A 144,179-nucleotide genomic window follows, 5' to 3' on the forward strand; every position below is an offset into this window, starting at 1 on the left:
TAATAATAATGATAATAATAATAATTATTATTATTATGTTTCCTCCATCTTGGGAAATTCCTAGATGTTATTATGGCTTAGTTGACACATGAATAAAAAATTAGTTGTTTGATAGACTGATGGGTGGTTCAGGATGTGGTCCCTCCATGTTCTGGAGATAATCAGTGGGAAAACTACACTGAATAGGAATTCATGATTCTACAAGTTTATGGTTCAATTTTTAAAGTTAAAGTCTTGTTTTCAACTTGCCTCAGCTATCATTTCTCAATTCTAAAATGAGGACCTTTGGCTAAATTTCTAAGATTACTTCCAACTGTATATCTGTGATCCCGTGTATTGGAAATAATGGACTCTATTATAAAAATTAAGTTCTGAAGGGTGTTCTCATATCTACTTCCTAATCCCTGTCTTCAATTAATCTATATGAGTTTATTAAGCATTTACTATGTTCAGGAAGAAGGGATACTGCTATAATAAATCAAAAAATCCCTAGTCACAGTGAACTTCCATTCTAGCATGGTATATCAGAATTTTTAGAATAAATATAAAGATAACAAACACAAATTAAAATAAAAAGTACCTATGTGAGGCAGTGGATAGAGGTTTGTACTTACGATCAAGAAGATCTGAATTCAAATTCAGCCTCATATACTTAAGAGCTATGTGACCTCAGTAAGCCACTTAACCTCTGTCTGCCTTGATTTTCTCATCTATAAAAATTGAGATAATCAGAGCACCAGGATTATTGTGAAGATCAAATGAGATCATATTTGTATAATGAGATTCATAAGTGATAGCTATTATTATTACTGAACAGTGTTTAGATAATTCAAAAGCCGATGGAGAAAGAGGACACTGAGTTGAGATGATCATTTGATTTTCTCATTTTTTCTCCTTTCCAATGCATTAGTTTTCATTCCTCAGTGCCCTACCCAATGAAAGGCAGAATGCTATGACAGTTATTATAGAAGTGGTCTCTCTGCATTATTGGTACATTGCCTATTTGGGGAATATATCTTGAGGTGAGTATACCTTATTTCTAGTAGAGGAGCTAGCAGAAATAGAAAATTACCCCCTTCCCTGAAATGACTCAGGATGCAGAATAATGGTTGTTTGGAGGTAGATGGCTTCCATTCAATCTAGCTTTCTTTGGTTGAGTGTTTATTATGCATATAGCACTGTGACATATAATGGATAAACCATTTATGTGAATATTTATCTAGGAAATATATAGAGGAAGAGATATCATTTTAAATTGATGTAATAGGGATTTCATGATTTTTTTTTATAGGAGGAGCATGATAGAAATAGGGAGCAGCCTGTGAAAAAGTGTGGTAGAATTATGAGCAAGAAAAAATTAAGAAGTGGGCAGCAAGGAGGGATGCTGTGGGTCTAAGAAAGGCAATGGGGTGCTTCAAATAGGGGAGATCAGATAAGTTGGAAGATAGACCTATATCAAAAGATTAGAATATTTATTTTGATAAAGATGAGGCATGTAATTGGTTGACTCTTTGATCAAGTAGGATAACAATTTGGAATTTTATTACTGTGATTTTTAAAATTTTGAGTTCTTAAAGTAAAAGTGGTAGTGATTAGAGTTCTGGGCCTGAAGTTAGGAAGATTCAATTTCCTAGATTCAATTTCAAGTAATGCTTCTGCATCAGATGGTTTACTTAATTGTTTTTCTTCACAAGTGAGGATCCAGAGTGAAGGGTAGGTGGAGAAGGATGGTGATGCAGACAGTTGGCATCAATAAGATATATAAAAAAACAGTAAATAGGTGCATTTTCCCTATGACTCACCCCCAAAAGGGAAAGAGATAAAATCTTAATGGAAATAAAGCATGAGCTGCATTTGGAGATTTTCTAGGAGTTCTTGGTGGGGGCAAACTAACGAGCCAATTTTGTCTGTAATTTAGGTAATATTGAATGTGAGATACATGTAAAACCCTAAACAAAGGATTCTTAAGCTCTTTTCCCTTCAGTAAGAAATTGAATATATTCTAAAGTATGCCATACATGTGTACATAAGAAATAAAATAGGTTAATTTTCACATAGGAAATTTATTTAGTGAATAACATTTTTAGTATCATAAGTTTGTTAAATAGTTATCAGAACACAAATAAATTAGTAAGACTCTTGAATCTGTTTCTTGTCAACCAGTTTTTTTCTTATTATAGTATTTGAAAGTAAAATCTGCATATCATATTTAGCCTGCAGTTTGTTTCTGGCATTGGTTTTGATTGAGTATAGGATAGAGAACCCTGAGTCACAGAAATAAATTATAAATGGAATTAAAGTCTTGGAAATGTATTTAAAAAGGAGAGGGTATGTTTCTCTAAGGGTATATAAAATTGTGTTAACTTAATTGACTGAAAATCAATTAAAAATACAATAAAAATATTTCCTTAATCTCTTAATAAGACTGTTGTACTCCTTGGGGTACATATACTAGTCATGTTGGAAATCCTGACCTATACTAAGCTGAGAGGACTCTAGGCCAAGGTAGGTTGGTGGGGGTAGTGAATTTTGAGGGGGAACAGATGCTCCTATAGTTAAGAGAACGTGCTACATTAGAAATGGTTTTTGGTCTCTGGACGCTTTACACTTTTAAAAATTATTGGTACTCCTAAAGATGTTTTTTTATGTGGGTTATATCCAGGAATATATATATATATTATTCACATATATGTGAATATATATATTCACATATATGACACATTTAAAATTTTAATCTGTTATTAACATTTTCTCCATTACTTTATGTCCAGATAATCAACAAAAAATAAATAAAATTCTAGCTTATGGTCTTTCCTGATTTTTGAGGTATAAATGCTCACACTATAAATTTTATTTTGTTCTCAATAGTATTTTATTTTTCAAAATACATGTAAATATTGTTTTCAACATTCATTTTTATAAGACTTCGTGTTCCACTTTTTTCTCCCTCCTCTTCCTTTTTCCCTCCAAGAGAGCAAATAATCTGCTATAGGTTAAATATGTACAGTTCTTTTAAACATACTTCTATATTTGTCATGTTATATAAGAAAAATCAGATCAAAAGGGAAAAAAGCCATGAGAAAGAAAAAGCAAGCAAGCAAAGATGGAAATACAATGCTTAAGTTCACTTCAATCGCTATAGTTCCATCCCAAGTCTATCAGAATTGTCTTGAATTGCTACATTTCTGGGAAAAGCCAAGTTCTTCACAGTTGATCATCACATAATCTTGTTACTATCGCACAATAGATTTAATAAGCCTTCTTGGAGATGGTTGGAACAGGCTCATCTTTGCCTATACCAGTATCCAGTAATCCTTTGGATGGCTATCAATAATTACCATATTAGAAATTAAAATTAGTTAAATTAAAAAATATATATTTAATTAATTTGCAATAATAAGTCCTTTTCATGTTAACATAAATAGTATATTTTTATGAAAATGAAGCATATTTTCTAAAAGAAAAAATAGTGTGAAAATTGGATTTGTTTCACATTTTTATCTTCAAATCTCTTGAATGTTTGGCTTACTAGATAGCCATAATGCTTCTACATTCAGTCTGTTATATTATGTGGTTCAAGTATAGGATGTCCCCCAAAATTAAAATTTAACACTACATTAAGATATTGGGAACACTTTGTATTTGAGTAAAATCTGGCTTCAGATATTTAATTGGACAAGGGAAAGTATTTTAACAGGAAAATAATACCTCAGTATTGCCATGAAAGCAATTTTCAACTCATGGAATCCTAGAAAGGATCTAGGAGTTCCCCAAGAGTCCTTGGATCACATTTTAAAAGAACTACCCTAAAATATCCCTTACAGTGTCCTGGTTCTCCTCTTACTTTGATGACTTCTCTATCTTAGTCTCCTTTGCCAGATCTTCATCCAGATTTTTGTTCAATGTCCTCTCCCTCTATACTAATTCACTTGATGATCTCATCAATTGCTATTGATTTATTATCTCTCTGTTGGCAAATTACTGAATCAACCTATCCTTCCCCAATCTCTTTGCTGACATAATTTTTTCATCTCTAAATGCCTTTCAGGCATGTTGAAGTGGATGCCCAATAGACATCTGAAATTCAACATGTCCAAAATGGAATTCATTAGCTTTTCTCTTCTTCCCCTCTTCTCACCTTCTTTTTTGTATTATTTTGGAAGAAGGGGTAGAAAGCTATCTGTACATAAAGAAGTAAACTATATGTATAGATAGATAGTAATAGAAGTACTTGGGAAATGCATACTTTAAGAATTGGCACTTAAACTGAACTATAAAAAAAGCTAAGAAGTAAATGGGAAGAAGCAGAGTATTCCAGGCATAATGGAGAGTCTGTGCAAAGGCAGAGGTAGGAGGTGGGATGTTGTGTTTTAGGACTGTCAGGCAAGCTGGCTTGGCTGGAAAGTACAATGCAGAGGTGGATGGGGAGATCGGAAGACCTCTGGCATGAGCACTTGCTGAACCCTTTTCAGGGCTGTTTATCCATCTTTGGTGCCCACCTTTCACCCAACTCTTAACTCTGGCTCCAAAAAGCTGTAACATGTGCAATGGACAGACCCTGGTTTAAAAAAATGGTAAAAGCCATTTGGGCAGACAGGTTGAACCAGGTTGGGGTTAAGCAACAGGCTTAACTGAATTAGGGGAATGTCTGCTCCGAGCATGTAAAGACTATCCCTGGTGAAACTTGTGGATAAGAATTTATTTTACTGGTCATGAAGGTAGCTGAAGTAGGTGCTGTGGAGGGCTTAGAGTTGCTCAGAACATTACAAATGCCAGTGTCACTCACTGCATCATGGGCCATTACTAGTCATCTTGACTTTTGTCCTGCCACTGACTTTTAATGATTCAGGAAGAAAGAGTTAGGTTGATATATATGTAACTTTGCTTCATTTAAATCCAATTTGTGGGCAAGTCAAGACATCACCCAATTGGTTTTTTTTAAGCTTTTTATTTTCAAAACATATGCACAGATAGTTTTTAACATTCACCCGTGTAAAACCTTGCGTTCCATTTTTTTCAAAGTCTGTTTTTCTAGAATAATATTTCAAGAAACCATAAATGAAAGTATAAGAGACTGAAGGATTTATTGTCCCAGCTTTTTGGAAAAAATAACTAAAACATTTAGGAAAGAAAGAAGAATCTAGCCCTTAAATCCCAAGATACCTTGAGAAGTATAAGTGATCAAAAATTATATTTCTTTGGACAGAGAACCATAAGTAAGGATATAAGAAGGAGAAGGAGGAAAAGAGGAAGGAGGAGAAAGAGGAAGAAGAGGAGAAGGAAGAGAAAGATGAGAGAGAGAAATAAAGATGGAAAAAAGAAAGAAGGAAAAGCAAAGGAGAGGAGGAGAAGGATGAGAAGGAAGAAAAGGTGGAGGAGGAGAAGGAAAGGAAGAAGAAGGAGTAAGGGAGGAGAAAGGGGAGGACATGAACAAGCTGCAACAAATAAATAGCAACTCCAAAGAGAAACACAGATAGAAGATATCAACAAAGAATTGTGAGAAGATGGACAGTAAGACAATAAGAACTTCAGGGGGTTATCATTGGTTAGTCAATGCACTCCGCTGATACCCTCCCATTTTCTAAGAAAGTCTTCCATTGCGATAAATAAAACCCCAAATATACCTGTAATGCATGTAAAACTTTTTGCAAACTTTAAAGTGACACAAAAATAATCCTGGTAATTTTCTGAGATTGTCTAGGAAAAGATGGGCAAGGTAAGTATTCTGAGGTTTTACCGCAGAGAAAGTAAGGTTTCAAATCGAGTTATGAAGAGTCAGACATGACTGAACAACAATAACAAAACATGGAGATATAGTATAGCATACTGCAAAGATCCTTTGAATCAAGTAAACCTGCATTCCTGTTCTGCCTTCATCACTACTAATGGTGTGAAGATGGTCAACAGGACTTTGTTCTGAACAAGTTGCCAATCTGCACCAGCTGGGAGAATATCCAACAGGAACTTCCTTGTACTAAGAAAAGCAGAAGCTCAGCCCTGCCTATCTCACCCCATCTCCCAGCCAAAAACAAGGAAACAATTAACTAATGAATATGAACTTGGTAATTAGGTGATAATAAACAAAAATATATTTTTTTCCTTGAGAATTTTCTTGAAGATTAAGGGGATGAATTCCCTTTAATGGTTGTACAATGGTATGCACCAAGACCATTATGAAGAAAGAGTTGTTTTCACACCATTTATCATTCTACACCAAACAAAATCCAAGGACTCAGAGAACTTTGAAAATGACTGCAATCACTGCTTCCAGGTTTATAATGTCTAATTTCCACACCAGAGGAGGAAAATTATAATATCTTGAATTAATTTACATTCAATTATCATATACCGACCAACATCTGCTACATATAGCAAGAGACTAAATGTTTCAATGATTATATTTGTATATATGATAATGAAGACCTGTTAACAGAGCCCCACATTCTCCCATAAATATGAGGACTATGATTTCAGTTGGTATAGTTTGTGGAATTTCACCTTTTAAGTGGATTCCTTGAGATGCTGCTCCAAAGCAATCTTTTTTTTTCTTTTCTTTTCTTTTCTTTCTTTTTTTTTTTTTTTTTTTTTTTTTTTGCTTAAAACTCCATTCCTGTCATGTCTTGGCCCTTTGAGTCCCTTCCCTGTTCCCCTCCTATGTGCCCCACCCTAACACAAGTTATTAAAGTCTGGAATGCTTCAGAATCATAATGAGAGTTAGAAGACCTTCAATTTTGAAACTAGAAACATTTGAAATAAAGAGGCTCATTTAAACTACTTGTTATCATCTCTCTGTATTGGAGCCAGACCCTGTAACTTCATTCTAATAGTTTTAAATAATATTGCTCCAAATTCTACCATTAAGTCTTTTTTTCTCTTCTTCCTCTATCTTTTCTTCTCTCCATACACATACAATTTAGTACTTGGCAATGTCAATATATCTCAGTCTATGTATCTTTGTGTGTATTTGCCAATTAGATTGCATAGATGTAGTCAAGCGTTTGGTGTGAGAATAACTCAGTGTTGGATTGTGTTCCATATAAGTGAAAACAGACACAGGGGAAGGTTATTATTATTATTTTTAAAGGACATTGGAATAGAGGAAGGAAGAACATGGTGATTGAGACTAAATCCTAAATGCTAGTTTCCTTCTAGTGTCTTAATTTCTTTTTGACATTTTCATAGTGAGGCAACACCAAACAGACTTTGTTCTGGTACTGAAGAGAAAGATAGCTATAGCTCTAATGATTGGTATAGACAATTGTACATATAAAGATGGAGATAGATGATATAGGTTAGTATACATTAGATTTAGATATAGACTATATTCAATTTGATTTACATAGAGATTGTGTATAATATTGTTGTTCTTTGTCCTTCCTTCTTTAAGAGGACCATAATGTCAGGGAGGGGCTACCATGAGATGCAAATAAATTGGATTTAAATGAAGGAGGACTGGGCAAGATCACCTGCCTCACTTTCCCCTCCAGAGCCATCTGGGTCAAGATGACTAGTGAGGGTATAGATAATGATTGCAGGAATTTGGAAGTGTGAGGAAGATGAGATTTGGAGCTAGGGAAGTTAAAATTGTTATTTATTGCCTCATTTTCTGCATCCCTCTCCAACAGGGGGTTCAGGAGTAATCCCAAGACAGCCTGTTCTTGCCTTCACAAATTCAGCTGAGTGGCCACACCTGTCCCTAAGTGAACTGCTCTTTGCCTAACTGAGCCAAACTAAGAGACAGGAGCTGGAAGCAATTGAGACTCACTTTCTATACTCTTGCTTTCCTTGTTCTTTGTGGATATGGGACCAAAATGATCATCACTATCAGTGAGTTATTGGACATTAATGTGCTTATACTTTATTCTGGTGCTTGGATGAAATGTCTTAAATTATGACTTTGAGAGAAAAGATTGGTTGAAGTATATTCCATGAGAGGAAGGAAGGGTTGTGACAAAGTAGGTGGGGATATCATGAGCTGAGAGATTTGATGGCTGGACTGATGCCAGATTTCAGGGCAATGTAACACAAGATAAGGAGATAGTAGGGCAATTGATAATCAGATACCCTGAGAAAGGGAGATAACACTTATTAAACACCTACTAGATGCCAGGCAGCATGGGAAGCACTTTGCAAATATTTTCTCATTTGATTCTCACAACAACCCTTTGAAATTGGTGCTATTGTTATTATTTCCACTTTATAATAAAGGAAACTGATTTGCTTAAAATAACCGAGTCTGGTTTTGAACTCTGGTTTTCCTGACTCCAGATCTAGTACTTTATCCATAACAATTTATGAGGTTCCTGATTTAGAGAAAGAGGTTATGTCCCATGGTTGTTTATTAACTTGCCATTATTGAAAGTGAAATTTGGAATTTAAGAAGATAAAGCTGTTCCCCTGGCAATAAAAACTAATAGCTAACTTTTATATAGTGTTCACTGTATGTTAGGCCCTGTGCACTTTACACATATTATCTCATTTGATTCTGACGATAACCTAGGAGGCAGGTACTATTACAATCCCCATTTTACAATTGAGGAAACTGAGGCAAATAGAGGGTAAGTCACTTGCCCAGAGTTATGCAGCTAATTAGTGCCTGAAGCTAGTTTTGAATTCAGGTCTTCCTAACTTCAGACTTGGCACTCTATCCTCCCATCTACCCTAAAAGTGATAACAGTGAAGTTATATAGTAATTCATGTTAATGAAAATGTTCAGAGCAATATTTTGTACTCTGGGTGAGCTCCAGTAAAGTTGGATTAAACACAGTTTATTGTTCAGTCATTTTTTCAGACATGTCTGACACTTTATGACCCCATTTTGTGTTTTCTTGGCAAAGATAGTGGAATGGTTTGCCATCTTTTTCTGTCTTCAGGAAGGTTTATACAAAACAGGGCTTCTTAAACTTTCCTCACTTATTACCCTTTTTCTCCTGAGAAATTTTTATATGACCTTGGGTTTATAGGTATATAAAACAAGTATACAAATCAAACATTCACTGATTATTTATAATCATAATTTTGTGACCCCTATATTCAGTTAGGATATATCATATGGGATCATGAACCACTGTTGAAGAAGCTGAGTTTTTAAAGGACCACAGAATCATAAAATATCAGAAGAAGAAAAGATTTTAGAGATAATTTAGATTTAGTCTAATTGCACTGTTTGACAAATGAGAGAGCTTATAGTTTGGAAAATTAAGTGACTTTTTTCTCCAAATCTAGGTCACACATCTAGTAGATGGCAGAGCCAGCATTTGAACACAGGATTTCTATTCTTTTTACTTTTACTCACGGAGCAGGAGTTAAAGTCAGCCAGACTAGAAGCATCATGGTTATCAAAGAGCACGAGTGATCATGATTTATGGTAGTGGGATAGGGTTCAGTGACTGTTGTCATGGTTACTGGCAATCAGGTCAGTCACACTAACAGCAGAGAGGAACTGCAACAAAAATGATTTTCTTTTTTTTCATGGATGAAATTATGTAGAAACAATGGGTAATAAGTTATTAGGCATTTTTGGCATCTTACATCTCTTCCCATTTCTGGGTCTCACTTTCCTCACTTGAAAAATGTAATGATTGAAATTAATAATCTCTAGAATCACTAGATTCTAGTGATCAATATTTTATATGATCTTTTCTTACCTAAATAGAATTCCTGGTGAGAAATAACATCCTGGAGAATTGAACAAAAGTATTAGAATTTAAGAATAAGAACTTAATCCAGGTCTGAAAACCATTAGCCATCTTGCAGCTGCTAACAACATACTCCCTAACTGCTGCTCTTGTAAACATATTCCATCTTGATACTAACACTGTCTCTTCTGGATAAAATCCACTCTCTCTGCTCTCTGAGCTTTTGGAAGAATTGTTTTTTTTTTTCCACTGTGTGATTGAGTTTTAACATCCTGGGCAAATTTCAAATCTACTTTATACTAAATTCTGATGACTCTTTCTTTCTCCGTGAAATAAAAATACCATTTAATTTTTAAGAATTTACAGTTTTTGTTTTTATATCACATATGTTTCCAAATATATTCCTATATTCCTCCCTATTCTTCCATAAATTGTACTATACCCTATAACAAATATATATATATATATATATATATATATATATATATATATAAACAGAGGAAAAAACAATCTAGCTCATTAAACTAATAAATAAAATGTATGGTAGCATGTGCAACAGTCCAGTGTAGACCAAACTTGATTACTATACTCTGAGTTTTCAGTTTCAGTTTTTGATTTTCATTTATATTATGGTAGTCATTCATATCACTTCCTAGTTTAATTTAATTTGTTAGCTTCAGTTCTTATACTTTCTCATTTTTCATCTTGTATCTCATGGAGCTATGATATCTTGTTACAATCTAGAAATCATCATTAAACTACTTCCCAATCAATGGGAACAGGCTTTGTTTTCAGTTCTTTACGATTACAAAAATTTCTGTTATTAACATGTTGGTAAACGTGACAACTTTCTTTCTATCTTTGACCTCCAGGAGATTTCTGCCTCAGATTGGTATATTTGGATCGCTTATGTCACTTTTTAAGTAAATTACAAAATTGCTTTACAGAATGGTTGGATTTATTTCAAACTCTATCAACAACTTATTAATGTTTCTATCTTCCCCGCAGGCCCTTAAAAATTTACTATTTCCTTATTACAAATAAAATAGCTTTTAGTTCTAGATAAATATTTTTAATCATTAAAAAGTGACCTCTCCGTGCCTATGCTTTTAGTTTCTACTATTATAAGTAAGCATTTGACCCTGTCAAAAACTCTTTCTGCATTTGTTCATATAATCATATTTTTCATTAGTTTTATTTTTAAATGTGTTCTTAAATGTTTTAAATATGTATACTACCCCAAACATTAATTATTGTTGCAGTCTTGATTTAACACCAATTTGATAAAAATGAATAATTTGGAGACTGAATAGGGGCTTAATTGCTACAGTCATAGGATCTTAGAATTAGAATTATAGGGACCTGAAGCGAGCCACCTAGCCCAACTTTGTTATTGATGAACTAAAAAATTAAATCCCATGAATGTGTAAGTGACTTGTTCAACATCATACAAGTAATGTAAAAAGCTATTGCAATTTATTTGTAGCTTGTTCAATTTTATTTCATGAGACTAGAGTATTTAAGATTTCTATTTCATGGTTTCTTAATCTGAGTATTTTATATGTTTGTAGGTAATCATTTCCCAAATAGCTAAGTCAGTCTCTGAGTTCATCAGTTTTGAAATTACTTCTTATGCAGGTCACAACCTACCTGGAGGCAGTTAGTGGTGCAATGGATAGAGTTCTGGGACTGGAGCATCTTCAAGGTTCTTGCCTTATAAGACGTCCTGATTTTCTTAGAAGTAAGCTTTTCAGCATGTTCCATGTAGAAAGATTGCATAAACTGACTAAGCCGATTAGGACCTTTACACGTATCAGTCTGCTATTACATTGGCAATTTTTTCCCTCTATGGACTGCATTAACTCACCATTATCATTCTCTTTCACATAGTTGGCAATTTTTTTCTATTATTTATTCTTTGACCCACTTATTATTCAGGATATCATTATTGTCTCCATTTAATTTTGTATCATTTGCTTATATTCTCTATAATGACTTTTTATTGCACTATAGTCTGTAAAGAATATGTTTGATATTTTGATCTTTATATTTATTTGAAATTAGTGCCCAAGCATATGTTCTACTTTTGTAAAGATGCTATATGGTTCTAAGAAATATATATCTATATATTCTTTATTTATTCAATTAATATGATACCATAAATCTTTCCCTTCTAAATTATCCAACAGTTTGTACAATTCTTCATTTTCTTTCTCATTTATCTTTCTGCTGTATATTTCTAGATCAAAAAGGGTATAATAAAGGTTCTATAATTATTGTATTATTAGCACTGCCTTTTTTGTAATTTTGTTCACTAATCCTTTATGAATTTAAGTGCTATGCTAGTTGGTACATATAAATTAAGTATCTCTATTGATTCATTGACCATGGTTTCTTTAAGCATAATGTAGTTTCTCTTTCATCTCTCTTGACATTGTGAATTTTAATTTTAGGCTTGTTTGATTACATAGTTATACTTCTTACTTTTTTTGGTAATCATCTGATGCATAGCAAATTTTATTTCAGCCTCTCATTTTCTTTCTGCATGTTTTTATGTTTTAGATATATTTCTTGTAAGCAGCAAATTGTTAGGCTTTATTTCCTTATCCATTTTGCTATTTCCTTTCATTATTCTGGTTTCACATTTTGATTGTCAGGCTTGTGTTTACTCCATTTATTTCTTGTGAATTGACTTTTAGTCCTGAATTTTTAAAATTAGGATTTTGTTTTGGCAATTCATTTTGCTTGTTATAGCTTTGATACGAGTCTATTTCCATAGGTTCTTCCCACATACCTATTTAAATGATTTATTCCAATTACCTTAAATTTATTTAACATGCTAAGTTCTCTTTCTTTCCCTTTATGTGTTTATTAATTAATTTATTCTTTCACTTTTTTATGTATGTTTTTTTTCTTCTCTTTGACCTTTGTTCCCTGGTTAAAATTTTCCTTCTCCACTTTCATTCCAATCCCTTATTTTTAGTAATGGTCTTTTCCAGGGCCCTTTCCCAGTAAGTTTTGTCTACTATTTTTCTTTCTTTTTAATCTATACTTAATTCTATTTTTCAATTCATGAATCATCCTCTTGTTCCATCTTGTTTTTTTCTGAATAGCTTAAGAAAACTAAAATTTGAGAATGCCCAATGTGAACATCCTTCTCTTTCTTGGCATTTTTTCTGGTTGACCTTCATTCTTGGAATACTTTCCCTGCTTGTTTCTAACTTCTGGCTTCCTTGGATTGCTCTAAGTCCCAATTAATATCACATCTTTCCCAACTCCTCTTAATTCTAGTGTCTTCTCTTTTTAAAAAAATTATTTTGAGTTTGTTCTCTATATAACTTGTTTGTACATATTTATAATCTTATCTCTTCCAATACATTATAAATTCCTTGAAGGCAGGAACTGTCTTTTGCCTCTTTTTGTATCCCCATTGTTTAGCACAGTATCAAGCATATAGTAGATATTGATAAATGTTGATTGACTACTTTATATTACTCCTACTTTTTTCTTCTGTGCTTCACTGTTAGAAATAGTAAATGTGGAAAAAAGTAATATCAAAAAGAACCATTGTGTGAAGGGAGATCCTCTGTATATGAGGGCATATGAAGCCCATTCCCACTCTTGTCCATACGATGATCCAGATAATTTTAACTCTGTTTCTATGTCTCTCACCTGACACTTTGGATCCAAACACGTTTGCTCTCCTACCTAAGGTAAAGTTCCAGGAAGCACACAATTTTCTAAGAGAAAGTGGTATCTTAATGTTCAAACTTTTCCCAGATAAAACCCATTCTGTATCATTTGGATTTTCCCAACAATGTACATTTTCTTCACCATGGAAGTGTTCTTTAGTCTAATTCTTCTCTTTCTCCTAAAAAGGTGAGATTCTCACACATGAACTCCATATTCTTCGTATTTCAGTCTCATTCCGTGAATTGCTTTTATTCCTAAAGTCCTCATTCTTGTTTAGAGACTTCAAGAGGATTTATGCTTCTTGGTTTACTTAAATTGAATGTCTTCTTCCTCTCTCTCTTACTTTCTTTTTCCTCAATAATACAATTTTCTATTCTTTTCCTATTCTGTCCACAAAATATACTGTTTCATTTCTAGGAAACATAGGATTTAGTCTATGGAGTATAATTTAGCTCCTTTCTACCTCCTACTACTGGTTTTTAAAGTTCCCTTAAATCTTAGCTTATATCTCCCCTGTATATATTCTTTTACCTTTCATATTAATTTCTCCTTAAAAAAAGCCAATAGAGTAAAATTCTTAACTTGGCATACTCTCAAAGGGGCACTAGATAGATGTCAGAAGGTCTATGCAAGTGTGTAGGAAAATATATATTTAATTTCATTAAGGTCTGAACAAAATTAAGGGTAGCTAGATAGAACTTTCTTGGCAGTGACAATGTAGTCTTTGTCATTTTCTTCTCTGACTCATTTTACAGATGAGGAAACTAAGACAAACAGTGTTAAGCAATTTACTAATGGTCACACAGCTAGTAAGTGTCTGAAGCCAGATTTGAACTCAGCAAGATGAGTCTTCCTGACTCTAGGCCTGGTACTCTACCAACTATGTCACCCAGATGCCCTAATACTTCTTTAAGTTTTCAGGTCAAACACAGTTCTGCTTCTTATATTTTTAAGATCCAACTTTTTTTCCATTAATTCATTTTGTAAAAAGAATACCATGAAGAAATATGATTTAAGAGTCACCCAAAAGGAAAACCCAGAAAATGAGAATAATTTCACAACTACTACAAGCAGCAATCAGATATTTAGGCATACCCCTATAATTCCTACTTCTTGTGTGTCTGACTGGAACTACTGAATTGTTTTGAGTTTGGGAATTCTGATCTACAATGCAGCTAAAGCTGTTTTGGTGTCCATACTGTCTGGCACCAATATAGGTTGCCTAAGAAGGGACAAATTAGCTTTCATTGGAAAGGGAATATGTTAAAAGTTTTTGTGCCAGTTAATAATGGAATTGAGTCCATGTGTGGCCACTGTATTTCCAGTTTGGATGAGATAGGGATTAGTATTAAAAAAAGAAGAAAATAAAAAAAAATAAATGACTATATAAGGAGCCCTAGAGAAAAAAAATAACTTGGTCATAAGCACACCAGAAATAAATTAATCAAGAGATTAAAAAGTAAATTTATAAATTAAATAAGAGCTATGGAAGAATGAATTATAAGAATTAGTCATTTAGATCAAAAGGTTATATATTCAAGAAACAGATGCCCTAGAAATTAGAATGTAGCAAATGGAAATCAATGACCTTTTGAGATTATGAGAAATGTCAGTACAAAATAGAAAAATTTTTAAAAAGAAGAAAATGTAAGATATCTGTTATCAAAAATAACTGATATGAAGAAAGGGGGTCAAGGAGATATAATCAAAGAATCATTGGACTAATTAAAAGCTATGCTCCCCCCAAAAAAAAGTCCTGGATATCATATGCTATGAAATCATAAATTAAATCTGTTTGGGATCAGTTAGATCAGAGAGCACAGTAAAAATTAAAAAAAAACAGTCATCTACTGAAAGAATCCCCCAAATAAAAACTTCTATTATCAAAGCCAAAATGTAAAGCTTCACATTTAAAGAAAAGAATATAGCAAGCAAAAAGAAAGAATTCAAGTTCTAAGGAATCACAGTTAGTATCATATAAGACTTTTAGAGTTTGGGTACTGTAAAGAAACGGATATCTTGGAAAATAATATTTCAAAAGACAAAAAAATTCTTCCAACAAAGAATTATTCTTTGCAAAAATGAGTATTATCCTATAATGGAAATATGATCCTTTAAGTGACATTATTGGGGAAAAATACCAGGCTTATTAGAAACTTTAAAATATAAATACTAATCAAAAAAGAAAGCTAGAAAGGTAAATCCGGGGGCCAAATAATAATGAAATGCTTATAATTTTAATTTGTTGAGAAGAACCAAATAATCGTGAAGATTACTTATTATTATGAGTTATATAAGACAGATGACCTAATGTTGTATCTGTTCTATTTTGTGAGTTGTAAGAGAAGAAAGAAAAATGATGGCAAAAGAAACACAGTATAAAAGAAAGGAAAAAAAGGTGTGGTAATTTAGCAATTCTTAAGGTTCATAAGAAAAGTATATTTACATAAAGAAAGAGGTGCATAGATGGGACACTTCATGAACTTCATTCAGATGAAATTTTAAAAAGTAACATTATGCATACAAGTGCTTTTATACACACATACATCAAATGAGTTTGGTGTAGCAATACATTAAACTCAACAGGGAAACATAGGAACAGGAAGAAGGAAGAGGATGGAAGTAGTATCAGAAGGAATAGGTAACAAGCAAATCAAATGTCAACTTTTTAAGGTGTAAGATTAAATAGATATTAAAAGGAAAAGAAGGAATAATTATAAGTGACAAAAGTCTGGACAAAGGGAAGAGCGAGAATCCAGAGCAGAAGTTATTGTGGTTCAAGTAAATTTTAAAAGGCAGGAGGTAGCAATACAATCCAGAAAAGACCAGAGTAAAAATTGGTATGCTTTAAAGAGTTATACAGGGAAACTATATAATGCTTAAAGACGGCAATTCTTCAAAGATCACTTCTTAACATATATGAACCAAATGACATAAGATCTTAATATTTAAAGGGAAAGTTAATTTAAAGAGAGAAATAGATAGTAAAACTTTAACAGTGGGGTACCTGAATGCACTACTTTCAATACAAGACAAAGCTAACAAAAAAGATAAACAAGGAAGATATTAAAGATCTGAGTAAAATTAAAAAAAAATAAACATATTGTTCTCTGGGAGTTACTGAATGACAATCAAAAAGAGTTTATATTTCCAACTATGTAAATCATTTTTACAAAAAATCTACACATAAACAAATGGAGAAAAGTAGAAATATCAAACACATCCTTTACTGACTACAATGAAATGACCACTAATAAAGGACTTTGAAGAAAAAAGTTTAAATTTAATAAAGACTAAATAATTTAATCATAGAAAAAATAAATATTTGCCCAATGACAATAATGAGGCATTATACTCAAACTTTTGGAGAGCAACCTTAGCAGTTCTCCTGGGAAAATTAAAATCTCTATTTCATCAACAGAAAGAGAAAAATCAATGAATCAGGCATGCAACTAAAAAAAAGTAGAAAAGTGAAACATTAAAAAAAATAAATTGCCAAACTATAATTCTTAAAAACAAAAAAAGAAATGAACAAAATTGAAAGCAAAAACATACTGCTTTGATAAAATGAAGAACTTTAAAAAAAAGCCCAATAAAATTTATAAGCCGTTAGATAACATACTTTAAAAAAGAGAGAGAAAACCGAATTGCCACTATTAGAAATGAAAAAAAGAAGAATTCATATATAAAGGATAAAAGAAAATGCTAGAAATCATTTTGGCCAATTAAAGGACAACAAAATAACATAAAATAATTAATTTAATAGAGATGTAGAATTTAAATAACCTAAACTATTTTAAAAGTTGAATGAATCATAAATGAAAAAATAATACTCCAGGCTCAAGTGGAGTTTTAAAATTTTAAAGAGCAATTAATACCCATGTTACATACACTGCCAAAAAAAAAAAAAAAAGGAAAAGAAGAGATAACAAAATCTTTCTGTGATACAAATATAATATAATTACCTCACTAGGTGACTAAGAATCTCTTCATAATATTATAGACCAATTTGCCTAATGAATATCAATAGCAAAGAGTTAAGTAAGATTTTTAGCCAAAAAAATCTACAGTAAAATATTAAAAAGAATATATCGTTGGTTAGATTGGATTTATGCTAAAAATGTAAAATTGATACAAGCATATTTAGTCATTTCCAATTTTTCATGACCCCATTTGACATTTTTTTGGTATACTTGGAGTGGTTTGCCAGGTTCCTCTCTAGTTCATTTTACAAATGAAGAAACTGAGGCAAACAAGGTTAAGTGATCTGTCCAGGGTCACACAGTTAATAAATGTCTGAGATTAGATTTGAATTCATGAAGAGGAAGGAGTCATCTTGACTACAGGTTCAGGGCTTTGTGCATTATGGATCTGTCCATCATACCCTCTCACCAGATTGGATTTATACCAGGAATATAGAATTGGTGCACAATTAGGAAAACTATAAATATAACGGGCCATTTTAACAACAACAGCAACAAAATCACATCAAAGTCACATGATTATCTAACAGAGGTAGAAAAAGCTTTTGAGAAAATATAGACCTCAGGTATTTGGTGATGATTAAGAAATAGAAAAGTTAATCAATGGAATAGATTAGATATTCAACATAAAGAAGCAAAGAAATAGTAGCCTAGAGTTGGGTAAACCCCCAGAACCTAAACACTAGTGTAAAGACTGTTAGACAAAAATCTTTGGAAAAAACTGAAAAGTAGTCCATCAGAAACAAGTTTTAAATCAGTAATTGATACCATATATCACAGTAAGTTATAGATAGATAAATGACCTTGATATAAAGAACGACTCTATAAGCATGTTAACAGAAGCAAGAAAGGAAAAACCTTTCAGACAGAACTATGAATGGGGAAGTATTCTTGACTAAATAAATCTCAAGTGGATCATAGGAGATAATTTTGATTACACAAAAATGAAAAACATTTGCACAAACAAAGGGAAGGAAGATAATTTGTGGTGAAATCAGATAAAGATCTGCTATTCAAGATATATAAGAAACTGATTCAAATATACAAAAATTAGAGCCATTTACAAAATGTTCAAAGTCTAGGAACAAACATTTAAAAAATACCCATTATCAACAACTGTATGAAAAATATTTCAAATAGTTAATAATATGAAAAATTAAAATGAAAATGTTTCTGAAATTCTGTTTCACAGTCATTAGATTAATGAAAAATTACAAATGTTGGAAGAGATATGAAAAGACATGTACAGTAATACTTTCTTGGTTGTGTTGCAAAATGGTCCAGTCATCTTGGAAATCAATTTAGAATCATATGCAAAAATTCCCTAATTGGATTCTTCCTTGCTGTTTAAAATCAGTCATGTCTTCCTCATTCTTAAAAATAACTTTCTATTTATATGACTAGTGCCCTTATTTATTGTTCTTTATCTCAGCTCCCCTTCTTGGGTATACTTCTTGAGAAAGTCATTTACAAATTGAGCTTCTACTTCCTCTTCTCTCACTATCTTCTTAATACTCCAGTCTGGCTTCTGACCCCTTCATTCAACTTAAACTGGCCTCTCCTCCAGAGTATCAATGATTGTTTTATTAAGCAGTCCAATGGCCTTTTAAAAAATATCCTGATCCTTCTTGACCTCTCTTCAGCATTTAATACTGTGGATCAGCACCTGAACAGTTACTTCTCTCTGGTTTTTCTTGACACTGTTACCTCCTTATCTAGCCACCCCCTCTTTGCTGTAGCTATGAACATCCCCAAGTCTTTGCCCTTTGCTCTCTTTTTTTTCATCCTATACTATGTCACTTGGGGATCTCATCAAAGATTATTCTCTTATCTATATGTTCAGTCCTAATTTCTCTCTTGAGCTGTAGCAGTCTCATGTTAACATTTGTCTTTTGGGTATTCCATACTGGATGTTCTGTGGGCATCTCAATCTCAACAATTTGAAAATAAAATACTTTCCCTTAAATCCTGTTCTGAATTATGATTGTTGATCTTTCAGGGCTCACAACCTTGCCTTGCGTCTTCCTCATCTTTTAGTTCTCACTCACCCTCCATATCCACTCTCTTGCCAAATGCTGTCATTTTGGCTTTCTTTCCACTTTTACAGCCACTACCTTATTCTCTGCTTCTCCCATGTGGTCCATTGGAATAGCCTAATTTCACATCTTTTCCCACTCTAATCTTTGTTCTGTTAAGCTACCAACGTAATTTTTTCTGAAGTGCAGGTCTAGACAAAGGACCCATATTTACAAAAATATATATATTTTATCAGCCTTTTTGTTGTATCAATAATTGATACTCAAATCTAGACAAAGGACCCATATTTACAAAAATATATATATATTTTATCAGCCTTTTTGTTGTATCAATAATTGATACTCAAAGGAGTAGCCATAACTTTAGGAACTGCTAAACAAATTAGAGTATATGAATGAAAGAGAATATCATTGAGCCAGGAGATTGGTGGATTAAGAGAAACCTGAGAAGACATCTGTATGTACACACAAATACACACATATACACACAAATATATATTGACTAGAACAGAAACAGGAGAAAATTTATGCACAAAGTACAACTTTATAAAGAGAATTTACTTTGAAAGATTAATGAATTCTGATCAGTGTAATGGCCAACCACAATTTCAAAAGATCAATAATGAAACTAAAAACCTACTGCCTGACAGTTTCCAATATGAACAATGGGTTGTTGTGGTTTTGCTTAAGTTATTTGTTAGAAGAGTTGTTGTCTTTTAATTTTAATTGTTGCTATTTAATTTAAAAATAAATTTAAGTTAATTGTTAATTTAATTTTAAATTTGTGGTATTTAAAAAGGAGAGACTAGAGATGTTGATTTACCCTCCTCCCAAAGCATCAAAGACAAAAGGCTCAAAAAAAGAGGTGGGGGTTAGAGTGATATACATATAATAACGACAGCTTTAAAACTAATGCATTTTCGTCTGACATATATAATATACATAATATAATATGCATTCTACATGTATCTATAGGTATATGTACACATATATGTAGGCACTGTGTATATATAAATATTCACACACACTATCTATCTATGTAATCCTTCAAACTTTTATGATCTGGTAAAGTTTTAAATATCAGTTTTAAATCCAGACTCAGAGACTTCCTAGATGTTATGGCCAAGTCACTTAACCTCTGCCTCATCAACTATAAATAATAGCACACCGGGTTGTTTTGAAGATCAAATGAGATAATATATGTAAAATACTTGGCATAGTACCTGATACATAGTAGACACTTAATAAATATATTCCTCCCTCTTTCCCTCCTTCCTTCCTTTCTTCCTTCCTTCCTTCCTTCTCCTGCCTTCCTTCCTTCTTTCCTTTCTTCCTTCCCTCCTTTTTTTCTCTCTTCCCTCTCTCCTTCCCTTCTTTCCTTTCTTCTCTCTTCCCTCCCTCCTTCCCTTCTTTCCATCTCTCCTTCCATCCATCCTCCCTTTCTCCCTCCCTTCCTTCTTTCTCTCCTTCCCTCTCTTTCTCCTTCCCTTCTTCCTTCTCTTCCTCCCTCCTGTCCCTCCATACATACAGGATGAAGATGAGAGGGATGTCTCATGAAGTCCATCATACCAAGATGTTCTAGTAATTAAAAAGCCCCAAAAAACTACTTTGGAGTTTTGAGATAAGGCAGAACAGTCTGTCCTTAATAGACCTTGGATGTCCTCCTTCTTAATTATTTTAATATCAGTTATGGTTTCTGAAACAGAAACAGAGGTAATGGTTTCTTTGCTCCACTCATAGCCTAACTGGGAGTGGTGGGAAATTGGGCCAGCTTCATTCCATCATTTAGAGTTTTACAGGCAATCGAACAGAGATTTGGGAAGATCCGGTGAGATTTAGTTTATGAAATACCTTGCCTCAGGCTTAATACCACTTCAAAGGGAACTGAAATGAGATTAGAATGGGCACCTGCTCATGTAGGAGGTGAGGTCAGGAAGCTAAGTGATACTATGGTTTAAATGGCTTTCATTGAGAGGGAAGTTATTAAAGATCCATTACTGAGGAACTGTGCTATGGATAAGCATCCCAGATAAAAGACAACAGAGTGTCATTCGGACAGTGGCAAACCTTCCCATTTTGCTAGCACTGCTATGACTAATAACCTTCCTTCCCTGCAGAGGTTTTCAACTCACTGAACCCACATAACCTAGAATCCAAGCATACAAGACTCATAAATATTTCACCTTTGGGAAAGTGATTGTGTTTGTTTTTGTTGATGCTTTGGTGTTTTATGTTGAATTTATAAATTTCAAATATAATCTCTCGCACTCAAATAGCAACAAATCCTTGATGATAAAAAAGGAAGACCTTTAAACAAGCCTTAAGGACAGAGTGATTATGTGACAGTGTATGTGGTATGCTGCATCTGTGGTCCACCTCTAAACCTTCCATTTCCCTTCCCAGACCTTGAAAGGACAGAAAGATTTCATCATCTGGAGTAAGACTGATCTTTACAATTAATATTTGACTTCCATTTGAATCATTGTAGTTGTATAATCATTGGAAAAGTAGTTGTAAATTCATAAAATATTTGTGTCCATGTTCAAATTATGTGGGTAAACATTTAGATAGGTATCAAACAATCAATCAATAGGCATTTGGCAGCCGGTTAGCACATTAGATAGAGAGTAGGACCTGGAGTCAGGTAGACTCATCTTCCTGATTTCAATTCTGGGCTCAGACACTTACTAACTATATAACCTTGGGCAAGACACTTAATCCTATTTGCCTTAGTTTCTCCATCTATAAAATGAGCTGGCGAAAGAAATAGCAAGCTACTGTATTATCCTTGCCAAGGAAACCCCCAAATTCATTAAGAATCAGGTATGATTTAAAAACAGCAACTGTGCTAGACACTAAAGACATAGGAATAAAAATATCCAACCTTCAAGGAACTTACAATATATGGGTGGTAGGAGGAGGGGAGAGACAATATATTCAGAGAGATAAGTATACATAAAATATATAATATCTAAAGATAATATCCAAAGTACAGTGAAGGAAACAAGATATAGTGAAGAATGGGAACAACAGAGCCTTGAGATTTGACAGATTACTTACACCCTCAATCTCTAAACTTTGACAATTCACTTATACCCTCAATCTCTAAAATCAGGAAATGGAATAGGTGATCTCTAAGATCCCTTCTGGCCCTAATTTCTGAATTCTGTTATTTCAAAGCTCCAGAACATTCTGCCATGCTTATGGCTGTAGTTGGATTGGCATCTAGCCACTCTTGTGCCCTTTTAAGAATTCATTTCTGTGCATTTTCAATAAAAAGCAGGATGACACAGGAAGTTTCCTTAGGAACCGCCATCATTGAAAATCAAATTTGTAGTTCCCAGGCAACAAAAATGCAAATGTCTGTGTACCTCAACTAGAGTTCACAGAGAACAATTTACATTACCCCACTAGTGACTGTTAACTTTAAAACAAAGAAAGATTTCCTAGAGTCTTTAGAGTGATTTATATAAATGGCAAAGTATTTTTCCATGTGTTTACATTTAAAAAAATGATAGTACAACTTTCTTACCTAGTCACCAAGGCTCAATAATTTGCTCATCCCTCAAAAAATTGCCAAATCATGTTGATTTATAATTGCTAAATCATGTTGATTTTGTCTTTTCCCTTCTCTCTATTCATAGTCATTCCTTTTTCAGAATGTTATCTACTTTTCACGGGGACTATTTTAATAGTATTTTAAAAAATCTTTTTAATTCTAGGCTATCTTGAATTTAATCTATCCTTCAATTACTTGTCAAAAACTATTCTTTCCTAATTCACAGGTTTCATCATGCCCTCCCTCCCACCTCAAAAATCCTTGGTAACTTCTTATTGCCTCCAAGATAAATATAGTTCATTTCAAATTATTCAGAAAGCATTTACCAACTATTTGAGTTGTACCAGGAATTGTGCTAGGTACTAGACACTCAAATACAAAATGAAAGTACTATGTCATTGTAATCCTTGCCCTAAAACTTATTGGTATGAGACTCTCTCCTTCTTGGTGGATTTGAAGGTTCTGCCTTACTGGATCTTGGGACAGGGGTTATACTATCAACATTATGTTCCATTGGAGGAAACAAAATGTACATAGATAAATCATTATAAAATATATTGTAAGCTGGTGAAACCATGTTTGATTGGTATCTAGCCCTCAGGATACAGGTATATTAAGGCTTAACTTCTCTGGAGTAGGCTGGCTGCTTACTTGTTGTGGCAAAATTAGAATTAAGTTTCCTAGGTCTTTGACCCTCATTTCTCATCCTTTATTAGGCAATTCAGAAAATACTCTCATGATAGTGTTCCAGATTATTTCTACTATCTTGCTTCCCAGGTAATAGGGAATTCTACTGGTGTCACATTAACTCTTTGTCTAAAATGAAGACAATGTTCTCTAGTGTGGCCTGAACAAGATTAAAATCTAGATGGCAGGTAGTCCAATACATGTTAAATATGTTAAAGTATATGTTAAATACAATATATATATATAAATGCATATATATATTTATACAGTTATGTTGCTGCACAAGAAAAATTGGATTTAGAAAGAAAGAAAAACCTGAGAAGGAAAACAAAAATGCAAGCAAACAACAACAGAAAGAGTTAAAATGCTATGCTGTGGTCCACACTCATTTCCCATCATTCTCTCTCTGGATGTAGATGACTCTCTTCACTACCGAACAATTGGAACTGGTTTGAATCATCTCATTATTGAAGAGAACCAAGTCGGTCAGAATTGATCGTATACTCTTCTTGTTGCTGTGTACAATGATGTCCTGGTTCTGCTCATTTCACTTAGCACCAGTTCATGTAAGTCTCTCCAGGCCTCTCTGAAATCATCCTGCTGGCTGTTTCTTACAGAACAATAATATTCCATAACATTCGTATGTGGTTACCATTTCTGTTTGAGTTTGCTACCACTGGTCTAGATCACCTAGTATATGTAGAGGGGAGAATATTCTAAGTATTCATAGCTGCCTGGATTGGAAATGGAGTGTCTTTTAGGAATAAGATGGTTATTTTGGTCTAGAATGAAAACTGTATGAGAAGGTAAAAATCCTTAGATTGTCTTAAAAAGAAATCACTTCGTGCAAAGAAAAAAAATGTATTAAGAATACATTTAGATGTTTTTGTGAAAATGTTATTAAAACAATTGAACATAAATATTTGTTACTACGGTTATAAATGAAAGGCATTGATTAGTTGATAGTGAGTTGGTCTTGGAGCAAGGAATACTTAAATTCAAGCCCTGGTTTCTTACCTATACTGCCTAAGTGACTATTGTAAGCTCCTTTACGGTAGAAACTGTTTTTGCCTTTCTTTGTATTCCAAGACTTAGTGCAGTGTCCGGTATATAATAAATTCTTAAAATAAACTTTTTAGTGCCCTGGACTATTTTCTAAGATAAATCCAGTGAAAATCTACACGGATATAGGGAATTTTTCTTACCTAAACAATGATATCATGAATCTGATATTTTTAAAAATGTTATATTTAAGGGTATGATATAGTATCTATAGAGCAAATAGGTTATACAGTGGGTCTATAGTCAGGAAAACCTGAGTGCAAATTTCACCTCAGATACTTACTAGCTGTGTGATTCTGAGTAAGTCACTTAATTCTGTTTGCTTCAGTTTCCTCATTTCTAAATGAGCTGGAAAAAGAATTTGCAAAGAAAATGCCAAATGGAGTCAGGAAGAGAAGAGCACAATTTGAATGACATTGCAATAATAATATAAGAGGAAAGATCAGAGATATAAAATGTTTAAAACTAATAAGGTACCTTGCAATCAACCTTAAAATATTTTCAGGAATTTCTCAATTTACTCAGATTTTATCAGATTTATTTCCAGTGTTTTTTGTGTTTGTCTGGCATTTGAAGTTAATTGAAATCTGATTCTAATCTACCTTTGCAGCTTTATTTTATTATTTCTCTTTGTGGCCACTACATTCTAGTCATATTTCATTACTAGAGCTTCCCTAAGTTTTACTTTTTCAAGTTGGTAGGGACATATGTTCACACAGGCCATCTCCCAGGTGCAGAATGAATCCCTTTTTTTATCTCCAGTTTCAGAAATTCTACTATTCCTTCAAGACTAAGCTCAAGTATCATTTTCTCCATATAAAGTCTTCCCTAGTTTCCCCGACTGAAAGTTATCTTTCCTTTCTGAAACTTTCTATCACATTTTTTCTAATATAGTTATTTGTGAATGTCAACTTAATTGAAATCAATAAACATTCATACAGCATCTGTTGTATTCAAGATCTGTGATAGGCATTCAGATTATAAAGACAAATAGAAAATAGTTCTTCTCTTCAAGTAACTTAAATTCTATTGGGAGAATATAATGTGTAAAAATAAAGTGACTACGTGCAAAGTAATAGAAAGTAATTTCAAAAGAGGAAAAGTGCTGAATACTAAAATGTCATATATTTCCATTAGACTGTTAACTCCTTAGAGATAAGGAACAGTTAGATTTACTTTCTGTATTCTCATTCCTAGCACTAAGCATGAATTCAAAATATGCTTTTTGCATTAATTAGCATCAAAACTATTTTTCTCTTTTTGCTACTTGACTAAATGGTGGCTACTACCTAGTATCTAATAGGATGCAAGTGAGGGAAAGAGCTCTTCTTCTTTTTATGTTTGGTTATGACTCAAATAGAATAGACAGCAATGATTTCTCTATAGGTTGCAAGTCTAAGCATGAAAAATGGTAGTAAATATAGTGACTGGCTTGTCAATTAGTGACCATGGGCAGGGGATGTGAGAGAGCAGAAGTAACCATGGCAACTGAGCAGACTTTTTGCCCAGAGACCACCAGGGAGTAAGGATCTTTTGAATTTAATATTGAGGATGCTGGGAAAGAGCACTGGAAGTACTCATCTTGACCAAGCCACATAGAATAGTGTTAGTATGAATTGATGTCCAAAGGCTATTGTTTGCTTTTTAGAACATACTCTCTCTCCCTTGGACACTACTTAGATTTGGACTTGTGGGGCTGAGCTAGAGAGACTATAGATAGCCTGATTAGATGGGCAATGAAGGAAGTTAGAAGTTTTAGAGCCTCATTGGGATGAGGTGGTGAGACAAGTTTGAAATACTGAGTCGCTGATACCCTTCTTCATTTTCTATTGCTGGCAGTTGGGTGGCACTCAACTATTCAAATAATTCAATTTTCATTCCCCTCACCTATCCAAAAAATTGAGAAGTAAAGGAAGGTAAAGGAGTCCCATTTCTTCTCTACCATCTGACATTTTAGGTAGCCAGTGTTCCAAATTAATTCCCCGCTAAATAATTCTTGGTTTTCTAATTTATATATTACATTATATATTTATAAATTATAAATAAATTTCATAATTTATTTATTAATTTATCCTGTTTGTATAAAATAATAGCAGCAAACATCAACTTTTAGCAAATATATTTATTATCTATCAATGTGAAACAAGATACCTTTAAAGAGATGGAAGACATTTCATTCCTATAGCTGAGGTGACTTATAGAGAGGAGCTCTTGAATCATTTCCACTGGGATAGGGGTATAAGGAGGGGGAGGGACACAGAGAGACAGGTAGGGAGACAGATGGAGACAGAGAAAAGACACACACACACACAGAGGCGGAGAAATACATAGACAGAGAGACAGAAAGAGAAAAGGAGGGAAAGAGGGAGGGAAGGAAGAAGGGAGGGAGAGACAGAGTCAAAGAAAGACAGAGAGAGAGAGACAAACAGAGATAGAGGGAGAGAGACAAAAAGAGAGGCAGGAAGTCACAGAGAGACACACAGAGAGACCTAAAGACACAGAGAAACAGAGAGACAGAGACAGAGAGAGAGACAGAGACAGAGAGAGACACAGAGAAATACACACAAACAAACAAAGAATATGACCTATCATCCTCCCTTAGATTAAGAGAAATAATTATGGAAAATTGGAACTGAGGAGAGACAGGTCTAATAGGGTGAGGTGGGGTGAGGGGAGTGGAGGTACGAATGCTAGTTGACACCAAAGACTTCTTGGCTTTAATATTACTGTATCTGGAAACCACATGGAATTCTCCCAGCATCACATCTAGATCCCATCAGATACCAATGTCACTACAATTGCTGGGACCATTTATTATTATATAGGACCCTATTACAAAAGAAGTTTCCCTCCAACTCCCTTCCCTATCTCTTCCACCCTCTTTTGACCATTTTTTGACATTCTGGAAGTCTAAATTAAATGAAGCCTTAGGCTAGTCATACAAAGATTTGTTTTTGTTTCCCTATTATCTAGAAAGGAAAAAAAGTACACCCCCTCCCTCCCAAAGCTGTCTTTTTCACAGTGAAGATGAATGTGTATGAGAGAAATTCACAAAGAGGAGACTAAGTACCCTGCTGGATGAAGTGGATTGACTTTTCTTTTTCTACTGTATTACAGTGAAGAGGATTTAATCCAGGAGTTTGATACATTTTAATTGAGAGATTAATTCTGAGATTCTTGGGTAAAAGCTTGTAGGAAAGCTATGCTCAGGAGTCATGATTAGCGTGTCCAGTGAAGGACCATAGGGACACCACTGGTAAAGCCCAGGTTATCTGAAATCTTACTGCTTTACTGGAGGGAATCAACTGCACGTGAATGACACTTGGAAAGTACACCAAATTGGGAAGGATTGAAAATGTTAGTTTGGCTCGAGGAGAAAAATTCTTATTTCAATTTCTTTCTTGACTTGCTCTGTGACATAGAGAATTTTATTTGCTTTAGATTACTTTCTGTAAAATAGAGAAAAAAAGGATAATCTCTCACATGTACTCTCACTTACCTGAGAGTAAATTAAAGTGATCTTTTAAAACTTTCTAGAAAATGCTTTTTAAATGTTGAAAAAAATCATCTCTGAGATTAATTCAGAAAGTTAAAAAGGAGTCAAACAACTTTAAAACTAAAGCAGGGCAACAATTTTGGAAAGCAATTTAGAATTATGCAAATAAAGTGAATAAAATATTTATATCTTAGAAATGACCAGTGTGATAGAGAGAAGCATGGAAAGTTCTACATGAACTGATACAGAGAGAAGTAGGCAGAGTAATCACAATTGCAAAAAATGGTAATGGAAATGAAAAGAACTCCAAAACAACTGAAAATCAATGTTAAAAAATTATCAAAAATCCCAGAATGACCATAAAAGAAGGGAAGTGAAAAGACACCTCTCCCAACTCTGCAATCCGTGATATAGCATATTTCCTTTTATTGTGCTTTGCAAATATTGCAGTGTTATTTTTATAAATTGAAGATTTGTGGCAACTCTGAATGGAGCAAATCTGTCAGTACCATATTCCTGATAGCATGTGCTTACATTGTAATTCTGTATCACATTTTGGTAATTCTTGCAATATTTCACACTTTTTCATTGTTATTTATTATAGTGATCTTTGAATAACCCTACATTAGCTTCTAAGTGTTTAAATGAAAGGGAAGGTCAAACTTCATTGCTGTCTTATTTGAAAAAATTATCACAGCCAAACCAGTCTTCAGCAGCTATTACCTTGATTAGTCAGCAGCCAGTTGGATAAAGGCAAGACAATATAACTAGTTGAATTTAATGACGATAGCATTTTTTAAGCAATGAAGTGTTTTTAATTAACATATATACATTTTTAGACATATGATTGTCCTTTTTAATAGAATTGTCCTATTTAATAGAATACAATATAGTATAAACACAACTTTTATATGCAGTAGAAAACTAAAAATTTGTGTTACTCATTTTATTGTGATATTCATTTTATTGTGGTGATCTGGAACCAAACCTGCAATATCTGCAAGTTATGCTTGTATGTCAGCTTTTAAGTTTTTAGACATATTAACCACTTTGGCGATCTTTTTTCTTTCATTGTTTTTTTTTTCCCTTGAGGCAATTGGGGTTAAATGACTTGCCCATGGTCACACAGCTAGGAAGTGTTAAGTGTCTGAGACTAGATTAGAACTCAGGTCCTCCTGACTTCAGGGCTGGTGCTCTGTCCACTGCACCATCTAACTGTCCCCATTCTTTTTCTTAAATTAAAATATACATAATGGCTCTTTTCTGGGAAAGGGGAGGTTCTCAGAGAGAAATTTAGTTGATATTAAAAAAAAAAAAGAAACGAAAATCATTTTTAAAAATTCTACTGCAGAAAGCTAATGAAATAGAAACTTGAAAATTTAAGCTGTTCAAGTGAAGACAAATAATCAAAAACACTTAGGTGTATCTCAGAGAGACAAAAGAGGGATAATAGGAACAGTACTTAGGGAGAATTCATCACAAATTAAACTTCATTTGCAATTCAAAATGTCTGAGGCAGAGGGAAACTATGTATTCTCTACAACAAACTCAGTTAAGGGAAATTGAAGCCCCCTAACTCCCAACTGCTCTGTTTCTCATTGTCCTTTTGTCTGTCTGTCTGTCTCTGTCTGTCTGTGTCTGTTTGTCTGTTTTTCTCTCTCTCATTACTTGAAAGGTAACTAGGATTCACCAATTCTTCCTGTGCAACAAGAGAACTGTTGGGTTCTGCACACATATATTGTATCTAGGATATACTGTGACATATCTAACATGTGTAAGACTGCTTGCCATCTAAGGGAGGGGATGGAGGGAAGGAAGGGAAAAATCGGAACAGAAGTGAGTGCAAGGGATCATGTTGTAAAAAATTACCCATGCATATGTTCTGTCAATAAAAAGTTACAATTAAAAAAGAAGAAAAAAACAAAGAAAGTTAACTAGGATTTAGCAGCACCTATCATCTTGTTCTTCCCATGGCACCTCATTTTCTCTCTCTCTCATTTTTCACTGGATATCTCCTATGCCTGGAATATTCTTTCTCCTTTGCTGTGCTTTCTAGCTTCCCACAAAATTAAGCTCAAATCCCACATTCTGAAGTAATTTTTTTTCCCATTCTCCTCTAGAGAGGAGCTGGCGCTTCTCTTTTGCTATTACTTCCTATCTACTCATATATATTTTATACATAATTATTTATATATTATCTTCCCCATCATAGTATGAGCTCCTTGAAGGCAAAGATCATATTTTTATTTGTCTATGTACTTTAGTATTGCTTTTGGTAAATATTAAATGCAAAATAAATGTATGTTCATTGCCTGACTGACTACAATGGAAATAATACTGGCTTTGAAATCAGAAGAGCTAAGTTTGAATTTTGCTTCTACTACTTACTATGTGGGTGATCTTGGGCAAAGTATTCCTTTTGCTCCAGTTTCCTCATCTGCAAAAACGAATGGATTGGACTACAATATGAGCTCTATTCTTCCTTCTTGTTATAAACCAGTCCTCGAATCCTCTGCTTTCCAGCATTTTGTAGCTTCATGACATCTTTCCATGAGTTTTCATCAAAATACAATGTGTTTGGGGCAGCTAGGTGGTCCAGAGGATAGAGCACCAGCCCTAAAGCCAGGAGGACCTGAGTTCAAAATCTGGTCTCAGACACTTAACACTTCCTAGCTGTGAGACCCTGGACAAGTCACTTATCCCTAATTGCCTCAGGGGAAAAAATACAATGTGTTTGCTTTTTAAACCCTTGTCTGTTTGTGGGTCTGGATGTTGCTATCATTTGTTTTGGTCACCATATCCTACTTACTAAAATTCCTACAATGGTTTTATTTTCCAGTTATATGAACCTCATGATTGAGATCTGGGGAAAAGATCTCTGTCCAATACTCTGATAATTAAGTCAGTTTGGTTATTGACTTATAGTTACACAAGGCATCCTTTTCTAACTGTTAGAGCTCTCTATTCTTTATAATTTATAGCCAATAAGAACTTCTCCAAAATAGCCACAGAATAGATTCACATAATAATTCTTAATCTTTGGGGTGTTATAGACCCTTTGATGATCTGATGAAGCTTATGTACCCTTCTCAGAATAAAAATATTAAAAATTTATAATCGAAGGAACTAGTAAAAAGGTTATTATAGTGAAAATGATGATGTTACTTTGCCTGTTATTTAACAGATCCCAGGTTAGCATCTGCCAACTCACAACTGGCCAGGATGACCGTGTTTTTGTACCTATAAAGAAAAGGATGGATACATAGTATTAGGATAAATTTCATTGTGATATTATATTAGGATAAATAGTATTAACTTTTATTGGACACTGAAGGTCTGAAATATAGAAATGGATTGCTGCTTTTCGTTTAACATTAGCAGATGATGTCACAATGTGGTATTTCTCCAGGTTAGCTATGCTCTTGTAGACAGATTGCCACCATTTATTTGGATAAGCACAAACTGAAGATGACTGGCCAACACCCCTTGCACATCTTATTTTTCATTCTGAACTTCTAAAAAGGTCCCCACCTAATCTAGTCTTTGCTACACGTATTGCCTGCTGCTCCTGAGAGAAATCTAAAAGGCAGAGAAGCAGCCTCTCAGAGTGCAGGGCACACTCCTGTGTGAACAGCTGTCACATTTTATTAAGCAGTCCTGTGTGAAGAGATTAGATGGTGATTGCTGGGCTCTCTCACAGCAAAATGATAGAATGGACTCCTGCAGCTGGGAGCCTGACCTCTTCAAAGGCTGGCCAGATGCATGCTGCCTCTGCTGCTATTCCAGAAGAAGACAATGGCCTGCCTCAGCTGGGCACTATGTTATTCCTGCTAGGTATGAACACAAGTTTGTCTTCGAGAAGGATGAGATGGCTGTGATCTTGCTGCATGGATAAGGAAGCCAGCTTTATGATAGATGTCACTAAGTTGTATCTATCGCTTTTCCCCCTAGACTTAACCTTGGAACTCTAAAGCAGTATTGTTCTACTTCTTACACCTCTTTAACTGTTTGATCATGTGCTTAAAATCTCTGAACCTCAATTTTATCATCTGTGAAATGGGGATAATAATAACTATAATATCTGCCTCACAGGATTGCTGTGAACTAAGAGCAAATGAGATAATGTACTATGCAAATGTTGAAGTACTACATAAATGTCAGCTATTATCATTACAAGAAAAGGAACTGTCTTTCTGTGAATTTTTATATAGTTTTACATATGTATGACTGACTAGAAGGGTGTCTGTGAATGTCTAAAACTTTCTCATAGACATAGACTCAATGACACTGAATAGAACATTCATTGGATCAGTCAACAATAGGGAATTGGTTGAATAAATTGCAGTACTTTAATGTAATAGAATATGAAAACACAATTAAGACAGACAAGTATGAAAAATATAAAGGGACCTAGGGCAACCTCTATTAAATAAAGGGAAAAATGGAAAAATCAGAACCAGAAGAACAAATTATATCCTAACTATGGTTATTGGTGAGTAAAGTGAAGAAGAATGAATGGCTAAGGAATCCTGATTAAAAAAAATGTAGAGACTAACTGCAAAATTCTTATGACATTTTATGTGTTAAAATTAATTTGTTTCAGTAAGTGAATGAAAAGTGAAAATTACTTATTGAAAGCACTGTGAAAAGTACTGAGAATACAAAAAAAATAAAGCAATTAGTTCCTTTTCTCACAGAACTCACATTTTGTTAGGGGAAGGAAGATAGCACGTAGAGTAGGCTTCAACTGCAACTCAAATGGAAAGATCCCATGGTCCTTAGGGTACAATGACAAGAACAATGGCAATATACGGTATTACTGTATATCTCTTGGTATCATTTCCATCAACAAGACCATATAACTTTCTGATATTGAACTATTTGACAATGCCAAGGACTTTCACAATGAAATTTTTATTTTCTGCATCTTCAGTAGCTGTGGAAGCCCTGCTAGAGGTAATTTCCAGATTGCATACCACAAGCTTTGTTCCTCTGGATAATGGCTAAGGGGATGGGCTAGTATGTAGTAGAGTGATAAGGGTGGGGAGAGTATAGATGAGATGGGTGCTGCTATTTTCAGAGTTCTTAAACTTTTAAAATGTTTAATTAAAACATTTTAACCAGTTACATTGAAATTTTATGTTTGTAATATATCAATAAAAGTAGATGAGCCTAAATAATCACTGAGTTTTCTATATTCATGTAGGTAGAATGTAGCTAGGTAGGTGTCAACTCCAGAGTTTGGTCTAAGAAAGATAAAACAATATTAAACTGTATGCATGCTTTATTTCTGTCTAGTTGGAGACATGCATGAAGAGCTGCAGTCGAAACTGAGTTTGAACTGAGATCAGGCTGCAAGGATCATAAAGAGAGAAAACAGGGCTGCATGGGAATGACTTTGTTGTGACTCACAGTTCTTTAGGTTCAGTTCCCATTACCAGAAAAGGGGCCCATTTTGCAAAATCACAAGATACTCTTGAGGTACACTGAGCAAGAAAATGGGCCAGGTTGGAAAATTTCCAGAAGCCGGGACCAAGATGCTCCTTCTTGAGTTCTGTCCATCAGTTCTGCAGTTGCTTGCAAAACAGAGGAGGTTATGGGTTCGCTTTATGGATATCACAACAACTCTCTGCTATGTCAACCTTGAGATATCCTTAATCTGCCTTCTGATTGGCTGATTCTGATTCCCAGATCAATATAGCTTTCTCTGGATAGTAAGGGACTCAAGCAAATCAAGATAGTAAAGTCGTTAACCATTCCTTTTTCATATAGGCAATACTTGAATATAGAAAAACTTCCCCAATTATATTAATTGTATTGCTAACACTCTCTTCATTATTTCTCATTTATACCATATATAACTTACTTTGTATATATATTGTTTGCATGTTGTCTCCCCCAATAGATTGTAAGTTTTTGAGGGCAGGGTCTATCTTTTAGCTCTTTTTGTATCCTTGGTGCTTAGCACATTGTTTAATATATAGTAGGTGTTTAATAAATGCTTATTGCTTGATTGATACTCTGAGAGATATTTTTTCTTCTTGTATTGCCTTGGAGGAAAATAAGTACTAGGATTTATGCCCCATTGGGACAATATTAATAAGAGAAATGTAATATGGTGAAATGGTTGGAGTATTGAGCATGGAGTCAAAAAGATCTGGTATAATAGAAGTTATTTTGACCAGTGTTTCTGCCACAAAGACTGGGCTAATTCTTTTCCTAAATCAAATCATGGAGACTTTATTGATCCAGGAGCCTAGAGTTTGACTCATTCATGTAGCTCTTCTGTCACCTAGGGCAACAAAAAGCCAATCCATGAAGAATCATTACTCTCCAGGCTTGAAGGGAGTCTCTTTGGTCCACTCTTTCTATTGATTAGAGGATTTCTTTTTCTTTATTTGTTTGTTTATTTTTGGATTAATAGTATTTTATTTTTCCAAATACATGCAAAGATAAGTTTCAACATTCACTTTTGCAAAACCACACGTTCCAAATTTTTCTCCTCTCTCTGCCTCTCCTCTCCCCTAAAAGAGCAAGCAATCCAATATAGGAAAAACATGCACAATTCTTCTAAACAGATTTCCGCATTCAACATGTTGCACAAGAAAAATCAGATCAAAAGGGAAAAAAGACTCTAGAAAGAAAAAAAATTAAGCAAACAAAATACAAGAACAAAAAGGGTGAAAATACTGTTCTTTGATCAATGTTCAGTCTCCATAATTCTCTTTGGAGATGGCTTTTTCTATCATAAGTCTACTGGAACTGCTTTAAATCACAGAATTGTTGAAAAGAGCCAAGTCCATTACAGTTTATTGTAATAATCTTGTTGTTGCTTTGTATAGTGTTCTCTTGCTTCTGCTCACTTCACTCAGCATCACTTCATGTAAGTTTTTCCAAGCTTTTCTGAAATCATCCTGCTAGTCATTTCTTAAAGAACAATAATATTTCATAACATTCATGTACCATAACATATTCAACCATTTCCCGACTGATGGGCATTCACTCAATTTCTAGTTTCTTGCCACCACAAAAAGGGCTGCTGCAAACAGTTTTGTACCTGTGGTCCTTTTCCCTTTTTTAAGATCTCCCTGGGATACAAACCTAGTAGAGACCCTGCTGAATCAAAGGGTATGCACAGTTTGATAGTCCTTTGGGCAGAGTTTTAAATTGCTCTCTAGAATGATTAGATCATTTCATAACTCCACCAACAATACATTAGTGCCCCAATTTTCCCTCATTTCCTTCAGTATTTATCTTTATCTTTTTCTATCATCTTAGCTAATCAGAGAGGTATGAAGTTGTACCTCAGAGTTGTCTTAATTCATATTTTTCTAGTCAATAGTGACTTAGAGCATTTTTTTCATATAACTTGAAATGGTTTTAATCTATTCATCTGAAAAGTATGTGTTCATATTCATTTGACCATTTATTCATTGGGGAATGGCTTGTATTATAAATTTGAGTTAGTTCTCTATATATTTTAGAAATGAGGCCCTTATCAGAAACTCTGGATATAAAATTTTTTTCCAGCTTTCTGCTTCTTTCCTTGTTCTCCTAATCTGCTTATAGCTTCACCTTTATGTGTAAATCATGAATCCACTTTGATCTTATCTTGGTGTAGTATGCTAGATATTGGTTAATGCCTAGTTTTTGCCATACTATTTTCCAGATTTCCCAGCAATTTTTGTCAAATAGTAAGTTCTTATCCCAGAAGCTGGAGTCTTTGAATTTATCAAACACCAGAGTACTATAATCATTGAGTATTGTGTTTTGTGAATGTAACCTATTCCACTAATCTACTATTCTATTTCTTAATCAGTACCAAATGGTTTTGATGATTACTGCTTTATAATATAGTTTTAGGTCAACCAGAGAATTTTCATAGTCAATTTATGCTCAGTAGAAATTTGTCAAGCTTCTCTGATGTGCCAGGCATTGTGCTAAACTTTGGGCATACAAATACAAAAAAAAAAGGAAGAAAATCCTTGCCCTTAAGGAGGTTACACTGTAATGAACGAAGATAACAAACAAAAATAACTGGAAAAGGGTATGTGTAAAGGGCTAGATAAATGGAATAGAGAAGTCAAAGAAGAATAAAATGAGTGCAACTGGGTGGGAGGTGGGAAGACAATATATGCCCAAGGAAAATAGATTTATCTGAACTGGGCTTATAAAGCAGTTGAATATCCTTTCCATGCTATGGGCAAGTATATTTCCTTCTGCTAACTGACTGATAATTTTACTCCAATCCTAAATCTGAACCACTGAACCCACCTGAGTCAGACCTAGTTTACAACCTTTGGGTTCAAATCCTGTCTTTGACACGAAAAACCACAGATAAGTCATTTAATCTTTATAACACCAGTATTCCTCTTCTGTAAAATGGAGATGATAATTAGCTCATGATAATTAATAATTAACACATAGTAAACATCTCACAAGGTTGTTGTAAAACTCAAATGAGATAATGTACTGTATAAACATTAGCTATTATTATCTTTGCAGGTGGAAAATGTTTTAAAGATTGAGGAGGAATGTCCTTGACATATAACTTAGGAAAAAATGCTATTTAATAAAAAAAAAAGAGTTGGCATTTAAAAAAAAAGATTGAGGAGGGCATTTTTCCTGGTTTCTGCTCACCTTCCCATCCTGTGATTAGCCTATGCAGTAATATTTACTACAACCTAGACAGAAGACCTTGAATAAATTAATCCTAATATGTTTTTTTCAGGTGTCCTCTTAGAAGCAACATCCTTCAGACCCATCTTACTGTCCTTGATGTCCAGGGCCATCTCCAGTAGTCCTAATCTACATCTGGCCACCAGACCCAGTTGCCTCTGCAGGAGAAAGTGAATCTGGTGACTTTGCACACACCTTCCACATTTAAATCCAGTTCACTTGCATGTCATGGTATCACCTCCCTGATGCCCTGGTCCTCTTTGAAAACTAAAGACAAACAACATTTATGTTTGTATTTCTTGTGACTATGTCTAGTGACTATATAGCATATAAATCAATACCTGTTTATTATTTAATAATAATACTACTGCATGCCAATTACTGTGCTAAGCATTAGGGATGCAGACAGAAATGAAAAATCTCTGCTCTTAAGGAGTTCACATTTTATTGGAAAAGAGAGCATGTACATGTGTGTATATACAGAATAAACATAAGGTAGATTAGGGAGGGAAGGCACTGACAGATGGGGGAATCAGGAAAGGCATCATGTAGAAATACTTGAACTGGATATAGAAGGAAGAAAAGGATGCTATTAGACAGAGGTGAAGAGACAATGATCTCTAGACATGGGGGAAGGAGATTGCAGGAGATGGAGTGCCATGTGGGAGGGACAGCAGGAAGGACAGTTTGACAAGTCTGTAGAGTGTGGGAAAAGGAGCTATGTATAATCAAAATGGAGAAATAAGCTGGGGCCAGGTTGTAAAGGGCTTTCAGAGCCAAACCAAGGAATTTGCAATTGATTCTAGAGGGAAGTAGAGGGCTGCTGGAGTTTATGGAGTAAGGGAGTCAAATGGTCAAGCTTGTGCTTGAGGAAAATCACTTTGGCAGCTGTGCAAAGGACTCTTTGGAACGGAGAAAGACTTCCCCATGTTCTTCAAAAGACATGAACAAAAAAGAAACTGGTAGTGATATCATTCTGTCTTTGGCTTCAGATGGTGTCTGGACATAAGTGGGACCATCTGTAAAAGCACACTGCCAAATTTTGTCACACTCGTTCCATATGGTCTAAAATACCCCCAACTTTCCCCTCACAAAATTTGCAGTCTGTGACTGTCTGACACTATTCCTTGATGACTATAGAGAATATTTAGCAGGGAATATCTTAAAAACAACGGGAAATAAGGCTATGTTTCATCTCTATTCCCCTCTGTTATGTGTATCTGGCTCAAGCCAGGATAGTGTTTGTGCAAAAGCCAAAGGTTTTTCATTTGTAAAATGTCATGTTCTAGGTCACAGGGATCCAAATTACAGTCACAGAGCTGGCAGGGGCTGTGGCAGACTTCTGGGCATAATCTTGTATCTCTTAGGTGAGTGGGAAAGAAAATTAATGGAAAAACTATGTAATATTAAAATATTTTCTCTTAGTATTCTTTCCCCAAATCTCAGTGTACTGGGAGATTGTTTCTCCCTCCTTCCCTCCAACATCATAGAATGCTAGAGCTGGAAAGGACCATATGGATGATCTAATCCAAATTGTTCATTTTATAGATGAGACAAAAGGGAGATTAAATTATTTGCCCAAGGTCATAATATTTGGTAAGCAGAGTCAAAACTAGACTTTAGATTTTTTGATTCCATTGTGCTCATAACAACCAATGATGATAACAATGATAGTAGCTAATGCTTATATAGGTTATAAAGGTTTTTCAGAAAACATTTTATGTGGTCCATGTAATTGGATACTCACAACAACCTATGAGGTAGTTACTATACCACCCATTTTCTCATCAGTCTCTCAGTCTTCCTACTCAAATATTTTTGCAAGTACCTAAAGAATAGTCAGCATTAGATCAGTCCCAATATTATAGAATTCCAGAACATTAGATTAGGAAAGGATTTTGGAGATCACCTCAATGTAATCTCATTTTATAGATAAGGAAATAGAGCCCCAAAGAAATGAAGTGATTTGGGCAATCAGTGGCACAAACTCATACTAACTGGTTAAAAAAAACCCCAAATTCCTTTTTTCTTTTTTATTATTATTGACAGTAATTTATTTTTCCAAATACACACACATATAGTTTTTAACATTCATTTTTGTAAGACTTTGTGATCTAAATTTTTCTCCCTCTATCCCTTACCCCCTTCCTTCCCAAGAAAGCAAGCAAATGGATGCAGGTTAAGCATTTGCAATCCTTTTAAGCATTTTTCCATATTTGTTTTGTGTTGAAAGAAAAATCAGACTAAGAGGGAAACAAAAAACAAAAAAGGGAAAATACTATTTGATCCACATTCAGTCTCCATAGTTCTCTCTCTGGATGTGGATGACATTTTCCATTCTAAGTATATTGGAATTGTCTTGAATCACCATATTTGTTAAGAAGAGCTGAGTCCATAATGTTGATCATCATATAATCTTGTTACTGTGTACAATGTTCTCCTGTTTCTGGTCACTTTACTCAGAATCAGTTCATGTAGGTCTTTCCAGACTTCAACTTTCCAGATTTTCCAGACTCCAGAATTTTCCTGCTTATTATTTCTTTTAGAATGATAATATTGCATTAATTTAATTTATCATAACTTATTTAGCCATTTCCCAGTTGATAGGAATCTACTCAGTTTTCAATTCCTTTCTACTACAAAAGCAGCTCCACAAACATTTTTGCACAAAATGGTCCTTTTCCCTTTTAAAATTTATCTCTTTAGAATAAGGACCAATAATGAAATTACTGGATCAAAGAATATCCACAGTTTTATAGCCCTTTAAAGATAGTTCCAAATTGCTCTCCAGAATGGCTGGATCCATTGACAACTCCACCACCAACGCATTAGTGTCCCAATTTTCCCACATACCTTCCAACATTCATTTATCCTTATCTTTTCCTATCATCTTAGCCAGTCAGGGAGATGTGAAGGTACCTCAGGGTTTTCTTAATTTGCATTTTTCTAATCAATAGTGATAAAGAGCATTTTTTCATATAATTAGAAATGATTTTAATTTCTTCATCTGAAAATTGTTTATAGCCTTTGATCATTTATCATTTGAGAAATGACATAAATTTGAGTTAGTTCTCTATATGTTTTAGAAATGAGTCATTTACATTGACCCACACCTAACACCACATACCAAAATAAGGTCAAAATGGGTTCATGATTTAGACATAAAAATGATACTATAAACAAATTAGAAGAGCATAGAATAGTTTACCTCTCAGATCTGTGGAGAAGGAAGGGATTTCTGTTCAAAGAAGAACTGGAATTCATAATTGAACACTGAATAGATAATTGTGATTATGTTAAGCTAAAAAGGTTTCATACAAACAAAACTAATGCAGAGAAGATTAGAAAGAAAAGTAATAAATTGGGAAAACATTTTTACATTTAAGGGTTCTGATAAAGGCCTCATTTCTAAAATATATAGAGAATTGAGTCAAATTTATAAGAATTTGAGCTATTCCCCAACTGATAAATGGTCAAAAGATATGAACAGATAATTTTCAGATGAAGAAATTGAAACCATTTCTAGTATATGAAAAGGTGCTCTAAATCACTATTGATCAGAGAAATGCAAATTAAGACAATTCTGAGATACCACTACATACCTCTCAGATTGGCTAAGATGACAGGAAAAGATAATGACAAATATTGGAAAGTATATGGTAAAACTGGACACTAATGCATTATTGGTAGAATTGTGAATGGATTCAGCCATTCTGGAGAGCAATTTGGAACTATGCCCAAAGGGCTATAAAACTGTACGTACCCTTTGACCCAGCAGTGTTTCTACTGGGTTTATATTCCAAAGAGATCTTAAAGGAGGGAAAGGGCCCCACATGTGCAAAAATGGTTGTGGCAGCTCTTTGGGTAGTAGCAAGAAACTGGAAACTGAGTGGATGCCCATCATTGGGGAATGGCTGAATAAGTGATGGTAGGTGAATGTAATGAAATATTATTGTTGTATAAGAAATGATCAGCAAGATAATTTTAGAGGGGCCTGGAGAGACTTACATGAACTGATTCTAAGTGAAATGAGTAGAACCAGGAGACTATTGTACACTGCCAACAGCAAGATTATAGGATGATCAATTCTGATGGACATAGTTCTTTCTAACAATGAGATGATTGAGGCCAGTTTCAATAATCTCATGATGAAGAGAGCCATCTACACCCAGAGAGAGGATTATGGGAACTGAGTATGGATTATAATATAACATTCTCACTCTTTTTGTTGTTGTTTGTTTGCATTTTGTTTTCTTATTCATTTTTGATCTGATCTTTCTTGTGCAACAAGATAATTGTACAAATGTTTACATATATTGGATTTAATATATATTTTAACACATATAAGATATATTAGATCACTTGTCATCTAGGGGATAGGGTAGGGGAAAAGGAGGGGAAAATTGGAACACAAAGCTATTCAAGGATCAATGTAGAAAAAGTATCTGTGCATATGTTTTGAAAATAAAAAGCTTTAATAAAAAAAGAAATTGAGTCCTTTTTCAGAAACACTAGATGTAAATTTTTTTCCCAGCTTTCTGTTTCCCTTCTAATCTTGACTGCCTTGATTTTGTTTGTGCATAAACTTTTAAATCTAATGTAATCAAAATTATCCATTTTGCATTTCATAATATACTCCAGTTCTTTGGCCATAAACTTTTCCCTTCTCTGCAGATCTAACAGGTAGACTATTCCTTGTTCTCCTATTTGCTTAAAGTATTACTCTCTGTATTAAATTATGAATCCATTTTGATCTAATATTGATTAGGGTGTTAAATGTTGGTGGATGCCTAGTTCTTGCCATACTATTTTCCAATTTTTGTAACTTTTGTAACTTTTTGTAGAGTTCTTATCCCAGAAGCTGCAGACTTTGGGTTTATCAAACACTAGATTATTAAAGTTATTCACTATTATGTCTTGTGAACCTAACCTACTCCACTGATCCACTACTCTGTTTCTTAGTCAGTAAAAATGATTTTGATGATTGCTACTTTATAATATAATACTATTATAATTTATAATATAATACTTTAGGACTAGTATAGCTAGGCCACATTCCTTTTCTTTGTTTTTGTTTTCCCTAATTCCCTTGATATTCTTGACCTTTTATTCTTCCAGATGAATTTTGCTATTATTTTGTTATTACTCTATAAAGTAATTTTTGGTACTTTGAGCAAAGATTCCTTTTGACGGGTGTTGGATATTTCTCCTCCTCTTCCTCTTTCTCTTCCTCCTCTTCCTCTGCCTCCTCCTCCTTCTTTTTCTTCCTATTTGCATTGTATAGTTATGGATATATTGTTTTGCTATTTCTGTTTATTTCACTCTGTATCATATCATACAGAATAAATACTCATGATTCTCTTAATTCTTTCATTTTTTTTCCTTTTTTATGGTATAGTAATATTATATTGGATTCATGTGCCATAATTGGGTCAACTACTCCCACCCTCAGCCACAATTGAGCGGTATCTACTTTGTTTTTAAACCTTTCCAGTCCAGTCCTATTGTACAAACTTCTGCTATAAGTATTTTTAGTATATGATGTGATATGTGGGAATTTTCTTTCTTTCTTTGACATCCTTGGTATAAAACCAGTGTCTCAGAAGGCTTAGTGTAATTCTAAGCTAATAGAACTGAAAACTTTTGGGACTAAAACTTTTATATCTAATATCCAACAGTGGGATGAAAGGCTTGATGAAAGGCTATTGGACCTTCTCAATTGAAAATAGACAAAGGATGTGAACAAGCAATTCTAAAGTCAAAAAATTCAAGTTATCAATAATAACTTAAAGAAAAAATATTCCAAATGACTAATTATTACGTAAATGAAAATTTAAACAATTATAAGTCCAAACTCACAACTACCAGATTAGCAAATTGACAAAAAAGAGAAAATAATTAATGTTAAATGGACTTTAGGAATGGGTATATTATTGGTAAAATTATGGAGTAATTTATCTTTTCTGGGGAGCAATCTGCTATTACTCCCCAAAAGTTCTGAAATAGTGCATAATCTTCAACCCAGTGATGCCATTACTGAGACTATGCCTTAAAGAGAACAAAGAAAAATAAAAGATTCTCTAGTCACAAAAATGTTATAACAGTTCTTTCTATGGCAAAAAGTTAGAAACAAAAGAGGTGTGGGGCAGCTAGTTGGCACAGTGGATAGAGCACCAGCCCTGAAGGCAGGACCACCTGAATTCAAATCTGACCTCAGACCCTTAACACTTCCTAGCTGTGTGATCCTGGGCAAGTCACTTAACTCCAATTGCCTTGGGGGGAGAGGGAAAGAAAGAAAGAAAACAAAGGGGTGTCCATTAATTGGAAAATCGCTGAACAAATTATGATATGTAAATATATTTAGAACACATGTTTTAAGAAATTATGAAAGAAATGGTTTCAGAGAAAGCTGGGAAGACTTGAATAAATTGATGCAGAGTGAAACTAAGCGGAAAAAGAATAAACTGTAGCAACAATATGGTAAAGATAATCTTAAGAACTTAATAAATAAGTAAATATTTTAAAAATATATAAATAAAACTTAAGTACTCTGATTAACACAATGACTAATTATGATTCCGTAGCACTGAAGATGAGGAATGCAATCATGTCCTGATAGAGAGTTGATAGATTAGTATGCCAAATGAGAAACATACTTTTGGAAGTGATCAAGAAGGAATTTATACTTATATATTTGTTCTGAAGGTTTTCTTTTCCAGTGGGAGGATGAAGGGAAAGAAAAAAATAAATGTCATCACTGGAAAAAAATTTTAGAGGGAATGGGAATTTTAGTTATTTTTTATTTTGTGGGAATTAATTTCAAATTGCATTCTAGAATGGTTGGATCATTTTGCTTGGTTGTTGTCATCATCTTGAAAAGGACTAAAATGGCATTATTATGTGAAGGTCAAGTTAGTGTGTCCAACTGTGGCTGTTCAAACCAATATGAGCTCAAAATGCTCTACCACAGTTTGGACACAAACATTTCCTATGATAATTTGAAATGGCTTCTTTAACTCTCTTGTTTCTTCTGAATTAATTCAATTCTGCTTTGCTCATAGAGCACAACACCTTTTCTGATGAGAGCACGCCATGCTGGACAATCCTATGCCAGTGTCTCCTATATCATACAATCAATTTTTTAAGAAAGATCTTCAAAGTGTCCTTGGATCAATTTTTTTTGGTGAGTGCTTGCCCTATGTGAGCACTCCATAAAATAATTTTTTGGCAATTGTACATTTGGTGTTTGAACAATGTGGCCAGCCCAATGGAGTTGTGCTCTCTGCAGTAAAGTTGGAATACTTGGCAATTTAGTTTTAGAAAGGACCTCAGTGTCTGTTATCTTATCCTGCCAGGTGATCTTCAAAATTTTCCTGACCACTTCACAGTTTCACCAGTAGTATACAACTGTCTTCTTACAATCCTTCCAACATTGATAGCATTGTGGGCCACTTCTCTCAATGCTAGGTGCTTTCCAGAACCCCCATATTAGGGAAAGACTATAGATCACAACCTTATGACTTCATTTAGGTAGCAGGGAATATTTTACTCTTTGTTTGAATTTATATCTCCAGCAAATCACAGTGCCCACCACACCTTAAAAGCTTAATAACTTCTTATTAATTGATTTTTGTCATCTTTGCTAATTTGCTCAGCAAAATCTCAGCGATGCTTGGATTTGCACCTCTCTTATTAGAAGCACTCTTTCAAATAGTTGTTAATAGCTCGCAAATCTTCTGAGAATTGTTTGCAGCACTTAGTTTAAGCTAAGGAAATCTGAGTCTTGATGAAGTCTTAGTTCTGTAATTGTAATAATTTCTCACAATAGAAGAATATGGCACAAATGGCTTATAATGTACATGCTTGGCAGTGAAGACTGGTATAAAGAGAAAAGAGTTTAACAAATGATAACATTTGTTAAACTCTTTTCTCTTTATCTGTTGAAAGACTGAAAGATTTGAAAAACAAATTATGACCTTGTGTTTCTTTTTTTAGTAAACTATTAAAAAAATGAGGTGCTAAGAGTTTGCATTAGGACAATGGCAGTGAGAATAAAAGGATGAAAGACAAACTATAGTTTAAAAAATTGACTGGATTTGTTGACTAATTGGATGTGAAGGGTAAATGATGGGAAGAGAAAGGGTGATTCATGTTTGGAGTATGAATGACTGAGATAATAAGATGATTGAAAGAATAGGCAAGAGTTAGAGGGAAGATGGTTTAGGGGAGAAGGATGATGATTTGGATTTCAGACGTATTGAATTTTAGGCTACATTGGGCCATCCAAGTGGTACTCCAGTAGCGGTTTAGAGATGTGGGGCTGAAGTTCAGGAGAGGCAAAGACTATAATCTCTCTCTGTGTGAGAGAGAGAGAGACAGAGACAGAAAAAGAGAGGGACAGAGAGAGGAGAAAGAGAGAGAGACAGTGACAGAGAGAGAGAGAGACAGAGAGAGAGACAGAGAAAGAGAGGGACGGGGGGGAGGGGGAGAGAGAGAGACAGACAGACAGACAGACACAAGAGAGAGGGGGGAGGGAGAGAATGATTCTTAAAGTCATGAGACTAGGAGATCTTTCAGAGATAATATATAATAATATAATATATTATAATACAGAATAATTATAATATATATCATAAGAATAGGAAGCCAAGATAAAATGATAGAATATTTCTGGATTTAGAGAGAGGAATTGAAGCCATTGAATAAGAATGATGAGAAATAATGGAAAATCCTGACAATATTCTGGGATCTTAGTTGTCAATCCCTCTTTCTGTTTGTTCAGTGTCAGAAGAATGGATTAATTAATGATATAAAAAGGTACTCTTAAAGTAAGGTTTGATTTTAAAATATATTTCACAATTCCAGATTAATATGCTAATTATATTACAAAATAATAAATTTAGAGTTGGAAAGAAATTCAAAGACCATTAAACCTAACCTCCAAATTTTACTGATAAGGAAATTGAGACACACAGATATTAACTGACTTATAAATGTCTTGAATGGGATTTCAATCCATCCAATATTTTCTTTACTTTAAGTCCCATGTCCTTTCTATTTAGAATTTCAAACTAGTTTTCCAAATTAAAAAAAAAAATCTTGAGGAATCAAAATTACTTCAGTTTTCAATATCATGTTTCTAAATGTGAGAAGTTCTTTTAGCCCTCAGGACTGTCATTAAGGTGAATGTGTTGACATCACAATCTAGAGTTAGAATTTCTGGTTCTTCAGTTAATGCACTAGACAGACTAAATTGTTTAAGATTATTTAAAATTATATATCACATTGGAGGAGGAAGAGGAGGAGGAGGTGAAAGAAGAGAAGGAGGAAGAGAAGGAAGAGGAGGAAGAAAGTGATAAATCATCCCAGAAGTTGTGATTCTCATAACTTGGGTTGGAATTTGAACTCAGGCTTGAGACCTATGGCAGTAAAGTCACCTGATTTAGAAGAGCATTTCTCTGCTTTCTGTTTTTCTCACCTATACTTTAAGAAAGAGTTGCTAAGAAAATTGTGCTCACTCTATGTCAGCTGAGTGCATATGACTTATGGGAACACTGAGACTGACTCCTATTACAGTTTCTGGATTTTATTATCAAAAAAGGAAAAGCCACTTTTTCATGGCAGAGACTTTATTTCACTTGCAAAGATTAAACTTATTGGAGCCAAGTATCACTCATCATCTGCTTTCTCAGGCAGAAGAATTATGAAGAAGGGGTTTATTGATTTATCTCTATTCTTGAAAATCCAGTCCTGTTTCTGACTCCTCAGTATGAAATGTATAAATTCAGAACTGCATTTAAATTATCTTTCTTTTTTTTCTGGCAATGTATGAATTCAGACCACAAAGGACTTCAGTAACTTGTTCTGTAAACCACAGTTAAACAAGAATGAATTGCAAATGTCATATGTCTTCTGAAATAGGGGATTTTTCAGAAGTAAAACTTTTTCTTCAGAACATGAGTCATTGCAAACATTTTCGAAGAGACAAAAGGAAAAAATCGCTTCCAGATATTTTGTAGAATCTAACCTCTCATCTCCACTAGTCAAATATTCGAACCAAAAGAGACTTTATAGATTATCTAATTCAACTCCCTATTTCTACACATAGGAAAATGAGGCTCAGAAAGATCGTGACTTTCCCCTAGTCATATAGTAAGTATCAGAGCTGAGATTAGAAACCATGTTTTTAAACTCCAAATCCAGGGTTCTCTAGTTAACATATACACACATTGTACATACGCACATATCTCTCAAAAAATATACACACATTTCATTGTTGTTCAGTTGTTTCCAGTTGTGTCCAACTTTTTGTTTCTTGGCAAAGATACTGGAGTGGTTTACCATTTAATCCTCTAGTTCATTTTACAGATGAGGAACTGAGGCAAACAGTGTGAGATGACTTTCCCAGAACTAAATTTGAACTCATGATGACAGATCTTCCTGATCCCAGGTCATATAAATATAGCTATAGCTATAGATACATCTACATATATATATATATATATATATATAGAGAGAGAGAGAGAGAGAGAGAGAGAGATACACACAGATTATAAATATATATATATATATACATCCATAGACATTATACATACATATTCATATGTCTAAGTAGATATTTATATATAGATATCATATGTCAATATGTATTTGTGTATGTACATTGATATGTATATACATATATTTAATGTAAAGAAACATAGATATGTATATATTTAATTTAACATTTTCCACTTGACCATTTTCTTTCTTTTCCTAGGTATATGGATTGCTTTTGTGCAAAAGCATTTCAACTTCAAGTAAGAAGTAAAATCACTTATTTTATCTTTTATAATGATCTTTCTTACTTGAAGAATAAGATATATATATATATATATATATATATATAAAACTTTGAAAGATACATGCTCTACTTCTCTTCTATTTGTTTTGTGATTGATTTAATATTCAGATTCATTTAAAATTTATTTTAAATATTATATAGGTGTTGTTCTAAGCAGAATTTCTGCCAGACTACTTTCAGTTTTCCCAGAAGACCTTATCAAATAAATGGTTCTTTCTTAAGTAGTTATGATATGGGTTAATGACTTCCATTGCTTCTAATTCTCCCATGTCTAGTCTATTCCACTGACTATTTTCTCTATACCGATTGTTTTTTGATAACTTTCTGCTTTATAATGTAGTTAGAGGTCTGGAAGTATTATTCCCCCTTCATTTCTAATTTTGTGGGGGTATTTCCCTTGCTACTCTAGATCTTTTATTATTTCAAATGAGTTTTGTTATCATTTTATCTAGTTCACTAAAGTATTCCTTTGATAGTTTGGCATTAAAAATATAAATTAACTTTGGTTATAATGCCATTTTTTATGATCTTGTCCTGGCCCAAGAATGAGTACTGAATAGGAGAGCTTTGTAATTTTATTTATACAAATATTTTCTATGCTTTAGTAAATTGATTCCCAAATCTTTTATGCATTCTGTAGTTGTTTGGGATGGATTTTACTTTTGCTATTATTAAATTAAAAAACTTGATTTCTGTGGGTTTATTTTGTAGCCTGAAACCTTCCTGAAAATACTAATAGTTTCAATTATTAGAATCTTTGCAAGTTCCCTAAGTCTTTCTAGGGAAGTTATCAAATCAAGAGCAAATAAGAAGAGTTTTATCTACTCTTTGCATATCCTTATATTTTTAGTGTTTTTTTCTTTTGTCATGTCTTTTACTAACATTTCTAAAACTCATTAAACAATACTGACAATAGTAGGCATCCTTACTTTACTCTTCTGTTATTGGGGAAACTTTCAATGTTATCTCCTTTACATGGAATGCTTCTTTTGGGTTTTAAACAAAAACTTTCATAGTATTAAAATACTTATGTTTTTTAGGTTTTCTTTTTTAAACATGAATGAGTGCTATATTTTACCAAAAATTCTTTATACATCTATTAAGATAATGGTATAGGTTTGAATGGTTTTGCTTTTAATGCTTTAAATTTTTTATTTTTATTTTTTGCTGAGGCAATTGGGGTTAAGTGTCACACAGCTAGGAATTGCTAAGTGTCTGAAATCAGATTAAAACTCAGGTCCTCGTGACTTCAGGGCTGGTGCTCTATCCACTGCACTACCTAGCTGCCTCTAATGCTTTAAATTTAAAAAAAAACTTTTTTTCTTAATATCAAAACTTCCTTGCATCTTTAATATGAAGTCCAACTTAATCATTAATAATTTCTTGCATAAATCACTGAACTACAAAGTCTGACAGGAATTATTTTTCAGGAGAGTTCTTTTTCTCTTGGTAGTTATTTTACATCTAATTATTTTTTTGTCTTTTCTGAAATTAGATTACTTAGTATCTTCATTTAGCTATCCTTTAATTTGGCTTTTTTATACTTTTAAACATATTTGTATTTTTGAAGGTATTTCATAATTTTGGTTTGTTATCTATTGCTCCTTACAGCATATTGTCCCTTTCCTTTTTTATATTGGGAATTTTTATTTTTGCTTTGTCTGATAACATGACTGCAAGTCCTTCTTTTTTAGATTCGTCTGATGAATAAGACATTTTATTCCAGTCTCTTATTTTTCTTCTGCTTTGTTGCTTCATCATTTTAGTCACATATGACTTTTCATGATCCTATTTGGGGTTTTCCTGGAAAAGATCCCAGTGTGGTTTGTCATTTCTTTCTCCAGTTCATTTTACAAATGAGGAACTGAAGCAAACAGGGTAAAATGACTTATCCTAGGTCACCCAGTTGTTAAACATCTGGAGTCAGACTTGAACTCATGAACATGAGTCTTCCTGATTCTATGCCTAGCACTCTTATCTGCACTAGCTAGCTGCAATTTATTTTAGGTATAACTTTGCTTTATTCTATATATCTTTGTTTTTAAGATACATTTCTTGCAAACAATTAATTTATAGGGATTTATTTTCATGTACAGCATGTCACCCTTTATTTTAAAAGTCAGTAAATCACTTTTAAAGAGATAAAAATTAAGTTTATATTTTCCTCCATTTGTTTATAATATTGCTTATTATCTGAATTAAGGATCTTCTTTGTTGTGCCTTTTCCTCTTTAAAGACATTACTTTTTCTCATATTATTTTTGCTTAGACAAGAAAGAAAGAAAGAAAGAAAGAAAGGAAGGAAGGAAGGAAGAGAGAAAGGAAAGAAAAAAAGGATCTGGATCTTTGGTCTTTTTAGTCATTCTTTTTTGTTTTAGCTGTAGGACTCAGATTCTACTATCTGACCTTGGAATACATGCCATAAAGATCTCTGGGAATCCAGAAATTCAGATCAAATTCTGCACCCAGTCTGTGAAGAGGTGACATTGCAAACTTCAGACTTGAACTTTTTGTTGTTGAGTTGTTTCAGTGGTGACCCCATTTGGGATTTTCTTGGCAAAGATACAAGAGTAGTTTATCATTTCCTTCTCCAGATCCTTTTACAGATGAGGAAACTGAGAAAAACGGTGAAGTGACTTTACCAGTGTTATACAATTAATGTGTCTGAGGCCACATTTGAGGTTTGAATTTGGTAGAACTAATATGAGCAGTTTTCTTTAATTATTTTATTAATTACATATGGTATTCAAAATTCTTGACTTAACCATATTCTTCTGTAAGATCTATGACACTTAATTTGTATCTATGCATGTCTTTGAGATTGAGAAGTTTTGTTTGGGTATTAAAAAATGTGTTCTTCTGATACTATAGTGTTTTTCTTCTCGTCTTACGTATTATCCAATACTTCAGTATATTTGTATTCCTAATTAATAACTCTCTGTTTCTCTTCTATGAAGAGACTTGTCGCCATAAATTTAGGGTTTTCTGGTCTGCTAATTATTTTATCTGTAGAAACCATAAATCCTGCCATTAATTCCTTTTAAACTTTTTCTTTTAAGATTCTTATTTCTCTTTAAAGCATTCTGAAAAATTCTACTGTAGTTCTATACTTTTTTGGAAATTGACAGTTTTCTATCTCATTAGGTTTTAGTTTAATTTCCTCCGTCTTACAATATTTATTTAATACATTTACACTCATTTTGGTATCTTGGTAGTCATGTTCCCATCTGTTTTAATATTTTATCTGTTGACTTATCTACTTCTGCTCTAAGATTTAACTGCATTTTCTTCCTCTCAGAATCTTTGATAATTCTAACCTTTTATTCTTTACACTCCCCCATTATTCACTTTCTCAGTCCTTTTGATGAAGAATTTACTCCCAGAATTGGACCAAAAAGTTGAATCGGATCCCTCCCATTTTGGAGAATTGTTTTTCATCAATATAGGTCATAGCTAGCTCCTCTAGGACACTTAAACTGCACTTCAATTAATTACGAAAATAATTTATCATTACATTTTAAAAATACATTAAACAAAACCATATACATATATATATATATATATATATATATATATATATATATATATATATATATATATATATATATACACACACACACATTCACATACGCACATCCAAAAGCCATTATCCAGTAGATAAGTTCTCAAAGGAGATAATTAAATGGTTCATAAACGAAGAATTGTAAACTCTTAGTAACCAGTGCTTACTAATCCTTACTAATAAGATAAATATAAATCAAAACAACCATGAGGTTTCATCTCACTTTCAGTAATTGGCAAATGACAAACTATGGGAATAGTTAATAATAAGAGTATTTAGGAAAATAGGCACTTGTTTAGTAGGTGTAACTGACTTAGAATAACCATTTTGGAAAGCATTTGGAATCAGGCAAATAAAGTAACTAAAATATCTGTACTTTTCAACTCAGAGATTCTTTTACTAGACATATGACCCAAGGAGGCCCTGGATAAGAAAAGAGTCTATATATATATATATATGAAAATATTTGTGGCAATGAAGAATGTATGGTAGTGAAGAATTGTACATAAAGAAAATGTCCATTGATTGGGGAATACCTTAATAAATTATAATACATGAAAATGATGGCATATTGTTGCTGTTCCTTCCACAGCTCATTTTACAAATAAAGAAACTGAGGCATGAGGCATTAAGATAATTTGCTGAGGGTTACACTGCTAATAAATGAGGCTGGATTTGAATTCATGAAGATGAATCTTCCTGATTCTAAGCCTGGCTTGCTATCCATTGTACCACTTTACTGCCTGATGGAGTATTACTGTGCTATAATAACTGACAAATATTACAAATACAAAAAAAAATGGAAAGATTTATATGAACAGATAATGAAAAAAATAGAGCCAAGAAGACAATATATAAAATGATTGCAAAAATGTAATTGGAAAGAGCACAATTACAAAAACAATCTAATGTGAATTTTGCAAAACTATAAAAAAAGGCTCCAAAGAAAACTTACAAGAAGATACCTCTTACTGCTATTCCTTCCCAATTCCTTTATAAAGATGGAAGGTCATAGCTTTCCCAGGCTTGGAGTATTGCCAATATTTTCATATATTTATTATGCATTGATTGTTTTGTTGATTTTTCTCTTCTTTTTTCCCTTTAAAATGTTTCCATCTTTAAATAACTTTCTTTGTTATATGGGATGACTCCCTGGGAAGGGAAAAAGAGAAATTTAGGTGATATGAATACTTGAGATAGCCATATCATTTTATTTAAAACCAAAATAAAATCTGAGTTGGTTTGTAAAATCTCTTCCACATCAGCCTCTTCAGCCAACTTCTATTTTACCTCCTCATTAGAATTTTTAGCCTTTTTTGTTTTCAAAATTTCATTCTTGATTATATCCCAGGGAGATTTCTCCAAGAATATTAGTCCATGAAAATCTCTTTATGCATCCTTTGAACTTCCTATAAGCTCTGGTTTGAAGCTATTCCTCCAAAGAATCCAAATATATAAAAATTCTTTATTATTATTACTCTTTTCCTTTCTTTTTGGATGGCTTTAACCCTTCTTCGTAGGTATCTGGATGTGTTCTAGTTGATCAGGCTTCCTAGCAGCCAGTTCACAAATAAAAGGGGTATTGCTGTGGCATATTTTTATCTACATATAAATGGACTTATCCTTACCTTTAATTTATTTTGTATTGTGGCTTTCATACTGGCCAATTTACTTTCCTTTGGACAGGGTCTACATCTGTTTTAAGCATGAATTAAAGATAAATTCTTCTTGGCATGTTCCCTGACAAGAAGGTAAAATCTGCCATTCTGTCTGCAAAGGGGCAAAATAGTTGGCTTCTCCACAGTAAATAATGAAAGGAAGATGATCAATTATCTGGTTAATTTGATTCATGTAAATATCCAACAGGGATACTTTTGGCCAATTTGTGGCCTATGTGGACATAGGCTCTGAAAGAGATACAAAAAAAGTGGTTTCTGTAGTACATATAAATCAATCATGTAAATGAGCATATCTACACAGCGTCACATTCCAGGGTTGCACAGGAAATGGGGACTAATGAAATTCAGACAGAAAACTTCAGAAAAATGGGTTATGGTTTCATAAATAATAGCATCACAAATAAGAAGAAGGAGGGAGATTGCCTTTGGTTATCAAAGAGATGCCCTTTTCTATAATCCCTTAAGAGAATTCAAAAGGATTGAAGAGCATTCCCCAGTGGTGACTTTCATTTTGACAGTAGAGAAAAACATTCTACTCTTCAGATGAAAATATATTTTTTTAGCCCAATTTTTTTCTTGATTCAACTGTTTGCTTTTTGCTAGGATACTCACTAATGCCTCTGGCTGGCAGATTATGAGGAAATAAACTCTTCAGCAACATGGTGCTATGATGACAATCAGACCAACGAATAAACAAAATCTTTCTCCTTAAGGAAAAAAAAAAGGTTCATTGGATTTGAAAGGCTGGAACCCTTCAAAGTCAACCAAGGCCTTATCAGAGAGATGAAAAATCGGTTTTGGCCAGACTTTCTTAATAAATGCTAGCAAGTCACTAAGCTAAGTAATTCTGTTGAGACATTCAGATTACTGAGGACTTTGAAAGTGGGTTATGTAACTCATGAAATGCTTGCCTGCATACGGTTAAACAGAGTGAATTTTCTTTCTTCTCTCAGACAGGCATTTGCTGAAACACTTTTGAGATCAGCCCCAAGAAGACCAATTTTGGAAATTGCCATTGAGTGTCTGATAGAAAACCTTACTCTTCCCTTGCCTATTCATATCTTTGGAGTATATCCTTTTGCTACACTAAGCTTTTTCTCTCTCTGCTATTCTTTATTTTAAAAAAATACATAAGGCTAATTCCAGTCATATTGGAAAAATGTCAGAGATGAGAGTTGGGTTGAGTCCATTCCACTGAGCATGTGTAACATTAGGCAAACATTGGCCATTTCTATTGAAACATTTTTTTCTTGCTAATAATGCACATGGACAACCAGAGGATTCTGGTTATTCTCCCTGTGTACCATGTCTCTCTCCAATGCCATTCATCAATCAGAGATAATGGGTATTGGAATAGGAAGAGCTGCTCATACAATGAACTTTAAAAGGAGAAATAAATTTCTCTGCTGCTTTCTCTTATGTCTCTCATCTGAATGTGTGGCTTGGAAATCTTAGATTCAAAATCACTTGGACCTCCACTGAAGTGGAAAAAGGGATTTTTTCCCTTCTCCCCATAACAGCTATTATGGTTGTTCACACATGACAACTAGAGATTATGCTTGCCTATGTGAGCCTGAGACTGGTCTAATAGCCCTAGCTGCTGCTTTTGCTCTGTTTTCTTGCTGTAGTGCAGGGAATGAATAGTGATCCTGAGAGATGAACTTTGTGCGCTCGGTGGCTTGGGAGTCTGAGTTCCTGAGACTCTCAGTCAGTGCTATCTGTCCTATAGAGGATATATTTCCTGCACCTATTAAATTTTTTCTTGGAGAAAAGGACAATTACTGACAAAAAGAATGAGTCAACAACAGCTAGCTTATCAGAAGCCATCTCAAGTTGCTTGGAGAGTGCAGATCTAGAGTGAAAGGAAAATATCTGAAAAATATTTCAGCAGCTCCAAAAACTGTTTCATCGTTTAATGTTTTAAATATAAGTCTTTCAGGAAGCTGATAGTAGTTATGAATTATACCTCTATGTAACTACATTAGAGGAATTACTATGTCATGTTTTAATTATCTGCCAATGCAAACTTAAGTCTTGTGATTTAACAAGACTGGTAAGAGATATAGATAGTGATCCTGTACATTACTTTGTACACTGAATATCTTCTAGAAGGGACAATTTTAATCCCTTTTAGGGAATCCCCTCAATTTGTGCCAAACCTTAGATTTAATAGATTTTTTTCCCCTGGGATTCCAAGATGGAGGGGTAGTAAATGAGAACTTGAGAAATGTCTAACTTTCCTCTTGGATTCTTAATTCTCTAAGAACTGAATCCATTCTATAGAAATCCAGAATAGGACCTCTTAGGGGAAGTGGGCACCACTGCCTCTTGGACTATTATGTTTTTTTTTTTGAGGTAATCTGTATTAAGTGACTTGCCCAGAGTCACACACCTAGTAAATGTCTGAGGTCAAATTTGAACTCAGGTCCTCTTGACTTCAGGGCTGGTACTCAATCTACCTTACCATCTAGTTGCCTCTCTGTTGGGTCTTTGAAAAGGGAAAAACATGTGTTATCTTCTCCTTTGCCTTTATTTTCATGTCAAAGTTTTCTAAGCAGACCCAGTAATTAAATATAAAAAGAGGATCTTTGCTACTTTTATTCAGTACATGAACAAATGTTTTTATTTTTTATTTTTATTTAATAGACTTTTATTTACAGGTTATATGCATGGATAACTTTACAGCGTTAACAATTGCCAAACCTCTTGTTCCAATTTTTCACCTCTTACCCCCCACCCCCTCCCCTAGATGGCAGGATGACCAGTAGATGTTAAATACATTAAAATATAAATTAGATACACAATAAGTATACATGACCAAACTGTTATTTTGCTGTACAAAAAGAATCAGACTCTGAAATATTGTGCAATTAGCTTGTGAAGGAAATCAAAAATGCAGGTGGACATAAATATAGGGATTGGGAATTCAATGTAATGGTTTTTAGTTATCTCCCAAAGTTCTTTCTCTGGGCATAGTTGGTTCAGTTCATTACTGCTCCAAGAAATGATTTGGTTGATCTCGTTGCTGAGGATGGCCTGGTCCATCAGAACCTGGTCATCATATAGTATTGTTGTTGAAGTATATAATGATCTCTTGGTCCTGCTCATTTCACTCAGCATCAGTTCGTGTAAGTCTCTCCAGGCCTTTCTGAAATCATCCTGTTGGTCATTTCTTACAGAACAGTAATATTCCATAATATTCATATACCACAATTTATTCAGCCATTCTCCAACTGATGGACATCCATTCAGTTTCCAGTTTTTAGCCACTACAAAAAGGGCTGCCACAAACATTCGTGCACATACAGGTCCCTTTCCCTTCTTTATAATCTCTTTGGGATATTAGCCCAGTAGTAACACTGCTGGATCAAAGGGTATGCACAGTTTGATAACTTTTTGAGCATAGTTCCAAACTACTCTCCAAAATGTTTGGATTCGATGAACAAATGTTTATTATGTTGTGCTCCTAAGAAAGAAAGAGAGAGGGGGAGAAAAAAAGAGAAGGGGGGAGAGAGAATAAAGAAAGGAAGGAAAAGAAAGAAAGGAGAGAGAATAAAGAAGAAAAAGAAAAGACAGAAAAATGAAAGAAGAAAGGAAGAGAGAGAAAGAAAGACATAGAAAAATAAAGGAAGGATGGAGGGGAGAGAGAGAAAGAAAGACAGAAAAAAGTAAAGAAGAAACAAAGAGAGAACGAAAAAGAGAGAATAAAATAAGAAAGGAAGGAAGAAATAGAAAAAGGAGGAATGAGAAAGACTGAAAGAAGAAAGGAAGGAATGAAGAATGAAAGAAAGAAAGAAAGGAGGAAAGAAGGAAAGAAAGAAAGAAAATATAAGAAGAAAAAAGAAGTGAGCCACTACTAATCTAGATGAAACTGGGAGTCAAGGACAATTTTATAGGGCTAGGCACAAAGTGCCCACAAGAATCCATGTTATGAATTATAAATGAAGCATTTCTGTTTTCTTTTTGTTCCTCCTGATACTTTGATTATTGCTCCTCACTTGTTTTTCATTTGAACTTATCTCATCTTACTGGCCCTTAAATTCTCTACCTGCCTCTCCAGTAACTGAATCTGGCCTCTCCATGATGAACCCAATATTTTTGGCTCTATCCAAGTATATGTAGTTATTCATTGATCTACACACAAGAAGCCCTGTTTCCCATCTCTGCACTTTTGCATTTGTTGTTCCACATGCCTAGACTCCTTTTCATCTCTCAAAATCCCTAGTTTCTTTTTGTAGTTTCACAACAGATTGAGTGCTACCCTCTTAATGGAAATTTTCTCTGCTGGTTCATCTTTCCTTCCCCCAAATCATTTTTGGGGGATTCCTACATTGCATCATTTAGTATATATTCTCTATATACTCATATACGGATAAGTTATTTCCTTCATTAGAATGAAAGCTTCTGGAGAGTAGGGACTCTCACTTTTGCCTTTGTATCTTCAGTACTTAACATTATACCTGGTATATAATAGGTGCTTATTAAATGTTTGTTGATTGATTCTACTGCTTCAGTTAGAAATTGTAGTGTAGTGGACAGAATTTGGAGTTGGAGTCAACTTCAAATTGTATTCCTCTGGCACCTACTAGTTGTGTGACTATAGGCAAATCACTTAACCCCTGTGAGCCTCAAGAGATTTGGTAAAACTATTTTCTGAGTTACAGATGGATTGTAATTTGTCCTGGGGGAAAGAATTTCCGCATCAACAAAATAATAGCTATTTAATTTGTTTGCTTCACTTTTGTAACTCAGCATGGCCCAGGGCATTTCAAAGCCTGGTAGATTTCTTCTCCGATATATTAGGAGGGACAGGTCACCTCCTAGTTATGGTTCATCATTATAATTGGAAGAAATGACATTGTCTCTGTCTTCTGGTACCAAAGTCATTTTCTTGGTTTAGGTTAGAACCTATAAGAAGCACACTCACTTTTTCAGGCCAAGGAAAATGGGGGTGGGACTTAGTGGTCAGAAGAACCCTTGCTGCAGTCAAGAATTTAAGATACAATCCAGGATGATGGGAGGCAAGTCATTTCACTGATTAGAATCTAAAATAGCTTGAATGGGTAAGCATACAGACAGGCAGAAGAATAAATCTTGTCTTCTTTTAAAGGGAAGAATAACAACAAAATTGGGACTTTAAAGCAATTCTACATAGGTTTCAGTATATATCATACTAACCTACTTTGCAGCTATGAGAACTACTAATCATTTCATAGACTTATTCTGATCATAAATATTAGCCCTCATGTTAAAAAATGGAAAAAAAAGGTATTTTACTATAGGAGATACCTTAATGGTGTGGTTTTAGTGGAGGAGGGTCTGCAAAATCTTTCTTTTTCTAATTTTTGAAGTCTGGCTAATAAATCACAAAACTTTTTAATCTTTTTTCAAGATTCAGCCCCCTCCATTTCCCCATTCTCACTACTTAGTTCTAGAGGATATTAAATCCTTCTAGTTTTAAAAAATAAATCATGATGACTGAAACTAAAGAAATTGTTTGATCTTAATATTGACTATATGCCCATTATTATTACTATATACCCCTCCCAATGTACTTTATTATAAACAGTATAAGGCAATCATCTAACCTTAAGAGATACTTAAGCTCCCTTAGTCTCAGTTTACTCATCTGTAAAACAAGGGGAGTGGGAGTTGACCAAATATATTCTTAGAGTTCTTGCTGTGAAATTTTAATAATTCCTTCAGAATATAATGCCGGGGAAACTGAGGCAAGATAGAGATTAGAGAGTTTTTAATGTTTTATTTGAAAGGGAGAGATTTACTGGGATCAAATGGATCCATGGTTTGGTCCCAGGGCTGAATGAGACTATGGACTCCAAGAATCCAGCAAATAATCAAAGTTCTCAGTGATCTATATACACATGGCTCAGATTCAGGGGGAATACTGAGGTAGGGGCGGAGTCAGGGCGCTGAAAATGGGAACTGGACTCTGACAGGATAGGGTGAGCCTCCAGAGATGAGATGACATAATAGGGGGAAGCACCCCGGACATAGGGAGAGACATCTTGATAAGATGATATCTGACATTCTGATAGCTTGGGATGGGCAGAGGCATTCTGATATTCTAAAACATAAGATCTTTAAAGAGGGAGGGGAGGTTTTGCAGTACTGAGCTTTGAGAAGCATGGAAACTGAATCAGGATAATTAGAGAAACTGAAAACTGTGGCATAACAAGAATAATCACTGATTAAGGGTAGTCAAGCAATCCTGGTCTGAGTTCCCAAAACTTACCAATTTTGTGATTTTCTAAGTCACTTTACTTTTAAGTCTCAGTTTCTCCATTTGTAAAATGCAAATAATAATCCTTGTGCTTTCCACCTTACAGAGAAAAGCACTTTGTAAATTTTAAAGACCCACAGGAATATGCAATATGTTCTTGATTCTATGACTTCCCCAGGGCAGAGGCTTTCATAGCACATGAAATTATTCTCCCTTCCTCATTATCTTTTCTGCTAGGTCATAATAATGACTTTTTAAGGCTGACTCCATATAAGTACCACGTTATAATAGGAAAACTGCATTTGAGCCTAGGACTGGGAGGATTCAAATCCCAGCTTGGTCACTTACTATTTGTATGAATTTGAGCAAGTCACTTAACTAGGTTTTGTTTCCATATTTGTAAAATAAAAAGATTGAATTGGACGATCTCTAAGATTTAGAGCTCTAGAGCTATAAGCTTATCATCCAAAAGAGAATGCAATAAACATTTATATATCACCTACTTTATTCAAGATACTGCTAAATACTAGAAATACTATCTCAGCTGATCCTTACAATAGCCCTGCAAGGTAGGCATTACTGTTACTCCCATTTTACAGATGAGAAAAATGAGGCAAACAGAGATTAAATAATTTGCTCAGACACAGACTGCTAGTGTCTGAAACCTTCTACCCATTGTGCTATCTAGCACCTAAAAATGACCATTTTTTCCCCTAAGGAGTTGACTGAGCAGTTGGTGAGAACCTAGGTTCTTGGGGATAATTCTAGATAGATTGGAACTTGAAGATCAAGGAGATGTGTATATATAGACTGGCTTCCTACCTTCCCTGCTTCTTTCTAAGTTTTGCTTGGGCACTCTTGAGCTGGGTATAGAAGAGTTACCTGGCAGAGAAACAGTCTTAGGAATTCAAACTATTTCTAAATAGCTGAAACACAAAAATTGCTTTTGATAAAAAATTGTGGCTGTTACAAAAAATGGGCATCATATTATCTTAGCTAGAAGAGACAATGTGGTACAATGGAAAGAATACTACCTCTGAAATTAGAAAGTCTGGGTTCAGATTTTGCCTCTGATATTTGTAATTTGTATGACTTTGAGCAGGGCACTTACCCATCTTAGACCTGGATTTTCTTGTTTGTAAAATGAGGGGCTTAGACTAAATGGCCTCTGAGGTTTCTTCCAGTTTTAGACATACCATATCCAGCAACTGCTCTTGTGGAACCATTATGTAGTCTGGGATTGTGATTGTGATGGGGAAAAAGTTGTTAGAGGCTATAGCCCATGTTAGACCACTCTGCATAATCCATAAAAAAGTAGCTGCTTCTCTGTGGGAGATGACCTAGAAACCCTCATCAAGAAGCTATTGATTTTCAGGCTATCACAAGGAAAGAACATTGTCTCAATTTGGCTCTGGTTGCTTCTAGTCCCATCTTCACACTATGCTCTATGTCAATTATTTCTAAGTCACAGATTGCTAAACATCCTCATTTCTAATGATTGGTCTGTGATTTGAAAGACAGACACTTCATCCAAGGTATTGTTGTCATCATGTCTCATTATTCTCAAGCACATAGCCAAGCTTAAAACATGGAGATTATTAATACTACTCTAAAGTGGATGGTCGAAGGAATTGACCATCACAAATGGCCAGAGTTTTAACTGTTTATTATGGCCTTCCAAATTCAACAGCAGGAATCAGTACTACTGAATTATTAATGGGATGAGGTCTCAAGTCTATGTTAGTTTAGTTTTAATTTTTATTGTAAAATTTATTGTAAAAATTTTTATTGTAAAAATAAGAATATATTCTAATGCTTATTGTTTGTATCTATTCTTGATTTTTAGGGGCAGCTAAATGGCATTATGGATAGAACATTTGAATTGGAGTCAAGAAGACTCATCTCCTTGAGTTCAAATCTGGCTTCAGAAACTTCCTAGCTGGGGAAGTCATTTACTGTGTTGGTCTCAGTTTTTTCACTTGAAAAATGAGCTGGAGAAGGAAAGGCAAACCACTCGAATATCATTGCTTAAAAAACTCCAAAATGGAGTTGCAAAAAATTGGACACTACTAAAATAAAAACTATTGAAAAACAACTGCTCTTCATTCTTAGTAAAAGAATTAGTTGCTTTTTTTTTTTTAAGGAATTCCAGAATTATATCCAACTGGACTCCTGCCAGAATAATTGAAGTCATGGAGCCCGTATCATAAAAGGTCTAGTGGTATAAGTTAACCAGCATATCAGCTACAATTGCAAACCTTCTAGGATTCCTAGACAGCAATGGAACTGCTAGAAGTATCTTACCTAGAGACATTTGAGATTGATATGTCCTTCTAAATCTCAATGCACTCAACAACCATGAAATGAGAACATTTGAGAGTAGAATCACTCCTTTAAAAGTATATCAAGGGGCAGCTAGGTGCTGCAGTGGATAGAGCACCAGCCCTGAAGTCAGGAGGACCTGAGTTCAAATCTGGTTTCAGATACATAACACGTCCTTGCTGTGTGACCCTGGGCAAGTCACTTAATCCCAATTACTAGATATATAGTGGATCTCAATCCTCTTTGGGGAAAACTTCAGTAGGGATGTTATAGGAGTAGGAAAGAGACACACTTGTACCAATCCGAATTTTCTGGTTGTGTGTGCTTTTTATTTAAGGGGCCCACTGGATGGGGCCAGAAAATATTCTATCAGAATGCCATTATTACATATAACCATAAATAAAATAGTGATGTGGTAAAATATTAGTATTTGATAATATTTAGTAATATTTGGGGTAATTAGTAATATTAATATTAGGTTCCTTCTAAATCTCATTACCATTTTGTTTCTTAGAAGTTCCCTTTGTTGTACGTTGTAATGATTTTTTTGAACTGTTCCTTTTATCTTTTTTTAAAATATGCATCAAGGCATATTCTTGGTGAATGTTATCTCCTTTTCCATACTATTGCTTTCAAAGCCTTCCAAGGCCCAAGAGGCTCTCAGGATTATATAAAAACTGGGAGGGTTGCTACATAACACTATGCAACATATATTTAGAATATTTTCAAGTCAGAATTTTTGCTCCTAATTTTTGCTCATTTAATTTGTTGGTACATGTTGTTTTCATGTCTCTGCCCTTTTCCACTCCTTGTATTCCTCATTGCCAGAGGAAGAGGAGCCACTAGACAGTGAAGGAGTGTAGAGAGGGCCACCAGACAACTTTTCTGAATGATGGGTCCCTAGGCTATATTTTGGAGAGCACAATTTTCTAAGCCCAATATGATAAGGACTCCTGGGCTTTCTGTAAGGGGGTCTCAAGACTTCAGACTGTCCAATTCATTGCTTACCTTGTTTGATAGTAACTCAGCTAAGCAAGCTATTATTCAACCATTGGCTTTAAATGAGTAGCTGACAGGATTTTTTGTTTGTTTGCTTTCAGAGAAGCTTCTTGTTAGGCCCCAAATTGCAAGTGTGTGTCAAGGATGATTCAGGTCCAGGTATGTAGGCTGCCACCATCATCCTTATCTAACAGTTGATAGATTTGGTGAATAACAAGGAATATTGTTAAGAAAACCTTAGTATAGTAAGCAGCAAAGTGGAAAAACCACCGATATGAAATTCTAAGATGAGAAAAAATTAGTATCGTCTTGAGACTGAGGGAAACACAAACAAAAGCTTTCCTCAAATTAATTGGGAACCTTTGAAGTGTGTGGTTTTGTTTTTATTTAAATCCTCCTGTGCTTGGGGACACCATTTCTAAGTCAAAAGAAGGTGACAGCTGAATGATTTATACATGAGTAAAATCATTAAGAATAAAATTCCAGAGAAGTAGAACACACTGATACCATCACTTGTCTTTTCTCCACAAAGTCATTGGGTCATCACTCCAAACAAATAACATGACATTTCATGCTTACTTAATGAAAAAAAAAATCCTTTCAAAGGCATCTTTTGGTGTCTCCTTGTGTTATAACACTTCAGTTTCCTTTTCTTTAAATTGAAGTGACCTTGTATTTTAAATTATTTGTCTATATTATAAGCTCTGTCAGGTTTTACCAAAATTGAATTGTTTTCCATAAGAAATCAGTAGATAAATTGTATTTCTATTGTCTGAGAACAGCCTAGCTAAACTAGGGGAAGTTCATTACCACTAAATGGTTGGCCACCAAGTGACATTTTATTTTTTTTCCTATCACATCAGGGCTCAGGAAGGCTGGATTTTACATTATGCATGAAGGGTGTGTCCATCCTGATAAAATCATGTATCTTTTTGACTTATTTGATGTAACCAAAGTGTATTTTATAGGTTCTAGGGAAGTAGTTGACAGTCACAAAGACTATGTGATTCTCCTCTTTGCTCCCTCATATCTCTCCATATATGACTTTCTCATTTATTTACTTTGTGATTGAAACAGCATCTGTTTTCTGTTATTTGGGCTGATTTCTCTTTAAAGTGTCAAGGAGGCCATCCAAAGTATTTTGATTGGTTAGGAGAAGTAGGCCTTAAACCATTAGCTTGATTTATTGACCATTTGGGGTATAAAAAGCCCAGCCTACTAGGTGTCACGACTCCTTAGCATTGATGGAACTCCCAATTCTATGAGAGTTAACTTATCTCTTTGAGCATTGCTCACAAGCTTCATTTACCTAAATCAATGTTGCATCCTTATTGATCCTTTTGATTGTCCAGTAAACTTCTGTTTTTGTCAGATATTTTATAGCCCACGAGCATCTCATTCCATTTAAGTACTGTGCCTGAACCATTGGACCTACCTTAGTTAGATCTGGACTAGAAAAATTGGTGTTAGTCAATAAGATGGGATCAAAATTACTTCATGGAAAGACGATTCAGACAATGGGGAGTTACAAGTGACTGGATAGCCCAGTTTGTCCTAGCAACCTGTGGCTGCTAAATTCTAACCTCATTCCCCTCAATGGGAAGAGCAAGGAATTCTCATTGACCCTGTTGATCAAGTCCCTAACTTAACAGGTGTGAATGAAGTAGACAATAAGGGTAAAGATACTACAAGAGCTAGTATTCCCTGGCTCCTGGTTATTATTTTAGAAAAGCAAGATAATCAGAATAAGGAAAATGAATATAAGTTGTATTTATGTACAATTGAACAGAGATATGAATACACATTTCATTTTTAAGGATCATGCTTTGGAGGTAGAGGGGCAACTTATGTATTTACTAACAGATCTTGAAAGGTGAAAGAGTGATGCTGGTAAAAGTGGAAAATGATAGGCAACCCATTGCAAATGGACACATAATAATGAACTTTGTATCACCCCAAACTTAGCACAATGATTGCACAGAGTAGGTCAGTAGAAAATGATTGGTAAGTTAATGAATGCTAGTCTTGTACAAATGGAATTTCATCATATTCCTTCAATGAATTTGTGGTGGGACAGATGCACTGGGAGAAATGTCTCTGTTGGGCTTGGCTTAAACCTGATTGGTTCAATGGCTCAGGTTAAGACTGGGAACAAAATGAGACCTTTGTGGACCATAAAAATATTAACAAAGAGAAGTTTAATTAACTATTCAGAAAGGTCAGTGAGGATATAAAATTGATTTATGTGGATCAGGCTCACCTTTTCCTTTATATCTGAAAGCATTTATTAGAAAGATATGCTGTCGCTCACAAAACTGGGAATTCCATCAAGCTAGATGGTACAGTGAATAGTGGGCCAGACCAGGAGTTAGATTCATCTTCCTGAGGTCAAATTCTGGCCTCAAACTAGCTGTATGACCCTGGGCAAGTCATTTTACTCCTATCTATCTCGGACTCCACAACTGTAAAATGGGGATAATAATAACACCCACCTCCCAGGATTTTTGTGAGGATCAAATGAGAATAACTGTAGAGTACCTGGCACAAAACAGAAACTAAATAAATGTTAACTATTAATGTTGTTATTATTATTCCAAGTAGTTCTGCTATATTCCAAAGTTTGATTTAATCAACACAAGTCATCTATAAACATGTACATTTGGAGGACCTCATCATTTGTCCACAAAGAATATCTCATTGAACTGAATTCTCAGTGGGATCTCTTCTATCATAGTGGCAAATACTGTTGGTGAGGATGTACCTCCCTTTATAATGCCTTATTTTATATCTATTATCAAAATAAATATTATTAAGTTATTTCTGTTCTTATATGTTCCAAAGAAGCTTTAGTAATCTTTATGTATGAATGATAATATTTTGTACACCAGATTATGATAATAATAATTATTATTATGATTAGTATCAGAATAATTAAGTAGAGTTATTTCTGTTCTTACATTTCCCAAGGAAATTTGAGTAATCTATATGTATTCATGGAGATGGTTTTTGTTATACCAGTTTATTATTATAATGATTATTATTAACTTGAGTTATTTCTCTTCTTACATTTTCCATGGAAACTTGACTAACCTTTATATATTTATGGGAGACAGTGTTTTGTTACACCAGATTAAATTTTTAAAAAATAAACAAACAAGCAAAATGAGATTTTATATTCTCTTTCATTTGATATTGTGATAATAAAAAAATGGTCCATTGTTGAATTTTGCTTGTGAAAATTTGTTTGTTCCCTATGAATGTTCTTACTAAGATTTGCTTGATTCATTCACAGATGATATATAAATGGGAGAATAGGTATATGTGTCAGTAGTTGCTGATATTATTTCAGTCACCTTTTAAAAAATTAATAAGATCTGAGATTTTTTTTATTCTCTTGATAATTTCCCTTCCTTTAGATAATTTTATCTTCATCTCTTCTCCCCATCTCCTACAATCTCACATTTATATCACTTACCACAAATATCTACTATAGATATTCTTGCTTCATTCTGGTTGCTTTTGTCTGTCATTATCTTTCCACTATTTTTCTCTCCTCTCTAAGTACATATGGGATAATGATACTAGGGTTTGGTCTCACCTTTAGTTTCACCATGTTTGATGGAGGAAATAATTTGTTAAGAGGATTTTTGCAATTTCCCTCCAGTTTTCTTGTGTTTGTAATCTTCTTTCCATTTTCATCCTGAAAAGTCCCTGGAATAACTTTACTTAGTTGAGGATCTTACCCAATTAAAAAAAAACTATGATTTTATCCCTGCTCATCTCTTTTCTGTAAATGTGTCTTTTCTCACTGGCTAAGGGGTATGTGATTTATTATTAGAAGTTGGTTAAGGTAATAACATGAAAGATCATAAAGAATTCCATCTCTTCAGCATAAATACTAGAAAATTTATAAATAGCCAAGGAAAGACCAATGATTTATGAAACCAAAAGGGAGCAAAGTAAACTTTTCTCTCCAATTTAGAACTTCTGAGTAAAGATGATGGAATGGTGATCATGAGTTATATTTTTCCATTCTTTAAGCAACCTTGCTAGTTTGAGAGGTCTAGAAATTTTAGATACCTTCATCATAATAAATTAGCAAGAAGCAGAATTTCTGCATTGGTGAAAATGACCATTGACTAGGGAAATAACTCAATCTGTAACCAATTTTGTGAGAAGAATAAAAAACTGAAGTGTGTTGTTTGTATGGCACAGAGCTAAAGGGAAATGTATTATATCTATTCATTAATCCTACAGAGTGCATCATGTATCAATGCTTTAGACATCAACCACTTGGGAGAATATAACAATAATGGTGCTGCTGCTATTTATTGCTTGTTTAAGATTATTTATTAATGTTTTGATATAAATTTATATATTAAAATTTTCTTTTGTGTGGAAGAAGTAGTTATCTCATATCTGATTTATATATAGTTGAACACATTACCATGCCCCTAGTATATTATAATTTGGTATAATCTGAAGATTCAGATCAACCCCATGGAATAAGATGTATCTGTATGAGGAACCAGCTGGTAGTTTCCCCAGTTCTTCAGCTTCCTTTTGTATGTTGTCTTCCTCCATTAGATTGTAAGCTTCTTGAGGACAGTATCCTCAACATTTGGCACAATGCCTGGCACATAGTAGGTGCTCAATAACTTTATTGCATTGAATTGGTACAGAACCTTTACCCATTCTCCAAATATTTCCAAGGCAATTCCATTATATGTCATCATGAATCTCCTAGAAGTAGGATCTTCAGCATCTTCCTTGGGTGGAGCTGGGTCAGCAGTACTGTGCAAATTCATAAGGATTGGGTTCAGGGGTCAGTCCTTGGTTATGTGACAACTATTGAAATAGATTCCTAAAAGATAATGATGACAGTTAGAGGGGATGTGGGAAAACCGGGACATTAATGTATTGTTGGTGGAGTTGTGAAATGATTCAACCATTCTGGAGAGCAATTTGGAACTATGCCCAGAGAGCCATCAAACTGTGCATACATACCCTCTGATCCAGCAGTGTTTCTACTGGGCCTGTATCCCAAAGAGCTAATAAATAACGGAACCGGACCCACATGTGCAAAAATGTTTGTGGCAGCCCTTTTTGTAGTGGCAAAGAACTGGAAACTGAGTGGATGCCCATCAGTTGGAGAATGGCTAAATAAGTTACACATACTCTGGTATATGAATATTATGGAATATTATTGTTCTGTAAGAAATGACCAGCAGGATGAATACAGAAAGGCCTGGGGAGACTTACATTAACTGATGCTAAGTGAAATGAGCAGAACCAAGAAAACATTGTACACAGCAACAAAAAGATTATGCGATGATAAATTTTGATGAAAATGGCTCTTTTCAACAGTGAGATGATTCAGGCCAGTTTCAATGTTCTTATGATGGAGAGCCATCTGCACCCAGAGAGAGAACTGAGGGGCCTTAATGTGGATCACAACATAGTATTTTCACTTTTTTGTTGTTGTTTGCTTGCATTTTGTTTTCTTTCTCTTTATTTTCCTTTTTTGAGCTAATTTTTCTTGTGCTGCATGATAATTGTGGAAAAATATATATGGAAGAATTGTATATGTTTAATATATATTGTATTGCTTGCTGCCTAGGGGAGAGAATTAGGAGAAGGAAGGGAGGGAAAAAAATTGGAACACAAAGGTTTTGCAAGGGTGAATGTTAAAAACTATCCATGTGTGTTTTTTGAAAATAAAAAGCTTTATATATTCCTAATTGGTCTTCCTGCAACCAATCTCTTTTCTCTTCAACATAAATCTAAGCATATTATTTTCCTCTAGATTATTGTTTGTTATTCTCTTGATTTTGTTTACTTCACTTGTACCAATTCATAGAAACTTTCCCATATTTTTAAGATAATGAGAAAAACTCTGCTCCATTATACTAATCCAGACTGCTAGATCTCCCCATCCTTCCCTGATCTTTGAGTTCACTGAGAGATTTATTCTCTTTTCTCTAATAACCATCTCCAACATTCCTTCCCTCTTCTTCTAGCCCATTTTAGCCATCTAGTAAAAGACTGGGATTCCAGATCTATTTAATCCATGAACAATGATTAGATTTTCAAAGGAATATTTATTTTAAAGATATGGCAAGAACAAAACCACATTTTTTCTTTCACCTAGAGACATACTATCTCTTCTATTACCTTGGTTTCTTGGGAATGTGGGCTTAGACTTAGCATTGGTCCCACCAATATACATTCAATTGTGCCATTGTTGCCATCTCTTGTCTTATCTTACCTATCCCTGGGCTGTGTCCTAAAGGACATTTCTGGAAGTCATTCATTGCTTCTCAAGGCTTCAAAGATGAACTGAGTGCAAAATGCAGTAGAAACTATGACTCCTGAACTTTCATATTCCCAGACTCCTGAGCGTTAGAAACTCATGAGGTCATAGTTTCCAGATTAATCTCCTCCTAAAATGGAAGAATAGTTAGGCAAAGGAAAGAGGTCTATTCTTACATGGTAATATATTGAACTTGAAACGCTATGAAGGTTTAAGGCTTTTTCCTTTAGAGCACTGTCTCTCATTGAATGATGTCACCAAGAACAAAGAACCATTGAGACAGAAGCTGAAGAGAATGTCTTGATAGCTAGTACCTTTCAAAAGGACTCCTTCCAGCTATGCAAGCAATTAAAAAAAACATGTTTTCTAACCATGTAGTCGCAGCCAGAACATTACAGAATATTTACACATATTCTGAAGTCTCTCCAAAGCATCCATTGCATGTCATCATTGTTCTCCAGGAAATAGTTTTTCATACCTCTCCCACAGGAGGAGAAAACATGTTTTGTATAGGTTCTGTGTCCATTTTGGTTGGAATTCCCTATATTTGATATTTCTTATGATGCAATAACATTCCATCGGAGTCATATCTCACAATTTATTCAATTGTTCACCAATCAATGGAAATCCACCTTGTTTCACATATTTTTGCCATCACAAAAAAAATGCTGCTATGAACATTCAGCTCTCCTTGTGACATATGCCCAGTCGTGGGAAATGCTATGTCAAAGAATATAAAGTATAGTTACTTTTAAAAAATAATTTCAAATTGTTTTTCAGAAAGCAAACTCCTTATTTTATAAATGAGGATACAAACTTCCTAATAACTAAGACCATACAGGTAGTAAATAACAAATATGAGATTCTAATACTGATCTTCCTTCTGCAAAACTATGGGAATGAAAGAATTTTGTTCAACAACGAGTTCCCTTGCTAGAATCTCATACATCCTATTGGTATACCATAAAGGAACATTTCTCTTGGCTCTGTTCACAATCTGGATAATGTGCCCATTGAAATTGTAGCAGTTTGTTCCTGCCATTAGGCTTTCTTAAAAATATGTATTTTTTATTTTTTATATAATCGTTATTTCCAAGTATCTTCCCCTCACTCACCTGGTGAACCATCCCTTGTAACAAAAAATGCAAAAAGAGAAGGAAAAAATGCAATTCACTTAAACCAATGGACAGACACATCTGCAAGGTAGGCTTGGTGGCACAGTGGATAGAGTTAGGAAAACCTGAGTTCAAATGTAGCCTCTCATGATACTAGCTTTGTGATCTTGTGAAAGTCATTAAGTTCAGTTTCTTCACTTATAAAATGGAGGTTATCATAGCACACACCTCCCAGGGTTGTTGTGGAGATCAAATGCAACAATAATTGTGCAGTACCTGCTCCAAAGTATTTATTTTATGTGTGTATATATAACATATAGTTATACAATAATTATTATATAGTTTACAATAACTATTATATAGCTATGTAATAACTATATAAATATCAGTTATTATTATTTTATTCCATATTCAAAATCCCCCACTACTACAAAGAAGGGAGGAAGATGCCATTTTCTCCTCTACTTCTGCTGTCCCTGTTTGTTCTTGATAACTGAGAAAATCAACCTAAGTCTCTTTTTTTTTTTGTCGTTCCCACCCTCACTGCTTTTGTCTTTTATGAAAGTCTGCAACCTGGAAACACAGGAAAGTCTTTACTCTGATTTTCTGCTGGACCCGCGGTATAACTGGCTGCATCTTTGTTTTGCGAGATGCACAATAGAACAGAGCTTTTTTATTCCCTCTTCCCCTCCCTCCCCCTCACTTCCGAGACTCCACCTTCAGTCAGCACCATAGTTCTCCAAGCATCTGCTCTGCAGACCTGCTAGAGAGGTGACTTCACAAAGCATCCTCACCACCACCTGTTTTGCCTCAGCGATTTCCCTTCCTGGGCTTTCTGCCTTCATCTGTTTTCCCCATTACAATGTCAATGTGTAAAGCAGGCTGCAAAACCCACCGGTGCCAGCCTGCTGCTGTTGCTATTCGTGAATGTTTGCCAAGTACTTGTGTTTTACTGCCCCTCCCGAGCCTCTGTACAGACAAATCATTTTTACTGTGGCGCGATCTGGGTGAAGAGCTGGTCTGCCTGAAGTATGTGATCCTCTCTGCCTGCCCATTTATGCTGCAACTTTATCTTCAGACAGAGACAAAAGCTCTCTGTCTTTTGGCTGGCATTTACATAGGGTTTAGTGGAAGCTGTAAAACAAATAGGTTGGGCTTCAGACATTATTCTTGAGCTGACCACAGCTCTATTACCTTAGATTAAGCTACAAGGCTTGCTGCTTTCTCTCCCCCCCTTCTTTTTCTTGCGGAACAGAATTCACCTATCATTTCCTAATTCTTTCCTCTAGCTCAGTTAAGTCTATCCACTTCTTTTAATCTATAGCAACCAAAAAAAAAAACTATACCTACCTATAATTTTGAGCAATGCTCAGTATTTTTAGGCACTTTTGTTGTTATTGTGCATGGACCATAACATTCCAGGCTCTTCTGTCCTCCCCTATCTCTTGAAGTCTGTTCAAGTTCATGTTCATTGTTTCTGTGACTCTATTTATCCATTACATCCTGTGCTGTCTTTTTTTTCTTTTGCATTCAATTTTTCCCAACATCAGAGTCTTTCCAATGAATCCTGTCTTCTCATTATGTGACCAAAATATTCATCAAATACTTTAAAAATTATACTGGAATGCTCTCCGTCAGCACTTGTTAACTTAGTCTGAAACAAACATCGAATTTCTCTAGAGTGAAGATTAGCTTTCTCCCTCTCCTCTCTACTTGTGATCATTAAATAAAACACACATACACCTACCCCCTACATACACCATGGATTTATATTCATCAATAAATTTCACATTTTTTGGCTTAGAAATGAAAAAAATATACTTCTAAAATAACTTTGTTCATTTGTGTCTGACTCTTCATAACCCCATATAAAGTTTTTTTTTTGTATAGATACTGGAACAGTATGCCATTTCCTTCTCTACTTCATATTATAGATGAGGAAACTGAGACAGATAAGATTAATAGGAAATGTCTTAGGTTCAGATTTGAACTTATGATGATGAGGCTTCTTGATGTGGGCCAGTGTTCTATCTATTCCGTCACTTAGCTGCCCCAACATCAGAATTGCTTTTTATTTATATGGTATGCATTTTGTATTTACTTCTCTGCATACATTTTGTTTTCCATAATAGAATATAAATTCCTTTCATAATTGGAATGATGTTTTAGACACTTAATAAATATTCATTGAATTGAATTAAAATAAATGAGCCATAGAGGATCCACCCAATATACTAAAGGCCTGATTCCAGTTGTAATATCTATTCCTTTGTGTTTTCTGAGTCATCTAGTCCTCTGTGTACTCTTGTTCTTACTATAGATATGGTCCAACTCCTTTTCTGACCATGCACTGATGGTATATTTTATGCCGTTTTCATTTGGTAAAATACTATATCTTGCTTACATTTCAATACACATACCTTTCCATTGCCATTTGTTTAAACTATAATTTCAGTTCTTCAAGATCACAATGTGTCATGATTGGCATCCTTCTAACCTAGAAAAACAATCTGTATTAAAGAGATTCACTTTTGAAGCAATGAACAATTTAGAATCATTGAAATCAATAGACAATTTTTTTTAACAATTTCCTCCTACTAAACAACTCTAGGCCCAGCTTCTTGTCCATTTGTAGCACCTGGAAGAGATAGAAAGAGAAGGGAAGAGGAGGGAGAGAAGAGGAGAGGAGAAGAGAGACAGAGACAGAAAGAGACAGAGATAGAAAGAAATGCAGGCATAGAGAAGAGAGAGAGGGAGAGACAGAGAGAAATATAGAGACAGAGACACAGAGACACTGAGACAAAGAGAGAAATACAGAGAGGAGAAAGAGAAAAAAACAGAAAAAGAGAAACAGAGAGAGAGAGAGACAGAGAGAGGGAGGGAAAGAGATTGAGACAGGGAGAGATACAGAGACACAGAAAGAGAATAAGTTAACTTAAACTTAATGGGATATCCATCCAGATATCCAGGTGCATGATATCATTGAGCAGTATGTATTTATTTGTCATTTTTTCCATCATGGATAGTTATTTTTTGAAGTATCAGAAATAATAACCTTCAAGGAAATGAAGGTTCTCATGATAGAGATGCACATCAATTGTTCTTAATGTCTACTAAGTAAAAAACAAAAGTAAAGGGACTAAGTTGCACCAAAGAAATTCAGTTATTCATAAAGGAATACCTATTTGGTCTCACTGTCAACAAATACTAGCAAGTACTATCAAGGGATGTTTTGCCCAAGGAGAAGGTAAGGATAGGCACAAGGGATGCAAAGCTGATATGCTGCTCAAAAAAAAATCTACTTATTTTTGCATTTCATTGTTAAGAAACAAAATTATGTGTGTATACCCTTTGATCTAGCAGTGTTACTACTGGGCTTATATCCCAAAGAAATCTTAAAGAAGGAAAAGGGACCTGTATGTGCAAGAATGTGACAGGTCTCTTGGTAGTGGCCAGAAACTGGAAAGTGAATGGCTACCCATCAACTGGAGTATGGCTGAATAAATTGTGGTATATGAATATTATGGAATATTATTGTTCAGTAAGAAATGACCAGCAGGATGATTTCAGAAAGGCCTGGAGAGACTTACACGAACTGAAGCTGAGTGAAATGAGCAGGACCAGGAGCTCATTATATACTTCAACAACAATACTATATGATGATCAATTCTGATAGAAGTGGCCCTCTTCAACAACGAGATGAACCAAATCAGTTCCAATAGAGCAGTAATGAATTGAACCTATATTTTTGTCTGCCTGCATTTTTGATTTCCTTCACAGGCTAATAGTACACTATTTCAAAGTCTGATTCTTTTTATACAGCAAAATAACTATTTGGACATGTATACTTATATTGTATTTAATTTATACTTTAACATAGTTAACATGTATTGGTCAACCTGCCATCTGGGGGAGGGGATGGGGGAAGGAGGAGAAAAATTGGAACAAAAGGTTTGGCAGTTGTCAATGCTGTAAAATTACCCATGCATGTAACTTGTAAATAAAAAGCTATAATAATAAGAAAAAAGAAACAGTTATGGAATTAGATTTAATTTTATTTGCTTTGGTTGAAAGGCAGTGTACATGGAGTATTCTTCCCAAGTGAAAAGATGCTCTGAAACAATGGTTCACTAGAAGGCAAACTTATTTTGGACAAAAAAAGGCCTGAATTTGAATCCTGGCTCAAAAACTTACTTGCTATGTGATCCTTGATTATTCTTGAAACTTTCCTTTTTAGCACACTAACTGGCACATATTAAACAGTAAAAAAGGCTCTGTCTGGCTATATCTATCTATCTATCTGTCTAGTTCATCTATCCATAAATTCATCTATTTACCTATGTATCTCTATACATTTATCCACCTCTCCTTCTGTTTCTCTATTTATATGTATAAATGGGGATAATAATACTGGCATTTTTCTACCTTCTAGTTTGTAATGATGAAACTGCTTTGTGCATCTTATAATCTTTTAAGACATAAGATTTTTACATTCAAAATCTTAAAAGAAATCACATGTAAAAAGATACATTGAATATGGCTGAGCAGATGATTAAGGGCAAGGATTTAAAAAGGACTTTAAAAGGATCACAAACAACGTAATATCAAAGAAAGACCATGCATAAAATCAAAATTAATGAAAACACTAGAAAATCTTTAAGAGTATGTAGGAAGTGAAATAGAGCAAGTTAGAGATGTTATGTAGAACATTTTATATAATAGAGTGCTGTTGAAAGCAAATAGAAAATTACTGGCTAGGAGGGACAACAGTTAACTACCCATAAAAAGGGGTCCAGGTAAGATGATCTCTAGGATTTTTCTAGTTTATCAATCCTTAAGTGTTCAAGAAACCTAGAGAAAATAGTTTGTTAGATGAGGTGATTCAAGGCAATTCCCATACACTTGAGATGAAAAATGCCATTAACATCCAGAGAGAGAACTATGGAGACTGGATGAGGGCTGAAGCAGAAGCATAATATTTAGACCTTTTTGTTTGTTTATTTTTCTCTTTCTTGTGTTCTTTTTTCTTTTGATCAAGAATTTTTCTTGCACAACATAACAAATGTGGAAATGTTTAAAAAAAACTGCAAATAAATAAATAGATAAATAAGTAAGAAATGAATGAATAAATAAATAAGAGGGCTCTACATATTTAACATATATCATATTTCTTGCTGTTCTGGGGACAGGGGAGGTAAAGAAGATAGGAAGAAAAATTTAGAACACAAAGTTTTATAAAAATGTGTGCTGAAAGCTCTCTTTCCATGTATTTGGAAAATAAAATACTATTATTGAAAAAATTTATTTAGAAGAATTGCACATGTTTAACCTATACTGGATTGCTTGTTGTCTTGAGGAAGGTAGAAGATGGGAGAGATGGAAAAAAATTTGGAACATAAGGTTTTGCAAAAATGAGCATTGAAAACTCTTTGCATGCATCTGGTAATAGCTTTTAATTTTTCAAAATACATGCAAAATAGTTTTCAACATTTACCCTTGCAAAATGGTGTGTTCCAAATTTTTCTCCCTCCCTCCCCTCTTCCACCCTCCCCAAGACAGCAAGTGACCCAACATAAGTTAAACATGTGCAATTCTTCTAAATATATTTCCACATTTATCATGCTGCACAAGAAAAATTAGATCAAAAGAGGAAAAAAATGAGAAAGAAAAAAACAAGCAAGCAAACAACAACAGCAAAAAAAATGAAAATGTTATGTTGTGATCCACATTCAGTCTCCATAGTCCTCTCTCTGGATGCAAAAAGTGCTCTTCATGTAAGTCTGTTGGAACTGGCCTGAATCACCTCATTATTAAGAGCCACATTCATCAAAGTTGATCATCACATAATCTTGTGGCTGCTGTGTACAGTATTCATTTGGTTCTATTCACTTCACTTAGCATCAGTTCATGTAAGTCTTTCCAGGCTTTTCTAAAATTAGCCTGTGGCAGAAAAATAATATTCCATTACATTAATATATCATAATTTATTAATCCATTCCTCCACTGATGAAGATCCACTAAATTTCTAGTTTCTTTCCACTACAAAAAAGAGCTGCTAAAATAATTTTTGCGCATATGGGTGCTTTCTCCTCTTTTGTAATTTCTGGGATACAAATGTAGTTGTGATACTGCTGGATCAAAGGCTAGGCACTGTTTTATGGTCCTTTGGGTGCATTTTCCAAATTTTGCATGTATTTAGAAAAATAAAATACTATTAAGAAAAAAAGGAAATAGTTTGTTAGTCTATAAAGAACTCACCTTTAAGTAGTACTTTAAGCTTCACAAGGTCTTTTCTTCACAACATTGTGGCAGACAATGAAAATCATATTATTCCTATTTTATAGATGTAGAAACTAAGATTTATGTAGGCTAAATGACTTGCATAGAATTTAGTTATTCTGTGTCAGAGGTGGGATTTGAACTATCTTCCAGCTTCATGCTTGGCATGAGTGTAGACCAGGATGGTTTTCATTCATTAATATATCCATGCCCTTAGTTAGAGACTATGTCTCCATCCATAAGATATGTCTTTTTTTACTTAACAATATTTTTCTTTTAATTACATATAAAGATAGTTTTCAACATTCATTTTTGTAAGATTTTGAGTTCTAAAACAGCAATCAATTGGCTATATGTTATACAATCATTTTAAAGATATTTCCATATTAATCATGTTGTGAAAGAAAAATCAGAATAAAAGGGGAAAACCTTCCAGAAGTCTATCATATCTAACTTTTCTAAAATTCTACTTACCTCTTTAATTTCTTTCCTGTTAATTTTGTGGTTAGATTTATCTAGTTCTGAAAGGGGGGAGGCTGAGACCTTCCACTAGTATATCTTTGCTCTCTATTTCCATAAGGTATGTCTTTAGTATCATCATTTTTGTTTTGCCTCTGACTTGATGTTCCTGGACATTATTTTCCACACTGGCTTGACTCTTCAGCCTTGATGTCTTGAGATCCTTCCTATCCTTCTTGAGAAGAGATAAAAAAAACATTAGACTGGTGGGAATTCCTGTCCATTGTGAGTCCATCTGCTTGGAGGCTGGTTAGGGAGAAAGACAGAGACAGAGAGAGAAATAGAGAAAAAGAGACAGACAGACAGACAAAGAATACAGACTGAAAGACTGAGGCAGAAACAGAGACAGAGAAACAGAGAAATTGGGAGACAAAAACAGAGAGGGAAAGAGTGAGAAAGACAGACACAGAGATGGAGATACAGAGAAAGGAAGAGAAAGACAGAAAGATAGAGGAAGAGACAGAGACACACAGGAAGAAAGATAGAAACAGACACATAGAAAATACACACACACACACACACCACACCACACACATTTCTGAAGACCCCTCAATGTCAAGAACAGCCTGACTGGATGTCAGTGATTATGCTCCAATCTCTCCAAGCATTAACAGTAGGAGCTGAGGAGGAGAGAGAACAGCTAGAAATGTTGCCAGTGACTGTGGGATATTAATAGAAAAGGCAAATGTTATCTTTCCACTATTGTTCACATTTTTCAAAGATAGAGTTTGATTTTCCAGTTCTCTTCTCTCATGAATTCTGCTTTTACATAACAAAGCACTGGAAGTGAGCTCCTAGCTCCCTCTAGTTCACCCCTACCCTTGTATGACTGAATTGTTTCAGCGAGAGAGAAATAATTCCCCTTTTCTTACCTTTGGCAGGCTTTTTTGTTATTTTGACTTATTTGGGGGGAGGGTACCCCAGCTGCTGTTGTCTTTTGAGGAACTTGGAAATGATAATACTAATGCTAAAGAAAGACACATGAAAACATAATCAAGTATTAAAAATTATAAATATACTTCTCCTTTCTTTATCATGAGGCATAGGAGCATAATGCTTTCATAATTGGGAAAATTCATGTAAAATTTTTTGACCCTGTCTTTATAACAGAGAAGTCTGATTGTTTTTCTTTTTCCTTTATAAGGTTTCAATACCTTATTGGATATAATGTGATTTGTTCTCTCATCATGTTTTCTTTTTTTTTTCAATTTGAAGTGAAATTGTATTGATCTTTTGTTTTTATATCACCTTTATTTCCAAATCCTCTCCACTCAAAGTAAAATATCATAACAAAGAATAAAAAGGGGAAAATTTGGTTTAACAAAACTAACCAACACATCAACAAAATCTGACAGTATATGCATTATCCTATAGTGATAATCTTCTGCTTCTAAGAAGGGAAGAAGGTGAATTTTTTCGTATCTTCTTTGTACCCAGGCCTGGTCATTAGAATTATGAACAATTCAGTTTTTTTTGTACTTTTAATTTATCATTTATACATATTTTTTCCTAGTTCTCCTTGTTTCACTTAGTTCATTAGTTCAGATAATTCTTTGCATGTTTCTCTGTATTTTTCATCTTCTTAACTTCTTACAATATAATACTAATTACATCATTTTCCCCCTACTGATAAGTATATACTGTAATACACACACACACACACACACACATATCTCAGCTAAAGAATTTCTGGGTCCAAGGATAAGGACCCTTTATTACTTTCTTAGCATAATTATAAATTGTTTTAATTAGCTGAACCAACAACAGAATCAAGAGTATATTAGTATGCCTGTCTTTCCGCAGTTTAGCCAACATTGACTATTCCCATATTTTATCATGTTTGCTAATTTGTTGTGTTTTAATTGAAATATATTGTTATTAGAAGTTGAGTTATTTGCCCAGGATCACAAAGCCAATATGTAATAGAGGTAATATTTGAACTCAAATTACTTTAAGGCCTCTTCACACTATTTGCAATGCTGCTTTTTGGAAAGCTTAGCTATCAGACTCTTATCAGAGATATTTGATGCAAAGATTTTTTTTTCTCTCTAAACAATAGCTTTTTAAAAATTCCAGTTGCCTTGATTTTGTTGGTGTAATTTTTTCAATGTTATGCAAACAAAATATTCTCTTTTTTTCTCTTTTATAATTACCTTCATTTTCCCTTTGGTTAAGAATTCTCCATTCTCTTTTATTATTTTTTACACTGACCTTTAATGTTTAGGTTTCGAATTCATTTGGAATATGCTGTCATTTATAGTTTAAGATGTTTATCTAAATCTAATTTCTGCCAAATTGATTCTGGTTTTCTGAGCCATTCTGTCAAATAAGAAATTCTTTACCAAGTAATTTATGTTCTCAGGTTTATTGAACACTAGGTATTTGAGTTCAATTGCTTTTGATTTTTCCTTATCTCATCTGTCCCACTGATCCAATTTTTTTTTAAATCACTACTAGGTAATTTAGATGATTACTGTTTTATAGCATAATTGGATCCAGGAGCACTTCAATCCTTCTATTTGTCATTATTTCTCTTGAGATTCTTGACTTTTATTCCTACAAATAAGTTTTCTTATTATGTTGCCTAGTTTTAATAAACATCCTGTTGATTGTTAAGTATAACACAAATTTGTAAGTTAATAATATCATTTTTACTATACTGCTATAGTCCAGCCATTAGCGTTATTATTCAAATTACATTTAAATTATTTCTTTAAGGATATTTTGTAGCTCTATCTATACAAGTCTTGTTTGGGTTTGATGGGATGACTCCCATACATTTAATGCATCTTGCAATTGTTTTGAATAGGACTTCCATTTTTATTACTATTCTTGGGTTTTGTTATTGCTACATAGAGACTTTGATGATTTTGTGGCTTTATGTTGTAATCTGCTACATTACTGAAACTGCTAATTAATTGCTTATATTACTTTCTTTGGGATTTTTGAAAACAAACCATCCTGTTGTCAGAAAATAAGGATGGATTTGTTTCCTCATTAACTTTGTTTATGTTTTTTTTTTTTTTAACCTTATGGGGATTTACTTTGTGTTTAATTCTTTACCACTAAAAATAGAAAGGATGAATTTATTTTGGTGTATATGCAACCTTTCCATCTTTGAACTGTTTAGCATATAGGCCTACCAACTGGATTGGTAGAATTTTTGTCACTTTCAAAGCATATTTCCAAATTGTTCTTCAGAATGATCAGACAAATTCACAGTTACAACAATTTCTTTATCAGACTGCCTAATTTTTCAACAACCTTGAAAAAATTATTCAAATGATGCAGGTCTGAGCTACCCTGAGCATCTGCAGGCAAGTTGAGAGACTCCTCCCCTTGCATACTGCATAGGCATGGTTTCAGCCCACAGCCTGAGCCCACTCAGTAAGGCCATAATCATTTCTGGGGAAATGGCCACCAGCTTTTCTCATAGGATCCTAATATAATTATCTCCCATGTAATCATTGGCAATGTACAGGGCCTTCTGGAGGAAGCTCAGCAGTGTCCATGCACCACAGACTACGAGCAGACAGGTGGTCATCATGATGCTCTTCAGTTTGGCTGTAAATTTCCCTCTTTTTTAGCCAGATTACCTTAAGGTTTATTGAATTTGTTAATCTTTTCCAAGAACCAGCTTTTATTTTTATTTACAAGCTCTTTTTGTTTTTCACTTTATGTTCTCAAATTTCTAGACATTTCTTTTGGAGGTTTATTTGGTGTTTTTTCTTAGTTGATTTTCTAATTTTAAAAAATTACACATTCACTAACCCTCTATCTTTCTTATGGAACTGATGGCCAAGAAAAACATAAGGATCTCTCTTGCTCTAAAGTCCAAACTTGGATTCATTTTTGGTGTTGACTCAAGCACCAACAAGAGGAACCAGGGTTTTCTTTATATTCCCCAGTTTATTATGCATCCACCTCAGAGTATAATTCTGAAGAAAATTTCTGAAACAAAATTTAGGTCTTGTTGTTAGGTCAGACTCTTCATGACTCTATTTGAGTTTTTCTTGGCAAAGATACTAGAGTAGTTTGCCATTTCCTTCTCCAGTTTATTTTCCAAATGAGATATTGAGGCAAATGTGATTAAGTGACATATCCAAGGTCATACAAGTACCAAGTACTGAAGCCAGAAAGATAATCCTTCCTGATTCCAAGCCTAAAACTCTATACACTGCAGCAGATAACTGGCTTAAAGCTTAAGGTAAAAAGAAATCTTCTCATCTCCATGTAAGAGGTGAACAGAGCCCCAGAGTGATGTATGCCAAAGACATAGAGAGTGTTGTTTTTCTTATAGCCTCCTGATTGGGCTATTTGTCATGGCACAGTTGCCAACCATTTGCAAGTCATGGTGATCAAGGAACTAATGACTCATTTCTGTGTTGTACATTTGTTTTAGCATGAAGTTAGCACATATCCCACCTAAAATGGCCAGAGCATATGTAGAGATCCGTAAGAAGTGTCCTGGTCTGCTATTGCTATACTATTTTGTAAATGCATCTTTTCAGAGCTTTCATTACTTCTCTGAGAAAAGCTTTATGTGAATCCCAGAAATTGTGGTGTTTTTTTTTCATTGATACATTTTTCACAGAGTTCTGTTTCTATGGTTTATTCTATATGTAATGGGTATACTAGACAATGAAAAACTAATCTTTGAAGCCTTTATAGTAATTCTCTGTCTACTGTCAATCCAACACATGGAACTTTGGAACCCATTTTAGTTACGACTCAGGAGTCCATACTATGTGGTAATGAAAAGCTTTCAAATTGGTTTCCAAGCTGAATGATCAATGGCTCAGGAGGCACAGACGTGGAAATGAATTCTCATGCCCCAAAGGATGGCTGAGTAAATCTCTCTTTATGGTTCTAGGGGATAATACTTAATCATTGAGTACTGCTGCTAAGGAGTCTCCATCTAAGATGCTTTATTCCTCATATTAGCCAAATTATATCAATCAACTTTTATAAAGGGATAGTTATGGAGAATATATAGCAAGGAAAGAAGTTACAACAAAGTTTCTGGGGAAAATTGGCTTAAGCTTAAGTAAGGTAATTGATAGAGAAGTAGTGAAACATATGTACAGAACCCATAGGATTATAGAGTACCTCCTGACCTGAGAGTTATTTTCTCTCTCCATAGTGTTCCCTCCAAATTCACTTGAGGGCATTGCCTCAGCAATGGACAGATTGCTCCCTTGCTCAGCTAAATTGGATGGACAAATTGCTCCCTTGCTCAACTAGGCTGGAGGGACAGATTGCTCCCTTGCTCAGCTAAACTGGATAGACAGATTGTTCCCTTGCTCAGCTAGAATGGATGGACAGATTGCTCTCTTGCTTAGCTAGGCTGACTCCTTGTGAGGAGAAATATTTAAGCTGATTAATAGGGTCAACCCTGCTAGACTGGGTCAAGCAAAGCCTTTGCTCCTCCTGGTACTTAGCTGCTGTTGATCCTGGCTCAGGTGGTCTCCACTACTAACTCAGTTGCTGAGGGAATCTTCAATGTCTATTCTAAACTTTTGGTGTACACCTATATACCAGATTTTGAAATTCCATGTGTTGTAATGACAGTAGGCAGAAAATTTCTTCACAGCTTTGCCATTCAATATTATTTAGTCTTTTCTTATAATTACATTTATTTACATTTCAATAACATGAGCTATTGGCAAGTTGAATAATCAGCTCAGTTCTGTTATTTTTCTGAAGGAATGGCTTTGTCTATTACTCTTTTTCCTCTCTCTGTCTCTATCTCATGTTTGCATAACCTTTTCCCCCACAGCTCAAATAAACATGTATAAAATTCATCCTAAGAAACAACCATTTTGTTTACATCCTTCCTTTTTTTTTTCACTGATGATTAAGTTCAAGTTTTCAGGACATGCTATTTGGTGTTGCAACCAGAACTTCTTTACTTTTAAGAATGTATTATTCTGTTTCCTCCATCTCCTTACTTTCTCTTTGTACATGCTTAAAAGTTTTAAATATGTGTCTTTCATGTAGCAAATTTTTGGGATTTTTAATTTTAAAAAATCCAAGCCATTTTCTTTATTTTTGCTAGCCAACTTAGTCCATCCATATTTAGCATCATAATTAATTTGTTTGTTTTCCACCATGGAAGAAATTCATATATGTATGTATGTATACACACATGCATACACTTGCATGATCAGATCTCTAATTTTCTTGGTTTAGAGAATTCCTAGTAAGGAAAGTCCCTATTGTGATTCATTATTTCTATTCTGTATCTTAAAACTTAAAGAGAGTTGTTTGGGTGACTGATCAAAATTAAATGACTAATCCAGAGTCACAAAGTCAGTATATTAAAGATAGGACTATAATTCAGGTCTTCTTGTCTTTGAGGTCTGCTCTGTGCCTGTGTAAGCATGTAATTTGTCTTTGAGACTTGTTTTATTTACAATAGAATGATCCCGGTCTCCCCTTTGCATTTCCTTAAAATTGATTATCTTTTCCAATCCCAAACTGCTTAAAATTATTGCAATTGTGTCTTTAAAAATTATTATTATTAAGGGCAGCTAGGTGGTACAGTGGATAGAACACCAGCCCTGAAATCAGGTGGACCTGAGTTAAAATTTGACCTCAGACACTTAACATTTCCTAGCTCTGTGATCCTGGGCAAGTCACTTACCCCCAATTGTCTCAACAAAAAGCAAAACAAAACAAACTATTATTACTAATCTCTCTTTCCTTATCTCTGTCTCTTGCTTGTTTTAATCTTTTCTTTCCTGCCTCAAATATATGTGTTGCACCAAATCCACCCTAACAAATATACATATATATATATATACACCATCCATTCTTTATTTTAGTGGTACTAATTGGAAATAATCCTTTGCAAGAAGTGTTGTTTTCATTGCACTCCCTTTTATTATTTCTTTCCAGTTCTAAGATACTCTAATTTTTATTCCCAGGAATGTTAATTCTCAAGGATCAAGAGGGGAAAAGAGGGGAGGGTTAAATTGTGTGTGTAAGTGAGAAATATTCAGTAAGCCAAGTCTGGGGTGGAGCAATCCTATTATTTTCCTTTTCTCCCATGACATTCTTTTTAATGTCATTCCATCATCTCTGTGAGTATATGACTTCCTCTCTGAGCTATATCCACTTGAGACCCCATCATCATTTCCTCTATCTTAATGGGAGGTAACACCAAGATAGAAAACCCTATCTTAGATAACCTTATCTCCTGAAGAGTCCAACCTGCCCAATAGAGTATACCTTGCCCCAAAAGAGTTTGTTCTAAAACTTTTGTCTCAATCTTTTCCGCCTCTCTGAAATTGCTTAATAATACTACTAGGTTGTGGTTTCTTTCTGTTGGTGTTCTGTGGATTATCTGGATCACTATTTTGCCATCTGTTTCCGATATTTCTGGGACACTTTCCAATATGATTTTTTAAAAGTATGATATGCCAGCTTTCTATTTTTATTTTTTGGGGGGAGACATATGTATTTCTTAAATTATTTCTTCATATTCTATTAAAATTAAGTGTTTTTTCTTTTGTAATGCTCTCATGTATTCTTTCAAAATTATCTTAAATTTGATTTATTTTCTCTATGAACAATTTGGTGTTCCAGTACTGTTATTCTTTCTTTTTTTTTCTGAGTATGTATGATTTTTTTTTTTGGAAAGTCTCCATTTTTTGTTCTAAATTCTTAACTTTGTTATTAGATTTGTTGATTTCTCAAGAGTTCTCATTTTTGGCATTATTTCTTTGATATCTTTACCTAATTCCTTTATTGTTTTTCTGAAACATTACAGAGATTCTTAAAGTTAGCATATTGTCATTATGTGTCTATATATATTTCACCTTCCTCCAGGGATTTTTTTTTATTATTGCAAAGTATTTATTAATGGAAATGGTTCTTTTCTTTTAATGCTTGTTCATTTTGTTTCATTTAGCTTTTGTCTTTATCAGTCACTCTATTTTCCCCCCTTAAATTGTACTTGCTATAGATATGCTATTTACTCAATTATTTCCCTTTTTAGGCTTTTGTGCCCATTGTTATCTGTTTTTGTCTCCGAGGGTTATCAGAATTGGATGAGTTATAAGACCTGAAAGTGTAAAAAACAAAAAACAACAACAACAACAAAACCTCATCCACTGGGGCAGTGCTTCAGAGAGACTTCAAACAGAGCCATTTGGAGGAAACTTCAAAAGTCCTCTGTTATTGGGCTGACTTTTAATCTTTCTCATTTTTCCTTTCCCAGACTCCAATATGTTTTATGAGGACTTCCTTCAGTCTCCAAGTGAGCCTGGAACAATGCAAAGGAGAAATTCTGAAAAACCTTGATAATTGAGCCTCTTCTCTACCCTCCACTTTCCTTCTGTAGAGTATTAAGTAAATGTAACCAGCACAGCATTTCTTGGTCTTATCAGCCTCCACAGGCTCTTCAGATGGTGTATTCTTTTACAATCAGCTGTTTTCTTTCTTCCTTGTAAACCTCAGGGCTAGTCTGATTCATACTTTTCAACTGGCCTTGGGATCAGATAACCAGATAATCAAAGGGTTAACACCTTAAAATCAGTGTATAAAACAGCAATCATCAAAAGACATGTAGGATATAGGAGGGCGAGTCTGACTCAGACCAAGTCAGGTTTGAGATAGAAACTAAATGAAGCCCTCCAAGGATATCTAGAGCAAGGTAAAAATTATTTTTAACAGGGATACAGAATTTATTTAGGTAGGTTTATGCTTTTTTTGTGTGTGTTGTCCATGATAATTAGTAAGAAACCTGAGGCAAGAGTAGGGCTCTCTTACAGTTTTGGCTTTTTTGTACTTAGAATGCCAAGAAGCTAAATCAATGGCCCAAGTACTAGTCTCCTGAATCAATTAAGTCTTGAGAATAGTTTCAATCCTTCTAAAGGAAAAGTTCACCCAATCATCATGAGTATAGGATCTCAGAATACTACTCCTACCACATGGAATCAATATGAAGTACAGAGTGATGGAAATACCTGTTACTTTAGCTACGGGTTATAAAAATGTTGGGAATGAGAGAACCAGAAGAAAGGAGTTGATGAGTTGGCTTTCAGTTTGTTTGTTTTTTTTTTTTCTTTAATGAAAACTACCTTATGGTAGGTTTTTTCAATATTCCTTTTGTTACTGTATTTACTCCATCTGCGTGACATCTTTATAATTTATTTAGGAGGAGTAGAAAGAACTCTATGCCCTAAGTTGCCTCCAGCTTCTCAGGATTACTCAGCCCATCACCCTCCTGCTAGAGCACCCTCCCTAATTTTCACTAAATCCAATTTATTGCTTCTTTTGAAGAACAGCCAAATTAAAGCATGGGGTTCTTTGAACCAATTGAACCAGGGATTCCTAACTTGGTGTCCATGGACTCAGTAGGGGTCTATGGATAGATTTCAGTGAGGTATTTGAACTTGGATTTGGGAGGAGGGTGTAAGTATTACAAGGTAATTGGTTTTCTTTGTAATTCTATGTACTTTCTTTTATGCATTTAAAGAGAAAGGGTCCACAGACTTTACCAGACTGCACAAGGGATCTATCACACACACACACACACACACACACACACACACACACACACACAACACACACACACAGAAAAGTGTACTAGATTAAAGCAAATGATTCTGATCCTATTCCATATGTTTGAGGTTGACTTGGCTTCAGTACTATTCAGTAAAAACAGGAATAAGATGTCATCATTGTTTTTACTCTTGATTTCTGGAATGCCAACTTGCTGTAACCATAATTCTATGATTTTTTAAGTCTGTGCAATCTAGCTACCAAAAAGTCTCTTTCATTTTTTTGTACAAGCAAATTTCACACTTAGGAAATTGTTCCACGAGGAGAGAGACCTTTCTAAAAATTGCATCAAGTAAGTGACTCCTCCCTTCATCCCTGGCTACTCCCGTGGCATTTATAGCACAGTATCATCTTTCATGGATCTCCTACAAAAAAGGGGATTTTCTCTCTATGCTGTGCCTGACTGTAGGCCTGGGAGCCAGACCTGGCTCTGTAAAATGGTGATAATATATAATATCGACCCTTGTGGCTTGCCGAATGTTGTGTAAGGATGAGTTAGATAATAGATGTGGAAAAAATCCTTGCATTTTTCTGAAGGTTGCTACGCAAATCAAAACTGATGAATATTTATGATGCACCTATTATGTCAAAGGCACTGAATCCAGGGGGCTAGAGCAATCACAGTTATTCATAACAAGTCATTATTACCAAGTCAGGCACTATATCTGGAGGAAGGAATAATCAGTCACATTTGAAATTCCAACCTTGGGTTGGTGGGTGAGTAGCAGAGTATAAAACAGATCTTTTAAAGAAAATTTCTCTAGGCTTTACTTCCTTCTCCCCAAAGTTTATACAGCTGCCTCAAATAGTAACAAGGAAATCTCACTTTCGTTCTCATAAATGAAAGTACAGTACCTGAAAGAAAACAGAAATGCCCAATAGATTATGCTGGCTCTCTGTTGATAGCTTTATTGATCAGAGTTGGCACATTGGAATGCACTCAAAGACAAATAGATGGTCTGTACAGTCCTGATAGCAGAGAGCACTGGAATGATACCTCTGGGAAGGTCTTTTGAAGGTCATTTAGTCAACCTCCCTGCCATACTGCAAAACTGGACATAAAGTCTAGCCAAACAAATTGGTCTTTGTTCTCCAAAGATTTCTGGAAAAAAGAATTCTGCTCTGATACTTAAATTTTGTGAACAAATGTTTGTTTAATATTTGTTCATTTGATTGTGGGGCTTTGCAGGAAGTATTAGGACTGCTTTGAATTGCAACAAATGCATTTATTTTATTTAAAATTTGGGGATTAGGTCTCCTTCTCTTCTCTGGACTGGAAATAGAGCAGCCAGTCATTGGCTCACTTCTATTGCTGATTGGAATTGAAGTTTTTGTTTTTTGCAGCCTAGGACAGTTTACCTCTTCTTAATCAGCTTAGTAGCCTTCTGCTCTTGGGGATTCACTATATTAATGTCAGGCTCAGTGTAGGCCCCCAATAAACTTTAGCCATATTATAGCTCACAATTACCAAACTCAAGTTACCTACCAGCCTCAGTCTCCCCCAATAGCAAGAACTGCTATCATAACAAAGAGATTTTGACTAAGTATCTCCAAAATCTGAAAGGGTCAATAGATGGTGAGATAATAATGGTCCTAACCTTCTTCTGCTGCCTGAGCATTAAAATGAGTTATAGGTCAATAGTTTTAGAGACAAAAAGAAACTTAGTAATCATATGATCAAAAAATCTTGAGTTTATAGGTAGAATCAGTAGTATGCTGTTAAATGTTTAACAATCAGCTCTCCAGTAAAAAAAACAAACATAAAATACATTTTCATTTTAATACACATTATTAAGACTTTTCCCATTGTTTTATTAATTCTAAACACTCACTTTAAGCTGAGATTTGTAATATTTGTCTATTTCTGAAGTATAAATGCTCACATTGAAAATTTAACAATTAGGCTATTCCAATTGGGACTAGCTGCTTGCAGCACACACATGGATGCAAGGTATCCTAATGATCATCTAGTTTCTACCTCTCAGTTTACAAATTAGGAAATAGAAACTTAGAGATATAAAATAACCTGCTCTAGATCAGTTATTAAATAGCAAAGGCAAAATTTGAACTCAGTTTTTTAACTCAAAATTGTTACATTAAAATAGCATTAAGTGAGAAATGAGACTTTGGTCAGAGAAACTTATTGAAAAAAAATTTTTTTCCCAAACATTTTGCTTTTGTCCACCATTTTGTGAAGTTAAGTTTTATCTTTTTGTAAGCCATTTGATTTTGGAGGAGTAATAAGATTAACTACTTGTCACCCAAATTAAGGAATGACACAAAATTATTCCCTCTTACCTCACTGTCTTTCAATCCCCTTCACTAATATGAAACAAGATGTCTCTATCCCTCTATCCAGTTTTTCAGTGCCTCCAAATTGCATTTTAACTATGTAGAAACCAATGATTAGTTGGCTACCAATTGCCTTGGACCCAGTTTTTTCTGCAACTACATTCATTGTATTGCTAAATAAACTGCTGTCTGGATATAACTATTTGGTATTTTTATTTCATAGTAACAAAATTCATTTAACAAAACTCCCTCCACTAGAAGCACATCTAATGCAATTCTTCTATCTAACTGAAGAAAGGAAAATAGTTTGGTTTATTATTATTTTTTGAGGGCCTACATAAATTAGTGATGGTCTTTTTAAGAAAAATCATATACAGGGAATTGAATGTCTCTAGCTATTAATATACTAGTATTAGTTATACAAGTAATTCAATTGCTGATTGATTTCCCTTTTTGAAGGATTTGAAATCTCCCACTCTTATTCTATTCTGGCTTATCCATCCATTCAAAAACATTTATTAAGCCTCTATTATGTACAAAAATGATACCACATGGAAGAGAAAAATTTAAGACATAGATAATCCTTTATTTTATGGAGTTTTCAGTTAAATAGGGTGATAAGATGGGGCAGCCAGACAGTGCAGTGGATAGAGTGCTGGTCCTGCACTCATCTTCCTTGAGTTCAAATCTGGCCTCATACTAGCTGTATGACCCTAGCAAATTACTTAATCCTGTTTGCCTCAGTTTACTCATCTATAAAATAAGCTGGAGAAGAAAATGTAAAACCATTATAATAATTTTAACCAAGAAAACTCCAAATCGGGTAACAAAGAATCAGACAGGATTGAAGCAACTGAATACTAAAAATGGATATATAACATACAACTGCAAGTAGCTAAAATCCATATTACTGCAAGATAAATAAACCAGAGGGATGTTAAACGCAGTGCTAGATAAAGCTTATGAGCTTTAGGATGTTTGAAAGTAGGTGAGGTTGAAGACTTTCTAGAGAAGGGAGCATTTGAATTTCGTTTTAAAGAATTGGTAAAATTGAGAAATGACATTCCAGCAAGCAGGAACAATATGAGCAAAAGCATGAAAGTGGGAAAACACTGTCCATCTCTAGAGCATAAGGAGTGGTTAAGGGTGTCAGGAATATGGAAGGATTATAAATATAATATAAATATAAGAATATTTAATGTATAATCAGATTATATATTAAATATATAAATAGAAAATGTAATATATTGCAATATAAAATAAGGCTGGAATTGAAGGGTAGCACGATAGAGAAGAATCTTTAATGACAAAGGAGGTCAAATTTTATTTAGTCAACAATAATCAAAGATTTTTGAGGAATGGAGTGATTTGAGCTTTTTTTTTTTTTTTTTACTTAATAAGTAAGGAAGGTTATTCTAGTAATGATAGGCATCCTAGCGTAGATACAGAGTAAAATGGAGATGGCAAGATCTATTAAGAAGGAAGCTAATGTTATTCTCTCAATGGGTGGTAATGAGATCCTATATAAAGGTTGTAGCAATAGGGACAGAGATCCAGGAAAAGTTGTGAGAAATATTGGAAAAGTGTAATTGATGGGAATTAATTCACTGGATATGAAAAGCAAGGGAGAAGAGAGAAGTCAAGAATAATCTCAAAGTTACTGATATAGCATGATTTGGAACTATACTTTCTCTAACAAGCCAGGGAGTTGTTGCTCAGATGAAGTCCTTGATGTGTGGAGGGAAGGTAAAGGGGAAGAAAATAAGTACTTTACAAATATCTTATTTGATCCCCACAACATCCCTGCAAGGTTGGTGCTATTATTATTCTCATTTTATAGTTAGAGAAACTGAGGAAAACAGAAGTTGCCTGGGGTCATTCAGCTAATAAATAGTTTGAATTCAAATAGTTCTGACTCCATGCCTAAGTTCCATCCACTATGCCACTAAAGTGCTGCAAAAAGCCAAGACTAGAAGGAAAGAATATAAGAGCCAAAGAATCAGAATGTTGAGGGGTGATAAGAGGAGAAGGAAGGTGAAATAGAATGAGTACAATCAGCATTCAGACTTTGGAGGAGAAATGTTCAAAAAAAAAAAAAAAAAAAAAAAAAAAAGGCAAGATGGCCCATGGAATGCAAAAAGCTTTTTCTGGTCTTAAAGTTATTTTCGTGAGATAACTGAGGCTATATGCCTAGGCAGAAGCCAGTTCATAATGAGATTGGCAAGGCAAGAGATTTTTGGAGGCATGGCCAAAACTGTTGGCCAGAAGGAAGAACAGCTGGAAGAGGAAATAGGTCTAAATCCAGATTGTCAGTTGTTTTTATGGAAGAAGGCCAAGTTAAGTCACACCAGTTTCTTAGTTTCCCATTTGATTTGACTATGAGATTCTGGGAAGCTGTCAGAGAAAAAGACAAATACTTAGGCTGAGAGTAGAAAAGCACTGAGGATGTTGCTGAATACAATTTAGCACCCTCTCTGGGTGGATTTCCCAAGTGACATATACACTGGTGGTCTAGATCCATGGAGGATCAATGATTACTATTTCCTTTAGGGTTCTAGGGATTGTTTCCTAATATTATAGCTCCTGAGCCCCCACCAGTATGGTACTATTATCAATAAGAATCAATTAAATCTCATTAGCTTTTAGAAAAATGATTTACTGAGAATGCATAGCTAGAAAAGTAGTTACAGACACATCAATCAAGTGTAAAGGAATCTCTCTTCCCTTGTATGCTCAGAATCCGTGAGGTAAAGTGGACCTAAACTTAAAATGTAATGATAGTGAAACACATATAGAAAATACATGTAGCCTTTGAGTACCCATGACTCCTTTCCCTAGAAATAGTTTTCTCCTCCATAAAGTCCTCATGAAATCCTTCTCACATATAGCTTCTTTCTGTTCTCAGTCAGTGACTTTGCAGGATCCAAAGATGGTACTGCTCTCTATTATTAATGGGTCTAATCCCTGAAGCCCTTCCCCTCTCTAGGAGATTACCTCTCTATAATTATCTGTAGGTGCTTCTTCTGTTATTAGTCACTACCACACCAGCCCCCACTGCTACATCAGTAACCATTATTACCTCCTCGGGTTCCTATTAGGACCTCTACTACTTCAGATAGATTCACTAAACACAAATTGTCACCTGGGTAGTCTCCTCTTAGAATTCTCATTTACTTAAGATCAGAAAAGAGTAAATACAAAAGAAATCGAGAAACCCCATGATCACAGATACATAGTATCTCAGTGGGAGAAAAAAGAGCTTTTTCCCAGCCTGATAGTTCAGAACAGACCTTGTCTCACTCATCTCAAGGAAGGAAAAGAGATCTAGAATTTGGTAGATCATTCTTTTTTGTATATGCACTCACTTCCAGCTCATTTCCTCCTAAGTCATCCGTTAGCATATCACCTCACATACATCAGGTCCTCAGGAAGACATGGTACGAAACCAACTTCCAAAATTACAGATTGAAATAATATCTGGACATGATCCATATAACCTACCAGAAGGAATAAATCTAAGTGTGTTTTAAGGACTTGGACCTCATTGACTAATTCTACCCTTCCATTATACCCAAATTAGGGATGCTTTCAGCTCTTAATAGTGTCCAGGAATTCTGGAATTTTTCTATATACTAGAAACTGAAGGGGTGTTTAGATCTGAAAGGAGCTGTGACCTTGTATCCCATATAATAGCTGTTCTAGCGTATATTGACTTTCTTCCATTTCTTTTACATCGTTGATAGAGTATTGAATGTGTATGATTTAGCCATTCATTTGATAAACTCCATTCTACCATAGATTAAGGTTCATTGAAATAGAGAAGATCAGTAAGTTTTTTTAATGAGGGGATGCTCATACTAAGATTCTAAATTAAGAATGACCTCACACTCTTTAATGAAACAAGCAGCTGCCACCTACCAAGATTGGATATCTGAATAAAGGTCACCAGTTCTTTGTGAACTTGGAATTTCCTCTAAGTATCCATTGTTGTTAGATTTACCATATAACCACATGGATGTGTCACATTGTCTGAAGTCTAGCTTTTATTATTGAGCAATATCAGGCTATGGTATGTTAAACTAATACTGGAAACAGACTGCATAGTGAATTCACACTGAAGTGGGAAGGTAGAAGAACTATTTTGAGGGAAAGATAATAATAAACTTAATTTTGGATGGTAAGTGTAAAGAAATTTTTTTCATACACAATAAGAGACCTAGATTTGAGTTCAGTAGATAGGTCAGAACTAGGGATATAATCTTGTTAATCATCTATATAGAGATAGTAATTTAAGCCATAGAGCTAAATAAGAGTGCAAAAGGAATGGAATACAGATACAATAGAGAAAAAGAAAAAGAGAATCTTGAGGAAAACCTACAGAAAAGGAGCAACAAGGAGAAGAGAAGCCACCAAACACAGAACTAAGCAGTAGTTAGAAAGAAAGCGATTTAGGAGATTAAAATATTTTTGGAACCAAGAGAAATTTTCCAGTAGAAAGTGTCAGTACACAGTATCAAATGATGCAAAGAGATTAAGGAAGATGTGGATGAGAAAAAAAACAAACTCCTAGGATTTGGTGATATGGAACACAGTGATGACCTTTGACAGAATAATTTCAGTATAATGGTATTGGTGAAAGCCAAATTTTCAAAGACTGAAGAAAGAGTATAAGAAAATCATGGAGGCATTGTATAAAACAACAACAACAACAACTTTAAAAAGACATTTTAGTAATAATCAGTGCCTTGAGGATCACATAGTCATAGGGTATAAGAGATGAATAATAATCCATCAAAGGAAAAGAACCAAGAATGGTAATTTCATGAAAGTCAAAGGAGGAGTTAACATTAGGGAGGAGAGTTTCACAGTAATTAAATAGAATGAGGACAGGGACAGAAGGAGGAGCATTATCTCTAGCAGCTAAAAAAACTGTTGGAATTTTTGGAAATACAGTTTCATTAAAGAAATAATGTCAGAAAACTTCTTGGGGTTCTTGTTGTGAAATCTCTTAGAGAGGTCAATTCTGGAAGCTCTAAAAACCTCCCTTTAGAATAGTCATTGGTTGTAACTTTCCTAACCTTAGTTTCATAGCTAATTCTGCTGGAGGATAAAATATATGCCATAATAAGTAAGAAAGTACCCGATAATAGTGTATTATAAAGAATATCAGCCAAAGGTCCAGGGAGTCATGGATATGAGCCTTGACCTAACACATATTGATTATGTGGCTATGGGAAAAAACACTAAACCTCTCTCTATGCCTCATTTAAAAAATGGAAACCCTTCTTTTTCCATTTTTACAAGGTTGTTTTGAGGAAAGCACTTTGTTAAAAAGTATGTGTTTCAAAGTTTTAAGTTTAATCTGCATTATAAACATCTTCTCTATGGCTTTCCTGGGTCTATTCAATCAACAAAATAATAAATCAAGGTATAATTTGTAACATTTGTAATGTAAATATTTACACTAAGAGAAATGATTATTTTTCTCTGATATTAATAACCAATTAATACAAGGAGATCTAGTATTTGTTCCCTTTCTATTTCCTCATTCAAAGTCCAGTCCTTGTAGAGAAAATTACTGATAGATGAAATTGGATTAACAGTCTCCTCAGTCTCTCATGAGACTCCACCCAACTGGGACACATGTACTTGGGTAGAAGAAGGATACCTTTGTCTAGATTGTGGACATGGAGGTGATAATGGGCTGGGAAGGAGGTGGGGAGAATAGTATGAGTGTAAAGATAGTTTCTGTCCAAGAATGACAAGATCAGAATCACACACCCCCAACCCATCTTTAGAATAAGCCTATCTCTACAATATTCATTCCTTCATTAATTGTTAACCAATCAGAATTGATTTCCATTGTCAGGAACATACTCTCCAAGGATATTTAAACATTAAATGTTCCCCCATGGGAGTCTTTTGATTTCTGGGAGGGTCAACTGACCTCATTCTGTGAATTATATGCTAGCAACAATTATTAGAGTGATTATAAATAATCCAGAAACTCTGTCTTCCAAAAATTTTCATCTGTTACAATAATGAAAAATTAATAATCATCTCCTGAACTAGTCTCAGCAAGTTCTAGAACATTATTGTTTATAGCTATTCCTTAATTGTTAGTGAATTGAACTTAGTTTCTCTTCCCAAAGAGATTGTAAGTTTCTTGAGGACAGGGGCCAAATTCTGCTTGCTTTCTCTAGTGCAGTTTTATACAATTGTTTTCTTATGAATGGTCCAGAAGTCCATTTTGTCTCCATAGCATAGATACTGGTTACCTTCCACTGATGAGAGTAGTGGAAATAATGCTAAGGAAGCAGCTACCTGGACCCACAAGGGACACTTCAGAGCTTACCCTCTTGTTATTCCACACCGTATTTGTGTGCAAGCACAAAGAACCAATCCATCTCTTAGCTCAAACAACAGATCCCTCAAGAATAAGAGCTGAATAAAATGTCATATGCCCGTCTGCACTGCTGATTGACCGTCTGCCAAGGGAACAATTCTATAAACGCCCTCAAGTTCTCTCTGCCATCTGCTTCCCTCCTGTTCATCCCTTCACTCAGGTTGAAAAGGGAAAAGTGCTATTCTTACTGATAGTAGAAAAGCTACCATTTGAATACAGAAAATATTGTATTTCTCTATCAAAACTGGGCTTCATCTATTTGATATGGAAAACATAACCCGGATAGACCTGGAGTGGGAATTTGAAAAGCCTGTTTTACGAATTCTAAGTCTTTTGATAATGTCATAAAGTCTGCAAAACCTCAACTCAGTATTCATAATTAATTGCTAACAACTCCATTTAACAAGTTCTGAGTTCTTTTCATGTTCTTTAGGAAAGACAGTTCACTTGCATTGCTTACTGTGAGGAATAGCACTCTCCTTGTTATCAAAAGAAACAAAAGAGTTTTAAATAAAGAGAAAACATGTTAAGATCCTTGGATGAGAATAAAACAGATAAAACTATTGTGGTAATAACATTCAAGGGAACAAGCTGATGAAAGTGACATGTTCAAAGCAGACAAGTCAAATTCAAACTTTTTCTGGAGCAACAAGGAAAACAGAAAATGGAAAAGAGAGCCCATGAAAGGATGATGTCTTAGAGAACTATATGCTTTCTGATTCAATTGTTCTGCTCTGAAGCTACAACAAAAAACTCATTGACATTTTCTGTGTACTGAATGGAAATGGGAAGACCTGGAAACATTTAGGAGAATGTTTGTTTTCTTTAGATGACTTTGATGTTTTTCTGAAAAAGTTGAAACAGTTTGGATAATATGCATGTATTTATTATTTGAAATGATAGAATGCTTAATGATGAGGTCCTGAGTAATTGGGTACAATTGGTAGAAAGGACCTAGAGCATGGATGGAATTTCTCCCTCAGATAGATAGAAAAGGGCACTGATAGGAATCAGGATCACTCCACCCTTTGTGGAGATTGTGGGTAGCCCCACCTTGCTATGTCTGATCAAAAATCTGAATTATGTTAAACCCCTGAGATTTCCCCTATAAATCTGTCAATGGCTCATGCCATCTTTGCTTGAATCTCTTTGGGTTACAGCCCACCACAACACTCTGCCTTTCTCCTTCCTCCTTCCCCATACCTCGTGATATCTGTCTTCTCATCCCTCTCTGCCTCATGGTCTCTGTTCTCTCAACTCCTACCATGCCTCTATTATTTCTCTTTGTTACAGCTAACTTATTTAGGGTATTAAATCTCTTTTGCTATTTTGCCTGTCATTTAAGAGCATAACAATTTCATGGGGGCTTCCCTTTCTCTTAGTTAATTGTGAGTTCCTCTAGGGAAGTTATCCTTTCCACCATTAACTGTTAAAACCTCTTTCCTTGGTAACTATATGTTCTCCCAATTCTATTTCCTATTTGTCATTCTTGGTATATATTATATCTTTTCATTTTGTCTATAACCTCTTCTAAATAAACCTATCTTTTGCCAAAGAGACTGGCCATTGTGCATTTTTCACATGACCAAATCCCAACTTTTGGTGCTAGACCTCAAATACATCATTTGGAACTAGAAACTGCTCTTCTAAACCACATCGTTTAAGATTCAGTTCAAATAAATGGGTACTTTTTTGCACTGGTATTTGTATGAGTACTTGTACATCAAGGAACTAACAATCCCAGCCCTCGGAGACTCTACAGTCTTCACAGAATGTGATATGTTCAGAGATAAGTCAATAAATATATGTAAAATTATGAAAAGTAATTTCAAGAAAGAGAAAATGCTAACGTGAATTATTCCCATTTTACAACTGAGAATACTGAGGTAAACAGAAGTTAATTGACTTGAAGTAGGAAATATCTGGTTAGGTTTGAATTGCAGGGCCAAAATTCTATTCACTATGCTATATAAGCTGACCTTGAAAAAACCTAAAGATTACAAAAGAAAATGAATGGGAAGCTCATTCCAGATGTGAAGGGCCTTAGATAGAGAGAGGGAGCCATCATCAGTTATCTTGATCTCTGTCTTGCCACTGGATTCTGATGGTTCTGGAGGAGATAGTGAAGCTGATGACTTTGCACAGCTGTGCCTCACTTAAATCCAATTCACTTGCAAATCAAGACATCATTCACCATTCATCCTCTTCAAAAATGAAGGATGAAAAATCATCTCTGAATAGTAGTTGTTACCTCTCTGGGGACCCATGCAAATAGATTCTGTTAGGCAATGGTGGGAGTTCTGTCTAAAGGAATATATATTTTGATCAATTATGCTTTACAAGGTATCTTGGAAATTGAAGATTAGATTTTTTTTTCTCTCCTATTTATTCTATCATTTTCTTAAAAAAAAACTGGGACAATTGCCTTTTTTGTAGTTTTAAAAAAATGTGTGTCTACAAGACCTGGATCATGGGTAGAATCTTGCAAGAAAAATCAGTTCCATACTTCATTCTCCCCTCTTTTTTCAGGGCCATGGAGACCCCAGCTTCAGGCTGCAGGATTTTGTTCAGGAGGCAACAGATAACCAGCCCAGGAGATGATACCTTTTCAGGAGCAAAAGTTTACTTGAGAAGACAACTCATTGTAGTAGCAGCAACAAGGCAATCCTAATGGCACTGTCACAGACAACCTGGTAGCACAGACAAAACTGGTAGTACAGTAGCCATCTGAATTAGTGGTGAAAGGTGAGAGAACAAAGGAAGAGAACAAGTGGGACAGGACACTAGGGTAGTACAGTATGTGTATGTGTATGTGTGTGTGTATGATGAGGTGCAAATGATGAGGTAGTGGTAGTTAAGAGATGTGAGAAGTGGGGTGGTGAATCCTCTCTGGTCTGTGGAAGTCCAATGCAAAAGAATTCGTAAACCTGAAAAGTCTGTATGGCAAAATGGAATTTTATTGTTTACTAAGAAGCCAGCCTGTTAGGAAGACAGACTTAGTGGCAAAAGATCCTGTCAAGGAAATAACAAAGGTTAACATTGAGAAGAGAATATCTTCGCAGTGGGCAAAAATCTTGGCAGGCAGCTTTTCCAAGAAGAGAACTTCCTTGGCAAAGCAAAATCCTATTTCAGACTTTTGCAAAGATTTGGGGTTTAGAGTTGTCTTTTATTAGCAGTCTGAGGCTTGGGCTTCCATTCAAAATTGAATGAGATTCCTTCAGTGTTGTCAATGCCCTGGGAGATCACTTATCTTAGGCGTTTCAAGCCACTTAATAGGAACATCAAGACGAGATCTCCAATTGAATAAAATCATTTAACTTGTGAGGGTGCTGTCTGGGAGAGGTATGCTTTTCCCAGGGGAGAGCCTGAGACCCGAATCTCGCTTCTTTAACAGATTAAAGATGATACAATTTCAGGGTTTACCCCTCTCATGTCTGTCTGTCTGTCTGTCTGTCTCTCTCTCTGTGTATTAAGTGGGATACCATACCCCATTCTACTAACCATTAGGAAAGATACCAGAATCTAGCTGGGGCCAATGCTGATCATCCAAAAGTTACTTAGAGCAAAGACCTAGGCTAGTGAATCATGACTTATTTAATATGGAAAGAAAATGAGATACTTTGAGATCCATCACCCCCAAAAGTCATCATCAGAGGAAACAAAGTTAGAAAAAGAATAGTAGAAAATCAGGAGAAAAATAGAGAATTTGAAATTACCAAAGATTTCAGGAAGAAGAAAACTTTAAAAATCTTGAAATAATTAGATAAATGAAAAGATAAAACACTAATAATAGAAGGAATTATGGCCTTCAGATCTAGTAAATGAATTCAGACATTGAAGAACAAATACTGATGAAAGAAAATCTTGATCAGACAGAAGATCCTCTGGATTGTAAGGAGAACATGGAATCACAATATGCTATTCCTTTGAGGTTCAAAAGAGGAAAGAGAATTATGAATGTAAAATGTATAGCCTTCACAGCAAAAATAAAAGGCAAAATAGAAAAAAATGGAATCTGAGAAAGAACAGTAGACTGGGAACGCAAATATATAGAAGTGAAGGAGAATCTAGAAGAAGAGAAGTAAAAAGCCCCAATAACACTGAAAGAACATATGCTCACTATGCTAGCAAAACACAATAATCCTAAAAACAGAATGTTTAGAAACAATCTAAAGATCATAAGAAGAACTGAAAGGAATGTCAGAAATCATCTTTTCCAACTCTCTTGTTTTATTGATGAAGAAGCTAATACCCAAGTTAATATCACATATTAGAACAAAGAAAAAGAGAATAAAGTTTATTAAGGAGAGTTTTAGATATCTGAAACAGAATAAAAAAAGATGGATTTACCCTATTTTCTCAGTAAAATATGGCAGTTGCATTTTTTTTTAACCTGAGCATAGGTGACCATATTGTGATCAAAAGGACATTTCTAGCTGTGGAAGTAAATTAATGAGTTGCAAAGATTGGGAGCTTCTGTGAGCCACAGTGACTCTACTATGGAAAGGGGACACTATGTACACTATTGTGCTTCTTGAAGGAGAAAATAACCATAGACAGAAGTACAGGACCAATCTCTGAGCTAATTTGCCAGGAGACATAAACTTTGAGGGAGACAGTGCAGAGTTGAGGTAAAAGGTAAAATATCTATTCAGCCTTAAAAAACTATTTCATATTCTGATACTCTTAAGTACCTAATTATTGGGAAAGTATAATGATAGTTATAAATTATTGTTGCTTTTTAAGTCTTTGTTTTTTGTTTATGTGGATAAAATAAATAGCTGCCCCTATACTTGATTTATATTGTTCACCAAGAATCTCTTTACTTCTCCCTTTTGGAGAGATTTTAGAAATGAATTAAACCCAGGTTTTAATTATTTCCCCTTGCTCTAAGATTAGGGTATAAAAAGCCTATGATTTAAAGAAAAGTGGTTTAAATCTTTGTGTATGTGGGGTGAGGGGGACTCCCCTAAGACTGAATATGGTTCAGAGCATCCTTTAATGGCATAAGGAATGAATGAGAACTATAACATTCTATGGTCCCAGTAGTAGTTATATATTACTAAATTATTAGAAAATAAACCTTTTTTTATTTAAGTGAGAAAATGAAATGAGAAAAAGGGAAATATTTTTCCATTGACATATTATTTAAAGGAAGATTAATTATAAATAATGTTCAGTTTTATTACTTATTAAGTGCTGCTGTGATAAAACCACTTCAAATCTAAGTTTATGAAACTTTGTTTAGATTTGTTTTAAGAATGTTTTGTTATAAAAAGGATAAAGGTTCTTTCATAAATTCTGTAAAAGTTAAAGAGTGTTTGAAGCCATAGGAATGATATGCCTATTGGAGTCATCGAGAAATTCCAATTAATCAGGAAGCCAGCAGTTAAAATACGTATGGGGACTGTGGAGATTGAGAGAGATTTTATCCCAAGATAGGTTTATAGGGTGATTTAGAAAGGAGAATTGTAATGAAGTCTGGGAATAAGACCAGGTTTAGATTAAACTGTGATTAATAAGAGCTAAAGATGAGTGAAAAAAGTATAAAATGAATTTCTTTAATTTTTTTTTATTATTATCTTAGGATCATAAGATCTAAGAACTAGAAAGCAGGACTTTAGAACTCTAAGATCTGAACATATATTCCAACTGTTAATTTTGCACAGTGAAATTTTAGCTTAATTAAGCAACTTGATAAAGATCATCAAGATGGTAAATAGAAAATCTGAAACACTTTGCTCTTTAGGCTCTTCATCTGTGCCATGGTAGGTTTGAAAAATGTTATGTTCCCTGTAGATCTAAAGTGTATGATCTATAATTTATTCAAGGACATATAATTTCTTACTGGTCATATATATTGAAGACTTGAACCCAAGTCTCCTGAGATTGCTATTTGCCAAGAGTAACTGCCTCAATGATAATATTTTTACTTTTTTAAATGTTGGTCTCTTTTTAGTTAACTAAATATATTTGTGGCATATGTGACTAAAGCATCTATTATTCCTTTGTGGCAGGGTTAAATTTATCATATTGAGTATTATAATAGATTTTAGAGGGGAGAGAGAATTTAGAAATTATATAAATTTGATTTACTTATTTAATAAAGGATAGGTTCTACCTCACATCCATCAGATTAACAAAGCTGAGAAAAAAAGGAAAGTGTAGGGTTCCAGAAAAATAAGCATATTAATGCACTGTACATTAAACATCCACAATTCTCTCTTTGGATGGAGATGACATTTTTCATCCCAAGTCTATTGGAACCATCTTGGATTACTATATTACTGAGAAGAACCAAATCCATCATAGTTGATCATCACATAATCCTGCTGATACTGTGTGTAATGTTCTCTTGGTTCTGTTCACTTTACTCAGCACCGTCATGTAAGTCTTTCAAGAATTCTGAAATCAGTCTGCTCGTCCTTTCTTATAGAACAATAATATTCTACTACATTCATATACCATAACTTATTCAGCCATTCCCCAACTGATGGGCGTCCTCTCAATTTCCAGTTCCTTGCCTCAATAAAAAGAGCTGCTACTAACATTTTTTGCACAAGTAGGTCCTTTCCCTCTTTTTATGATATCTTTGGGATACAGATCTAGTTGTGGCACTGCTGGATCCAAAGGTATGTACAATTTTATAGCCCTTTAGGGTTAGGGTTAGGGTTAGGCTATAGTTCTGAATTGCTCTCCAGAGTGGTTGGATCTTTGCAAAACTCCACCAACAATGTATTAGTGTCCTACTTTTCCTAATCTCCCCCCCCCAATATTTATCTTCCTTCAATATCATTTCCTGTCATTTTAGCCAGTTAGGGAATGAAGTGGTACCTCAGAGTTGTGAGACACATTATTTTCAATAAAGCCAATGTTGCTTTAACTGATTATGCATATTTGCTACATGAGTTCTTTTTCTAACTTTTCTTTTCAATATTGAAGGAAGATAACTAGGGATGGAGAAAAACTATTTTTGTTAATTGAAAAAATTACAAATATATTTTAAAATATTTGATTTCATAATCAACTTTGTTGCTATTTTTGTTTAGTCACTTTTAGTGTGGCCAGATTATTTGTGGCCCCATTTGGGGTTTTCTTTGCAAAGATACTGAAGTGAGTTCTTTTTCAGCTCATTTTACATATGAGAAAACTGAGACAAACAAGGCTAAGTGACTTGCTTCTCAGTTAAATAGAGTAACGTAAATAAATGTGTTTGAAAGGCAGAACTTAATAGTAATACTTTTTCTTCTTTCTCCTCCTTTCTTCATTGATCATTCTTTAGATAAAACTCTTCCCCCATTTTGTTTCCTTGCTGTATTAGCATCTTCTCCACAGTATTATTGTGTGATACAACTTCATTGCTATATAGAATGAAAGTAATAGAATACTCTGTCATTGCCTTTGTTCTTGAAGATACAAATTCAATCCCTCTGCCTCTTTCCTATAATATGTATGCATACACACACTCTCAGCAAGTACTCTCATCTCCTTTACCAAGAAGCTTCATCAGAGTGATCTTCCTTTATAATCCCCAAACTCTACTTCTTTACTCTATTTCGGAATAGGTTGTCTTCTCTATCAAGGATAAATCTTCTACTACATCCTCGATTCTCTCTCCTTTCTTCTACTGAATTTTGTGTGACCAATTAGCCTTTATCATTTTTCTCATCCCTGAAAAAAATTAGTAACTCTCCTTTTCCTAATGTCTATATCTCTGCATACACATATTTTTATGTTTTTTTTTTTTAAACCAGAAACACTAAAAACTCCTTCCACAAATTCTGTTACCAATCTGGCTTCTCTTTTTTCGTGCTGAATTTCTAGACTTTGTAGTAGAGCATTCTCCCTAGAGTTCTTCCCCTTAACTGGCTGGTCCCCTAGAGAGTTCAACTGACTACAACTAGTTTCAAAGCTTTGGGGTAACTTTGAGGGGCTGAGTTTCTAATGTTCTCAGTAAAGAGATGTTCTTTACAATATTCTCACTATATGTTTCCCAACAGCAATTAGACAGACAATTGACTTTTTAGGAAAAGTATTTTAAAGAATGATATAGCACTTGATCAAATATTTATTAGGTTTCTACTATGTGTTAAGCAGTGTACTTGGAACTGGTGATACAAGAAAATCAAATAATCCCTGCTTTTAAGGAGCTCACATTGAAAAGGAAGACAATTACATACTAAAATATTTTCTGCATAAATATAAAGTTAATATATGCAAACATTTACAAAGGTTGGGGGGGGGGTACTAGAAGACAAAGTGATCAAGAAAAGCTTCCCGTAAGAAATGGTACTTATATTTCAAGTTAAAAGAAGCAAGAGAATCTATGAAGTAGAGTTAAAGGGAGAATATTGTCCAACATTTTTTTTGGCTCCATATTTGTAAGACTTTAAAAGCTTGACAGACACTTTTATATTTTAAGGAAGAAGTGACTGGAATTGATTAAGGGAATCACTTGGTTAGATCCGAACTGAAGGAAAATTATTTTGGCAGCAAGGTTTTAGATGAACTGGAAAAGGCAAACACTTGTGATATGGAGACCAATGAGAAAGATATAATACTCTACTCAAGAGTTAATGAAGGAAAGAATTAAAGCAAAGTTTCCTAACTGTAGGTTGCAGACCCATGTAAGGACACATTACTGAAGGCAGAGGTCCTGAAAAATTGAGCAACAGTAGAAGGTCTCAAATATTCTGCCAAGATTTAAAACTTTATGTTAAAAATAACCAAAAAGATTCATCTAATTAGTATACAAATTTGCTTTCATCTTTAATAACTGATAAAATTATAAGTATGGCAAAGAATTGTTTTAAAATAAATTTCTTTATGATTTCTTATCAGAAAATGTTTGATTTGTATACCTATTTTATATACCTATATTCCTAGGGTCACAAAAATTTTTTCTCAGGCAAATAGAAAAAAGTTCAAGAAGCCCTGAACAAAGGGGAGCATGGTGGGGATGAAGCAAGAAACCAGGTTTAGGAGATTTTATGAATGGGAAAAAAAAAAAAACAAAAAAAAAAAACAAGATTTGGCAACTATTTGGATGTGTGGGGTAGGGAGAATAAGGAATTTAGAATCATGCCAAGATTGTCAATCTAGAGGACAAGAATCTAGTATGGTTACTTTGGCAGAGATAAAATGTGTAAGAACAGAAAGTTTAGAAATAGCTAAATTCTGTACATGTTGAGTTTGAGCTGTTTCCAAGACATTCAGTTTGAAATGACCAAGAGGAAATTGGTGAAGTAAGAATAGTCTCTATACTTGGTTCTACCAGTAGAATCATTTTTTCTATTGTTAACCTGTTACATATTTCATATTGATTACTTTGCATATATTTTAAATTACTTTGCATATATTTTAAATTTGTGTATGTACAGGTTATAGTTCCCACCTTAAGGATAATGACTTTATATGTCAGTTTGTCTATATTTGTCTAGCACATGGTGTATCAAATGGCAGGTCCTTAGTAAAAGTTTGTTGGATTGAATTCCTTTATTTGCTTACTATAGGACAACTGTTAAAGAGACAAAGTCTAGGTCTAGGTAGTTGTTTGGGAAAAGTTTATTTTAATAACAATGAACACAGGAAATGCACATGGTTTCTCATGTGGATTATGTTAATAAACTTAAGCATGCTTTGTTATTGCTAATTAATGTACTGTTAATGTTCTGCTTTACTGACATTACCCTCAGGGGCATTTAGGGATTACAAGTGCTCCTTAATTAACATTTTTTAGCACTGCTAGAGGAGGAAACAATGCTTTGTAAAGAATTAGTAATCATTTTAAACTTAAAGAGAGACTGACAAAAATAAGGACAGAGACAGAGGGAAGGAGAAAGAGAAGGAGGGAGAAAAAGAGGCAAGAAGAAAGGAAGGAAGGAAGGAAGGAAGGAAGGAAGGAAGGAAGGAAGGAAGGAAGGAAGGAAGGAAGGAAGGAAGGAAGGAAAGGAAGGAAGGAAGAAAGAAACACAATTTACTATAGAATTTTAGAGAAGTTGTAGAAAGGACTAAAAAGCTTGGCTGTCATGAAGGTCACATATCCCAAAGGCCCAAAAAACCCTTCTTTGGAGGTGACACTCCTTCACTAAGTGGGTAGTTAGGGACTTTGTTAACAGTAAACCAGATGTACCAGGTAGGATTAATAAGATCCATGGAGTTCCCAGATTTGATCTGCCTCAGGTCATGCCTTGGGATGCTTGGAAAAGGGAGAAATGACAGTAACTTGTATGTATTATAGGGCTTTCAGGTTAACTGAGACTTTCTTCACAATAAACTTGTGGCATAGGGTAAAGGAGTATTACTATAATTATTATTATTCCCATTTTACAGATGAGGAAACAAATTCTGAGAGGTCACATCATGATCACAATTACCTACATAAGTACAAATATATGAATGTGTGTGTGTGTGTGTGTGTGTGTGTGTGATGGGATTTGAAAGGCTCAAGTCTAATATGCTATCAGTTTATCACTGGGTTAGTAAAAAAGATCAAGTATTATCTGTGTGTATAAATTTATAGTTATTCATGTATACATGCATCTGGAAATATATGTATATGTTGATGTAATCCCCTGTTCTGACATATGCATACATATTTTGTGCACACACTGGTGTATATAACTACATATGTATATATATTTTATATATATATATACATACATACACATATATACATATACATGTGTAAGTGTGTAAATCTGTAGTATTTAGAGGCATGAGTTTGACAAGAGAACACCGAAATTCTCTAAAAATCCTTGAAGGAGAAAGTCTCCTTGAATTCTGGCCTCTTGCCTCAGGAAAAACAGCTTCATTCTGTTATCTAGGTGGGGCTGGTTGAGTCCTGAGCTGGAGAATTCCAACCCCATTGAATTGGAGAAACACCCATTCAATTCTAAGATTCAATTCCATCTCAAACTCCACCCACTAACCCCCATCAGGAGCAGGCCTCTGCTTGTAGCCAAAGGTTTCTATTATAAAAAGAGCCAATTTTAAACCCCAATCCTTGCAGAGGACCTAATATGCCATGTCAAGGAAACTCTCTCTCCCGTTGGCATAGCAGCAAACCTCTGTATGCTGAAATGATATTCTCTTTAAGCATTGCCCTCTCTTTATCTCTTTCTCACCTGTTTCCCTAAAGAGATTTTATACATCCCTGTTGGGATTTCTCTTCTACAGACTTTACTTCTGTTGGGACCTTGCCACTAAGAAATTCAGCCTTTCTATTCATGCATAGCAAAGGATGACTTCCCAATGCCAATAATAAACTTCTTTTTGTCAGTCTAGCCTTTTGGGGCTCGTAACTTCCTTTATGAAGGATCTGTGTGTTGCCAGAAGGGTATTCCCACAACTCCCTACCTTGCGCTGAATCCCAAGGGGATTTAGGGGAGCCACACCTTTTCATTTGGTTCCCTGAACTTTGATTCTGCCACTAACATCATTTAACTCCCTGACCACCAAGAACCCTAATCTCATCATTTTGGTTCCTTGAATCTAATCTCATCAAGTTGTTCTTCTTTGTGTATACTCTACCCATCCATGTTTCTTCTGTGTGTGAACTTTTCTATTCTACCTCTATATGGTAACTTTCTAGGTGTGTTCACTTTTCACACTGATGATACACATATCTATGAAAGAGTGTGCCTTAGCTCATGATATACTTTTTTATACCTACTTTTTTTGGTTATGCTATTTCATTAGATGTTCTTGCTTTGAATTTATTGTGTCATATCCATTGTGTAATCATGCCTTTATTATCCCTGAGAGAAGGGAAGGAAAAAAGGAGAAGATAGAAGGGGAGGGACTGATAAAAGCTAAAACACTGGTTGGGGGCTCTCAAGCTATGGGTTTTGAATTGAAGCAAACTCATGGCATATCTTGTCTCAGCAGATCCATATATAAGCTATAGGATATCTCCCCAGGAAAAAAAAGGGGGGGGGGAATCAAATTATTTTAAGAAATAGTAAAATAAATTATGGTAGCTAAATGTGTTGTGCCACAGTTCCCTTTTATTGTCCTGACTCAGATTCCCTAATTGTCTTGACTTGGTTTCCCTAAATTGTTCTGCCTCAGTTTCCCTGAATTGTTCTGTCTTAATCTCCTTAGTTGCAAACCCCTTCTCCAGTTCATTAAGATTGATATAACTCAGAGCTACTTACTCTAAGGTTATAAATTGTCAATGTATGAACTCAAGATAAGGGGGAGTTCAGACTTCCTCGCTCCTAACTCCTCCTAAGTCATCAAGAATTTATGGTCCTACCCCCCCCCCCCCATCCTGTCATTGTTCTTCTCGATCCCAACTTAGTAGAATGTCTAGTGCCTCCCCCAACCCTGTCAGAACTGGATTGATAGTCTGTTCCCATTCTCAGTGCTCTAACTCTGCCCCTGCCTCATTTACCCCTGTAGCTAAGGCTGTGTGTGTGTGTGTATATATATATATATATATATATATATACTTCATGGGAAGCACACATTAGTTGCTGGATGCTTTGGACATTAGCCCTGGGGGCATCATGCCTCCAGCACAATCTCTCCCTTTAAAATAAAATATTAAAAATCTCTAATCTCTATCTTACCTCAGTTTCTCTGGCATTACAAATGTAATATCAGGAATAAAGATGAAAAATTCAGAGGGATTTTGGGAAGAATCAAGAATGTATATCTAGTAGAATAATATACAAGCTGATTTCAACTTAACAAGTGCTATTATTCTGATTCTTCTTGATCCCATTTAGGGTTTGCCATTTCCTTCTTCAGTTCATTTTACATATGAGAAACTGAGACAAACAGAATTGAGTAATTTATTCTATGAAAATAAAGATAACATTTGAAAAATAGCAAATCAGGTTACATACAAAGGATATAAGAAATCTATCTTGTAAAAGTTAAGGTACATGAACTTGAAGGAATGGGAGTTGGACCTGAGAAAACTCAGTGCTGAAATCTCCTTTATTAATGTTGCTCAGCAACTCACCTATAATTTACAACCTTAGAGGACTGACTTGAACACTGATAGTTAAGAGGTAAATAAGCCCAACCAAGGAATATGTAGCTAGTATGTGTGACAGGAAGTACTTGAATTCATGATTTCCTGACTCCAAGGCCAGCCTTTTATCCACTAGCTTTCTTTTTTCTTTTAACAAATGGTAAATTACAAAGGGAAATGATCTGTAGTCATCCTTTTGTATTGGTATATTTTTATTGGTTTGCTTAATTTTTCACTTTTGGTACATATGTTTATGTTTGTATTCTATGCTAAAATGCAATTTATCTTTTTTTTTTTTTTTAAAGGAATTGGGAAAAGCCTTTTGTTGAAGGAACATTATATTTAAATGTTACCTCAGGACCCTGGAGACTCACTCATTGAATTCCTAAATTGATAGTTCCAGCAGTTCACAAGTGTAGCAGTATCTCTGAAGTTTCCATAATATACTGGGAAAATTAGGAAGAAAAAGGACAAAGTAGGATGAGGAGATGGCTAATAAGTTCAGGAATTTTCTCTGGTTGATCTCTTTGTTCTGAGGAGTTTACAAGTTTCTCTTTAGACATTGATTCAAATAGCACTATTTCAGCCTAGGGAAATTTCACTCATCTTGCTAATGCGCACTACAGGATCTGATGTAGTAAATCCCAGACAACTTGAGGGACTATTCTCTTCTTTGCCAGGAACACTGGCAGCAGATTTCCTAATACTGTAATTTCTTTGGCAAATGTCAGGGTTACCTAGAAATCAAGATGAAGAATGACCACACCTTTTGTGGTCACTCAAGCCAATCTGAAAATCAGTTTGTATTAAGCACTTACAATGTTATAGGCTCTGTGATGGGTCCTGAATATGAAAAGAAAGGGAAAAAATTTCCCTCTCTGAGCTGGACAATCAAGGTCCAGCATAAACGTGGGGAGAGGATAATTCCAAATGAGCAAGGCAAGAGTCTGGAGAGAATTATAACCTACCTATTCTTGTAGTTTCCAGGAAAGTTTATAGAGAAAGTCATGGAATAAACTTGAAACTAAAAGTATTTAAACTAAGCACTTAAAAATCAGGGCTTCTTGAAAAGAGATAGAGAGGGATTATAAAAAGAGAAGCAGGCAGCTAGGAGGTATTGTGGATAGAGTCCTAGACCTGGAGTTAGGAAGAGTCATCTTCCTGTGTTCAAACTTGGCCTCAAACATCTCCTGGCTATGTGACCCTGGGCAAGTCACTGTACCATGTTGCCTCAGTTTCCACATTTGTAAAATAAGCAGGAGAAGGAAATGACAAATAACTCCAATATCTTTGCAAGAAGATCCCAAATAAGGTCATTAAAAGTCAGACATAGGTGAACAACAACAAAGAGAAAGTGAATCTTCAATAACGTAGCTGCTAAGAAAATAGGTAAGTAATCCACTTAAGGTTCATATTGTCCTTAGATTTTTGTTTTAGTTTTTTTCCTGCTTGTTATTAAATAGAGGAGCTGGTCTTTGGCCAATCCTTTCCCCCATTCCCTTCATAAAGCTTGAAGCTCATTATGTAATCACAAAGTGTTAATGTGATGTTAAACTAACTGTAAAAATGCAACCACCCTTAACTCAGCTTACTGAGTGAAAAATAACAACAAATTAGCCATATCCCTGGGGACTTTAAATAGTTGAAGCCTATATAATTTTTTAAGCCATTCTAAGATATTAAGAAGCAGAAGATGCTTATGGAAAAGACGGGGGGGGGGGGGGGGGGGGGGGGAATGAAAATTGTTCTCTCTTCTCCCATCTCTATTAGAAATGCAGCTTTGTATTTTTTTCTTTTTTTTTTTTTAATTTATTTGCTAGTTTTCAACATTTATTTTTATAAGATTCCTTTCCTCCTCTTCCCCCTTTCCAAGATGGCAATAAATCTGATATAGGTTATACATGTACCATCATATTAAACATATTTCTGTGTTCAGAAATGCAACTTTGAAGGGAAGATGCTATTTCACTTGGAAACATTGCATCCAGACATCCACATTCTAGATAGATGGGAGAAGCAATCATTAAAAGGAGGAAGTAATTTTAAGGAGCAGTACTGATGGCCAAAAAGAAGAAAGTCAGTTATGAAGAGGAAATGACTCTCAGAGCATAGCTAATTTATCAGCTCAGCAGAAAAGCTTTAGCCAAGCATAGCTGTGCATGGATTCTCTGAAGACAGTAAGAATTTCCAGGTACTGTAGTACTGGGAGTATTGTTTTTTTTTTTTTTTTTAATGTGTCTGACCTTTGCCAAAGACATATCTTAGAGGTGTTTGCCTCATTACGCTTCCACTTTCAGTTTGAGTCCCCCTTTTCCATGGAAAATGAATGTATGTATCTCAAGCTTAAATGAGGAATATTTTGCAGCTTTTTACTATGCCACCTTACTAAATGACTTTGCTAAGAGTTAATTGTGTCTATGACTGATTGTTAAAGGAAGCACACCAGTAGGGGCTCTAAATTGTAGGCATACAGGCTCACAGAGTCCGGGCACTCAACCCTTGAATTTGAATGTGAGTATGGAGAGAATTACAGAAGGGATGTTAATTATTAATAAACTATCCCCAATATTAGACATGTCCCAAAATAAATTATTTTTTATTTGTCTTGTATTAGCATATAAAAGTGCATACTGATTTGCCTAATAAAATTTTAACTCCTTGAGGGCAGGGACTGTTTTGATTTTACTTTGTATGTAGCACAGTGCTTGATACATTATAGATAATTGAATGAAATTGAAATGCTGTATGTAGATACAAAACAGAAGCTACTCTTTTTATCTGGCTCCCTCCCTCTTGTGTGCCTCATATCCATTCCCAACTTCTCCCTTCAGGTGTGATTTTCTATGGATTTCCCCACATCCAAGAGGGATTTATTTGAACTAGGTGGGGCTGGATATGTATAGGCCAGTGAGGTCCCACCAGAGTCAATGTAGCGGCAGGAGCAATGATTGGGAAGAATACCATTACCATTATCAACAAGAGTGGTTTGGGTAATGGTGTGAAAGAAGCTTCTGTGGGTTTAAAAGAGAAGAATGTGAAGACCAATTTATCAATTAATGGTAAGAATGATTAAGAAAAAAATTCTCAACTCTCTCAACTTCTGCCTTGTCAAGAGCTCTTGCTAAAATTGCAGTAGCTTCTCTGGACCAAACCATCATCTTGCAAATGTCTTCAAAATTTTTTATTTTGCCAAGGAAGCCTTCAGGCTCATCTACTTCAACTACCTCAAAGAAGTCTTCTTCAGTTTGTGGAGAGGCAACTGCCACCATGATACTGATGATTCCCAGGGTAGAATCCATGAGAAGTACAAACTCATCCTGGGCTGTTATTATGGCTTCAAAAGTGAAACTTTCCTCCGTTGGCCAAGACTTTGTTGCTGGTGCATTGACTGATATGACTGCTATTTCTGTAACCTACCCATTGGATTTGGTGAGAGCCCAGGTGGCCATCATACCCAAAGAAATGTACAAAAACACCTTTGATGTCTTCATCCAGATGTCCCATAAAGAATGTCTAAAAACTTTGTATTTGGGATTTATGTGAACAATCCTTGGAGTCATTCCTTATGCTAGGTTGAGTTTCTTTACCTATGAAACACTAAAGAAATTTCACTGTGAACACAGTGGATGATCACAACCATATATTCCTTTGAATGAATGATTTTTTTTTTTTTTTTTTTTTGGTGCATGTACCATTGGTCAGCCAGTCTCCTACCCCCAGATATCATAATGCTATGGAAGCAGACAGTACCAGTAAAGGGTAAGAGTTACCATAATATTTAATGAACCTTGCAAGACATTGTGAAGGAAGAAGGATTCACCCAATGTTTATAAGAGTCATTGAACAAGCAGTGGCTTAAAGGCCCAATAGCAGTTTTTACTCTTCTGCTCTTCTTCTCTTCACCAATTCTAGTTTTGAACTAATGCAGATTCTTCTTCATAAATTAAATTATGACAGTGGTAACCAGAATTAATGTTCTAATTTTCAGCTACCTAGATTACTTATTGAAACACATGTGCATATGTAGAAAATGCTACTACTATCCCTTACATTATTATGAAATGTGATTTGAAATTTTACTTTATTTTTTTAAATAATTGAGTTTGCAATATTGCTAGCCTTGGGCTCAGGCTGTGCCTAGATTATTGGTTGGGATTCACATGATCTTTCTCTGCTTTTGGATGTTTATAAAAGATGGATCAATAATATCTCTTTTGAGTGTAGTTATGAGTTCCTATATTTTGCCAGGAAATACCTTCTAGCTTTAATCATCACTATCAATCTCTTCCTCTAGGTGCCTTGACTTCAGTTGCCATCCTCTCAGCTGTGTTTAACTCCTAAAATGCACATACAAAAGCCAGAAATACAATTAAAATTAGCTGAGAGAAACTCGTTTCTTTAAAAGCATTTGGCAAAAAGAAAAAGAAAGGCAACCTCCCCTTATCCCCAACCCAGAAAATAATCAGACCCTCAAATAACTAAAGTTAGAATCAACTTATCACTCTCTTGAGGAAAAGAAGCTGAAGAAAATCACAGAGAAAATAAGAACAGGAATCATCAGCTCTCTGTTGGTGTTTTAGATTTTCTAATGTTTTTAACTGCATACCCAATTCATCTGCTCTTTCTTTAAGATTATATTGTTAAGTGTTAAGAATGCTAAGAGATATAATTTACTGCAGTGACTTCACTTAAAAATTTTTGGTTTGTTTTCTTATTGTGGCTGTTTTCTTAGAGGAAATTATCTTTTGTTTCTAAAATTTATGCTTTGATTATTAATTGTATTTTCCCCTCTTTTGTATCTTTTCTATTTTTTCTTTTCCCTGTATTCTCATATTCTCTCTCTCTCTCTCTCTCTCTCTCTCTCTCAGAGAAAAAGTGGAAAGAGAAGGAATGAGTCCATTCAACATTTTTTTTCTTCCCTCCCTCCTTCCTTTTCTTCCTCCCTCCTTCCTTCCCTCCTTCCTTCTTTCCTCCCTCTTTCTCTCCTTCCTTCTTTCCTCCCTCCCTCCCTCCCTCCTTCCTTCCATATTTGTCATATTGTGTTAGAAGAATCAGACCCAAAGGGGAAAAAAATCAAGAGAAAGAAAAAGCAAACAAATAAACAAAAAAGGTGAAAAAATTATGAATAGATCCACATTCAGTCTCTCTGCATGCAGATAGCATTTTTCATCCCAAGTATTATCAGAATTCTTTTAGATCATCACATTGCTCAGAAGAGCCAAGTCTATCATAACTGATCATCATATAATCTTGTTGGAACTGTGTATGGTGTTCTCCTGGTTCTGCTCATTTCACTGAGCACTATTCATATAAGATTTTTGAGGTTTTTCTGAAATCAGTCTGCTCATCATTTTTTATAGAATAATAATATTCAATTACATTCATATACCATAGCTTATTCACTCCTTCCCTAATTGATAGGCATCTACTCAATTTCCAATTCCTTGCCACTACAAAAAGAGATGCTACAAATTTTTTTTTGCACATGTGGAGCCTTTCTCCTCTTTTATGATCTCTTTTGGAAATAGACCCAGTAGTGTCACTGCTGGATCAGAGTATGCATGATTTCATAGTCCTTTGGGCCAAGTTCCAAATTGGTTTCCAGAATGGCTGGATCAGTTCACAACTTCACCAACAATATTTGGTGTTCCCATTTTCTCACTTTACGTTCAACATTTATTATTATCTTTTCTTTTCATCTTAGCCAATCTTATAGGTGTAAAGTGGTATATCAGAGTTGCTTTAATTTTGCATTTCTCTTTTCAATAATGATTTAGAGCATTTAAAAATATAACCATAAACAGTGTTAATTTCTTCATCTGAAAATTGTTTGTTCATATACTTTGACCCATTTATTAAATGGGGAATGACTTGTATGCTCACAAATTTGACTCAAGTCTATTTATTTTGTAAATGAGGCCTTTATCAGAAACACTAGCTATAAAATGATTTCTCAGCTTTCTGCTTCTCTTCTAATTTTGGCCGATTGGTTTTGTTTGTACAAAACCTTTTTAACTTAATATAATAAAAATTATCCATTTTGTATTTCACAATGTACTCTGGTTCTTCTTTGGTCACAATCTCTTCCTTCTCAACAAATCTGGGAGGTAGACTATCTTTTGTTCTTCTAATTTGTTCTTTATGCCTAAATCATGAATTCATTTTTGACTTTATCTTAGTATAGGGTGTCAGATGTTGGTTAATACCTAGTTTCTGCCATGCTATTTTCCAGTTTTTTTGGTCAAATAATGATTTCTTATCCCAGGAACTGAAGTCTTTGGGTTTATCAAACACTAGATAACTATAATCATTGACTATTGGCTTTAGTACAATAAGGTCACTTTCCTTTACATTTTTTCATTAATTCCTTTGATATTCTTGACCTTTTGTTCTTTCAGATTAATTTTATTATTTTTTCTAGCTCTTTAAAGTAATTTTTTGGCAGTTTTAACTGGCACTAAGGACATTAATTTAGGTATCATTGTCATTTTATTATATTAGCTCTGCCATATCCTTGAGTAACTGATATTCTTCTAATTATTTATATCTAACTTTATTTGTGTGAAAAGTGTTTTGTAATTGTGTTCATATAATTCTTAGGTTTGTTTTGGCACATAGACTTTCAAATATTTTATATTGTTTACAGTTATTTTAAACGAGGGTTCTCTTTTTATCTCTTACTTCTGGGCTTTGTTGGTAACATATAGAAGTCAGGGTCCAAAAAAAGGACAATTGGAGTAGAATTTACCTGATCTGTGGGAAGTATTTTCACAGACAAGAAAAATACTGTTTGTTACATGTTAGAAAAGAGAAGACATCAGATTGTGGAATCAGCCTGACCTAATCCTATATGAGAATGTATAATTGCTTTGAGGGGCTGTCCTGGAAAAATCCTTATGCTGAGAATGATACATGAATTCTGTTAATTTTGTTATTGATATGATCAATTATTCTGATAGTCTTCCTGATATTGAACTAGCCCTGCATTCTTGGTATAAATCCCATTTGGCCTTAGTGTATTATCCTGGTGATAAATTGCTGTAATCTCTTTGCTAATATTCTATTTAAGATTTTTGCACCAATATTCATTAGGGAAACTGGTCTGTAATTTTCTTTCTCTGTTTTGGCTCTTCCTGGTTTAGGCATCAGAACCATATCTGTGTCATAAAAGGAATTTGATAGGACTCCTTGGTTTATTTTTCCAAATAATTTATATGGTATTGAAATTAATTGTTCTTTAAATGTTAAATAGAATTCATTTGTAAATTCATTTGGCACTGGACATTTTTTCTTAGGGAATTCATTAATGGTTTGTTTAATTTCTTTTTTCTACAAGGGACTATTTAGGTATTTTATTTCTTATTTTGTTAATTCTTTCTTTTCTTAAAACGAATAGAACAAAGTAAAACTAATCTCAGTTCCTGAGTTTGTCTAACCCTCTAGACACTTGAAGACAAAAGAATTTAGAAAGGACATATATATCTCTTCTCTACCTTTTAGGATATAAGTACATCATTATTTCCATGACTTAAGAGGGATAAAACTAACCACTTTGCATATCTCTGTCTTAGTCAAATCCAATTCATGAGCAAATCAAGACATCACTCATAATGTCATTGGTACTCTTGGAAAATTAAGGATGAACAACAGTAACAGTAACACCATCACCATTATTACATAGCCTTTTTGGATTATTTAAATGTATTCCTTTTCTAGGTTTATATTGGCTTCTTTTTTCCATTTCAAATTTTTTATTCACCCATGGATTTTTTCATCAGGAATGCTTAAAAATCTTCTATAAATAAAAGATCATTTTTTTTCTAGATTATGCTCAGTTTTTCAGGATAAGTTATTCTTGGTTTTAAGCTTTTATTTTTTGCCTTTTGGAATATCATATGTGATTCCAATTGTGATTCTTTTGTACTTGAATTCTTTTTGATTACATTATTTTTTCTTTAACCTAGAAGTTCTGAATTGTGGTTATGATGTTAGTATATGTTTTTAATTTCTCATTTTTAAAGAAGTGATCAATGGGTTTTTTCCTTCTTTCATTTTGTCCTCTGGTTCTAGTAGATTTTTACACTTTTCTTTTGATTTCTTCAAATATTCTATCCAAGTTTATTGATAAATCATGATTTTCAAGGTATTCTCTTTTTTAAATGATATCTCAACTCTTTCCCCCTACATCAGTTTTTTTTTTTTTTTACAAATATATATATTTTCTTCTATTCCCCCAATCCTTTGAATTTGTTTTAATTTATTTTTATTTTTTTCCATGGAATCATATTTTTTCCCCTTCTATTTTTCAGGGAATCTATTATTTGGTTAAAGTTTTCCATGTTCTTATCTAAATTAATTATTCTTTAATTTTTCCCCTCCTCTAGAGCTCTAGTTTTGGTTCTAATTTTACCTTCTATTGCTTGCTTCATTTCTGTCCATTACTCTTATAGTCCTTTTATCCATTTTTCTCTCATATCTTGCTTGTAGTTATTTTGGAGTTATACTTTTCTTCTTGGTTTACCTTTTGCTTTCTTTTGATCTATGGTTAAGAAATATACATCATCATGTTCAGTATTTTTTTCTGTTTATCTGTATTTCCAGCCTTAATTCTGGGATTTGGACTTTGTGCCAGGACCAAGGGTCATTCAAACACCCCTCAGTAGGCAAAGCAGATTTAATTCGATCTTGCTTTTTGATATTATGGGAGTTTACTGCATCTACTGATCTTTCCTTTTATAACCCCCAATTAGGAGTTTGTTCCATCTTTTACTGTGGCCCTGACAAACTCAAATGGGATGTTGGAAATCAGAGTATTCATAGATGTATGTAAAAGCCAAAGTCATATCCATTGGTTTGGGATCTGAAGTTCTAAGTTGGATTAGTCTCCTGCTTATGGCCTTCAGTGTTTCAGGAGTGCATAGTTAGATTCTTTCTCCCATTTCCCCTCATGGTCATCCCCTCTTTTGTCTCAAGGGATAAAGTTCCGATTGCATACATTCTACCTTCTCTTGTCCCCTATCTGAAACAAATATTAAAGGTTGTTCTGTTCCTCATCTCTGTTTTGTCAAGGTCAGAACCTAGTTTCAGGTCAATATTAAGATAAACCATCAACATGAAAGGACATGCTCTTTTTTCTGTACCAATGGCGTTTTCAAAGTTCCATCTGCACATTAGCATTTCATCCATCACCTTCTTAAGCCTAGACAATGAACAAAACAATAAATGAAGTCTAGATTTTTTTGGCATCTTTTGATTTTGGAGGTATAAATGTCCACACTGGAAATTTAACAATTAGCTCTTGGAAGCTTGTAGGAGCTGGATCTAGCACAATACCAACATCTATACCTGGAATTTCCCCATCAGTTGGGAGTGATAGCAATTATGATAGCTGTTGAGCCAAAATATTTTGAAATTAATTGTAAAGTGGGGTAAACAATAATCAAAGGCTTGTATCATTCTCTCTCTCCTTTCCCACCCACAGCAATTCAATACACAGAGAAAAATTCTGAATCAAATAAATAATTATAATGGAGCAAGATGATACTCTGGAGGACAACACTTCATAAAAAGAGAATGATTTTGCAAAACATTACAGCTAGAAAATCAGGAAAGAGTGTAGAATGGTTACAAAGACTAAAATAGAAAATAGAAAAGCCTAATATTAAAAATTAAGTCATAGATAAGAAATAGACTAAGTAAACTGAGGTTTGGATATAACCATCACTGAAAAATAAATGGTGGATGATAACAAGAAGCAATACTAAAGAAAAATCAGACTAAAATTATAAGAAAATTTGTGTAATCTACTAACCAAATTGAAAAACTGACCACAACAATTGGATGTGGAAAGATAATCTAAAAATCAATTAAAATAATCTAAGAAGAAAAAAATCCTAATACGACATTTCAAAAAAATGATAGTTGTTCTGAACCAAAAAATGTCTCTCTTTTCTTCATTTCCTTCCGTCCTTCTCTCCTCCCTCTATCCTTTCCCTTTCTCCCTCTCTTCTTTTCTCCCTTCTTCCTTGCTTACTTGTTCATTTTCCCTCTCTCCTTCTTCCTTCCTTTCCTTCCTTCCCTTTCCTTCTTTCCTTCCTTCCTTCCTTCCTTCCTTCCTTCCTTCCTTCCTTCCTTCCTTCCTTCCTTCCTTCCTTTCCTTCCTTCCTTCTTTTCCTTTCTTCCTTCCTTCCTTCCTTCCTTCCTTCCTTCCTTCCTTCCTTCCTTTCCTTCCCTCCTTCTTTTCCTTCCTTCCTTCCTTCTTTCCTTCCTTCCTTCCTTCCTTCCTTCCTTCCTTCCTTCCTTCCTTCCTTTCCTTCCTTCCCTTTCCTTCTTTCCTTCCTTCCTTCCTTCCTTCCTTCCTTCCTTCCTTCCTTCCTTCCTTCCTTCCTTCCTTCCTTTCCTTCCTTCCTTCTTTTCCTTTCTTCCTTCCTTTCCTTTCTTCTTTTCCTTTCCTCCTTCCTTCTTTTTCCCTTTATTTCCTTTTTTATATGAATCCATATATTTATTATTTATATATCTGTCCATCTATCTGTATGTCTATTTCTATTTCAATAAATTATTTTTTAAAAATAGTCTAACACTTGGTTTGTATTGGCTTATATGGCCCTATCAGCTACTTGAAGTAGCCAACCAAAATGCATTTTGTATAAGAGGGAGTTAATCCTTTTTTGCAAGGTTAATTTAGCACTCAATCTACTTTTAATGCTATATAAAGTTAAAGTATTGAACAAGAACAGTGCCTGAACTTGGGGTATTTTAGTTGGAGATAAGTCATGGTTTATGGACAATAAGAAGGCTTGTATGAAGAGGAATGAAAAGAAGGAGCCTGCATTATAAAGAAGATAAAATACATTTGGGGTCAAATGGACATATTGGGTTTTTGCCCAGTACAGATTATTTGAAAATCGGTGTTCACTTGCAATGAACCCTGTAGGCAGCAGGCAGAGGTTGGCCATGTAGGATGTCATTAAAATGGACTCCCTGTAATCATCCTGGCTGACCTCACTAAGGCAGTATGAGGATGAATGAGTTAATATTCGTGCAAGACTCTAAAATCCTTGGTAGAAAGGGGAACCATAAATACAGATGATTGTTATTATCTTCCCAGTCCATGACTCCCCATGGCTGTTCCTATAGCACTCTAGTCATTTTTTTGGTTTGGAAATTTCAATGGTTTAGCTAATGCCAAAAAGCAAATGGCAAAAAACAATAGTAGCTAAATGAAAGCTTTACAATTAAAGGCAGAGGGTTGTCTGGATACAAGTAGGACTTGTCAAGATTTTCTTCCTGACTGAAGTCATTAGGAAACAAACACACCTGATAGCTTTAGGAGTCTCTCTATACATACCCCATCCCTTCCTCCCTTAGATATGCTTCTGATTCTTTCTCTGCTCTCTGCTAACATCCCCATTTACCCGCCCATTTTTACACACATTCAGAATCATAAAATGTTCAGAGAGAAAAGAGACTTTGGAGATTCTCTTGTACTCATTTTTAAGATGAAAACTGAAGCCCATAAAGATAAAGTGGATTATCTGAAGTCACAAGTGGCAAAATAAGAACTTGACCTTGTGTTCTGACTCCAAGTCCAATGCTCTTTCCCCTACATGAGGGATTCTTAAACTCTTTTTCCTTTTTGCCTGAGAAAGTTTTATGCAATCCCAGATATATGGGCATCTGAAATTGGTATACAAATCAAAGGTTTGCTGATAGTAAACCATAAAAATTTTATTGTAAAATGATTCTGTAGTAGATATAAAATTTTACCATTTATCAAAGAAGAAAGCAAATCTACATGAGATGGTTGTGCTTGTTTGTTTTTTACATAAAGAATTAAATCTTAGAGGAATATTTGATACTGTAATTCAGAAATCTTTTACTGTTCAAATTTTTCACAGCTCCCACATTCAGTTTATATGATTCCATATGGGGTCACAATCCACAGTTTAAGAAGCTTTGCACTAAAAGAACTGGAAACTGAGTAGGTGTCCATCAGTTGAGGAATGACTGAATAGGTTATGATATATGAATATAATAGAATATTATGGTCTATAAGAAATAATCTTCAGGATGATTTTAGAAAGGTCTGGAGAGACTTACATAAACTGATGCTAAGTGGAATGAGCAGAACCAAGAGAACATTGTACATGGCAACAGCAAGATTATATGATGATCAGTTCTGATGGACTTGGACAATGAGGTGATTCAGGCTTATTCTAATAAATTTGTGATAGGGAGAGCCATCCACATCCAGAAAGACTATGGGGACTGAATGTAGATCACAACATAGTATTTTTACTTTTTTGTTGTTTGCTTATTTTTTTCTTTCTTACTTTTTTCCCCTTTTTGATATGATTTTTCATACATAATATGACGGATATAGAAATATGTTTAGAAGAATTACACATGTTTATTTTATATTGGATTACTTGCTGTCTGGGGGAGGGGAGAGGAAGAAAAATTTGGAACAAGATTTTGCAAGAGTGAATGAGGAAAACTATGTTTGCATGTGTTTTGAAAATTAAAAAAAAAAAACTTAGAAAAATTAAATTAAATTCCAACAACAACAAAAAAAGAAACTTTGCCCTAGAGCACACTGTAAAAGAAATGTCTCCCTTAAGAATGCATGGTGGATCATGTTATATTTTACTATATGGAGAGGCATGTGGTTTCTTTAGCCAGGACAACTGGGGTTCAAATTATGTCTTTAATACCCTACTAGGTGTGATCTTAGTCAAGACACTTACTTTTCTAAAATTCAGTATCTTTGTAGGAATGGCATGGTTTAGGGAGTTTCCTACAAGGTGCTTCTTCTAGCAACCAATGCAAGGGGATGCACTTTCTCTGCAACAGGAGGGAAGAGGTGTCAAACATACCGAATTAGTGACCCATGCATCCCTAAACGTTTTTTAGTGTTACCCAAATCGCGCTAGTAAGTGTCTGAGGTCACATTTGAATTTGGATTTTTTGACTACAGGCCTAATGCTTTAGCCATTGGACCATCTAGATAATGTTGATGTGGTTTTTATAAGGCAGAGACCAGCAGATAGGTTTTTACATGTAGATGAGTGACCAACATTTTTATTTGAGTTTGTCTTCTCAATCAGTAGGGAAGATACATAAGGAAGGGAAAGAATTTAAAACAGAAAATAAAATAAAATTGAATTTAAAAAAAAAAGAAAAACAAAATACTAGGACATTTGGCTGGTAATAAGGTCAAATAATGTTTCACATATTACTATGTGAGGGGATTTTGTTGTTTTGTTCTTATTCAATTATTCTATTTGAGAGACATATCTAACTCTTTGTGACTCTATTAAGGATTTTTTTTTTTTTTTTGGCAGAGATGCTGAAGTAGTTTACTATTTCCTTCTCCAGATCATTTTTCAGATGACAAATTGAGGTAAACAGAGTTAAGTGACTGCCCAGGCTCACACAACTAGGAAATGTGTCTGAGGCCAGATTTGAATTTTCTTGATTTCAGGCCTATCACTCTATTTACAGAGGAAAAGTGGAAATTCACCACTACCATCACCACCATCCCTTGCAAACAAGGCCTTGAGCATCCCAATATTAGTGACCTGTTCTCAGACCCAAAAGATTATAGCAACATTAGAATTAAATTAATGGGCAAAAATCTTCATCAGACTCTTCAGAAATATATGCAAAGGGACTACTCAAGGTACCATCCTACAATAAAAAGATTAGAAGTACTTTCTTCTTATTAGTACAAATTATCAACAACTGAGAAAAGCATACTCAAAACTCTCCAGAAAAGATATTAAAAGTGAGGGGAAGTTTGCTTATCAGAGGAAATAAGACCGTTTACAAGAGAGGACTAAGTGTTGTGTTATTGGCGGATTAATCAAAAGTGATAGTGATACACTCCTCCCCCCCCCCAAAAAAAGGGTTCATAAAGCATTTTAAAAATATACAGAAGATAGCAGAAAGGAGGTTAAAGAGGGTCATACACACATGGAAATTTTAGAACTACTCTATTAAATTTAATATATACTTTGAAAAACAATTCTGTATATAATAGGGATTCATAGTGTTATATATAAACCTCTTTTTCAGTTCCATAAGGGAATGCTCATGGTTTTTTATGCCTGTCAAGTTCATAATACAAATTAAATAGCTTGGTTACTGGCTGCTGGTGAAAGTAGCTTATAATCTTGCAGAGACTGATCTCCATAGAACATGGTACCAGTGTGATGCTTTCTATAAAGCATATCTGCTGGTGTAATGGTCAACAAGTTTTTTTTCTGAGCCTTAACTTCTAGGGTCCACTTATTGGCTCCTCTTGGGGCTTGATGGAAGGAATACAAGGCCTTAAGTCAAGAAGATTCATCTTCCTGGGTTCCAATTTGACTGCAGATACTTAGTAGTTGTGTGACTGAGCAAGTCACTTAATTCTGTTGCCTCAGTTTCTTAATCTGTCAAATGAGGTAGAGAAGGGAATGATAAACCACTCCAGTGTCTCTTCCAAAAAAAAAAAAAAACCCAACACAAATGGGGTCATGAAGAGTTAGACATGACTGAACAACAACAAACCAGCTCCCTATCTGATAGGAGTGCGATGAGAAGAGAGATTCAGTTAAAAAAAGTTGTACTTCTGGAGTCAGTTGTTCAAATCCCACATCTGATGCTTGTTACCTCAGTGAATTTGGACAAGTTACTTAATTATCTTACCTCAATTTACCTTAATATTTATTTACCCCAGTTTCCTTATTTGTAAAATGAAGGAGTCAGGCTCTGAGATCTATTCCAACTCTAGACTTTTTCCATTTGTGACCCCTTTTTTGTCTGAGAAATTTTTAGGTGATCCTAGATAAACAGGCATACAAAGCAAATATTTGCTGATAATAAATCATAATTTTGCAACCCCCATATGGGGTCATGAACCATAGTTTAAGAAGCTGGTCTTTAGATTGATGGGTAGACTTTCAGATCTTTGCCTAGTCAAAGTAATCAGCTACTCTATGCTGTTAAAAAAAACAAAACAAAACAAAAAAACAAACAAAAAAAAAAAAGCAAGGAAACAACGTTAAACAAAGCACTTTAAACTTCAAAATCTATTCTTTGTACTTAGAATGTTTGGTGCAAATTGGTTGTTCCAGAAAATGAATTGATTATAAAATTCTTTATAATTTCCTTTTAACCCTTGATGGGGATGATTGTTAATAGATTTCAGGGGATCTGCCACAGAAACTTTATAGGACTTGTATGGAATAGAATCATAAAAGTCACTTTGCTCCTAAAATCCTCCCAAGATTGGTGTATAAATGAATCTGAGCATAAAAAGGTAAATTTAGAGAACAGAGACCTTCATCCACCTTGCTATTCCATATTACCTCCTTTCACATAAAAGTGTATCCACCAAAATAATGTCCAAGCATCAGGTAGCCCAGCATAAGTATGTAGGATAGTCTTACAAAGATTTAAGGGCAGGAAATGGAATAAAGCTCCAATTATGTACTAGGTACTGTGTTAAAAACTAAGGATAAAATGAAAGGCAAAAATTAGTCTCAAGGACCTCTCAATCTGATGGAGGAGACAACATGTATATAATTATGTACAAACATCATACATACAAGATTAATTCAAAATAACCTATAGAGGGAAACCACTAATAAGTATTCCAAATTAGTTGGTACTTAGAATGTGGAGAAAGAAATAGTAAACCACTCTAGTATTTCTGCCAAGAAAATCCCAAATGAGGTCATGAAGACTCAGACACAACTGGAATAACTGAACAACAACAGAATGTGTGTATAGAGAAATAATGTGACATAAGTTTGTAAAAATAGATGATTGAGGTAGGCTGGGAAGGAATTTAAATGCTAAGCTGAGTGTTCATTTTATCTGAGAAGTGATAGGGAGCCACTGGTGATTCATAATGATAGAAATAACATGGTCAGATCGGCAGTTATGGAGGGAATTAATTAGTGAAAGATTAGTAGAAGTGAGATGAATTAGGAGGTTATTTTCATACTCTGTCCCATTCCCTTCAGTTTTCTTTTATGTACTGTCTTCTCCCGAGGAAAGCATGAGAAATATGACTGACTAAAAACTAAAGATCTACAGAGCCCTTGTGCTAAGCTTATTGTTGGATGCTTATTAAACCTGGACTGTGGACCAATGCCGTATCAGGAAATGGAATGCGTTCCATTTGAACTGCCTTAGGAAGATTCTGAAGATCACCTGGCAGGATCAGGTACAGGACACTGAGGTCCTTTCTCTAACTAAACTGCCAAACATTCCAACTCTACTTCAGAGAGCACAACTCCACTGGGCTGGCCACCAAATGCTAAAAAGACTAATTTATGTACAACTTCCACAGAGCAAGAGCTCATATGGTGTTAAAAAGCAATATACAAGGATGCTCTCAAGGTCTCTCTGAAGAACTTTGGAATTAGGTGACATGGGAAATACTGGCACAGGACTACCCAGCATGGTGTGCCCTCATTAGAAAAGGTGCTATGCTCTATGAGCAAAGAAAATTTGAAGTAGCTCAAAAGAAATACGAGGTGCACACATTAGAGAATGCACCCCAAATGTTCCCATGAGCTACTTGTGCTTGACCTGTGATAGAGCATTCTGAGCTTATTGTTCTGATCAGTCCCAGTGGGATCCGCTATAATTTGATTCTTATCATAGTGATATAAGAGAATGATCCTTGAGAATGAAGGGCAACAACCAACCTATCAAGCTTTTTGAGAGCAGTTATTTATATCCCCTGCTTTTAGCATGGTACTTGGAACTTAATAAGTGCTTAATAAAATTTTATTTACTATTGACTAATAATGATCTAAGCAAAAAAGTGATGAGGTTTGTACTAACAGGACTGGGAGTGGAGATAAGAGGAAAGATGCGTGAGAGGCATTATAAAGGTAGAATTGACAGGACCCGGGATGGCAGGAACAAAGATAAAACAGGGCTTTCTCAGGGAAGAAAGTTGCATAAGCCAAATCTATCATTTCACCAATAATTACCACTCTTCTCCATGTTCTTTAGGTTGCTGGCATGGATCCCTTTCTCTACCTCCTTAGTGGCATTTTTATTGATTTTTAGTTTTGTTGTTATTTGTTTAGTCATTTTTAGTTGGGCCCAACTCTATAACTCTACTTCTGAAGTGGTTTGTTTCCTTCTCCATCTCATTTTACAGATGAGGAAACTGAGGCAAACAGTGTTAGGTGACTTGCCAAAGTCACAACTAGTTAGTGTCTGAAGCTGATTTTGAACTCTGATCTTCCTGACTCCAAGTTTGGGATTCTATCCACTGTGCTGTCTAGCTACCCAATTTCTTTTTGTTTTTTTAAATTTTTTGAAATTAAAAAAATTATTAAAGCTTTTTATTTTCAAAACATATATATGGATAAATTTTCAACATTATACCTTGTAAAACCTTGTATTTCAAATTTTCCCTTCCTTCCCCCTACTTCTCCCCTAGATGGAAAGCAATCCAATATATGCTAAATATTTTTAAAATATATGTTAAATCCAATATACATATACAAATTTATACAATTATCCCAGTGCACAAGAAAAATCAGATCAAAAAGGAAAAAAAAAAGAGAAAGAAAACAAAATGCATAGCTACTCAATTTCTGCTTTAAGATCTCTCAGATCAGAATTTAGATCGCATCCTTCCCTCTCTCTCTTTCTCCCCCTTCCCTCAAAAAAGGGCTCTTCTTCAGGTCTCTACTAACTAGAACTTGTTGACTGTATTTTCTCCATAGGGGGCCACATCAAAGAAAATGTTTTCAAAATAGAAGATCAAGTTGGGTTTCTAATGGCATGCTACAAAGATTTTTTCTTGGTCTTCTTAGATGAAATGTAATGGGGACAAATGTAAAATCCTGAGCTTTTGTTAAAAATATGAATTGCACAAGCATAGAAAAGGGGGATGTGATTAATCAGCAATTAATATGAGAGAAATTTAAGGTCTTAATGGAGTCAATGTTATAATGTAGCTTACAAATCAAGAGAGTTTTGTTATTCAAATGTTGTCATTGGTGTGGGGCCCTCTCAGGAAGTTAATTCCTCTGATAATAATAATGATGATAATAACTAGCATTTACATAGTGTTTTAAATTTTACAGATTATATATGTGTATATATATGCATACATACATATCTATACATATATGATCCATATATATACACACATATATAATATATACATATGATACAATAACCCTCTGAGATATAAGCTATTCTTTTCTCTCATTTACAGATGAGGAAACTGAGGCTGAGAGAAATTAAATAAACTGCCCAAAAATTGCCCTAATAATAAGTATCTGGGGTAAGTTTTGACCTTCTGATTCCCAAGTTCATCGAGTTATCCCTTACACTAACCACTTGTCAATACCATATAGCAGCTATCCTGCAATTTTAATGAATAGCCTGGGGGCATTGCAAGATTAAGGGACTTACTCAGGGTCATGTAGCCATTATATGTCAAAAACAGGAATGGGATCCAGGTCTTCTTGATTCTAAGGCTAGCTCTTAATCATGCCAGGTTGCCTGCTATGTAGTTTTAGATTGAATGAATAAATAAGTGTATTATTTAGAGTGAGAGAGTTTTCAATCCCAAGCACACTTTGTATTGATCAGACTACATCTGAAATGTTATATTAAGTCCTGGCTTCCACATTTTAGATGGAGATCATTCAGAAGAGGGTGATAAGGAGGATAGGGTGATTCAAATCCTTATCATATGAAGATAGGCTGAAGGAAATGAATATATTTAAAGTGGAGAAGAGAAAAATTAAGAGATATGGTCACAGTCTTAAAATATAAAATGAAAGGGAATGTGAAGGAGGGAGTAAATAAACTTATTCTGCATTCCTTCCAAGCACAATTACTATTATCAAGGAAAAGAATTAATATCAATAATGTACTTTATGATTAAGGCCAAGTCTCCCAGAAACAACATTATTGAATTTTTTATTAATCTATATCCAAGCCATTTCTAGAGTGAACAGAGAAGGGGAGAAAGACAAAGGAGAGAAAAAGAGAAAGACAAAAAGAGACAGAGACAGAGAGATGAGAGAGATAGAGGGAGAGAAAGAGAGAGGCAGAGAGACTCAGAGACGAGAGACACAAACACACACAAAGACAGAGAGAGACAGGGAAAATTAGAGAAAGACAGAGACATAGCTGCTCAAATAGTACCTTATGACTATCTGTCCCCAAAAGATTTCATGTTACATTTAAAGGAATCTTAAACAAGAAAAACATCATAATATGTTAAAATGCAGCTTGGGGTCAATATCCCTAGAAACAGTCTTTGCTCAGTTCTTTCCTAGATCTCCCTTTAAAATCTTGTGATCAATATTTTAACCTTGAATTTCAAAAGAGAAAACACTTTCCCAAATGCCTCAAAACACAAATCACTCGGCTAGGTGGGAGGACAATTTACTAAAAGGAAAAGTGCTAAATGTTTTAGGCAAGAGAAATATTTTCTTAATATTTCTAGAGAAATTATAAAGGAAGCTTTTGTTTTTGTTTTGTTTTATTTTGTTTGCTTCCAGAGACCCAATGAATGTTTTCCCCAAAATAGCTATAATGAACAGCTTGTATTTTGTTTGCTCACATCATCATTTTCTAGTCAGTTTAGGAAAAGATCATATCCTGGGATCTTCAGATTAGAAATTCAGAACCTTGAAATCAAATAATCTCATTTTACAGATGAGGATATTGAGGCAAACAAGGGTTAAATCAGTTGTCCAGGCTCACACAACTAGTTAAGTGTCAGAGGTGTGACTAGACTAGAGAAGTTCACAAATAAAATATCTTGGCTTGAGTGATAATGGGTTCCCCTTTCCTGGAGGTCTTCAGTAATTTTGCTGAGGGGATTCTCATTCAGGGATGGATTGGACTCTGAGGTACCTTTGGAGTTTCAGATTCCTTAATTTTGTTTCACTCTCCTGCTGGAGGGCTCTTAAGTACTGGAAAGAAACCCTCAGTTGAACACTCTCTGCTACAGATGTCCACTTTCACTCCTGTTCTGAAGGGATTTAAAACAAGAAGCCAGGAATAACCAAGTTGTAGAAGTGGCACAGGGATAGCTGGCAAGTATTGATGTGACCAAATAGAATAATAATTCAGACCAAGCTAAATTGGGCAGTGTGATCTAAGTAGGAAATGTGATTGAACTGAAAAGATAGAGGTCAGTATCTGGATGATAAGATAAAAGAAACCAGTTAGAGCAAAAAGTCAGAAAATGGAAGGATCATATCTCAGTTATAGGGTAGTTAAGTGGTTCAGTGGATAGAGTACTGGGCTTGGAATCAGGAATACTCGTCTTCATGAGTTCAAATCTGATCTCATATACTTGTTAGCTATATGACCCTGCATGTACTGGTATGTAATTTGAACTCATCTTGCTCATCTATAAAATGAGTTGGAAAAGGAAATCGCAAGTCATTCCAGCATCTTTGCCCAAAAAAAACCCCAAATGGGGTCAAAGAGTTGGACAGAACTGAAATGACCCAACAATAAGAAGTTTCATAACAGTAGGATTGGGAGGGGGGACCCATTTACTATGATCTTTCACCACAGAGCATCTAAGTATAATAAGAATCCAGGTGTAAGCCTTTCTGCTATTTTTCCTTTTTTCCAGACCTGAAAGAGTTATGACAGATGCTATGACAATGACTCTGATACTACCCTCTTTTGGACTGTCTGACATTTACAAGCCATCCTGTGATTTAAGGGCCTTCCTCAGACAGCCACTTTAGCTCTGTCCCTTTCAGGAAAGCCTCAGAAATACAGAAGCTTAATATGTCTAGGGCTTTTAGGGAGAGAAAGAGAAACAGAGACAGAAATAGAGACAGAGAGACAGAAAGAGAAGAAAAAGAGAAGGAAAGAGAGAGAGAAAAGACACAGAGGACATAGAGAGAGAAATAGAGATAATAGATATATACTTTGAATGGATTCATTATATTACTGAAGTGAATATGCCTTTTAATGGTACATGTTGGAATTCATTTAAAACTTTCAAACTACAATTTTTATCTTCTCCTTAAAAGAAAAAGATATGAAGACAATAATTACTCAATGAATCAAAAGCCTAACTCTTAACATTCTGAGTGTTCCATGAGCAGTTCCTTTTTCCAATCATTTTTTTTGGCTGACATCCCTTTATGTTTCTTCTTTCATTAAAAAAGGTTTTATTTATATCACAGCCAGCTAATGCCAAATTCATGTTTTCCCAATGTCCGTTTGACATATGGCCCTTATTCCCTGCTCATATTCTCTAGAAGAACAATGAGCTTATAAAGGTAAGAATTTGCTTCCTTGAATTTGTATCCCTCACATATAGCCTAGTTCCTAGAACATAATGAGCACGTAAGAAATGCCCTATGAAGTATATATGTCTTTATCTGTGTGGAAATCATATTGAGTAGAGATATGTATCACTGTAGCATCCCACCTCACAATCAGGACAAAACATACAAGGATAATCAAGGTGATTCCCTTGAGAGAGTTGGCTCTAATATATTGGATCCCACACCTGGCCAGGTGTGAAAACAGATGGGAAACATTTGCATTCCTGGTATCTGTGGCTTGGAAAATAACAAATAGAAAAATTTGTTGATTCTTCTTTATAACCAATAATCGGTCCATTGCAATGCAAGATTATTGAGTAAGGTGATAACTTTCCACAGTCATACTAAAAAGTGCAAACATTAAAACAAAAGTTTTGGGAGGATTCTGGAAAGATGATGAAGTAATTTGATAAATTTCAGGCTCTCTAGATTTCTCCCACAGATAGAACAAATTTGCTCCCCAGGGTGAATATAGACAGGTGAAAAATCAAGAAGAGTTGGGCTAGAACAGGGGTCCTCCTGATACAACCCAATGAAATCTGAAGAAAGACCCCAGGATGGGATTAACCCCTATGAAGTGCAAACACCTCCTGACTAACTCTACAGAAACATTAAGTGAGGATCCCTCAGCTCAGTTAGGTGTGGCTGGAACCTCAGCAGGAACCACAGAGACTTTCACCTCCCAGACTGTGTGGAGTCCAGGTTTGAGTACAGGAAGACTGAGGGAACCTTGAGTGATTGAAAGGCCCAGCTGTGTTGCTAAGATAGACTTAGGTAAGAAGGAACCAACACCTGGTGAATACAGAAGTAGGTGGGTCAGGGAGATGGCTGGCTGTGGGCATTTGTAGGAGTGTGCAGCACTTGGTTTGTGGTTCCTGGTCAGAGTGGAGAGTTGAGGGGAAGCGTGAGGCACTATCCTCGACCCCATGTTTAGGGGTACTTATACTAATACCTCTTATTTAAAAACATGAACCTGCAAAGAAGAAAGAACCCCCACCATTGAAGTATACAATGAGAACAGGGGAGACTGGGGTTCATCTTCAGAGGAAGACACAAGTAAAATAGCAACAACAACAACAAAACTTCTACCCCAAAGAGTAATATGAAATGGCTCCCTGATCAGAGAGAATTTTTTTTATAATGTAAAAAAGAATTTAAAAATCAAATGAGAGATATTGAGGAAAAACTAAAAAAAAATAAAAACCACACAACAAAAACAAAAAAAATTATGAAAAAAGTTAACCAACTAGAAAAGGAGATATAGAATCTCAAAGATGAAAATTATTCTTTGAAAATTAGAATTGGGCAAAGGGAAGCCAGTGAAGTTATGAGAAACCAAGAAATAACAAAACAGATAATAAGTAATGAGAAAATAGGACAGAATGTGAAACATTTTATAAAATGACAGATCTGGAGAACAGGTCAAGAAGAAAAAATATAAGAATAATTGCATGGCCAGAAAGTTATGACCAAAAAGAGAACCTTGATACAATAATATAGGAAATAAGCCAAGAAAATTGTCCTGAAGTGATAGAACATGAGGGAAAAGTAAAAATAGAAAAAATCCACTGATCACCTCCTCAAAGAAATCCTTTGTGGAAAACACACATGAATATTATTGCTAAATTTTGAAAATCCCAGATCAAAGAGAAAATTTTGCAAGAAACAAGAAAAAACTATTCAAATATGTTGAAGCCATAATTAGAATTGTATAAGACTAATCAGAGCCTACAATAAAAGACTTCAAGTCTTATCTTTGGAATTATAGCTACTGACAATCAAAAGAGGCCAAAAATATTATATCCAGCATTATTATCTATATATTTGAATGAGAAAAAATGAACCTTCAATGAACGTGCAGATTTTCAGGACTTTCTAGCAACTACACACAAACTTAACAGAAAATTTAACTACAAGAGCCAATATCAAAGATCAATTTTAAGGAACTCAACATGGACAAACTATTTAAATATGGACAAATTGTTCATGTTTTTTCCTACATGGGAAATGTATCCTTTATGTTTAAACATGAATGTTTAAAATTTATATAAATAATAGGATAGCTCAAAAGAAAGACTGGTAGAGTTGAGGCAAAAGTAGTTATCATGTTATACAAATGAGGTGCAGATAACAATAGACACAGAGACATTAGAGAGAGGAGGAAGAATCTACATACATTGGGAAAGGGTGCTCCCTAGGAAACACTATATATATATCATGAAGAATATAGTATCCTCCAAAATCTATAAAATAATAAGGGAGGGAGGAATGAAAGAATGGGGAAGCAAAGTTTGAGGGCAGAAGATAAGGGAGGGATTCTTGGATGGGAGGGAGGTTAAGTAATAGTAAGGCAAATTATGGAGTAGAATTTAAGCAAAAAGTCAGCAAGGATAGGAAAGATGTGTGTGTGTATGTGGAGTTTATGTGTGTATGTATATATCTACATATGAATACATAAATATATCTTTTCTTAATTGTAGCTTGCTTGGGGTTGGTGGTGGTGGGGATAAAAAGGGGAAAAGAATAAAATTAAATAAGCTGCACACCAGAGAACCAAAGAACAATTAACAAGGAAGTAAAAAAAAAATGGACATTCATGAATATGTTTTTCTACTAATATATATACTTTATTGATCTCTTACTTTGTTGTTATATATTTTGAATGCTACCTGGTGTTCTACTGGGCACATGCCAATGTCTTTTGTTTTATATTCTTTTTCTGTTTTTTTTTCTTATTCTATTTTTTTCAAATAAAATAAATTTTTTAAAAAAAGATAAAATTCTGGCTTTGTCCAAATCTAACCTGCCATATGAACTTGACATAACTTGAAAACATTGAGGGCTTCATACATTTGTATTAATTTCTCTGATACCTCTTACATCATCAATCCTGATGCTCCATAGCCATTGCCATGTTCAAAGCAGAATACTGGAGTCCATACAATGTAACCCCACTTTCTCTTCAGTCTTTTACTTGAATTATATCTCTTCTTTCCAATATCCTGAATTTAGACAATATCAAATTTATACATAAAGACATGTCTCTAGAGCCATGACTCATGTCTCACATGTTTCACAAAGCTAATTGGAAAATTACTCAACCCCATTTCTATACTCAGGCATGAACTCTATATAAATTAAATCATCATTGTCCTTGGCATGATTTTTTCAGAGTCCATTTCATTGTGGGGACAATTTAAAAGTAATGAAATGTCAACCAGCATGGTACACACTGGGTTCTCTGTCCCCTGAGATTATCATGGTGACTGTGAAGGCCTATCTAAAATCTTAAAACTTTGTGAGCAATTGGGTTGCAACAGTGCTGTCAATTTATGTACGAAGACATGAGACTCAACCCTGCTCTCTGTCTCCGCCATGATAATGAAGTATTCTCTGTTCCTGTGCCAAATCCTTGCACTCTGAATGATGACTATCCATGGGTACAAATACATCCTTTCTCCTGTGGTGGGATGCAATCCTGGGGGTTACAAAATGTACAAACTCCTCTCATATGGTAATGGCCAGATTTGGGACCTGAAAGATGGAAATAGAGATTTACAAGTGGATGAATGATGCTCTATAAGGCATCACATCTAATGAATGTTTAGTCACTGTCAGGAATAGTACGTTAAAAAGGAAAACTGTCTTAGGGTCAAAGATGACTCATTTTATGTCATTTTTATTCTATAGTGAAGGTAAGACAGTCAAGTAAAGGTATCATGTAACTGAAAAAATTATCTGGATAGACCAGTGCAAGTATCCTGTGCCTTAATCATAGTCTCGCACATTCACATATGAAAGCACAAACTTATACATATATGGGGGTCAATCACCAGTCAACAAACACATTAAGTATTTGCCAAATGTTAGGGATACTAAGAAAGCCCAAATATCAATACCCCCAAGGATTTTTTAATCTAAAGGAGGAACCAACATGCAAATATCTATGTACAAATGAGATATATATGAAATTAGTTGGATATAATCAACAAAGAGAAGGCAGTAGAATTAAGAGAGAAAGAAAATCTTCCTGCAAAAGGTGGAATTTTGACAAAAATTTAAAGGAATCCAGGAAAGTTAGAAGGTAGAGATGAGGGGTAAGAGAGTTCCAGTTATGGGGGATAGCAAGTGAAAGTGACTGGAGTTGGGAGATGAAGTGTGTCTATCCCCACCACCCCTTTCTCTCTCTCTCTCTTTTCTCTCTCTTTCTCTTCTCTCTCTTTTCTCTCTCTTCTCTCCTCTTTCTTTTTTCTCTTCTCTCTCTTCTATGTCTCTGTCTCTCTCTCTCTCTCTCCTTTACCTTTGTGTATCAGTGTTGCAGATATTGAATCTGGCAGAGTAGTGCTATCTGCTTTATTATTGACCCTTGAATAACTGGGCAATTTCTCTCAGTTTAGAGCTGATGTAAAGCAGTAAGTCATTTCATTTTCAGGCAGCAACCCCGAGCCATAACACAACAGGGTCAGTTGGGAGGAGAAGTTTAAATGATCAGTCAGGAGAGAGGTTTCTAAAAGAACATGTCCTTTTGCTCTTGTTGCCTTGGTGACAGCTGTCAACCAAATAACTCCTACTGAGAAAGGAAAGTTGCTTTCCAGAACCCTCTGGAGAAAACCAAAGAGTAAAAGATGGTGATTTCTAAACACTCCAGGGGTGAGAAGGAAGGCAGAATTGAAAAAGGTGATAGGTTCCCAACCCTCCCCCCCCCTGCCCTTTCTAAGAGAGGAATCTTAGTCAACGGTCCCCCTCATTTGAAGAGTTAAGGAAAAAATAATTTCACTCAATCTCCTTATTATCCCTTTATTTGGAAATCAGTTCATTAGAAAAATTGTACAAAGGAGAAACATTTTGGTTGCTTCTTAAAAAGAAATGAAAATTCAAGCAAGTAATCTTCAAAGCAATGGGTGGGTTTATGAAAAGAGTATGCAGGATTTTAAGCTGGGAATGAGTAAGATATTGGAAGCTTGGGGCTATTATAGATAATGAAACTCAAACTAAGAGGATTATTGTAGTTTTTTTTTTCCTTTAGAAACTTGAGGTGCGAAAGTTAGAAAACTTTGGGAAAATGTTCTCTCCTACTTGAAATTTTTTTTGCACTTCTGCTACCTAGCATACACAGTGCCAGGCACATAGTAGACACCTAATAAATTCTTGTTTATTTGATAAATTAATTACTCTGCATATACTTTATTTCTACTTATATGTAAATAAGATAACATATGTGGAACATTTTGCAAACCTTAATCACCATTATATGTGTACTTGCATTCTCTGTTCCCAATCCCCAGTAGAATATAATGCCTTCCATATAATGCTCTGATGAATGTGGTCTATCCAGAATTGGTAGACCTATAAAGAGATAGGTAGAAGGGACAACCCAGACAGAAACAACTAGACTGACTATTCATAAGTGATGTCCTGTTTCCCAAGGAATTCTATCCTGGATGGGTTTTATGTTTCTTCATTCTTTAGCTTAGTGGTGACTTTGACCAGGGCCTCTCTGTGATTACTTTCTATTTATGTTGTATATATCTTGCAGGTACATGATGTCTTTTTTCCCCTTTATAGTGAGCTCCCAGGGAGCATAATCCTTATTGTTGTTCTTTAACCCCTACCTTTCACCACAGATTCTAGCATATAATAAGTATCAACTGACTGACTATTCACTCTAAATTCATACCTTTGGCAAAAAGGTCCATCGAATCATAACTTTCAGGGATGGTAGGGACCTTCAAGGGGCAGCTAGGTGGCTCAGTGGAGAAAGTGCTGGGTCTGGAATCAGGAATACTAGAATTTAAATCTGACCTCAAACTAACTGTATGACCCTGAGGCAAATCACTCAAACCTGTTTACCTCAGTTTCTTCTATATGTAAAATGAACTGGATAAGGAAATAGCTAACCATTCCAGTAGCTTTGCCAAGAAAACTCCAAATGTGGTTTATGAAGAGTAAGACATGACCAAACGACTAAAACCACCATCACAATAAATAATGTGGTAAACAGGACATTTAGCCTAGGGGTCAGAAGATGTGAGTCTTAGACCAGACTCTGTCAAAAACGAATCGTGTGATAAATCATCAAACCCTAGATTTAGAAGATTAGAGACCTTAAAGTGGAAGCGACTTTGGGATTATCTACTACAGCCTCCTCAAAAGTGTGGATAATTTAAGTGATTTGCCCAATGTCTAATTTGGTAAGTAAGGAGAGGAACTGAATTCTCTGATTGATCCTCAGTTCTCTGATTCTAGGTTCAAAATTTTATTTTTAAAAAATTTTTTTCATATTATATGACCTAGTTTTCTCATCTGTAAAATAAATTCAATTCAATTAATACACATTTGTTAAGCACTTACAATGTGCTGGCATTGTGATGAATCCTAGGATACAAAATAAAAGGGGTGGGGGAAGATAGTATTTGCTGTTAAGAAGTTCACAATGGGGCAGCTAGGTGGTGCAGTGAATAGAGCACCAACCCTGAATTCAGGAGGACCTGAGTTCAAATCTGATCTCAGATACTTAATATTTCCTAGCCATGTGATCCCAGGCAAGTCACTTAACCCCAATTGCCTCAGCAAAAAAGAAAAAAGAAGAAGCTCACAATCTAATGGGGAATATAACTTGCAAATAAACATATGCAAAGCAAGTTATATACAAGATAAATAGTAAATAATAATTAACAGGTAAGGCACTAGAGTTAAGAAGGATTGGGGAAGACTTCCTATAGAAAGAGGAATTTTAGTCAGGACTTAAAGGAAACCGGGGAAATTATCAGTATGAGAAAAGGAGGGAAAATATTCCAGGCACAGAGAAGATAGGAAACAAAAAAAAAAAAAATGCAAAGAGATGTGAATAGGAGTGTCTTGTTCATGCAAGAGCCAGAAGAAGTGTCATTAGATCAAAGGATAAGGGGTAAGAAGACTGAAAAGGTAGGAATGGAAGAAGTATAAGTCAGTTATATTTAATTAGATGATCTACTTTCCAGCTTTAGGATTCTGTAATAAAAATTAAAGAGTAACCTTAGCATAACGTTATCCCTTGATAATGTCCTGACCTTAGTTCCATCACAGCTTCTCCAAGGTAGAAGCTGAAGGTCATGCTTTTCTTTTTTTTTTATGTGTAAACATATTTATAGAGTTCTTTTGCTGCACAAGAGAAATCAGATCAAAAAAAGTAAGTGACTAAAAAAACAAAATGCAAGCAAACAACAACAAAAAGAGTGAAAATGCCATGCTGTGAACCACCCTCAGTTCCTACAGTCCTCTCTCTGGGTGTGTATGGCTTTCTTCATCACAAGATCATTGGAACTGGCCTCAGTCATTTCATTGTTGGAAAGAGTCACATTCACCAGAAGTGATCGTCATATAGTCTTGTTGTTGCTGTGTACAATGATCTCCTGGTTCTTCTCATTTCACTCAGTATCAGTTCATGTAAGTCTCTGCAGCCTCTCTGAAATTATTCTACTAATCATTTCTTAAAGAACAATAATATTCCATAACATTCATATACCATAACTTATTCAGCCATTCTCCAACTGATGGGCATCCATTCAGTTTCCAGTTTCTTGCCACTGAAGGTCATACTTTTCTAGGAAAGGAAAGACATATGTACAAACTTCTCTCCTGGCCAGGTGGGGATAATAGGATAGAAATAAAATATTTTCAAGAATGAAACAATAAAAGTGTTGCTCATGCATTTTAGAGGAAGCTAGGTGGTTCAATGGATAGACTACTGGGTTGGAGTCAGGAATGATAATAATAATGATAGCTCACATTTTAATAGGATTTACTATGTGCAATTACTATGCTAAGAACTTTAAATGCATTATCTCATTTGATTCTCACAACAATTCTGGGAGGTAGGCACTATTTTATTTCCATTTTACAAATGAGTAAACTGAAGAAAACGAATTTAAATGCTGCCTCAGATTCTTACTGTCTGTGTGATATCTGTGTAATGCTTGGTGAGACACTGAGAGAAATGATTATTAATAGCCAATAACTTGGGAAAACTCAGAATTTTCCTCCTTTTCCTAAAGTCATCATTTTAAGGTTCAGCTTCTGAAGGAAGGACAGATGAGAGTAGATGGATTAACACTCCACTCAATTTCACAAGAAATTTAATTTAAGGGAAAACTCTGGCCCGATATGTTCTATTCAGGCTTGAGTGGGACATATCCATACTTTGTCAAGATTTCCTGAGGTTGGGAGTGATTTGGAAGTAAATGACATGATCAAAGTCACGTATCCTAGCTCTTCGTTAGAATAGGTCTGCCTGTCTTTATAATATATTCTCTCTCTCTCTCTCTCTCTCTCTCTCTCTCTCTCTCTGTTTGCCTGTCTGTCTGCATGCGTGTCTGTCTTTCATTATTTGTTAATCAATAAGAGTTGATTGCCAATCTCAGTAATACCCATCCTTGCAAGGGAACATAAGCATTGAGTAAGTTCCATGAGGAGTCTTTGGCATTCAAAAGCATCACTGAATCTTTTTATTAAAATATGCTAGAATTACTAATAAAATTATTTATTACCTAGAAACTATGTCTCTTGAACTTTTAAAAATATCATATCACTTTGTCTCTGTTGGGCTCAGTTTCCTCAACTGTAAAATGGAGACAATAATAGCATCTACCTCCTTGGATTGTTGTATGCATCAAATGAAATAACACTTATAAAATGTTTAGCATCTAACACAAAGTAGATGTTTTTAAAACTTGTTTTCCTTGTTTAAATTCATGAAAGGCAACAGAAAGGGAGAACTGGAAAGATCTATGGAGTTGTAAGAGAAGATGAAACTGAGGAATTCAACAAATGATGTTCTGTACATCTATATGATGAAGCATCAGGATGGCTAATAAAAAATCTTAATTCTTGGAGGTAAATATGATCTCATAGGATCTATTGAAAATGCTTAAGAGGAAACTTGTTACAAGAATATGGCAATGAAAGGGTTCACCCTATGTGAAAAGAAAATATAATATTGAAAAGGTGGCAGGCTAACATTGCACATCAAGAAGATATTCACCCTCAGAAATTCATTAATTTGATGGGGGTAAACACGATGGTAAGCATTTTAATGGAGATGAAAGGAAAGAAATAGAGCAGTGGGAATATACTAAAGACTATTTGAAGGAGATAGATGACAAGTTCCAGACAGATTACAAAACAGATATGCAGGCATGAGATGGTTGCAATGGGAAACTTTGACTATTTGAAAATCTACTGAGAGTTGCTTTATTAAATGAAAAACATTCTTAATTTTCTACCTGATATCTTTATCTTTTAGCAGGTAGATGTAGGAGGCATATCAGTATTGTAGACTTGATTTTGACCAATAAAAAGGAAGATTTAGTTGGAAAAGTAAAAAGAAGGAAAATATATGAATTGAACATTTAAAGGTGTTGTCAGATAGGAAAGGGAATACTGGGTATGGATTAATATGTACCTGACATTTTAGAACTACAGATTTTTTGAAATGCAGAGAAAAAAACAGGTAATATTTGTGCCTAATGCTAGCCATCTCTAGGGTGGGGGGGGTAGGAAAAAAAGAAATTTATATGATAATTTTGCTGTATATTTAAAAAGAATAGCAAGTTGTGCATAATAGCTTTGCAATTTCATGTTTAATCATCTTTTTTATTATACTATATCATGGAAATGCTTGTTTTATTCCATAAATTAAGAATAAGATAAATTTAAAAGAAAGAAAATAAAAGATAGGTTAAGATTCAATAGGCTAAAATAAATTTCTATGAAGGTATGCAGTTACCTTAAAGGAAATGGGCGACTCTCAAGAGAAGAATGGATGGAAGAGAATTGTGTACCTCTTTCATGATGCAAACAGCATTCTTTAATATATGTAGTCCAGTCAAAGGAAAAGTACTAAAGAGAGTAGCTTCTGTCATTCATATTAATGCCCATGTTGGGAGTAGATCTGATTGTCCTTCTTCTGTCCTGATATTAGATAAAGAGTGATTGAATGGGGAGTCTTCTTTGGGCTGTCATGTATGTATGAATTCCTAAATCACTTAATACTTGATTTCACTCCTTGTTATTTCATATTCTGTTTCTTTTTTCCTTTGGAAATTCATGTATTTGTGACTTGGCATGGATTTTCATTGGTAGGAGTTTGGAGCCATGAATTTGAGGAAAAACTGAACCAGATAATATCACAAACTAGAGAAGTAATGAGGAATCCCATAATTCTGTGGAATCCCATTGGGGATCTGTACTGTACAAGTCACTGGTGCAGAGAGAATGTCTTTCTATTCTTTTAAATCTATTATCAGTTATTAGCAGCTGCAAATCCCTTTCACCTTAGCTGAGTAACTATTTACTTTTCAAAGTCAGGTGTCCTAAGCATCTGACTTAAATGATTACATTTGTTTAATAGGAAATTGAAGTTCCAGATAAGTGGAAAGATGTAAAATTAAACTTGTCTGACTTTTCTTGACCCCATTTGGAGTTTTCTTGGCAAAGATACTGAAATGATTTGCCATTTTCTTCTTCAGCTTATTTTGCAGATGAGGAAACTGAGGTAAACAGTTAAGTAACTTGCCCAGGGTCACATGGCTAAATTGTTCTGCTTTGAAGGGCAGAACTAAAAGCAAAGAGTAGAGGTTAGGGAGGGGCAAATTTGGACAAAATATGAAGGAAAAGTTTCTTTTTTTTAATTTAATAGCCTTTTATTTACAGGTTATATGTATGGGTAACTTTACAGCATTAACAATTGCCAAACCTCTTGTTCCAATTTTTCACCTCTCCCCCCCCCCCTCCCCTAGATGGCAGGATGACCAGTAGATGTTAAATATATTAAAATATAAATTAGATACACAATAAGTATACATGACCAAAACGGTTATATTTGCGGCAAAAAGAATCAGACTCTGACATATTGTACAATTAGCTTGTGAAGGAAATCAAAAATGCAGGTGGGCATAAATATAAGGATTGGGAATTCAATGTAATGGTTTTTAGTCATCTCCCAGAGTTCTTTCTCTGGGCGTAGCTGGTTCAGTTCATTACTGCTCTATTGGAAATGATTTGGTTGATCTCATTGCTGAGGATGGCCAGGTCCATCAGAACTGGTCATCATATAGTATTGTTGTTGAAGTATATAATGATCTCCTGGTCCTGCTCATTTCACTCAGCATCAGTTCGTGTAAGTCTCTCCAGGCCTTTCTGAAATCATCCTGCTGGTCATTTCTTACAGAATAATAATATTCCATAATATTCATATACCACAATTTATTCAGCCATTCTCCAACTGATGGGCATCCACTCAGTTTCCAGTTTCTAGCCATTACAAAGAGTGCTGCCACAAACATTCGTGCACATACAGGTCCCTTTCGAAGGAAAAGTTTCTAACCATTATTGGTACCAAAATGAAACAGGATTCCTAAGGAGGAAATATGTTAAATATCATTGGAGATACTCAGGCAGAGACTGGATAAGCCACTTGAATAAGGGTTGGGCTACATCACTTCTGAGTTTTAACAGTCTTCAACTCTATGACTCTGAAAGAGGAAGAAATAATTAGCTTCAATAGAATGACAGAGGAAAAGAGAGAAATCTTGAAGTGTTGAGAATCCTAGTAAAAAGGGACCAGTAAAAACTACTGAATGGAGGGAAAAAAACCCAAATAAACAATCCTTCCTCTCATTTTCTATATAAAAATAAGTTAAGAAATTGTACTCAACAATAGGACAATTTCACTCAAAATTTAGCTTATATTATTTCAATCTTTTATTTTTGAAGAATGTCTGGTTATTTATATTTCTGCATAAATTCTAAATCCCAAGCTCCTATTAACAAAAGAGACTTGAAATACATTTCCCCCAGAGGCATTGCTGATGTAAAACCCAGAAAATTTCACTTTGAAGTACTCTGTGTTATCTGACTTATTTGCAAATGAAATGAACATTATAGGATATTCAAAACATTTCCAGACATAATCATGAATTGTCCTCCAGGAAGGAGAAAATTATAATCAACCTTTATCTTGTACCCACACATATTTGTATATAGATATACATGCCAAGCACATTCACACACATATGAAATTATACACTCTTTTTGTTGTCCAGTACTTTCAGTCATTTAAAACTCATTCGACTCCATTTAGGGTTTTCTTGGCAAAGATACTGCAGTGGTTTGCTCTTTCCTTTTCCAGCTTATTTTACAGATGAGGAAACTGAGGCAAACAAGGTTAAACTCAGGGTCACACAGCTAGGGATTGTTTGAGAACAGATTTAAACTAGGCTGATTCTGAACACTCTTACTATTTCTACAACTTACTTTCAGATGAAACCTTTTATACTGATTATTTCACAGTTAAATGTATTCCATTCAAATCATGTTATCCTCTGTAAGAAGATAGATTTAATAATCATATTGTCATTTTACTGATGAGAAAACTGAGTAAAAAGATGTGCCTTCTCCAACATGACACAAGTAATAATTGGTTGTTATTTAATTCCAACTCCAGAACTTTTTCATTTTGTCATAAGATTTTAGACTTGGAACTGGAAGGGTCCTTAGAGTTGATTAGACCGTTTGTTTAAATCCACAAATGAGGAAACTGAGATCTAGAAGGACAAATGATTGCCTCAAGATGACAGAGCTAAGAAGGCAATTCTTGGATTTAAAACAGGAGCTCTTAAAAGAGATTTTGATCATATTTGTGTCCTGTATCACCTTGGCAGTCTGGTGAAATCAATGGATTCCTCCTCAGAAGAATGATTTTAAATATATAAATTAAATCATATAGGATTAAAAAACAAAATAATTCAGTTAGTATTGTAGGGGTTTTATTGATGTTTTAAAGAAATCTATAGGAAGGACATATGTTGGAGAATAAGGTGTTGTTAAAACACAATATATTGCTGAAAGTAATTTAAGAAAATAAATGGAAAACTCAAATGGTATAGTTGATCTCAGGTATTTATTAAGGTGATTCAAAATGATTAACTTTTTTGTACCTTATAAGATAGAAATTTAATCTCCTGTTTTTACTTATCTCAGTTTTAAGTAATTGATTGAGTAATTAATTTAAAAAGACAAATGAAAACAGCCACATCCTAAAATGATTCAATAGTAGGACTGATTTCAGTCAGTCAGCCAATAAACATTTACTATGTGCCAAGCACTGTGATAAACCCTGAGGATACAGGGCAAAAAAAGTTCCTAAAGTCAAGGACACACTATCTAATGAAGGAGGAGATAACATACAAACAAGCAGTTAAGTACAATTTTCCCTTTCACACATCACATGGAGATCAGGAGGAGAGGTAGGGGTGTGGCTACCCACTTGATACCAGAGGAGTCTGAATTATTATGGTACTAAAAAATAAAAATATGTTGGTATTATACTATAGGATACACATATTTTATGCATTTCTGAGTTTCTAAACTTTTTTTAATGCAGTCCATTGCCTTTGTGAGTAGTCGTCTCTTTTGCAAAATTCCCCCCAAATTTCCATTTAATTTCTTGTGCTGACCCACTGAAATGATGATAGGGGAAGTTGTGACGTGAAGGAAAAAATGTATAACTAAATTATCATTAAGATGATTGATCTGGTTGATCATTAGATTAAATTAAGTCAGTTCTGATAAACTAATCTACTTTATTTCAGGCAATTAATCTGAGGTGATCTTGCCTTGCTTTGTGGTTTTATCATCCAAGTCTTTCTAGTATTCTTTTGACACGTATTTTGTTTTTCACTTTTTACCTTTCACCCTCTACAACATCCTTTGTAGTAGAGATTTCTTACCCATATTGTGTCATCAGAGGGAACTGAGACTCAGTGATTTAAAGCAATTAGCCCAAGATCATATGATTGTGATAATATAAATAATTACATAATATGTAATAATAAATAAGTTATGGTTGATTTCAAGTTTAGTGCTTCCTCCCTCCCCATCCAAGACTTTTCTTATAGGTATTCATCCATTCCCATTTCTAAAATCTGCACCAAATTTTAAATCAGTCCTGCCTTAAGGCAGAACACTTTTCATGAGCTGTGTATATTATGACTGGAATTGAAATTAAACTTTGAATAATATTCCAACCTTAACTGATTCCTTCATGTGGATGCAATTTATGACCTTCCATTCTACTTTGCATCACTTATGCAGTACCTGTCCATTACTTTCATCACTAGCACAAGACCCCAAATTGGAATTGATTTTATTTTAAAAACAATACTGATTTTTCAGTGTGAATTAGTGCTTTTGTCTACAGTAGTTTGTTGACTTTGTTGCTGTTTTCTGTGTCCAGACTGGTTTGGGGATGAGCCTACAATGTCAAAAGTTGTAGATAAACATTTCTGGGGCATTTCCCCAAAATTCTAATTTTTTTAGACTCTCTGGAGTCCAGTCCTGTCTCCACTATTTAATAAAGGTGTTGCATAAGTCACTTACTATCATAGAGCTGCTGTTTCCTCATTAATTCATCATCAGCCAAATCAAAAAGTATTTATTAAGTCCTTCTATGGGAATCCTCTTAGTTTTATTTTAGTGCCAAGCAAGTAGAAACTAAAAAAAGGTTCATCAAGTGGGAAATAGTTGAACCAGCTATTATAGAGATGTAATAGAATCCTATTGTATTTTGAAAAATAGTTTCTCAGAGAAAGGACAAGCTTTATAAGAACTAAAGCACAATGAACTTAGTAGAACCAAAAGAACAGTAATTTTTATGATTATAGATATCTTTATAAATGTATCTACATATACTCTGTGTATATATTTATGTGAATATGTAAACATGTACATGCATGCACACATATGATGAATATATATATATATATATATATATATATATATATATATATATATGCTATCCACATGCACACATATATCCATGTTTAATTGTAGCCTTCTTGGGGTTGGA

The 144,179-nt window shown here is 34.6% G+C and overlaps 1 pseudogene; it reads left to right on the plus strand.

The window, feature by feature from the left end:
- The first annotated feature begins 110,866 nt into the window (after nucleotides 1–110,866).
- LOC100932074 lies at nucleotides 110,867–112,293 on the plus strand (annotated as a pseudogene).
- Nucleotides 112,294–144,179: the final 31,886 nt, after the last annotated feature.

This window comes from Sarcophilus harrisii, chromosome 1, assembly GCF_902635505.1.
Source record: "Sarcophilus harrisii chromosome 1, mSarHar1.11, whole genome shotgun sequence".
Classification (NCBI taxonomy): Eukaryota; Metazoa; Chordata; class Mammalia; order Dasyuromorphia; family Dasyuridae; genus Sarcophilus; species Sarcophilus harrisii.